The sequence below is a fragment of the Fistularia commersonii genome, chromosome 4, assembly GCF_037954325.1.
Source record: "Fistularia commersonii isolate RoL2024-O1a breed Wild chromosome 4, RoL_Fcom_v1.0, whole genome shotgun sequence".
In the NCBI taxonomy this organism is placed as follows: Eukaryota; Metazoa; Chordata; class Actinopteri; order Syngnathiformes; family Fistulariidae; genus Fistularia; species Fistularia commersonii.
Window position 1 is genome coordinate 10,777,831 of NC_141287.1, and position 117,896 is coordinate 10,895,726.

The 117,896-nt window shown below is 39.1% G+C and overlaps 3 protein-coding genes across 3 annotated transcripts; all 3 read left to right on the forward strand.

Moving 5' to 3' along the window:
* The first annotated feature begins 5,873 nt into the window (after nucleotides 1-5,873).
* Nucleotides 5,874-41,766, forward strand: lats2 (large tumor suppressor kinase 2). Its single transcript, XM_086145285.1, has 9 exons — nucleotides 5,874-6,079; nucleotides 25,943-26,620; nucleotides 31,975-32,107; nucleotides 32,481-34,057; nucleotides 34,553-34,780; nucleotides 34,886-35,240; nucleotides 35,979-36,152; nucleotides 36,330-36,436; nucleotides 37,223-41,766. The coding sequence occupies exons 2-9, from the start codon at nucleotides 26,258-26,260 to the stop codon at nucleotides 37,778-37,780; spliced, it is 3,495 nt and encodes a 1,164-aa protein (XP_086001411.1). The 5' UTR covers nucleotides 5,874-6,079; nucleotides 25,943-26,257; the 3' UTR covers nucleotides 37,781-41,766.
* Nucleotides 41,767-43,779: 2,013 nt separating this feature from the next.
* On the forward strand, nucleotides 43,780-102,505 carry xpo4 (exportin 4). Its single transcript, XM_086145286.1, has 24 exons — nucleotides 43,780-43,845; nucleotides 47,605-47,710; nucleotides 50,869-51,010; nucleotides 52,169-52,307; nucleotides 56,909-57,025; nucleotides 57,211-57,364; nucleotides 63,921-64,033; nucleotides 73,412-73,569; nucleotides 74,745-74,919; nucleotides 75,270-75,446; nucleotides 77,667-77,809; nucleotides 78,948-79,093; nucleotides 80,158-80,335; nucleotides 83,820-83,979; nucleotides 84,236-84,405; nucleotides 91,827-92,001; nucleotides 93,354-93,560; nucleotides 95,844-95,930; nucleotides 96,211-96,391; nucleotides 96,520-96,641; nucleotides 96,745-96,875; nucleotides 97,391-97,508; nucleotides 97,872-97,964; nucleotides 99,272-102,505. The coding sequence occupies exons 1-24, from the start codon at nucleotides 43,780-43,782 to the stop codon at nucleotides 99,467-99,469; spliced, it is 3,456 nt and encodes a 1,151-aa protein (XP_086001412.1). The 3' UTR covers nucleotides 99,470-102,505.
* Nucleotides 102,506-107,628: 5,123 nt separating this feature from the next.
* On the forward strand, nucleotides 107,629-113,794 carry eef1akmt1 (EEF1A lysine methyltransferase 1). The gene is made up of 5 exons (XM_086145287.1): nucleotides 107,629-108,225; nucleotides 110,651-110,847; nucleotides 111,304-111,386; nucleotides 111,622-111,911; nucleotides 113,362-113,794. Exons 2-5 carry the CDS (start codon nucleotides 110,698-110,700, stop codon nucleotides 113,493-113,495), a joined length of 657 nt encoding a protein of 218 aa, XP_086001413.1. The 5' UTR covers nucleotides 107,629-108,225; nucleotides 110,651-110,697; the 3' UTR covers nucleotides 113,496-113,794.
* The last annotated feature ends 4,102 nt before the right edge of the window (nucleotides 113,795-117,896 follow it).

Consider the following 117,896-nt stretch of genomic DNA (forward strand, 5'->3'; position numbering starts at 1 on the left):
ACAGGTGAAACGCCATTTGCAGAACATTAGTTGACGCAAAATGGCAGCAAAGTTACATGAGTGCTACATAGCATTTAAACCAGCAGACATCAACATTGTCAAGAAAAACAAAAGAACACCAAGCTATAGGATAAACAGACGCGTTACCTTGTTTGGTTTGCTACTGAGGTGCGAAATCTTTACATCCAACATCCATCCATCTTCTTCCACTTATCCTGCACTCAGGGTCATTTCAAAAATTGGCATGTTTTGTCTGACATTCACCCTTCTCACCAATAATCACCATTGCATAGTCCGCCTTTCCGAACAAGTCCATCTCTGTCAACATTGACTCTTCCAAGCCACCACACTTCTGGGAATATCAGCACTTCTCTCCAACACAATGTCATCCGTCTTGAGGTTTCTCTTTGCATGATGCCAACACTGTCTGCTAGCTATGTTGGAAAACTACTCCTTATGCCAGTGGCACCAAAACTGCTTTGCAAGGTATTGAATGTGATGCCAACTCTTTCAAGCAAATATGTCCTTTATTATGTGACGGTATGAGGGCAGCGATTTGAGGTCAGAGGCCCAAAGCTTTTTAGGTCATTTAGCTTATCAATAGTCACCAGGCGGCTATTTACAATCGCCATTACTTTGTAAAGGAAGGTTCTCAGAACTATCATTTAGACTGCCTGAAGAAAAGGAGGGAGTGGAGTTGAGAACATTTCTAACTGTTCTCTTCTGTCTTTCCTGTACGCAAGCGACATGACTTAAATGTGGACCATTCATGAGGAGATCACATCGCCTTTTGGCAAGAAAAATAGTCACTCAGTATGTGTCCATATCTTTTAGAGCTTCTCTGAAAGTATTCTTGGCTCCCATAAAATTGGTTCTTTGGTTTGACTTGATTTGCGTGACTGAAGCAGCAAAGAAACATCGTAGACCATTTATGAAGGACTGTAGCTAGATCATCCAACATTTTGATATGTATTGGAGAGGCAGGTAAAGAGGAAAGCATACCGTTTCTGCTCCTTTCTTTCTTGTTTGATGAAAAGTGAGCTAAAACAGCTCACTCCTGAGTATGTAAAGGGTAATGATGGCACCACAGGTCATGGCGGATGAGCCGCCATTCTTTGAATCTCTGTAGGTCCCCTCAGCTTCCTGCATGTCACAGTTTATCCCTGCAATCAAATTAATAATTTGATTGTATTAATGTATCAGAGTTAATCTTCTCCTACTAAATATGCGATGCTCAGCTTGGTAACAGTCTTGGGAATTATTGCAGGATTTTTCAATGTTTTGAGAAAGGACAATTCAGACAGTCTTCCTTACACCTTCAGCTCTCAAATATTATCTACAAAAGTGTCAAGTTTTTAACAGTGTGCTTTGGATTTGCAGTTTGTCTCCATTGCTTAGTGTGATCAAGTCATCTCTGTTAACATGCCTTTGTTAATCAATTATCATGAAGGGCTCAGCTTTATCTCTTTCCAATACTGCTGAGTGGCCACTTGATTTGTCAATGCTAATTATCTGCTGAATAAGTGCAACAGCTCGAACTGCGTTAGAGAGTTGGCAGGATTTCTCTGCTTTGTGGATCATTACATCTGGGTCCCCAGCTCATAGCTCTGAGATTTTCTCCGATGAGAATGCAATTTTTCTTTTCCAGAAGAAATTTGGTCCTGTCAACGAATTTCACAACAGCCCTTATAATGCGTGGTCTCCAAGATTTTCATCTGTCGAGATACATCTCCATTGTTTTGCAGTTTGCGAGGAGATGCTTGATGCCACAAATGTGTGGAGCCGTAGTGGTTGTCAATGCACTCCAAAACCACTGTGGAGTCAGTCCAGAAAAAAAATCCAACCTCATTGCATCCAAGCTCTTCCAGCATCCTGCTAACTGTAACTGAGACAACAGCTGCTTTTTAGTTACAATCTGGGAATGTCTATGACTTTGGTGGGTGAAAAATGTGACTTTGCCATGACTAAAGTGCAGTGAATATATTTCCATGCTCATCTATGAGTCTCATGTATAAGCATTGACTTTATCTATTTGTGCTGGTTGAGCCTGTGAGTGGAACCTTCACTCGATGCTGCTGACCTACAGCGTCCCGGACGGGTCCTCCTGGATGTGATCGGCCAACAGGTTAGACATTAGACAGTGAAGCAAAGACTGCAGTATGTGGAATTTGTGCCACAGGATGTAAAATCAATATTATGTCAGCCCATCCTTTGCAGCTATAACAGCTTCAACTTTTCAGGGAAGTCTGTCCACAAGGTTCAGGAGTGTTTATGGGAATTTTTGACCATTCTTCCAGAAGCATATTTGTGAGGTCACACACTGATGTTGGACGAGACAGCCAGGCTCTCAGTCTCTGGTGTAATTCATTCCAAAGGTGTTCTGTGGGGTTGAGGTCAGGACTCTGTCCAGGCCAGTCGAGTTCATCCACACTAGACTCTGTCAATCGATCTTTATGGACCTTGCTTTGTGGACTGGTGCACAGTTGTGTTGGGAAAGGAAGGGGTCAGCTCCAAAGTGTTCCCACAAAGTTGGGAGCATGGAACGGTCCAAAATGTCTTTGTACGCTGAAGCTACCAGAGCTCCTTTCTCTGGAACTCAGGGGCCAAGCCCAGCTCCTAAAAAACGACCCCACACCAGAATCCCCCCTCCAACACACTTCACACTTGGCACGATGTAGTCAGACAAGTAACGCTCTCCTGGCTACTGCCAAACCCAGACTTATCCATGAGATTGCCAGATGGAGAAGCATAATTCGTCACTCCAGAGAACACGTCTCCACTGCTCTAGGGTCCAGTGGCAGCGTGCTCGACACCATTGCATCCAATGATTTGCATTGCATTTGGTGATGTGTGGCTTGGATGCAGCGAATCGGCGAATGGAAACCCATTCTATGAAGCTCTCTGCACACTGTTCTTGAGCTAGTCTGAAGGCCGCAGTTTGGAAGTTTGGAGGTCTGAAGCGATTGACTCTGCAGAAAGTTGGCGACCTCTTTGCACCAGGCGGCTCAGCATCCACTGACTCTGCTCTGTCAGTTTACGTGGCCTACCACTTTGTGGCTGGGTTGCTAACGTTCCCAAACACTTCCATTTTCTTATAATACAGCTGACAGTTGATTGTGGAATATTTAGGAGCGAGGAAATTTCATGACTCGTTTTTTTCTTTAAGTGGCATCCTATCAGATCCATGCTGGAATTCACTGAGCTCCCGAGAGCAACCCATTCCTTCACAAGTGTTTGTAAAAACAGTATTCATGTCTAGATGTTTAATTTTATACACCTGTGGCCATGAAAGTGATTGGAACACCTGATTCCGAATATTTGGATGGGTGAGCGAATACTTTTGGCCATATGTAGTGTATAAGGGGGATTCAGGCAACAAAAAATAACCTGGGTCACAAACTTCCCATTGAGAAAGCGCGAGTCCCTGCATGCACGTTTGCTTATCAGGGACATGTATGTGCAATTTGGGGCGGAAAAAAGTCTCGAGGGTCTTGAGCATGAACTAATGACCAAAACCAAAGCTTTTCCTAATACATCATAAGCGTGTTTGCGAGGCTACCATCTCTCAGGACGAGAATATCATACCTGTGGCCTCAGACTGTGCATCTATAAGATTTGTTGTGATGAGATGTGTGTCATGCCAAGGTCTGAGGTAATCAACAACAACGTAATCTGGAGCTGGTTGGTTGGAATTCAGTGGACTGCACCTCAATTTTTATGACAAGACCTTATTTTATGTTGGTCTGACACGTTCATGTGCTAGGGTACAGCTCATCCTTGTCCCTCCTCCGAGCCATTAGCTTACCCTTCAGTGTCCTTTGTAATTTTGGCCCTCTTTTCCTCGACATGTCATTGTGGCAACTGCAGCCCCTACAGTTTCATATTTAGCCACAAAGATAGGACTATCTCCAATCTGTCTGACAATGACATGGATTTTCTGTTCCCACCTATCTGCTAGTTTGGTGATCACCAGAAATCAGATGCCATGACCTTCTTGTCAAGCCAAGCTTTGTTGTTTCTCACATCTTCTGGAGGGTTTTTAGCAGCTAGTAAATAATGCTCTCATAGGTAATGATGAGGGCCCTTGGTTTGATTTAGTGGGTCTTATGGATTCTCGTATCACGATGGATTTCCAAGACTAGATCAGCTGGAAGATAGGCTGAGAAAATGTTGTGATTATTTCCCTCTGTCTTTTGAAGACAGTGTCATTCATTGCAGAGGCACTGCTTGTAGCCTTTGACGTATTCTTTGACAGGATGCTTTCCTTTCAACCTTGGTATTAAAGAAGTCTTACCTTTTTCCACCTGAGAAGATTGAAAAAAGATCAGATCTGCATTGTCATCAAAGGATGCAGAAATCCTAATCAATGCATTTGTAACATCGTAATTGGATTATTACAATACCCCTTTACCCGAAGAGGCTTAAGAAGAGTGTCCAGGGCCAGCAAATTATTCAGAATGCCGCAGCCTATGCTCTGACATGAGCAAAAAAATTTGAATACATTACTCCAGTGCTGACCTTGCTCATATATATAGCCTCTTGTTTTGGTGAGAGCAAAGAGATTGTTGTTCCTGTTCCCTGGAACTGAAAGTCCTACAGGATATAAGATTGGTAGTTTTGGATCCCATTGAAGGTGTCCTCACATGGATCCTGGGGTCTCCATCCCATACTCTGCACAGATGTTTCTGTCAACAATGCTAGCCACCTGGTTATAGTGCTCCGTGTATGCCTTGCCTGCCAGCATCTTACACCCCACTAAGTGCTCAATTGCCTTATAGGTATCTTTGCACAGCCCTCACATGGGATCTTGTCCGGTGTTAAAAAAATCCTCCTTCGTCTTCAAGACTTTTGCAGGCATGATAAATACCTCTGAAATATTTTTTAGCCTTATCCAGCCACTGGTGTGGTTTTGCAATGTCAGCCACTTTGTTCATGCCATGCATGGGCTTTTGGCTCCTTCTAACAGGGCTTCTGCAGCTCGAGGGAGTCACTCAGCACATTGTCTGTCAATACTTATCCAGCCAGTGCAGAACGGCAGAAAGGACATTGCCTCTTCTAGGTATGTACCACATCTGATGCCCACATCTGCAACTGGCTTCCAAAATCAATTTCCTTGATGTATGCTCTTTGTGTCCTGTTGATCTTCTACAGCTATTTGCACTCCAGTATCCACTGTACGTTCATGAGTCACAGGCCTTCTTGATATTAATGCAGGCAGTGCACCGGCTGGTATTTTCTGGTCTTGCAGTCCTGTGTTATTGCCCTGCCAACCAATAACTGGTGTCTGGAGCCTCAGGTATTGATACCAATTTCATTCTGTGCCCCACTCCCATATTGATCCATGTGCCTACTCATCTTTGCAGCATGGGTAGTTCGCGTGTGTGTGTGTGTGTGTGTGTGTGTGTGTGTGTGTGTGTGTGTGTGTGTGTGTGTGTGTGTGTGTGTGTGTGTGAGTGAGTGTGTGTGTCTGTGTGGTTGAGAAATAACACAATTATTATCCATGTGCCATATTGATCCATGTGCTTACTCATCTTTGCAGCGATGATGTATGACAATAGTTCGTGCACAAGTGTGTGTGTGTGTGTGTGTGTGTGTGTGTGTGTGTGTGTGTGTGTGTGTGTGTATGTATGTGTGTGTGTGTGTGTGTGTGTGTGTGTGTGTGTGTGTGTGTGTGTGATGAAAATAAAAAATGTTATTTTTTTGTAATCTAGTATCTGGTTTTTGATTTAATCTTTATTTTAGGTTTCGTGCAACAAAACCTCCTCGAAAAAAAAAAGTGTCTCACGTTTTTAATAGACGATCTTCGGTCCGTGCTGACGTACGGTGGTCCGTCACGTGACCTTTGGAATGTTAACAATGCAGCGAGTGTCCAACTTCGTGCTGCATTTCTGATCCTGCCCCGAGTCTGGAAAGAAAATGGAGTCTCATTTCATCGTATTTTTTTAGATTTTCCGTTTTTTTGCATCGAACTCTTCAGCCGTAACGGCCCTCGAACGCCATAACTGGACTATAAAAAGTTTTCTTTACCCTCTGGAATTTACCCTGCAGTCCAAGGTATTCTGACTGCTTCTCTCACATGGTAAGTTGAGTGTGACTCCACGGGGCTTGAGGTGTGATGGATTTTTTTGTGTAAGTATTAATGTATATTTCTTCATGTTTAAATATATATATAAAATATATGGAGAGAGAGGGAAGGTGAGAGTGAGACAGAGAGAGAGACACGACGTCATTTCTATCTTCACTGGAATGTACTTGTGTTCCCCTGTCCCAGGTTAAGATATTTTGAGCAAGCCACGGAATTTCAAGAGGGGAGTTTCTACTTTTCAACTTTTTTTTAAATTTAGTCGGACTAAATGTTTCCCCCGGCACGTTTTTTCCTTTCTTCACTCTCTTTTAAGCCTTGCAACAAACGACGAAAGCTAAACAAATAACAATACTCGATAAAAAAAAAAAAATCCGGGGGGGCGGGGGGTAGCTATTATGATGACACTGCCATATTGTGTGTCAGGAAATCCTATCATTTTGGCCAAACAACTAGCCTATAGGGACACATAAAGCTACAAGTTAGAATTTAACTCTATTAGAAAAATAAATTAAAATCGTCATTATATATTTTGGATCTTGCCCCCCACCTCCTTTAGTTTTTTTTTGTTTGTTAAGTGTGTTTTTTCAGGTATACATGCATACCATGGTAAAAAGCATGTAGTTGTAACCTGATGTGAAAACAGCCTCCTCAGAATGGATCACTATCTACAGGAATAACAATGTAGCTACTAGGATAATAAATTGTATTAATCCAGTGTCTTAAAATTCCCTGTGATTTATGCTAATGACTTGTGGGGAATTTGGTATTTTTACCTATCAACTTAGGCCAACATAGTTTGGCCACCAATCTGCAATCCGCCATCATTACTTATTACTCCTCTCAGTGTGAGTTGGACGGCATTTAATTGGTTGACAATGTTTACTTCAGGCACTGGATTTACTTAAATGCTAACCTTGCGAGTTGAATTTATCTGCCTGCTTATTGTGATCTTGAATGCAAACTTGGATTTCACGAGATTGGATGTTTTATTTAAAATCTTTATGATCTTCCTGGACTGTTTTTCCCTAAGCTAGATCTCTTGTCAGTGAGACCAATTGTGTGCCTTGTTGTTGCAACAGTATGTCAATTGGAGGTACTGCGAAAGTAAATTCGGGCAAACGATTTGGAAGCATCAATTTTAGAGAGATGCCATAGGGAAATTAACAAACGAGATGATTTCCACATCTTCCAGGTTTATTCTATAGCTTTAGGTAATACGGATCCAACCTACGGTCCTATATGAATTACATCAAAATCAAGTTACACATTAATATATGCTTATATGCACACTGAAAACTATCAAAAGCAGTATAATTAATCAGGCCAATTAGGTTATTTTGATTTTCCCAAAACCAGTTTTGTCAGGAGGTTACAGATGTTCCTGCTTAAACCCAAAAGGTGTATAATTATCCGGGCATCAGATGGCACTTGGCAGATGTGTGGAAAGTTTTCAATTTATTATTAGAATGATGATTTCTAATTGAAACTGAGAAAAGTCTCAAGTTGTTTTGTTTTCTTATTGTAACTTAGAGTTAAAAGTATTGGAATGCTTCAGTTTCTCTCTTTTAAAACCAAGCTGGAAAAAAAAAATGCTGTCACTGTCTAAAACTATACAACATTTTTTTCAACAATTTTTACTTATGAATATACTAATCATTAAAGTGTCACTCTGACTGACATAATTTTGGAATTTCTTTTTTTTTTTTGTTATTTTTTGCAAGTGAGTTACATATGATTAAAATTTAGGCAGTGTTTTATTTATTGATAGTCAAGTATGTTAAAGACAGTTGAGTTATGAGGTCTATTTCCCTTATTTTGTGTTTGGTGTTTGCTTTCATCTAGTGGACATTAGAAGTAGTGCAGGCAAAAGAGTCCGTCCTTTTTTAGACTGAAAAAAAACGGTTGTTCTCTGCAAATAAACCTCCAAAAGATTGAATTGATTGATTTCTTTTATTCAACAAGGCTACGTGTTTTTGTTAAATTTTGATTTTAAAAGGATGTTAAGAATCTGGTTTTTAATAAATGACACATTAAGTGTATTTTTCCATACACTTTTTTGAAAGCATAAATCCAAAGTCAGAGGTTTGTGGATAAGTGGGAATAGATGAAGATCAGAGTAAGTATCCTGTGTGTCATGCTTCACAGCTGTGTTGTCACGCATTTAATTCTGGCTTTTGTTTTGATTGTACTTTACTTTTTTTTAAAGACAGTTCAAGACTTCAACAGTGAACCCACTTCAGTTATTAGCCGATGATATGACTAGACATTAGCCTGTTCTTCAAGTAAATGCTTATTTTTCAGCTATTGTATTTATATCAGAATAGGACTGGTGCCCGAAATTTTGCAACATTTATGTTATTTACGAATAGGGAGTTTCACCTGTATACATAGTGAGGGCTCTATCCTTAGAAATGGTCCTATTAGTCATTGACAGCAAGAGGGTTGTACTGTTGAGCCTCCTATGGTTTGACTGTCTTCATCCAGTTCTTGCAGCTGGAAGGTAGCTGTTTGTGACTGATTCTATGAGACCATTTTACTTACACCAACACAAAAAGAGAGACGGTGAGAGAACATTTGCTGGTTTCCCGTCTGCAAAGAAGTTGAAGACAAAACGTGAAGATTTGACAACTAGTTGGAGTTATTTTTCCAGAACCCTTGTGGTCCCACTGTGACCAGTCTGCTACACTTTCTCAGAGCTCCTATTGTCATTGGGAAGGCACACCAACCAAGACAGTACCAGGATTTCCAGTGACTTCAGCATCAATGGACAACTCTATTCCACACCTGGTGGCTACCTCAGTTACCTCTATGATGGATATGGATACTCTCAGCAAGTAGTCCAGTCCTGCCCCTTCACAAAGAGCATACAAATTTGGTTTAGGAGTTCCTTTAAGTCCTCTTTTCACCACTCAAAAATGTCCCGGTGCTGTTGACAGCTTGGACAACTTTCTGGGTCTTCTGACTGCTTCAGAATCTCCTCATGGCCAACAATCGCTCCCCCTCCTGCAGGGGGGGGGGGGGGGGTCGCTTCTGGCGGTCTGGTCCTTGTCTGCAGTTTCAGGAGACCCCTGAGCCTGTCATACCTGAAAGGTCTCCTTCTTTTGTTTGATGGCTTCCTTCATTGCCAGTGTCCACCAATAGTTTGTCAGGTTTCTGGCAAGACAAGCACCAATGACTTTTTGACAACAGCGCAGGGAATCTAGTTCGACAATGGAGGCCTTGAACATAAACCTCTTGATTTTCATTTCCCTGTCCCTCCCTGGGATTTGAGGGAAATTCTATTAGAGCCCAGAGCTGTAGACTTAAGAATAATAAGAATAAGAATAAGAATAAGAACAACTTTATTAATCCCGAAGGAAATTGCTGTGCCAGAGTTACAGAAAATATAACAGTAATAAATAATAAAAGAAAGGCAGAATTAGAAATAAAAATAAACTATAAAGTGTCTCAGTGATAGTGTCTCACAAAGTGTCTCACTTTGTGGATAGAATCCTCGGTTCAGTCAAACTAACTGTTTTGAGTGTACCAGGTTTTTACACAAAACCTGACCCAACTTACCACAAGCTGGTAGACCGCTCAGTAGGCCGCCCTGCTCCTCCTTTCAGCAAAATGTCCAAAACATACAGTTGCAGATCTGATGACCATGAGGTCTGTCATTGATCTTTAGCCAAAGATGTTCCTGGATTGCTATATGCTCAAAACATGGTGTTTGTTATGGACCACATGTCTTCATGGATTGGCATGACGCATGAAGTCTGATGACAAAATACCATTGAAGTTCAAGTCAGGCAGGCTGTTCCTACTCCCAAGTTTTTGCAAATGCATTCAAATTCCTTGCAAATTGTTCTTTCTATGCTTCAGTATTGTATTGGGCAATGATTGCATCATCATCACATCACTATTGGTAAGGTGATAGTTTGGTTTTATTGCTATTGGTACATTGAAAGTCCCAGACAGAAAAAAAGAGCCGTATCAGCTTATTGGTTGCTTGAAACATGTTTTTTTTTTTTGTTATTCTACTATGTAAGTGGCGTCTCACCTTGAGTGCACAGCATGACAATTCTATGTATGCATGAGTAACAGTGATAGCCTGAACATAGCAAAACCAAGTACATCAACTAATATTATCCCATATGTCCTCATAGACTGTTACACAGATTAGATTCCCCCCCCCCCCCCTTTCCACTTCCAAATGTAATGTTAAAAAACAATGCCCTAGACCTGACCTTTTTTATTTATCCTGGCTATCATCAAATAATTCAAGCATTGTCTATGATCAACTTAATCCAGGGCAAATTTTTCTTTCGATACTTCTTGTAGTAATTTTTACCTATCTCACAAAAGGTAACACAGAGGCGTGTTCGTTTTGGGATATTTTATTTGCTTAGCTGGTGTCTGTGTCTGTTACATTTATAGCACAAGTTACGTTTCAGTCTTTATGAAACTTTGTTTGTGTTAAGTACTACCTGCTTATTATCATGCAGTCGTTCCATTTACAGTCAGTATCTCCAAATCCTTTGTCACAGCACACAAAGCACAAAATCATATCATGTATGAACCATGAGCAGTGGCCAGCCAATGTCAGGTGTACAGGCTAGGAGGAGCTCCGGAATATCTTGGAATCAAACTGGAACCCTTTCGTTTCAAAGATGAACAATCTCACCACCTAAGCCATGCCCCATTAAGCATTCCCACACATCCTGGAAAACCAGGATGATTGACCAGTTTTCTACTCATGGAAAATGAGGGGTAGGGAGTCAAATGTCCAGGAAAAGCTTAAACTGTCCTGGAAAATTATTTCTTTGCCCCATGTCAGTTTTGTCAATAAATGGGTTAAAAATTACTCACATGTATGTCTGTTGTAATTCTCTCTGCAATGGGAAACATTTAGGCTCAGTACCCCTTCACTTCTAGCCAGTGTAGCACCCTGTGTGATGCTGCCAGCCAATCAAGTTTGCATGTCCCCTCAGAGCAGTGTCTCCAGAGCAGTGATGTTTTTGCTAGGTTTTGCCATTTCCAGATCGTTGTGTTGATTTATTTTTTCCAGAGATATGCTTAGAGACAAAACTAGCGGCTTTCAAATGAAGAGTGTTGTCTGTGAGTGTGAGGTTTTCCCCTCCCGCAGCCACAGGCTTCTCTCTGTCTCCTCTGTTGAGTGACAGACATTGCTGCCAGATGGGAAATTAGAAAAATATCCTACCCTTTCTTTACAATGATTGTACTTTTAGCCAAACTATCTGAAAAAAAAAAATTGAAAAAAAAAAATCACAATTTCAAAACAAAGATGTTCTATTTGTATGGAACAGCAGTAACCTAAGGAATTAACATAGCGGCTCTGCCATATGAATGAAACAACTGCTTTATTCATTGTTACTTAAACACACCCACCCAGTCAATTGCATTTCTTTGCACAACCACTGCTTCCAACCTTAACTATCAAAATAAAAGCATATGGAAATGCACACACAAACGTAGAACTACCTTAAGCGGAAAAAGTACACTCTAACTTTCAACAGCAATAGGCTGACGCCATCCCTTAAACCTAGGGTCTACTCACGGGCAAGGTGAAAAAGCTGGGGTCCCTTTCTTTTCTTACTGATGTCTGTGCCTGTGCTTCACTCTTTTCTTTTCATACTTTTTTGTTCCCGAGTCCAAGCTCATGTTCCTGTTTTATTTTTGATTTTTTTTTTTGAGTTTGTTATGGTGCCAGGGCAGCTGCACAAACAAACATGCACTGAGTGCTGCTGATGTGATTGGCAATTAAAAGGAGCCCATCTGCCATGTAATAGCTGATCTTGCATAAGCAGGCATCAGTTTCTCATGATGTCTGTGGGTGTTCACATAAATAAAATGTTTTTTTGTTTTTTTTTTGAGTACAGAAAATACCAAAAGTATGGTATATTTTGGCATTTTTAAAAATTATTTATGAATGGTGAATGGTTGTGTGTCTCGACATAAGTATTGAATGCAATAGTGAATGTTTTGTGTCTATGGGAGGATAAATGGTTGCACGTCAATATCTGATGTGTGAATGCAAGAGTGAATGGTTGTTTTTATATGATAAGTCGCGTGTGTCTGGCTACACTGCTGACAGACGAATAGCAGGGAGCTATAGTAGATGCGTTGTTCAATACTCGACTGCCTTGTTTCACTAAGTATTTCACACTTGTTGTATGGTCCGGCATACGTAAGTGATTAATAACAACCGTGTTCGGACTTAAGCTGTATTTTATATTTATTCACAATCAAAAAAAGCTACGTGTAAAAATCAAAACTTACATGTTCATTTGAATAACTTGCAGTCCTTATTGGTAATGTTAGCATAAATTGATAGGATTTAACATAGCTAAATTAGAATGCTAGTACAGTCAGTCAAATGCAATTCAAAGGGCTTGACATGTTGATTAAATAACAAAAACAACATAGGAAATAATGTAAAGATGTGTTTTGTCGCCACACTGATATGGCCTGATTAGATTGCGTTAGAGCGCGTTATTATTGGATAGCCGTAAGAGTACACATCTTTTAAATCTGACCTCTGGGGGCAGAAGAGGAATATACATAGAAGCCATCTGGGTTAATGTACAAAAGACGATTAGCAAACCTTGACAAATCAAATAATTATTTCAGCTATTACTTAACCTTTACGTACATTTCATGGCATTTTTTCTGTTATGTAATTTTTCTGTAATTCTCTGTAATCTTAAGCTTCTTGACTGGATCTTAAGGCAGTCTAGTGGGGAAATGGAAATGATAGTTTTGATTAAAAAATTTGAATACCCTATTCATATCCTTTGTAATTGTGGCTTCCTGACCTTTTCATTTCTAATACAGGGAGGAGGAGGTACCGAAGCGTTTCCCAAATTCGTCATAATTCTTTCTAAGTTTAAACAAAGCATTTTTTTCTCTTCTGTCATATATCCCATTTGAGGACAATTTTAAAAGTTCAAATTTGTTCAATTGATAAGCTACAAAGCCTGTTTGCCAGATTTGTATATTTCAGCTGAAATTCTATTTCCTTAGGTTTTTTTGGTGCTCTCTCTTTTCTTCAGAAATATGAAATTGCGTATAAACACACTACACCCTTCTCAGACTTTCATTGATCCTTTTGATGCAGTGTTTGTTTCGAAGCAGTGTTTATTTCGAAGCAGCTCTGAAGGCTCTGTCTCAGTATGTGATGAAATACTGGATCTTGAAATGAATAAACTTTTTTGAAATGTGGACACATATTGTATTCTCAAGATGGATTGATGAGTTATTGATTTAATTCAATTCCACTGACTATGGCCCTCACACATATAGATCACCTTTTTTCTTCTTTTTAATCATTTGATTTTACAAAAGTAAAATTCTTGTGAACCAAAAAACTGACATGCAGTTCTAAGTGTTGAATGACCCACAATAAATCTGCCAATCCCATCTCTTCAAGTTTGAATGCCAATAAATCAAGATGAATCATGGGCATAAAAGACACATTAGACTTGTAAACATTTCGTCTTTGCTTCGGCACTTTAAGGTGAAGTTGGCTTACTTCAAACATCTCTTAGATCTTGTATGAGAAAGTAGCTACAGGCATTACATTTTCGTTTTGAAACTTTATGAATGCAAGTACTTTGGAATTGCACATTCTCTGCCTTTGTGAGGTTGGGGCTGCTTGGTTTTGTATTTAGTTAGTTTTTATTTTATGTATTATCTGTCAATAGCCACAGCCCACTGCCATATTTTACTATAGTAAGTCGTTTTTATATCTCTTGTTTTATCTAACAATATTTTGCATCAGTCCCTGTATTTCACTGCAATTCATTTTTTCATTTCATTTATATTTTTTCCTCGTTTTACTTTAATTGCATTCTTTGTTTTTCTAACCTCCCTTTTTAAGCCAACTGTTGTTCCCAATAAGGTCCATGTAGTTACGCAATCTGTTAAGTAACGAACTGCAACACATGTGGTTCGAAATAAATTTGAAAGGCTGCAGTAACACTGAACGTTATTGTGAGCTCTACTGTGGGGGATCTACTTCCCTGGGCTGCATATCATTGAAATACGGGAATGCTTGGCCACATTTATTTTATCAAGTGATCGTTGCGTAAGTTTTGTACCTTTTTTTAATATTTACTCATCCCAATTACTGTGCTGCTGCTGCTTCTTCAGTTCTTATTTCTATAGCTTCACAGTGATCCTGAAATCTCACTTTTTAACTTTAGCATTTAAGTTTATCATCATTGGGCGTGTTTTGTGTTAACTCCAATCTCATGTAGCTCCTTCAAGACATTGAAATTTCTTTTTTTTGTCTCTATCAAATGAGAAAAGATGATGAGATAATGCTACCTTTCTACTTTATGTATTAAGCTATTAAAGCATATGATAATGGTTGGTGCACATCTTTAATGGTGCAAAGGATCCATGTAGGGGATTGTTTTCAGCTAGTTGCATCCCCTGTGTGCCCGAGTGTGTCCTAAATGCCCACTAAGTGGAGGCAAAGATTGCTGTCTATGCTAACAATGTCCCTCATAGCTCTGTGCAAGTACTAGTATTATTTACTTTTCTCTTTTATTTTTCTTTCACAAGCTCCATGATTTAGGGGTAAGCTTGGTCAAGTTTCATCCATGGTTTCCAGTTCCATTGTTATTTTTGTGAATTTATTTATTTTTTTGCTTTGTGCAGATTAAGTCATGAGTTAACACATTTGTGAATATCTTCTCACACTTTGAAAATGCTACCTTATTAACTGATGTCTTACTAGCCATGGTAGTCATTGCGATCTGATCCCCTATTTCTATGGTCTTGATTTTGAATTTGGGGTGGTCAGCGCATCTGCCTCACAGCAAGAAAGTCCCTGGTTCAATTCTGACAGGTGGCCATTCTGTGTGGAGTTTGCACATTCTCCCTGTGTCTGCATGGCTTTCCCCCGGATCTCAGGTTTCCTCAAACAGTCAAAAAACATACAACTGGTTCGATGGAAAACGTAAATTTGCCCAAAATGTGAACTGCTATATGTCTATATGGGGCCTTGTGATTAACTAGCGACCAGTTCAGAATGAACCCTGCCTGTGGCCCAATCCTGAGATAGGCTTCGGCCCTCAAAGGAGCCTGACTGCAGGATAAATGATTTGATAATGAATAAATATATGAAGGATTTTGAGTTCGAGGTTAATATCTCTGCTGTTATATCGTGTTTATTGAGGAGGGAAAGTTGTCTGGCTACTTTTGTTGTGCCAGCCCTCATGTAATGTACTTTTCCACCACTGAAATTGGGGATTCTTCTGAAGCCCCACTTTTAAATTGCGAACCTTCCCGTTTGACTGTTGCTGATAATGTCTTTAGAAATCTGTTCTTTGATGAGATTAATTGAAATGCACTCATGATTATTAAATCTAAATGACTCAAGAAGTATGCTGGATAACAGGTAAGATGTCAAAAACAATCTGACTTGACAAAAGGAAAGTTAAGATTTGTCGAAATGTCTTGGTGTGTTTCCCAAATGTTCTTTCTTTCTGGATCTGCTAAAACATGATCAAATGGAAGGATTTCCTTATTCATGAACTTACATACAAATGATATCTTTTCTGTCCAGATACCAGTCATGTAGATGTATTGGTGTGGTATATAATAACATGTTTCTCTGTTTTGTTTTGTTTTTTGATTCCACTGGGTGCTGTGTTGTCTTGAGGACATCTTGTCCCACTCATACAACCCTAAATGTATGCAGTTTCAGCCAAGATAGAATTTCCTCGTCTTAGACATTTCAATTTTGGTAGATTAGAGGGACACAGTTGAAACATCCCCAATTCTTGTGGAAACACAATCACATCAGCCATGATTAGTTCCACTGAAGATGCAGAATGTTACAGAATGAGCCAAGATGTCACCTTGATAAATTATAGCCATCTGTAGTGCTAATGTAATCAAAAATATACCTTGTTTTTGAAAGATAATCCATATTCTCAGTCAACTATTAAGAAATAAAATCACACAACCCTGTTAATGGCGTTTCCACACAAACTAATTGTAATTTTGTTGCTTGCAACTTCATTCTTAGCTATTAGTTAGTTATTCTATGTTGATCACAATTTTTTTTTTCACTTATAGTATTTGTTTTAAAAAAAGATATGAAGATGTTTTTGCAGCTGCAGTTTTTGTTGTGAAATGGTTGTGTCATGACTTTGAGAATATGGTTGTCTAAAAGTGAGAGGGTTACTTACTTGATCCAATTCTTCAACTGTGCTGTGTCTGTTCATCACAGTTTCGTTCTCTTCAACTGAAAGGAATGTGACAATAAAACAGGTGCTCTGATGTCAACTGGCCCAGAGCTGAATGGACATTGGGTGGGAGGTTTTCACAGCCGTAACAGTCAACACCCCATGGCTTCATGATAGATTGATCAACCAACTAAAGGATATATTATGATTGTTTTGCTGGAAATACATTATATCTGGCCAGTTTCCCCCATCATATCTCAGCCAGAAGGTCTTGGCAAAAATTTGGTGGTCAAAATTGAAGGTCCGCTGTTTGCAAGTCCCATGTCTTATGTGGCCCCTTAGGATCCATATAAAGACCAACAACTTTGTCAGAAAATGATTTGGCCATCCCCAGAAATTCCTTGAGACTGTATATGAACTGAGAGACTCTTCTGACCTGTTGGTGAGAAATATCAAAGACCAGGCTTACACACGGCATAAATAGAGTGTCATGCAGACAATGAACCAACCCATTAACCATCTAAAACACAAGGAGATTAAGAGTTTACAGTCAGGGAGGACAATTCAAAGCTGTGGAGCTACAATAAGCATTGTCCAAAGCATCAAAAAATTGACAAGAAAGGACTTTGTGATTTTATAAGTGGTGAAAATGGAGGATGAGTGCAACAATACAGTGTTAAGAGATTTGTGCCATCATCAGTGAGACAGATTGACAATCTAGGAGGTGATCTTGAACAGAATCGCCATGTCTGCTGGTGTATGGGTGATCCTCCAAGTAAGGCTTAGCTGTCTCATGTGGACCATGTACGACACAATCCCAAGTCTCCAGAACGTTCATGAGTGGTTTGGATGAGAGAGGCACTGCCAAGTCTGCTCCTTCTAGAACCCAGTCTTGCAGCACACTTTGAATGGACACTGACCCTAACCCTCTGATGCTGATGGTTCAAACATCAAGTCCTTACTCAAAACATGCCGGCTGTGGGCTAATTAGACCAGTTCAACAACACTACAGTGTTGGATCCAGTTCGTAAGACAAGTAAAACCACTGGAGCAGCAAAGGAATGATTAGGGGTCATTAAATGGATGTGGAAAATGACAGCAGACCTTGTATGCTTTTAGAAGATCACCGTTTCATCCACCAGAATTGACAACAGAAAAACTTTTATCTTTATTCAAATTTTGTATTTCTCTCAAAATTGAACATGGTATCAGAATATTATGTTCGGTCCTGAAACAACATATGCTTGTAAAGTAACTTTACAAGGCCACATCTGTTAAAAAATTCACATGGTGTGAGTAAGAGTTTACAGGCTGATCGGAATTTTCTCAGAGCACCACTTGATGGCCACTCAAAGTCATATAATTCAAACCACTGTTATAGAATAGAAATCCTTTATTCGTTACATTCAGTTATACATACTGCACAACATTAGCAAAACTTGACAACTGCATTTAACCCATTGTGAATTACCCATGAGAAGGGCCTCATCTGAAAGTCTTTAGTAATAACGGGGGAGTTTCTAGTATAACTGCAAAGGTTGGAGATGGAGATAGGTCTAGGTTGAATGTGATTTGGTATGTCAGTGATGGTATAACCCTAGTAGTTATGTAACAGAATCTCAACACAACCTGTAAGATTTAAGAAGCCTCTCGGATGATAGGTGATCGGTGAAAAAGTGCAGCTGCCGCAATAAGATTTGACAACAATAAACCACTGCAACAGAGTCTTGTGTGTTATACTTTGGCAGTGTTATTTTAGGGGGTGAGGCCTGGCTTAGATTATGAGAGCCTTCCTCCTTGGACCAAACATTACCTGGTTACATTTCCGAGTTCCTCCTAACCTACCGAAGTGTTGTTGAGCAAGACCATGAACACCCAATTTCTCCCTTGCATGCTGCTAATTGGCAGCTCACTCCCCAATTTTCGGCAAGGGATTAATAAAGTGTGGAAAAATACCCCACACAAACAGTGGATGCTGTACTTGATGTTCAGCCTGTAGCTTTCTGTGACACACAAAGCAAGAGGAGAAAGCCAGAGAAGGCTACAGGTGGCAAACCACAGCAGTAGCAGCCATGCTTACATGTATCACTGTTGAAGTGGGTTTTGTTGTTGTTTTTTTCTCCAAATGTCAGATTTGACTTGTTTCTCAAACGCCACATTCAGTGATAACATTCTCTTGGCCAGCAGTTTGTTGATGTCACGTTTTAATATCGACTTGTAATTGTTTGAAACCTCATCAAGTAGGTGTAATTGGATGTTTTCTCTGATATTGAAATGATCGCAGGACTGAACTGATTGGTTGTTTCAAATATGGACGCCTTTGTTGATTAAGGAGTGGTCCTTTTCCTTGAGTGATTAGTTGTATCAGCGTTGAGTGCCCCTTCTGTGTTGTGATCATCATTTATGCTTTTATCAAGGGGGCCCAGAAATATCACAACGTTTTCGAATGTTTTATGTACTCCCAAATCAACACTACTTATAATGGGTCTGAGTTTGCCTCTTTCCGCTTGTATCTTCAGAACGCCATAAATGGAAGAGTTGGCTTCTCCTGGGCAGAGGTGGCAGTAAATAAGTTTACAACTTGGGCCTCTTCCAGTTCTTGAAGGTAGCTCACAGTTTTTTTTTTCTTGGAACCACCAGGATTTGGGGCGGTTTCTAGGTGCCCATGTTACTAAGTGGACTGTCTTTGTTGTTCAAAAACCGTGTTCTACTACATTCATTTTATATGTGGTACAATTAAAAGGGGGGCATTGTCAGTGGAAAGGTACCCATTTCTGGTTATTTAGCCATTGTCCTTTCTCTGCAATGTTGTAACTTTATGATATCCTGCTTCCAGCAAGTTACTTTTGTTCCAGTAAGTATTATAGTAAAATGGACTATATATAATTAAAATGTCAATCGTGATAAATGTGACTACCTGTGGGTTTCATTTTTGATTGAAGTAACAGAAAATATAAGGTCAAATATCTTTTAGATTAAATATACAGCGTACGTCAGCTTTTTTGTGAATTTTCAAGCAGTTGCTTGGTCTAGCTGAAGTCAGTATTAAATATTGATGCTGCGGTTGGTGAAATTATTCCTGAGTCTGGCTCAATTCCAAAAAAATGTCTACTTGCATCTAAATTATTAATTTTCCTTCATTTTTAGTTTTTAGTTTAAGAGAAGCTAAAAATCAAACCAAAACAAGAACAAGGTTTTGTGCAAAAGAATTTGGGACTAAAACTTACATTAATTTGAGGAAATAGGAAAAGACCCATGGTCTTTTATTTGGTTTTTTTTAAGTTACAATAGCACTGCAGCTAGCTAAGACAAACAGTGCAGGAGGTGAAATGTACTCCCTCCTACTGCCTCATATGTATCATCAATCGGCAAACATGCTGCTGCGGTCTGAGTTTAATAGTCCCTATAGATTCTTGATTCAGGCCTTTTTGCAAATACAGTCATGTATAGCTATGGCAAAATATATATGATCCAAACTCAAGATCATTAAAAGACAGTTGTGAGTAGTTTGGCATGAAGTGTGAGACAACTGGAAGAGCCCTTGCATTAATATTTAAGGAATTAATGTGGTTGAATCTCTGAATATACTCAAACATATGATGTTTGCATTTCTTTCGGCTGTAAAAGATTCAAAAAATCAAGTTTACATTCCCAGTTAGCTACCACAACCTTACCCATTCGTACATGTCATGCCCTAACTCAGTTGCCTATTTTTTATCCTTGTTGGTATCACTCCACTCACATCATCTTTATTTTTGTAATTGTTAGTGTCACAGTTTCGGTTCTTATCTTTGTTGTTGAGGTTATTTTGGTTGTCTATTCTCACCCTTGCAGTCTTTTTTTATCCTATTGTCTGTTCTTATCTTTGCTGCTGTTCAGTATGCTTTCTATTTATTTGTGGATTTCTTTTGCTATATTCTTATTGTCTATTTATATTTATACCCATATTTATTGATACTGTCATTGCCGCGCTGCTGTGACAAAAAAAATCCCCTATGGAGATCAGTAACGCATGTCTTTTCTTATCTTAAATAACATGCACTGCAATTTTATATTGGTCGAAATATGTACTGGTTACAGCATCCACCTTTTGCATCTTCCAAATTGGTGCCAGAAATAGAACTCTTGTTTTCATACCAAGATTTTGAGAATGTTACAAGTCACCTAGTATTTAGAAACACTAAGCAGGAAGTTAGTATGGGATTTCAGATGCACTCTGAAGATAGTACAAACAATCTATGCAAAATGTGACCAGTTGGTCACTTGAAATCATATGGCAAATATGATTTCTTATTTGGCTTTGAACTAATTATAATTCTAATTATCTTTGAGATAAGCCTGGGCCTGAAGACATCTATATGTCAATATTTACACTTACAGTGCCACCATCTGGTAACAGTGATTTGTTTCTAAGAGATGCATAGCTGCAGAGCTATTCTGCTGCAATTTTTTTTCTTCCATTTTTATAATGTCCAATATTTTATAAATTATTCATATTTTCAATTTACATTTTGTGGAATTATTGTAAACCATTGTATTTTACCTGTTGCTTCGATTGCACAGTAATGAATTATCATTGAATATAAGTAGATGTGGCCGCATGAAAGCCTTGATTTGACATTGTGTGAGTGTGGCCAGTTTGCAAACTCTTGTTTAACCAGAAGGTATTTAACAGTTTGGTAGAATTTGTTTTTTATTTTCAAAGTTTGAAATGTTTGACAGTCTGAAAACATTTAAATCACAATTTAGGCAGTATCCTGGTAGCCTCACCTGCTGATATAACATATTTGACATTTAACAACATGTTTATTTTTCATTCTGTTTTTATACATATACAACACTATATAAGTTGCCCGGGATACAAAACCTGGTGCAAAATACCTGTGGGTCGTGGGAAACTACTCCACCATGTTTGTTATTTATAGGATTGAGTGTTGACGACATATGAGGTTGGAATGCAGATTTATGATTGCACTTTAATCCCCTAGCAAGCAATATTGCTATTAAGTGCCATCTGCCAGAGATTGAATATTCAGTGCTATAGTTCCAAAATATAAATTCAGCACATCAGAAGGAAAAGACATTTGAAATGTATTTTTCAAACATTTCCTGGATTTCTTTCCAAATAAATGGTGATGATTAGCCTCATTTGATCCACATATTCACCCACAATTGACTCTCCAAAGAACCCCTCAGAGTCTCCTCTGGGTAGGGATAATAAAGAAACAACCCAAGATGTTCCCGACAGCCTGGTAAGCGCCCTGCGTGGTGGCTCTGCCACCATTTGTGTGTCTGTATGTGTGTGCGCGTGTGTGCTTGTACGTGTGTGTGCGTCTGTGTGTGTGTGTGTGTGAACACAAGTGGAAACCATTTTTTCCACCCAATTTCTTGCAGTTATGTGAGGATGTAGTTTTCCAGTGTAATTTACAAATATTTTCCCATTCATCTACAGATAGTAACATTCCTCCTTCTCTATCCCATTTATTCTCCATATGTTGGGTATTCAAGTTCAGGGAGCTCTGACAATTTTTATACAATCTTGATCTTATTCTACATCCACTCCCAGGTGTTGTCACAAAAGCACTTATTGTATCACTGTCTACTTTCCTCGTCCTTCAGTCATAATTTCCATCATCCAATTTTTAGAAATCTGATCTTTTTTTAAAACTAACAATAATGGAAAACTTTGCAGTTTTCCATTATGCATTAAGCTACAGAATGTTGTTAGCGCTCTGCTTCTGCATGATTTAAATCTAATGTCTGTCCTCTTTGGGGGAGAAGTTCATTTAATGCACACCAACATAGTATTTTCTATGCTCCCCTAAGTTTGTGTTTTTAAACTACTAGCTGCCTGATTTTTAGCTTTACTTTTGATTTTTTTTTAATCTGTGAAATTGTTTATCATTTTTCTGTCTACTGTTGTGGCCTGTAGTGTTAGTGATGTATTTTCTTCTGCAGTGTCACAACAAGTGACTTAGCACCCAGTTAAACCTTAGTCAAAAAATGAAAACAAATTGCTGTAAGTTGTACTTTTATATGATCGCTTGTGATAGGCATGTGGTAGAAAAAATTCTTTAAAGAAGAGCTATGCAAAATATATGGACAAACACTTTCATGACAGCACAGTCCCTCTTCTATTTCTCTCTGCCATAAGTTTTGGATCACAAAGACACTCCAAAGGTCTTAATTGGGCTCCCTAATAATAGTTTTTCAAATTATGCAGCGCCACAACCCCTTCTTTTGGTAATTGTTATATGTTTTAACTTAACTCTTGTTTTTTTTTGTTTCAGGTAGAGTAGGTTCAGTTCAGTAGGTACAGTTCAGGTACATAAGGTACAGTAGACATAGCAAAATTATGATTCTTAAAATCAATTCTTAATATGAGACTGAGAGGTTGTTCTATCTAGACTTAAATATCTGACTTAATTTTATAGTTCAGGGAAACTTGTGATATCCTGATTATGATTTAGTCCTAGGTATTTTATCTAGGTCTGATCGCATCTCAAGCCATGTTTTGTCAAACGAATGTCTGTGGAGGTTCTCAGTCACCGAGGTTATGGTGAATTTTTGTCAAAATCTTCTTTTGTGGCTACTGCACTAGAATTTCTTGGCTTGAAGATTGTTCACCCTTTCACCTGAGAGGCTTCTTCCGTTCTTTTTATTTTTATTTTTTTCATTATTTAACTAATAGCTTGATAACTCACATGCATGCCTTTCATTTGGGTAGAGACAACCAAAAATAGTAACATGTCATCTACAAATATAGATATTTCATGATTATTTCCTGCAATGTTTCAGCCTTTGATTTCTTTCTTATGCCTAATGTATTGGTCAAGCGGTTCTACAAAGAAAGCAAACGGAAGTGGTGAACGTGGGCAATCCTGTCTACATGAATACTCTGATGTAAATGAGTTTGAGAGACTGCCATTAATCTTTATCTTCACTGTTGGATTTGTGTGTTCCATCAAATGCTTTAATAAGCATTTGATGGAACGATAAGCCAAATTTGTTATATAGCTTATCAAGGAAGATCGATCTGACTTAGTCAAATGCCTTTTCTGCTCTACCCGATGTTACTGGGTTCAGCTGCACAAAAGGCATTTGATATCATATTTAGTGTCCTTCTGACTTACGTACTGTCTTGGATTTTTCTTGGATGAATAAATCCTGTGAAATCTGTCTATCTAATTTGCTAATATTCATATAAATATTTATAATCCACATGTAATACGGATATAGGCTGATACGTTTACTGTCTAATTTAGAGCTGCCTCAAGCTTGATATTTGTGATCTTGGTTATAATGAAAGATGAGATGAGATGTACTTTAATGATCCCATGCTTGGGAAATAGTTTTGCAGCAACAGCAAGACACAGGGAGAAGACAAACTAAGAATATATGTAAAAAATAAATGAATGCTGAAGCTTAAAAGTATAAAGGAAAATTCTAAAAAATGTCTCCATATTTACCAATATACAGAAATAAATAATGAGCAAAGTGGTGTTGTGAAGTAGCACAGTAACTGGTTAGAGTGAGTTATTGTATAGGGTTATGGCATGAGGTCGGAAAGATTTCCTGTATCTGTCCATTCGACAGTGGAGCTGTAACAGTCTGCTGGAGAAGCTGCCCCATTGCCATCAGGGCTTCATTTTGATTCCATGTAGCGACTGGAAATCGAAAGGTTCTAAAAAAAAGAATTTCCTTATTTTTGCTCTTTTGTTTGGTCATCATATTCTTCAAAATTTTGCTTGATCTCTTCTAATTTATATTGCATCTGCCTCGATCAGGAACACCTGATTTTGTTAATGGCACTATCTGCCTGCTATTTCCTTAATTTACATGCCAGTACTCTTATTGATTCACTTCCTGCCACATAATTTCCCTGTTTTGAGAAAAAATAGTTTTGTTTTTCTTTAGGTTTTTTTTGCCTTCTATGCTTGGATCTCATCATTATTGCTTTTTTTTCAATATTTATTTTTACAGGTATTTAGTTGGATTTCTGTCCTGTTTTATTCGTATTGCCCTTTCGTAATTCTTTGATTTTTTTATTTCGCTTCTCCTGGTTATGTTTCTTCAGTAGTGCAAATAAAGAAAATATTTCCCCCTTTGTACTGCTTTATAAGCATGTCACACCATGAGAAGAGATACTGCTTCATTATCATTTTCTCTAAAGCAAGTTTGTATTCTTTTTTTTCAACTGGGTTTTTTGAGGATAATTGAATTCAGTTTCCATTTAATACATTTGGGGTTAAGTCTATTACAAATTGTTATTTTTATTGGAAAATGGTCAGTAATATCAAGTTATTCTATATTATAATAAACAGCGGAGATCCTTTGCTGTGCTGGATAAATACAACTGGTTTTGATATTTTCTGCTGCAGTTGTTTAATTATGACTAGTATCTCTTCCTCCGCAACTCCAGTATGGAGTCATTGTTAAGAATATCAGTGATGCTTTATAAAGGATCTTTCTCTGGCACCAGGCTTGTCGTAAGATAGCCTCCTGAGTAGACCTTGAACTTGACCACCGGTGTTCTTAGAGCGGAAGTGAGATTCTTTGGTTTGGCTTTTGAAGATTAAGGGGCTGTTTCGGTCTTTGTGTTCAGGTCTGGGTTGAAGGACTGATTCAGTTAGGTCCTTCATAAAAACCTTTACATCTCTTTCCTCATTCCTCTCTGGTATTTGGTCAATTCTAGGATTGTCCCGTCTTGCCCAGCTCTGCATTTCTTCACTCCTTGCCATCAGGTCCCCCTCTCTATGTAACAAATACTGTAACGCTCTCTCCGCCCGTCTTTTTCAGCTGCGCTAATTTGGTCCTCTGCCTTTACTGCTTAGCTATTTGTCTTTTCAATTCTAGCATTAAGGATACCAGTTTTTTAAGCAAGTGTTTTTTATGCGATCAATATTTTGCACGCGTGTGCTAACTTGCATCGTAACACTCATGACTTGTCTGATAGCTGTTTTACATTCTTGTTCCTGTTTGGGTTGGAGTGGATGTTGCCATGCCAGTTTGTGTAGTTGTGTCACTGCAAATCCCTGTAAATCAATATTTCATTAAAAGACCAACATAGTAAAAGATTGGTTCAATTTTTTGACAGACCTGTAGTATGGTATTCTAGACAGCTCCAGGTTTCATGTTGATAGAATTGAGTTGGGACAGCCCTAGGATGTGCCCAACATACCAGGTTATGCATATATGTTAACTTAATGTTCATTGAGTGCCAAGTTTTTCAGAGTGCAGTTTTTAGTTGTTAAAGTTCCACATTCTTCTGCGATGAGTGTGTCTTATATCAGAACATTCACCATAGCTAAGCAAACCTGTGGATACAAAGTCTGTAATGTGGTATGTAGTATCTATGTAAATTCTCTATAATTAGAGTTTTTAATTTATAATTTTTCAGTGATTGAACCCCCCCCCGCAGACTGACTGCATGTCTATTTAGTTATGAATGAGGTTGAGGTTAGTATATGGGTTTGAAACCCACCCTTCCATTTGCATTTAAATGTTTTTTGTGATTTTGGCTGTATTACTGGAAGCAGTTCAAGTCAATTGTTCATATTGGAAAAACGTTCCCAGCCTAATCAGGCATTGACTGTAAAACATTGACACTATGAAATGAAACAAGGTCAACACTCTAACTCCATTTCTCCCTCAACAGGAGCACATTGGCAGCATCGTAGTCTGGCTCTGTGGCACCCTTGTGACTGGCTGCATTTCCTGGAACAAGCTGGAACCCGAGCCTTGAAATCCACGACAGGGAATGCCTGTAGCACCCCACTTCATGTTCATCCACTCAACGGCCTCAAAGGAATCAGAGACACAAGGAGAAGAACAAAATTCGAGGCGGTCCTAAACCCCAGCCTTTTATCTGCCGCTGAATATTCTGATCTGTTTAAGTCTGGCAGTTTGTAAGGTTCTTTTGGAAGAGAGTAAGTGCCCTTTTGAGTAGGTGCTTACCGTTGTCACTAAGGTCATGAGGCCCAAGACTTTCCCAGCTACTCCATATGTGGGCAACACACGGCAGAGGCTGCAGGAGATCAAGGAGGGGCTGAAGCAGCCGGCCAAGTTGGTGAGCCAGGCGCTGCACGGAGGCAGCTCACGAACCGAGGGGAGCAGAGGAGCTGACTGCAAAGGCAGCAAAGACGCGGCGAGCAGACAGCAGCAGCTCCGGCCCCCACAGAAGTTCAATAACTACCAGAATGCCCTCAGGGAGATCCGCAAGTCTCTCATGCCCTTCGCCAATGAGTCGGGCACGTCGGGGTCAGAACATCCTGCAGGTGCCGGAGAGGTGAACCGGCAGATGCTTCAGGAGCTAGTGAATGCTGGCTGCGATCAGGTGGGACAAAAGAAAAGGAAAACGGAAAGCTTGAATGTATTAATCTGCGTTTTCCCTTTGAGGCGTCAAGTGCGTTGAGTGATAGAACAAAACCTTCCTATCAAGTTTTTGACATTTACAAAACTTAGTGATGAAGCAAAAGGCACCCTTTATCATTTAAACAGTTTCTGCATTTGCAAACACTTTAATATGATATTTCAGGGAATTGTATAGGTCGTATAGGTATAAATAAATGCGATAATCATGCTAATTCAATCACATACTATATGTGTGATCACATATGTGGATTCAGATTTTTTTACAAATAAACTCACTGATAAGCATTTGAAAGGTTGTTTATTAGTCTTGACAAAAAAAATCAATATATAGCAGAAACATTACCAACATGGTTAGTACTAAAGGAATTTTTCTTGACAAGAGAAAGGTCAGTATGTTGTTGATTTTAATAAATTTTATCAAGATTTTAATAACATATAAAAAAATTGGACTGAATAAAAACATTCAGAAGACTGCTTTTATATCAAAGAGGTAGAGTGACAGTGAGTATTATACTGAGTATATGGTTTTTACAAGAGGTAAACTGACAGAAAAGTGACACAGTTTTTGATAATGTGGGTTGAGATTTGCAGTTTACTCTTTTAGTTACAATTTTAATCTAATTCAATGTACAGTTATGTATCAATTCTTCTTAGAGCATTAACATCTTGAAAATATTATCACCCGTACCCATTTTGTCCTCTGGGTCAATGCATTTGTATTTCACTGTTTTTGTTATACCAAGTTGGTCATTGAGAACATAAACATTTTGCATTTATAATTAAGGTCACTTTCAAAATAGTCCAATTTTAGAATTCATTAAATTCACTTGGGGAATTTTTCAGCAATACTTACTCATCATTATATGAATACATGTTCCTAATTATACTGACATAAATTTGCTTTTATAGTTGTTTAGATTAAGGAAATGTAATTTCTTCCCCTAATACTTATTTGTCATGCACTTATGATTATCACATTTTTTTAATTGATATCCTAGCTGTACAAATGTATGAGGAGAGAAAAGTTTTGATTTGTCTATCAGGGTCCATAAGGTTTGAACTGACATTTCAGCTCAAACAACACAACACAAATCTTAACAAACAATATTTTTTCTTAAACTGGAGATTATTTGTCAGATTGAGAAAATTGATAAAATGACCAGTTCTTCAGCTAGTTACAGCTACAGTTACAGCTCATGACTAAACTCCCCAAACATTAAAACCAGCAAGATAAATTGTGCTGTGATACAACTGATAGCATTAAGCGTAAAGCAGATTTTTCAGTGGCAACCTCTCAGAAAAGAAAGTGTAGACTGTTGATACATCTTTTTGCTATATGACAATGGATATGTATCTATAGTTCACACATAGGCTTGTTGCCTTGCAGCTATTAGTCGTATCATGTGTCATATTGTGTAAAGCACAATATTGTGTTTTGTTTAGTAAACCAAAGTAAAAGCTTTTTCCGCCAACTTATACATATATATATATATATTTTCTTGACATACACATAACCAAATGGTAATGTGGCTTCTTCTTTCCTTTATGAGCTCAGAAGGATGTCACTTTATTTTCTCTCAAACCAAATTTTTTTTGCTGGTCATTTAACTGGAAAAAAACACTCGAAAACATTCTTGTCTTGAGAAAAAAGGGGCTGAAAAATCAAGCATGTGACTGCAAAGATTGGAAAAAAATAATCATCTTGATTCTCATGGGTCTGATTTTTACATTTATCTTAAATGTGATCTAGAACTGGAGCTGCGGTTTTGAGTCACTCAAAAGAATTCCAGATAACAGCTCCATTTTATGAATAGTTCAAAGATTCCTAAGTGGGACACTAGTGCCGAAAACTTCATAAGGGAAACACAAGATGAGACCCGTGTCTCTGAATTGTCTGATTTTGAAAAACAAACGAAACAAAAACAACTTGGTAAGGTGAGTAAGCTAAGTACTTTTTTATAAAAGTACCATTTAGAAAAAAAAAACATATGTTTACAATTGAAGCAGATTTACCTTCTGTTGTAAAATAAAACAGAGACAAAACTTTTCAGCGATAATTGAAGACACATTGAAAGGCTTGTTCGCCAGAGTTGAAGACATTTACTTTTCCTCAAGGTCAGATCGCTGCCATTGTGAATGAACTAAACCAGCGCTGGCTCTATCAGTTGAAAACAGGAAGTGAACATTCAGTAGCAGCTGGGTGGAACATTTCCTTCTGCTGCAATCCTGTTGCCTCGAAAAATGTCATCTTGCCTTTTCCCGAACTTCTGATTTGCCTGATAAATAGTATCTGTCGCTGAGCATCTCAATAGAGGTATATGTATCCCATCATTCCATTTGGTATTTATTTAGTCTGCATTGATGTTAAAATAAACAACAGATCTGTCCCATTCGTAGGTAGTTGGGATTCCTCTTTTGATTTTTTTTTCCAAAGAAAAAAACTCACATCTGCCTAACACTTCAGCAGAAGTAATTATCTTTATATTTTTATGAAGTATTCAGAAAAGCTCAAGTTTGTCCCACAAGTGGCATCTTCTGTCTTCAGTTTTTTTTTTAAATCCTATTAGAGCCTGTATTTTAAAAGGAAATTTGTTAACAATTTTATCTCATTATGTTATAAAATTACAGTAAAAACAAAATATCTTTTTAAAGCTCATATTGTATTTCATAGGTCAACCTGTTATCTGTCCTCTTTATATCTATAAGTCAGAGGCAGTAGGTCAGCCTCTTAATGCTTTTCTAAAGGACGAAATGTGTGTGTGTGTTACGGGCCGCATCATACCAAGATGATCTCAAATTAATAGATGCAAAGAAAATTTTAATATGTCCCTTCAAATGTTTGACGTGTTTATTTATTTAATTGTTTATTTGTTTGTAAGTTTATTTTGTCTGACAAACTGGGGTCAGGGGAGGAAACCATTGCAATACAAAAAAAAAAAAAAAGAGTGTGAAAATCAAAATCAAATGTGGGATTTATTTAACAACAGGGCCTGAACTGAAATCATGTACAAGTAATACTTTACAGTAAATTTTTGACCAAATCTTTGCTAGTAAATTACATTTTCTGGACTCAAAGAGCCTTTATACTAACCGTTGTTGAGTGCAAGCAGTGAGGATAAATCGCATGTGTGGGCGCCTCCCTCTCAGCATGTTTGTTAATCTACTCTAGAGTATCCTGAATATCAGTTTCCGTTTCAGAGTCTCATGTTGGTATGTGTTTGAAAAATCGTGTTGCAATCGACAACAGAAATAAGTATGTTATATCCCATAGCCCCTCACTTCTTCTGTTCTGTCTGAATATGTGAAGGCTGTTTGCAAAGCATGCCGTGTCTTTGAGGCGAACAGTATAACTAGGATACAAATGTCCCCTGGATATTTTCGAGGGAGGGAGCGCAAGAGAGATCTTCACAAATAGCTCAAATTCCTTCTTCATGGGCCTTGGAATGTGTGGAAACATCTGTCACTATGACAGCAAGATCATAAGACCTGCCTCCAGTCAATATGCACAGGACTGAGGAGAAGAAGAAGCACCCGACAAAGAGTGTTACTTTGTTTTGATGGCTTTCTTTTCAAAGTAACTAATATCTTAAATGTGTCGTGGGGAATTATGTGAAAACATTGGGAGAGGAAGTTGTGAAAGGGTTTTTAAATGAAAAATATAATGGTCCCCCTCCCCCTTCTCTCCTGAGCCACATGTCCAGAACTCCAAGCGTGCCCTGCATTGCTGCAAATGTCTGATCTTGTGCTGCGTCTCATTTAGAAGATGACTCATGAATATAGTTTTCGGTTTTATCAAATTCGTTAATGGTTCACTCACAAATAAGAAAAGTAATATATTGTGAATCTTCGTCTTCTTCTTCTTCTTCTCCGTTCAACTTTTCCCTTCAGGGGTCTCATCGGCGAATAAACTTTCACCATCTGACCCTATTCTCTGTAGCCTCCTCTCACACCAACTACCTTCATATCTTCTCTCACTACATCCACAAATCTTCTCTTTGGTCTTCCTCAAGACCTCCTGCCTGGCAGCTCCAATTCCAGCATCCGTCTACCAAAATATTCACTATCCCTCCTTTGCAAATGACTGAGCCATCTCAGTCTGGCTTCTCTGACCTTCTCTCCAAAACATCTAACACAATAGACTCATTCCTAATCCTATCAGTCCTGGTCACTCCCAAAGAGAACCTCAACATCTTCATTGTTCCTCCTTCAAGATAACTCCTACTCCATTCTTCTTCTTGTCAGTACCATGACAGTACAACTCAAAGCGTGCTCCTAAGCTTCATGCTTAGAGCCTTAAGCATGGAATATTTTACACATCATTTTCTTCAGCAGTTTCCCCAGCTTGTTTTAAAACCGCAGCTGTTAAACCCTTATTAACCTCGTAAAACCAGGCATCCACATGCACAGGCATCTCATTTTTGGTTGACTCTATTAGTGGAAATTGGTCCTTGTGTTTTTTTTTTTCTTTTCTCAAAGACGACTTTGTGTGAAAAGATAATAGTTAGCTATTTATGCTTATCTGGTCCCAATAAGCCCAAGTTGCATAGAGACGTTAAACTTGCAATTCATGTAAGAGCTTGGGTCCGAGGGGGATCAAGAAGCCTTGGTTAGACGCTGGGTTGCTGACAAATTGTCTCAAGCATACCCTTTTCGTGAAAAGGTTATTGAGAAAGTAGTCTCAAATCAGCTTCTGTTGGTTTAATCAGTAAACAAACTATGTGAACCACCGCAGTCTGCTTTTGAGATAGTTTCCTCTGAATTCTTCTTTCCGGGTAAAGATTGGCATAGAGTCACAGCTTCTTGAGGAACTATGCCTTCTCAAGACAATTTTTTGAAGGCATCAACTTGCGGAGGGCTAGTTTTATTTCTTTAAAAAACTATTCCTGTTACTTTCAATGCTTTGACAACAAGTACACAAAATATTTAGCTATGTGATAATTTAATAACAGGCTGCAAACCAGAAAGAAGTGCCATTCAATTGATTGGGATAGCATTTTTTTTTCAACTTCAACATATTATATTAATGGTGAATTTGTAACATTAGAGACCAAGGATTATTAGTGGGCATCCAAACTGGAATTAAATGTCTTGTCAAATTTGTAATTTTATATATTCTTTCCCTCTTCTTCTTCTTATTTTTATTTTCTTTTGTTTCTACGTGGCTGAAGGAGGACTCTAGGAACCATATAGAGGCACCTGTGTTTTAATAATAGATTGAATGTTAACCGGTTATATAAAAAAGAAGTAATTTGTCATTGAGAAAATAATTTAAATGACTATGTTTCACTCTCTTCGCTGTGTGTTGTGACTCCACAGGAGATGGCTGTTCGGGCGCTCAAGCAGACAGGAAGCAGGAACATTGAAGCTGCATTAGAGTACATCAGTAAAATGGGTTACCTTGACCCTCGGAATGAGCTTATTGTCCGTGTCATCAAACAGACTTCACCAGGTACTCAGCTTTGACCTGTTTTCACATTCTTTCGGACCACTGAGTTAATAAGTGGGTATAATGCTGTTTGAATTCATGGGCTTTTCATTTCACTCAGCCTCTTTATAAAACATTAGCATTTTATGTGCTTATATAGAATAACTCATATACTCATCAAAAATTGGATGGCAATTGATGACATTTCTGAAATACAGAAGCAAACATTTGTGGACGAACCCCCCTCCACCAACCCCAAGATTTAGTTCAGTAAAGATAGTATGCACAAGTTAACAATCTGCAAAGTAATCTGTAATATGATTTCAGCAGTGTCTTTATAATGCATGTAATGACTATGCCTTCAGTAATTCTATGATTCATATTTTTTTCCATGCAGATAAAACCTGCATGCCGAACTCAATGGACCACCGCCCTGCACTTGAGGCCTCAGGTGAAGCAGCAGGTGCAATAGCTCCCTACCACCAAATGGGGGCAACCATCTATGAGGGTGCAAGTGGATATTGTTCGGAGAGTGAAATATCCAGACAATTCATAAATTCTCCCCCTGTTATGAACTACATGATAACCCAGTCTGGCTCACCGCAAGGTCCTGCTATGGGAAACCCAGTGGGTCGTCCTCCGAGTGTGGGTACATACCCACCAGTGATACCCAACCAGAATAATCCACATAGTAACACTATGTATCCTCTAGGTGCCCAGCAGAAGGGTTATCCTGGTGGTATTGAACAGCATGGGCCCATGATGAGCTACAATGTCTCAGGCCAACCTCTACAACATCAGCCTCAACCACCAGGGGGCCCTATGCCGGGCCATCATTATGACTATAGCCATGCCAGATCTCATATTATGGAGCCTGCTGGCTACGGTGTCAAGAGAACAGCCTCCTTCCAGAAAAAGATTCCAACACCAGACAACTATGTTAATATGCAGGGTAACGGGACCATGGTCCCTAGTGGACCAGGAGGAGGTGGGGGAGGGTACCCTACAAGCCTGTACATTCCCACTCACTCCCAAACTCGTCAGTCAAGCCCGACTTCCCACCAGGTCCATTTGTTGTCCCACTCCCCAGGTGGGGTTGCAACAATTGGCACAGACTTCTCTGATATTTCCCATGGTTTATTGACATCATCCAGGGCTAGCCTTAATCTTGACCCATATGAACACCCCTGGCCAGGACCTCCAGTTCCTGAAGGAGCTCCTTCAGCAAGGCAGCCCCAACCACAGGGATCATTTAGGGGTGAGGTGCGTGTTCCCAGCCGAGCCAACTCCTTCAACAGCCGTTCCGCTGGATGTAATGGTGTCCGCACCACAATGACCACATCCCCCGCAGCTGGGAAGCCAGAGTCCTCTTTGGTTCCTCCAAACACTATCACCACTGTGACATCCCCGCCCATCCAACAGCCGGTCAAAAGTATCCGGGTAATGAGGCCAGAACCCAAGACAGCTGTGGGACCATGTCATCCCAGCTGGATGACAGCCCAGGGCCAGGATACAGTAGTATGTAGGCCAGAGGAGACATACTCTCCGACTCAGGAGCCCCGTTGCCCCCCACCACCTTATCCAAAAAGTGCTTTTATGTCTGTGGCAGCCGTTGAGACAGGGGCCTTGGAGGGACCTGAAGACATTCATGGAACCCAAGACCTGGGCACCCCAGGTGCCAGAATTACAAACAGTAGCAGTATTGTAAGCGGAAATAAAGATGAGAGCCAGCCGTTTAAGGAGAAGACCAAAGTCGGGAAGGGGGAGAAAACAGTGAAGGGCAAAAAACAGATCCAGACATCACCTGTTCCGGTGAGAAAGAACAAGCCAGATGAAAGGAAAGGAGAATCACGCATCAAGACCTACTCGCCATTCGCCTTCAAGTTCTACATGGAGCAGCACATAGAAAATGTGATGAAGACATACCAGCAGAAACTGAGTCGCAGGCTTCAACTAGAACAAGAGATGTCCAAAGTAAGACTATTTGTTGTTGTTGATATTGTAAGTAGGTTGTGCTTCAAGAGAAACCAGCAAGGCGCTTATTAAGAGGTCACAAAACCTCTGTATGAACAGTAATTTGGCATCAAAAGTAAATATTAAGTAGTTTGAGTAGCATTACAAACATTAATGCTTTCAACAAACACAATAAACAGCTAAACAAGGAACACTTTTCCATGGTGATGCTGTACATGATGCAAAACACATATTGTCTTGAAATGAGGGGTAACTGAATTTATGTTTGTCGACTTGTTGCCCTTTAAACCTTTTTCAACCAAATTTGAAAGGTATTTTGAAAAGGGTCGAAGGATTCTCCTGCTAGAGAGAGGTGGTCTTCTCAAATTCAACTGATCAGAAATCAACTTTTGGAGATCAGCCTTTTTCACTGTACTATAATTCACAGTCTGAGATGTTTTTATTTCCGTACATTGACTTTCACATCACCCACAATTCTCTTTCATTCCTCTGCAGGCTGGCCTTTCAGAAGCAGAGCAGGAGCAAATGAGGAAGATGCTGAACCAGAAAGAGTCCAATTACAACAGGTTACGCCGGGCAAAAATGGAAAAATCCATGTTTGTCAAAATCAAGAGGTTGGGTATAGGGGCCTTTGGAGAAGTCTGCTTAGCACGTAAGGTAGACACTGGTGCACTTTATGCCATGAAAACACTGCGCAAGAAAGATGTCCTCAATCGAAACCAGGTGAAATCACTTATTGTAATGTGAATTTAATGGTCCATGTTGTCATTTGTTTGTTTAAAATCCAAAATGAGGTTACAAGCTCAAACAAGGCTGTCTTTGGTGCAGGTGGCCCATGTGAAAGCCGAGCGTGACATCCTCGCCGAGGCAGACAACGAGTGGGTGGTGCGTCTCTACTACTCCTTCCAAGATCGTGACAGCCTCTACTTTGTCATGGACTATATACCTGGCGGGGACATGATGAGCCTGCTCATCCGAATGGGCGTCTTCCCTGAGCACTTGGCCTGCTTCTACGTGGCAGAGCTGACACTGGCTGTTGAGAGTGTCCACAAGATGGGCTTCATACACCGTGACATCAAGCCCGACAATATCCTCATAGACCTTGACGGACACATCAAGTTGACTGACTTTGGCCTCTGCACCGGGTTCAGATGGACACACAACTCCAAGTACTACCAAAAAGGTCAGGGCTTCTTGTGTTGATTCATTACAAGTGAAATAAATATTTGATATCACATTCATAATATTCAATATTATCAACAGTACCTTCAAGTTAATTGAAAAGGGATTTTAAAATCTTGATAAATCATTCATTGATCAGGTTTCCTTATGACCAATTCAAATGTTTTTTTCTGCTTCCACTTTCTTACTAGGGTTATTCCAAAGCAATTATTGGCATTAAAAAATAGTAACGAGCTGTCCAAGTATAAGTAGGTGGTAAAAGCTTAATCAGTTGACAAAATATTGTAATCAATCAGACATTGCTATTTTTTTCGTTGACAGGAATTGTTATCTTCTCTTATGGGCTTTGATATCATAAATAGCTTTCGGAGTACAGATGACTATAGTCATAGCATTCACAATTGTAAAAATGAAAAATGATTATTTCAATCGTTCAAAGTGTAACATCTTAGTATTGAAATGTATAATCATATCAGATTAATCAAAGCCAATAATTTATTTTATACAACCTAATTGTTCACTGATTTATTCTTGTTAATAGACAAGCAGTCTCCATCTGCTTACCCTTTTAGTTTAAAAAGGTATATGTGTGCTCCTGGCTATTGTCATTAAGACACATTTGAAAAGTAACATACCGATTTTTTTGGTAGAATGATTTTTTTTTTCATTTGTTTTACCCAAATGCTGTGTTTTCAATGTTGGACTTCATTGTTCTCCATTTTTTTGTGTCCCAAATCAGGGAGTCATGTGAGACAGGATAGCATGGAGCCCAGTGACTTCTGGGATGATGTGTCCAACTGTCGCTGTGGCGACAGACTGGAGCAACGAGCCAATCGACAGCACCAGCGCTGTTTAGCACACTCCTTGGTGGGGACGCCCAACTACATCGCACCAGAGGTGTTGCTTCGCAAAGGTGACTGACTGAGAGTTTGAGAATGATACACTTAAATCTGTTTGAACACCAAAAAAAACACAAGTATGATCGGTATAGACAATGTGCATCAATATTGTTTTTTTTTTCTATAAACAAAAATCTATACTTCTTCTGTCCTGTGTATGATAATAATTACATATTGATTCTCCTATACAGGTTACACTCAGCTGTGTGACTGGTGGAGCGTTGGTGTGATCCTGTTTGAGATGCTTGTTGGACAGCCGCCTTTCCTCGCCTCCACTCCCACAGAGACTCAGATTAAGGTCAGCGGGGAAAAAAACAACATATTTCCCAGTTTCTCTTTGTGTTGAATGATTATTAAATAAATTAAAACATGATAATCTAGTTCAGTGGGCCTTCGCTTTGACACAATTTATTTTAATTGTTTTTGGACTCAAAGCATTTATCTATTTATCGTCAAATATCAGAGATAAGCCATTATCCATATTTAATGGAACCTAATGTGTGACACCCTGACATTAAATGGTGGGTTGGCAGAACCTGTTCTGAAAAGTACAATTACTCTCACGAAAACGTCGCCACAGCGAATCAACCTTCTCCATCTAACCCTATTCTCTGTATCCTCTTCTCTCACACCAAATACCTTTATATCCTCTCTCCCTGCATCCATAAATCTTCTCTTTGGTCTTCCTCTAGACCTCCTGCCTGGCACAAAGTTAAAAATTACTATTAATTCATTTACAGTCCATTCTAAACTTGTTCATTTCAGTAAAATTAGAAGCACCCATGCAAAAAAAAATCTGAAAGAAATTAAAATAATACATTTATGCAAAAAGAAGGATACAAATCCGCAAATTATGCTGATTAAAATTGTAATCTCTTTATTTATTATTGGGTATAGCCTCATACTGAATGGATGAATTATAAAACTGGTCAAGAAATTATATTTAAATTATTTTTTTCAAATGAATTGTTCTATCAGTGTGCCCTCTGAATCAGGAATAGTAAAAGTGTGCATGTTCTCTGGGGCATCTTTAAAGGTAAACTGTCAAAGGTAAACTGTAAACTGATATGTCTTACCTCCCTAGGTTATAAACTGGGAGAGCACGCTTCAGGTGCCAGCACAGGTCAAACTCAGTCCAGAGGCAGTTGATATCATTGGGTCCCTCTGCTGTTCGGCGGAGCACCGTCTGGGTGCCAATGGTGCGGGTGAAATCAAGGCACATCCTTTCTTCAGGCAGATGGACTTCTCAAGTAACCCGCGGCAGCAGCCGGCCCCTTACCGACCCAAGATTACCCACCCGATGGATACATCTAATTTTGACCCCGTGGAAGAGGAGTTAGGCCCCGGGGCATGGAGTGACAGCGGGGACAGCACCCGCGCTTTGGATGCACTCTACCCCACCCACGGGAAGCACCCGGAGCATGCCTTCTACGAATTCACCTTCCGGAGGTTCTTTGATGACAATGGCTGCCCCTTCCGTTACCCCAAACCTCTTGAGGCCAGCGAGGTTTTGCCAAGTATGACTGAAACAATCTCCACAAGTGTGGGTCCGGAGGAAGTGAAAAAGGAAGTAAAGGAAGGGAAGGAAGCTGATGAAGAAGAGGGAAAGCAGGGGGAAGGATGTGAACCAGTCTACGTCTAGGGCCTGGCCATCCTGCTCACAGTTGCTTGTGTCTCTGTTGCCAATCTATGCTTTTCACCAAGCTCACAACTCTTCTTCCATGCTCCAGATGTCTCTTTGAGTCACGTAAGGCATCAGCGCTTCCGTCTGCGTTTAAAAACATGTCCGGTGTTTGAGGTATTGTGGAATCTACTGTGTCCAGAACTATTTTAAAGAATTCAGTCGGCCCCACCTAGAATAGAGAATCAATTGGTTTACCTGCATTAAGCGACGAGGAAACACCCCTCGAGTTGTGAGCCCCTGAAAAGTTATACAGGCTGAGAGCATATGTTACTATCTTTATGAACGCAAGGACATCCGAAACACTGACAAGTTATTTTCTATTTCACTTCTGCTTCTAGTTCATTCCACAGCTGCGTAACATTCCTCCTGTCATCGGTCAAACAGAAACTCTTGAGAGTTGACATTGTGACATGAGAACAACATTTCTGTCCTGCCCATGCTGCTTTTCACACACATACTGAATCATTTGAAAGGTGTTCTAAAAAAAAAAAGTAAACCAGAAGGTGGCAGCAAGTAAGAATCGCATCTCTTTCACTTATTTTAACTGCAAAATAAACTACAAGGCTCTACATGATGCTCATGCACTCACCCATTTGGTCACAAAAAGTGAAAAAGATAGTCAGCAAAGACATGATGCCAACACACAGTAAAGCAGTTATTTTGCCATTTTGCTGTATGAGAATCTATAGTACCCTTTACGAAACGTGACTTTTTTAAAAGGTATTTTTACTTAATGCAAGTGTTGTCGCAGTTGTTTGGATTTTGAACAAAAAACATTTTTCATAGGTCAAAAATGTTTATAGACTGCAGTTTGGTGGGCCTATCGAAATCAAAAGCCTCTGTGTGGCTATAAGGGCGGGTGCATGTATAATTGGAGTGTGTGTGATTGCATGTCTGATGAATACAGTTAGATCATGGGCTTTTTCGTGTTTTTTTTTTTTTTTTTTCTCAAGCCGAGAGCTTGAATCAGCCTTTTAATTTTTATATTTTATCGTGAACACCTGCTTAAAACACAGTCACGTTCTAAATTTTGATTTTGCAGACGTTCAACTTTGATCCGCCATCATAAATCTTTAAACTTGCCAAAAGGAATCCACTTTTCCACATATCTAGACATTGGTCAATGCTCCTTGAATAAAAACTTTGTTGAGTTGAAGGCCAATCAAAGCTGCATTTTTTTCCCCAATAATTGCAATGAGCACATTTGTTTTTAATTAAATCGTGTTTAAATTTTACCAAAGTAGGGTTTCTGTGTTAGAGGAGGAGTACGTAAAACCTACCTTGATTCAAAAATCACTTAATATAAATTCACTCTTTGCCATTTTACATTTCACTATGGTGCTTGGCTTTACATCTGTGCCACAAGTGTCATTCCCACAGTTGCTCTGTATGACCAGTCTCTATCCTCTTGCTGCAGTTCTAAAAACATAAAGTACATTTTTCTTACATCCATACACATAAAAGTATGACTATGTGCAATACAGAAAATACATAAGTTTGGTAAATACATTTATACACTTATAGCCTTTAAAGCATCTAGTACTTAACATGCTATGTACAAATATATTTATTTTTTGTGTTGTTTTTTTTCTTTTTTCATTTACAACATGCTGCTTATTATTGTGATAAATATTATTAACATAATTCTTGGAATGGCGACTACATGTGTACCCATGTTGGCATGGCTTAAAAAAATGCTCATTTCTCAATGCTCAATGCAGACTGTGTATGTTTTGATATTAATAAGCAGTTCAAGCTTTTAGGTTGAATTTTGGATGTGCCCCCCCATGATGTGTTGATAAAGATGCAATAAGGTTTACAGGTTGTCAGTTGCAGACTTTGCTACCTGTTGTCAGGCAGGTCCTGACCGTAGCAGAAAAGACTGCGGGTGTGTCTATTCAAAATGAAAAGGCACCAAGTAGATATGAGTTAGGTGTTAGAGGGGCCTAGTATGTTGATTTCTGGAATAAATAGTTTGAAAAAAAAATAGAAGGATAAAATATTGTTTAACTTAGCCCCCAGTCCCCCAAGCCTTTGAGAGCTATTGTTTGGTTTCTGTGATTAATCCAGTGATAAATCACACAGTGACAATGTGTTTTTCCCCCTCAGAATTAAAAACAAAAAACATTGCCATGTTGTGCGTTTAAGCTTTATTCTACATCAGACAATGCTTGCATTCTTGCTCATTAATATTCAGCAATTCCGACATGCTTTCACTGTGCCTTTTTGGACATATGTATAGAAAAGGGTTTTATTGCTATTCTGATTTTTTTACTTAATCAATGGGAATTCTCAACTTTGGTATTTTTTGGATATATAACTCACAAGTTGACAAATAATGCTCTTTTTTCACTTGAATAGAAACTGGAGTACAGTGTTAAGCAATGCCATCTCACACCAAGACAGTTCCTGGTTTGATTCTGAGTCTGGCCTTTCTGTGTGGAGTTGTGGACATGCACACCTAGTTGTTTGTTGTTTTTTTTTCCACATGCCAAAAACATGCAGTCGATTAATTGAAGTTCTTAAATTAGCCATTGGTGTGAATGGTTGTCTTTCTCAATGTGATCAACTGCTGACCTGTTTTGAATTTACCCCGCCTCTTGTCCAATATCAGCTGAGATTGCTTCAGCAACCATGTCTGATGGATAAGCAGTATAGACAATGAATGAATGAATATTTTGAAAGGTAAATTTTGTCGTGCTCGTGCCGAAATCTTTCAAAACTGAGCAGCAGATTCTTTACTATGATCTTGTTATACTTATTGCTTTTCATGCTCATGGACGTTTCATTTTTTCGACCCATTGTGGACAACAGTGTCTATCTGAATGATGGAGATACTGCTTTACATTTTACACTTAATTTGTTTACATGGATCATAAATCATGATATTCAAGACTGTGTGAAGTGAAAGAAGATGAGGTAGAAAGAGAGGGTAAGCGGGCACAACAAATGAGTATTGCATTTACCGACTGAATCTTAACTGAACTGAACTGGTGAAACTCTTATTTCTGTATACAATATGGTATTTCAGTGAAGGGAAACACATTTTCCCACTGCTATTTTATCATAAACAGTACAGGAATTGATGGTTCAGGCATTTTCTTGCTGAACGTGTTCAGAAAAGATATTATACAAAAGGTTTTTATCAGTCATCTGAATTTGACTTAAGGAATGGGGATTATAGAAAAGTCCAAACTTTGGTATTCTATGATATATGACTGACAGGATGGCTAATAATATTGCCTTTTTATTTTCCTTGACAAAGTATTGTTTTTTTTTATGTAACTTTGCCTTATCCTAGTAAATTGAGACATTTTTTCTCTGCTCTTCCATCCTGAAATATTTCGGTTGGTTGATTGTGCATGCGAACAGATGTTTCTCTTTCTGTCCTCCTCTTATTATTATTTTTCAAGAGATCTTGATGCTTCATCAGATCTGTAAAGCTGTCATTTACTTTGTTGACAATCTGCATCACTGATTGCTCTTTGGAGAGGAAAAAAAAGAAAAATAATTTTCATAAATCTTTACATTGCAAGTTACGCAACGTGTGTGAGGTTGATTCCCAGGTGTGTTTTCGTTTTTCTGTTAGCAAGGTCAGACAGTGAAAACGGAAAATCCCAGATTTACTGGCTCGGTTGGTTGTGTTTTCCTTGCATCATTACTCAAAATAGCTTCTGGTTTTCTTCAGAGCTCTATAATATATAATTCTACTAGTATTGAATGTATATTTATACAGATATGGATCATTTTTTGTATTTTTCTCATATACTCTTATTTTCTCTTGTGCTAACATTCAAAGATCCACTGTCTATGCAGTATATTAGATAATGCATTATGAACAGCTTTCTCTTTTTATTCATGCACAAACTGAGAATTTGTACAAGTGTTGTCACAGTATTTTTATGTATAAAGCACGTATAAATTAAAATTTATAAATTAACCAACTTTGGCTTGTGGTTCATTTGAATATGTTTTTATATTTTAATGAAGTTGATATTGTCCAAAACCTTTTTGAGTGTGTCATTGCTCCAGATGGAGGTCACATATTGCTTTGAGACTTTTACAAATAAAATATGAAAAATGGGCATACGTCGGCTGTGCAATTAAGCAAATTCACTTCAAACTTCCAAATGAATGCACCTAAATTCTGTGTTAACAGTTTGCCCATACAAGAAAAGTAAGTCTACTTCTGTCACTGATTTTTAATTGGATCGATTGCAATTCCAGCCCCCTGGGGAAAAGTTAGTAAAAGTGAAATCATAATAATCACAGTTATTCATTTTGGCTATAAAAAACAAAGAAGTTGTAACCCTTGATAATAGTTAGACAAAGGAAATAGCAAAATTATGTCTCCATTAAGATCGTAAGTTAAAATTAATCTAAAGTGTTGTGCCATCATTGATTTTCAAATTATTTGAATGTTTTTTTTACTATGTAGCACATATGCAGTTTACATCAAGGCATTATCTGTATAATATCCCTTCATCCATCAGTCAATCTTCTGCCATTTCTAGGGTGGGGTCACTGGAGCAGCACCCTAAGCATGGAGGATCAGGCTTCCTTCTCCTCGCCCACTTCATCCAGCTCCCAAGGTGTTCCCAGGCAAGCTGAGACATAGACTGCACCATTTCCCGGGTCTTCTCCAGAGCCTTATCCCGGTGGAATGCAACCGGAACACCTCACCTGGGAGTCATCCAGGAAGCCTCCTGACCAGATGCCACCTCATTGGCTTCTGTCAATGTGGAGGAGCAGCAGCTCTACTCTGACAGTGGAAAAGACTTTTCAACCTTCCTAAGGAGAGCCCATACACCATCTGGAGGAATCACATTTCAGCTGCTTGTATCTATGATTCCATTCTTTTAGTCACTACCCACAGTTCATGACCATATGTGAAGGTAGGAAGATAGACTGACCAGTCAGTTGATAGCTTTGCGTCTTCATATCTGTAAAAGTTGTCCATCTTTTTCAGGCTGACAATCATGGCCTTAGATTTGGAGGTGCTGATTCCAGTGATAGCTGGATATGGCTGAAGCCATTATAACAGCATCATCTGCAAAAAGCAGAAACCCAATCAGTGAAGAAGGAAGCTCCAACTCCCTTTGGACATGTGGACCAAGCTCTGACACTGGCCATACAGGGGCTGAGCGGTCCATAACAGGACTCCCCGAAGGGCAAAGTAAAACTCAGTGCGCAGAGCGCATGTAGACTAATTGATCAACTTCTTGTGCACCCTCCAAGACCCTGCAAAGGGTGTAGAGCTGGTTTACTGTTCTGCGACAACGACAAATACACCACTGCTTCTCCTGAATCTGAGGTTCAACTGTCTGACAGACTTACCAGGCAGGGAGGCTAAAGGGTTGATTCCCCTGTAGTTGGACCACACTCCCTCCACCTTCTAAAAGAAAGGGACACCCACCCAAGTCTACCAATCCAGTCCCAAACATCCACATAACGCTTCAGATGCATTTCAACCAAGACAGACCCACAACATCCAGAGCATTAGGTCCCAAGGTCCTACCATGGAAAAACTTTTTAATCGGAGATGGGATTAAAAGTGGAATTTGATTTTTTTTCTTTAACCAGCAACCTGGGGGACTTTATTTGGACTTGGGCAATATGCGGTATTTTGTGTTCTATAAACAACCATGGCGAGTTGATCCCGTGATGCTATACTGAGTATCTTTACATGTTCTCATTGAATGTATTTCTATCAAATCCAAATGTTTGAATAAAGTGAATTTCTAAACTCAACTCTTTTTTTTTCCTTTGTCCTTTTTCTTCCTCTTCTTCGTATGCTTACTTATCTACAAATGTTGATTTGTCATGTAACCTTCAGACATATTTAACATACTGTAATTAAAAATAATAATAATGATAATAATAATAATAACAACAACTCCACCGCCTCCTCCCATAATGCACCGCGCGCATGCCCACTGCGTCATTAAAGAGGGACGATGATGGCGGCGGTAGGTGCCCCAGAAGTGATCGCACAGCTGGAAAGCGCTGCCAAAGTTTTAATGGTAAGAATTTCGGCATCATTTCGGTCCTGGCGGGGAGCGACAATGTTTCCGAAGTCGGTCCCGGGTATTTATTGCGGTGTCCCGCCCCGGGTTTCGTTTATTTAGCCGTATGTTTTCGGAGCCGAATTCTACCATAGAAACGTTATGCGAACACTGCGTGGTTCTGCACCCCCGTCGTCTCCATCCCGCAAAACCACCGTAACCCTCATCACGCTTCACCTCGGCTTCTCTGCTCTTTGACGGAGTGTCGTGAACTGTTTCCACCCTTAGCAGTCGACTAGAGCATCCCATTATTCCAATTGCAGCATCCGAAACTTCACAAAACACCCCCGTTTCTGTGTGTTATTCCCATTTTCCTGGTTAGAATCGCCCCGCGTCTACCTTCTATGTAAGCATATGGCCTAAGGGGATAGCAGCGAGAGAAAGTGCATGCTAACTATTTGGACTGAATCCCAGTGTAAATCACACAAAACATTACTTTTCGTCTAAATGTACTTTATCCAGTTGGTGTAGCACTATGTAGCTATCTTTAGACATTTTGTAGAAATTCATGGTTTTGGGAAAGTTCAGCTTGAATCCTAAGGTCAGTCCCCTTAATTCATTTAAGGAAATCACTATATAAGGTCTCATTAACTCCCTCAGTAAATACAAAAGGGGAAAACTAAATTAAAAAAATAAAATAAAATTGGAAGTTATGTGATCTTTCCAACATCATCTAACATGTCAAGTTTGTTGAAAACCTTTACTATTGTTGTTGTTTAGATGACACGTAATCAGCATGTAATGGAATAGTCTTCAGCAGAATGATGTTCATCTGTTCAGTGACGTGGTAAATGTGTTTTAAATGTATTTTAAATGTATTTTAAGGGCTAGTAGTGGCCCATCACCCAGTGACAATCACGCACACAAAGAGGGTCACTCACGCATTGAATCCACAGAGCAACTGCTACAAAAGCACAAGAGGAGCAGCCAGTTGCCCTTTGAGCAATCTTTTTTTAAACTGTTGGTCTCTAGTTTGCATAATATGAACAAATGCCAGGGACAAGTTTGTCCCTCCTCACTTAAAGAAATACAAGGAACCCCTCAATAGAAATCTTACATGGGAAATGCCATGATCGATCAAACACTATTTTAATTTTGATCCGACGTGCTATTCTCACGATGCATTTCTTCAAACTTGTAAATATTTAAATGTTCAGCAGGTGGTCATATTGATTTGTGGATTTGTTTTAACTCTATAAATTTGGCTTTACTTGTAATGGATGTGAAATAATGGTTTTATTTTCTTGTGACTAAACAGGTGTTACAGGATGTAAAATAATTATAAAATTTTATGTAATGACATCGCTATCAAAGCTAGCTGTGAAGCAGTAGTGCTCAGTGAAAGGGATAAAAGTTAGTTGGTAAGGGATTCATGCTTATATTTTCATATCGGCAATAAATAGTCAAATTGGAATTTTACTTTGATTCATTTTGCAATTAAGGGATACATCTATTTAAAGAAAAGAAAAATATTGACAGTTGCAGAAGCACTGCCAAATGTACTGTTCTACAATCATAGCCCAACTGATCGAAACACATCCAGTCCATTGGACTTCAGTTGATCAGTCAGAAAAACCTGCTTTATTATGCAAAGTCAGTGGATAAATTCATTTTAAATAGACTGCATAAAGCATTAATGCATATTTGTCAGTGCATAATGCTGTATAAAAGCAGTAGTCATCCATGACAACATATAAATGGGGTAATGATGTGAGACGCTGTTACTCTTGATGTATGGTATTATGTAGTGCAGGACAAAAATCTTTCCAATACCATAAATACTTGGAACTATTGGCATTTGTGTTTACTCTGTGGCCAAGTAAACTTCTATTTTCCCATAATCAGAGAGAATTTCTGTACTTCTAAAATAACTAAAGTCTTTGCATTGCAGTTATATAACTGAACCATTTTAACAAAACCATTTTAACAATTAGTTAATTTAACATAACTAGTTTTATGTTATTATCTTTAAGTCAAGGCTATAACATTCCCCAAGTTGTAATTGTAACAATTTCCTTTGCATGTTTAACTGGAGATCATATGTTCATGATGATGGTATGATTGCACTTCGGTGAAAATATTTTCGGTCTCCTTTTTATTGTATACCTGGCACTTGCTGGTGATCCATTGCTATATTTGTCCGATCAGGTCAAAGGAAAAAGAGCGACTTGACATTTTAAAAGGTCCGACGTAGTTGCCATGTGCCATCTGGTGGTACCAATTAAAAATTGTCAGAAAATAACATTATTTTTTACAGTTATGTAAAATGCCTGTCAGGCAGGGTTTAACTGTGCCCTGGGGTAAATGTGGCCCACAGGCTGTAGCTTGCCATCAGCTATGCCAAATGAATATCATTTTAATTTTTGGTCTTTCTAGCATCATATAAATCAGGGAAGAGATGCCTTATATTAAATGCTAATAATGGAATGCATACTAGATACAGAAGATGATGCAGTTTACTGAGACAGAATCCACAGCGCAAAGAATTGAAAATGGACACCTGTGTCTTGAAAGAGATTGATGAGAGATATTTGACATATTGAGATCATTATACAAATATAAATAATCTTTCGTCATTTATAATCTTTATCTGTGATATCACTTGTATCCTCGAGGTATAGTGTTTCATAATTCTGTCTGAATCATTTATTGATATTTGTTTTTCCTCTGAAGTCTTATGGATTCCAGAATAGTTTGTGTACCAGAATTTGATCCTTTTAGGTCCTTTTTAATACAAATTAACAGCCTCATTTGGTGAGAACACTTGAAACACACAAGTAAAATACGCTATGGCTATGGTAGTCATCTCATGAGGCAGTAACTGCTTGTCAAATAATTGAAACACATGATAAGAATGAATATTCAATTTCACAATCCAGGGCAAATATTATGAATGGAAAGTAAAAACAACAAAAACAGAAATGACAAAACTCATAGAAATGAAATAAGTTAACTGTCTCTTATTCTGAAGACTTTGTTTGACTACTGTTTGCATGTGTGATTGAATGACACAAGTCAGCGAGCTTTTTTAAACTTCTCAGGAGAATTTGTGTACTGGAGGGATTCATTTTGGAGCAAATTATAAGCTAGCAGATGTTTGTCTTTTAAAGCTTCCTTTTTTCAAACTATTTTGCCAGCTTAACATTTGGCTGACATTAGTATTCCTTGGACCGTGCTGTCTGAGTTGCTTTCTGTGACTTTGTTCCAGGGCTGCAGGCACATGTAATTCTGCTTGTATGAACAAACTTTTATTTTTGTCAAACTAACAGATCCAGTCCAAATTTTTAAATGTGCAAAGGAAATTAAAAAAGGCATCCTTTAAAACTGTTTGAAATTTGACATTTGAATTGTCAGCACAACAATGAAATCTACACCGGTGACCAGTATGACAAGGAAATACACTTATAATTTATTTAAACATCAAGACTAGATTGTCATTGCTTCATATTCATTTGAAGGTAGTTATTTTTAGTCACCCATTGTAAATGTAAAACGTCTTGAGACAACTCTGTTGTGATTTGGCACAACATAAATGAAATGTGACTTAAAAAGGCACGAACACAAGTTGTAGCTAATGGATGTCGATGCTAAGAATCTGCCTTTTTAGTTATGCATCAGATATTTTACTATTTGAGGAGCAGAGACTTGTTTATTTGAATGGTCTAAAACCTATGGGGCAATTCAAGTGTTTTTTTGTTTGCTGTGTTTGTTTTTCAGGCACCACCGTCCATGGTCAACACAGAGCAGCGACAGCATGCTGAGCACATGTTCCTTTCCTTCCGGAAGTCCAAGTCCCCTTTTGCTATTTGCAAGCACATCTTGGGTAAATATTTAGAAAGGAATTTAGCGTCTTGAAAGTATTATAGTCATTGTTTTATATGCACACAAAACACAATTTCTTACAACATTGGCTTTTGTTAAGAACACACTTGTTTTAGCTTTGGGTGTGAAATTGAGTGGAATTGATTGTGTATTGCTTGCAGTGTTTCTTGTCTGAGATTAATAAAAATCCCTCCTAATCCTGCCTTCTCACATTAAGCAGCTTTGGATTATTGAGACTGTGAACTTTGAGATTTCTTGACGTTAACAAAGATTACCTGTAATAATTGGTAACCATGGGAGGCTTTTTAACAATGTAAGCCAGGGTTAGAAGTACCTTCTGTTTTAGTTCTTTCAATTAGTTGGTGAAGGATAATACACAGGGGATACTGTCACATTTTTCGCCCACTATATGAAATTGGTGGCCTTCACGAGATTTCAACCCCTGATTTGAAGGACCATCTGGTTGTGGCCTAAAAATAAGGGAACAGTTTCTCATTCTACTGTGACAGGGATCTCTCAAATGCATCCTTAAAGGTGGTATATGTCTGCAGTCAAGTGCATCGTCTGTAGCATTTTGCAATGAAATTGATGGGCATAGTATGATTGCTACTTTAGGCTTCCTCTGGTGACCTTCTGATTTACAATTTATTTACCAACAAATATGTCTCCCCGCTGTTGACATTGTCCATCATGTCTTCATCAATGCTTTAATTCTTTGTCCGTCAAATAATAACTTATATTTGCAGCATTTTGTCAATTGCAAAAAGTTAAGTTTACGTCGTATTTGTCACGTATGGAATCTGAAGCCACTTATTTTCTGTCACTTTTTTATGCTCCTTTGAAACATTCTTAGGGCCAGCATGGAATAACTTTGGAATTGCATTTTGCATTGAATCCACAGATCTTTTTTGTCTTGACATATGTAAGCCCTCTTATTAAGCCCTCTTTTATTTAATCATTGTTAAATGCTTTCCATCTATTTTGACCAGTGTTTTATTTGTTTACTTTTCTCCTTTTTTACTTTGTTTCAAAAACAATTGTAATTGATAGATCTAACATTTAAAACACATTGACTGTACAATTACATTGTTTAAAACAGCAATTTAGCTACTATTTTAGTCCTCCTATTTTTCCTCCCAATACTATTTTAATCTCATTTGAATTCAAAATTGTGGACATTTTTACTTCAGCTACTGTGATCAAGTTTGTGCTTGAGTGGTCAGCATGTCTTGAACGCTTGGATAATGACATTGTCCAGAGCTGTCATATGATCGCCACCTAGTGGTGAGCTGGCAGGGATGGTTGGGGAGGATGCTGGGCAGTCCAAATGTATGGTCTAGAAGGAATTTCTGGAAGAGCCCCCAGAATTTCAACTACATTTTGTAGGAAGTAGGGACATTGAGTCTGAATGGTCCATGTTCTATGTCTGCATTGACGAGGCGGCATGTCAGAGCTGTGATTGTAAGGTGGTTGGTGCCTGTCAGGGCGCTAACCCCCAAACCTGGTTTTGGTGGACTCCTTCTTCAAACTTTAGAAGGAGCCCTATTTGGCCTGTGGAACTCCAGAGGCATGTCACAGGTACTGTTAAGCCAAGCACAGTGTGGGTTTGACAGACACCTTAGGCAGAAACTCTGGGAGGAGTTTAGTGAGGCCATTGAGAACGATTCAGGACCATCACCTGGCGGCTTAGGCGAAGCAAGCCATGCACTGTCAACACTAAATGGTGGTGATGGGGTCGGTGAAAAGAATATTTCAAGACCTCCTCAATTCCACCAACAGGCTTTTCAATGAAGAAGCAAAGTGTTGTGGGTGGGCTCTCCTCTCTCTGGGACTGAGATTGCCTAGGTGGTTAAAAAGCTCCTTGGTGGCCAAACACTTGGGATGAAATGAGATCCATCCTTGGTTCTTCTCTCTCCGGAGACACTCTGCATGCTTTGGAGCTGTCTTGACTGACAAGCAACATCGCGTGTACTTCGGAAACTGTCCCTCCAGAATGGCAAACAGGGGAGGATGCCCATCTCTTTAAATGGGGGGCTGGAGAATATGTCCCCAACTGAAGGGAGATCACACTCTTCAACCTCCTTGGTAAGGGTCCTGGAGACTAAGATCTATCTGATTGTTGAACCTTGGATTTGGGAGGAGTATTGTGGTTTTTCCGTCCTGATCAAGGAACGTTGGACCAGCCCTACACTCCTCACCCGCCACAGGGTCCTGGAGGGGGCACTGGTGTTTACCCAACCAGTCTACATGTGTTTTGTAGACTTGGAGAAGTCTGATTGTGCTACTTACCTTTAGGAACAGAGTTTCTTGGCGCAGCCCAGGGTGTTGGGGAGCCTCGGGATTGCGTCTCTGCTTTTTGCAGATGATGTTGTAATGATGGCTTTGGCCGACCGTGATCTCCAGCTGTCACTGCAGTGGTTTACAGCCAGATGTGAAGTGGCTAGGCTGAGAATCAACCCCTCCAAACCTGAGGCCATGTGCCTGAAAAAGATGGAGTGTCCTCACAAAGTCGGGAATGAGATCCCTCCCCAATTTTAGGAGTCAAAATATCTTTGGTCTTGTTCATAAATGAGGGGAAAAAATGGAGAGGGAGATCGACAGGCGGATCAGTGCTGTGTCAGGTTAGTGATATGCAGGCTCTTTTTTGACCTTTTGTGGTAAAAATGGAGCTGTGCTGAAAGGCAAAGCTCTCGATTTACTAGTCAATTTATGTTCCTATACCTACCTATGGTCATGAGCTGTGGGTAGTGACTAAAAGAACGAGGTTATGGATACACTTGTCCAAAATGTGCAATCATTTTGGAGGGGCTTGGCATAGAGCTGCTGCTGCTGACTAGTGACAGAAGCCTCTCTGCTGGCCTGGGAGGGCTCCAGGATTCCTCCAGAAGATCTTGACGAGGAGGGAAATCTGGGCCTCTCTGTTTAGACTGCTGTCCCTGCAACCCTGTAAGCAGCAAAAAAAGTTGATGGATAATGGGTGAATGGATAACTTTCATGGCAGGAAAAAGAGTGTGTGTGTGTGTTGCGCTTAGCAGCTGTGTCGGTTAAACTTTGAAGATGCCTAAAGTGACGGATAATGTCATTTTTATGTTTTCTTGTAGTTGGGGAATTGTGAGATTTTTGTCATCATTAAATCTAACAGCTTTTTCCTCTTTATAGAGACCAGTAAGGTGGATTATGTGCTGTTCCAGGCAGCCACAGCCATTATGGAGGCTGTGGTGCGGGAGTGGATTTTGCTGGAGAAGACCAGTATCGAGTCTCTAAGGGCATTTCTTCTCACATATGTGTTACAGAGACCAAAGTAAGGAAAAACACATAATGACAATAGTAATAATAATAGCATCATGTAGATTTTCAAACATACATACAATGTGTTTTTTTCCCCTTTGTATAGCATAATTTTTCGCTAGCTACTGTCAAACAAATGTATATGACAATAATGACAATTTAGTTGTTGTGTTGGCCTTTTTTAGTCTGATTGTACTTTCCACCAGGCCTGGAATCAGAGAAAATATATGATTTTTTTTGTTAACTTAGCAGACTTTGATTTGTAATGTCAATTAAGTGCTAAGTTTTTTTTTTTTTTCAATGAACAGCAAACTTGACAATATATGCATTTGAAAATCACTGGGGAAAGAAAAAAAGGGATCAGAGTGGTTACATAGTTGGTTTTTGTACTGTCCTTGTAAGGAAAATTGCCACTTGTCATTACAAACCTGCAGGTTCATATAATTAGTTTTGAGGCACACTCGCATTATCATTAAAATCATAGTTTAATTTATAATTTATGCTTAATAAAATATCCAGTTTTTAACTCCAGCTTCAAGAGGTCAGGAGTTTTAACATATGTAACTGTTTTGACTTTGGGAAAACTTTAAGAATCTCATTTTCAATCACAGACGTAGCTGTAAAGCAATGACAATTGCAGCAGATGTTTAAATGACAGATAATTCTTCGTCATCAAATGTCACATTGGTTAATGGTTTTCAACCCTCAGTATCAAATGTGCCACCTGAAACGTAAAAAAAATTATTAAAGGTTACTACTCTAAAATAGAAGTCAAATTCCTAATCCTTTCTCAAACCAATTAACTAAACTAACCTCACTAGACACTGCGTAACCCCCTCCTCCACACACTCACACACACACACACGCACACGCACGAACACTGAAGCGACAAGGATACAAAGCTAAACAAACTCAAGTCAGTACAAGTAAAAACTCTTTTTCTACACCTGATATCAATAAATTTGAATTTGGTTGAATATACCCTCTAAAATATAACACCAGTATCATTCTTCATTGTTCTTTTTATAAATTCTTGGTGGTTTACTATGAGAACAGTCCTTGAAATATATTTGCCATGTTTTTCTTTTCTGACATTGCTTCACAGACGATTGGCTAATGTTAAATTCATGTTTATATTATGAATTGCTTCATAGCCTTTCTGTTCCCCCAGTCTGCAGAAGTATGTCCGTGAGCAGATTCTGCTGGCTGTGGCAGTCATTGTCAAGCGGGGTTCTCTTGAGAAATCAATGAACTGCAAAAGCATCTTCCAAGAGGTTGGACAGCTCATCAGCAGTGGAAACCCCACAGCGGTGAGTAATCTTGCATGGTTAAAAATTTGACTTTAAGCTACATGCATAGTTTAGTTGCCCTTCTTCAATTCCGTGTTCAGCTAGTAGTTGGTGGAATAATTTACATTTAACATATTGTGTAACCCTAAGAAAGAAGAAATTGCCTTTAATATGGTCACATTCAGCTATGCTAGAACTGTTCAGAAGCATAAATGTAGTGTTCTGTCTAGTGTGAACTCCAAGAGCGTACAAAGATAAACAGACGGATAACTCTTTTTCAGTTTTGCTGTTTTTTAATCAAGTCAGCAAACATGGCGAAAGGCTTGAAACACTTGACAACACACTTGACAACACAACATATCTTAATGATCCCTTAATAGCTTGTTGTACTCTGACATCTTCTGTCAAAAGGTTCAACATTTCTCAAGAAAATGATCCATGTTGTGAAACAGGCAGTATTTGGAGGGATCATTCCATCTCTGATTTCTGTTTCCATTACAAATTTGGTGTTGCAAAAACATTAGTCTTGTGGACAGATGTAGCATTCATCATACCACATTGCGGGTCTTTAACTGTAACTGAGTGCCAGTGGTCTTCAGGTTGAAGCAAGGGTCATTTCTGGCTTTTGCCTGGCCATAGACAAAATCCACAAACAAAAAAAATTTGGAAAGATTCAATGTTCATCCTTGTGCCTAAAATCCACTGATAGACATTTGTATTGTCTTGCAAATTTGGTGGTAGCTTTTCTACTACTGGAGTAATGCCTCATGATGTGACAAGGTAACTGCAGATCTATCAATCTAAGTATTGCTTGACCGATCATCAGTGCAGAAGTCAAACTCATTCGTCATGTCAAACAATCTTGTATTTTTCTGTAACACCAATAGAGCAGTCAATCTCTTTCCTTAGATCCAGTTCTGTAACTGCCTCTATCATTCTGTTATGAATAACACCCGCAGGATACTGTCCTGGAGTAACAAACAGACTCCATTGAATGTTCCGAGCAGTGACGTTCTCTGATACTCAGAGTCAAGTCAATAATTTCTGGTCATCAGTAAAGAGTTTTAAGCGAATTTCCAGAATGCAGGTTAGCGGTTGACTGGATTTCAGGATCAGCCAGAGGTAATTTGGGCGAAAGTTAGTCACATACATTTACCGTAATTGTCGCTAAAGATAAAGATTGCACGCAACATCAGATGAATAGTTTTTTGAACATTTATTTGTCCGTACTCCATCTTCGACTGAAATGTTTGACCAAAGCTGAGGACACACAAGATGCTAGTCCATGGAGAGTCCTTCCCGACCTCATTTGTCAGCCCACCCATCACCATCGCTATATGTATCTTGGACGACTCTTATCAAACATCTCTGCTATTCTACACTTCCTCATACTATACCACATTTGCTCCCTTTGGATTCAGATGTAAGTCTTCTCTGCATCCGCAACAACAACATACATCTTTTACTGACCTTCTCTGTACTTCTTCATCAGCACTCTCAAAGCAAACCAAGCATCTGTAGTGCTGGGCATGGAACCATACTGCTGTTCACCACTAGTCTTTCCAAAAATCTTTCCTTGGTTCATCATTGCTGCAGCTTTGAACATCACCCTTACTTTTGAACGATGGCACGAGTACACCGTTCCTCAGACGTCCTCTCGTTCTCCAGGATACTGTTAACCAGTGAGAAACAATTGCCACATATCCAATCAACGCCTCCACCAGTATGTTATCAGGGCCTACTGCCCCTGCATTCTTATTCTCTTCAAAGCTACTCTGACTTGAAGCTTGCTGGTCCGGGGGTTCACTGGTCTAAACTCTTCCAAACTTTCATCCATCCATTGTCTCCTGTTTGTCTAACTCAAGGTCGCGGGGGATGCTGGAGCCTATTCCAGTTGCCATTGGGCGTGAGGTGGGGTACACTGTAGACTGGTCACCAGTCAATTGCAGGGCTATAGATACAGACAGACAACCATTCACTCTCAGTCGCACATCGGGGCAATTTTCCCAATTAACTTGCTGCATGTTTTGGGATTGTGGGGGGAAACAGGAGGAAACCCACGCAAACTCCACACAGAAAGGTCTCCTGTCAAAATCAAGCCGAGGTCCTTCTTGCTGTGAGGCTGAAGTGCTACTCGCTGTGCTACCACTCGCCCCTCCTCCAAACCTCTCCCTGTTAATTTTCTTCCTTCAGCAGATCTTTCAAGTACTTTTTCCATATTGCGCTTGTATTCTCCGCATTTGTATGTTTACATGTCATTTAATCACCCAGACCTGCTTATATCCTTCCTCTCTTAATCCTTGCTATGCCAGTCAATACAGGTCTCTCTCCTTCCTTAGTCTCCAGTTTCGCACTGGCCTCTCGTCTCACCTTTGCCACTTCACTTTTCATGTTACAAGGTTTTTCTTTGCACTCCAGTCAACTTACTTAATCTCTCTCGTGGTCTCACTGCTTCTTTGCTAACCGTCTCCCGACGGCTCTGCTGAACCTGCTCATTCTGCTGACAAGTCACATTTGCCTTGGTTACCAGTATCTGGTAGCCCTGCACTACCGCCTGTTTCAACTCCTCCCTCAAGATCTCAATACAGAATGCAATTTCAAATTGATTTGATTTATTTTTGCTTTTACATAAACTATAATGCTATCATAAATTCAAAATTTGAAATATTTTTTTCATCTGTCCCCCTGCACTACTTGATTTGTAACACCAGATGGTGCTTTGCATCAATTTGGATCTTGTATAATGCCAAGTCTCTCTTCTGCTTTTAACCTGAGCTTCACATAACCAGTGAATGAAAGTGAACAAAAATAGTGGTAGATCGGCTAGAATTTTAAAAAAAAAGGACACTAATGAAAATTTGAGGGCTGTCCTGTGAATTTCCACAGCAAAAATAACACTAGATTTTGTTTACAAAAAAAACAAGATGACTGGCTAATGTTATTTTTCTGTTGATAAACAAATTAATTTAATTGATATTTTATGCTTTTTATGCTTATTTTTCACCTACGCTGCTAATGGTATCAGTTTTCAAATCCAAATGTGTCCCCTCCAGCCAAAATGATTGCCCAACCCCGCACTGATACATAGTGACTGTAGGTCATCCATGGTTGTTAGTGACAAAGATGAAGATTGCCCGTCATGTCTGTACCCTCATTCCTCATCCGCAGCAAGTTTTTCCCTTTTTTCCGTCAGCTTTGCTTTTATATTCAGTATATTTGATCATGAACAACATTAGCATTTCACAATGCTCATTTTTTTTTTTTTTTTTTTGTTGGGACAAAAGACATTCCACTCTTCAATTCGAAAATACTTCAACACCCTCCGTAAACTTGCTAGCTGCCTTGGTGATTTTACCCCTCCACTATAAAACTAGCTTCCATAGCAGCTTCACTTTTTGTGATTTTGTTAATATATTTTGATTTGACATCAGGCTCTTTTAACTCTCATCTTTCTTTATCTTACATTGTTGTGGTGTTTTCCATAGTGCTGTCTTATGTTATTTACCTTAATTTCACCTACAAGTTTATCTGTAATGACCATAAACAGATATGTTGCCTCCCATATGTTATGAAACCCTAGGGCTTCAAAATTCATTTTTTGTATTGTGATTTTTTTTTCCTCCTTTTTTTGTGGCAGCTAAATGTCACTGTATAGGCCCATAACATAAATTATGTTTTATATTTGAAACCCCTGCATTGGCTCATGTATTCACGACTGACCAAAGATAAGTGTGCCATGATAGCAACAGGGAAGAGGGGGCGGGTCTCACAGCTCTTGGCTACACAGCAAATATGGTTGTGTAGGGAAGAGTGGTTTGTGGGATTTATGGTTTGAGTTGTGTGAATGCAGTTTGCAAGCAAACCATTAGTCAGAGTTATTCAATTTCATTTTGGACAAGATATATAAAATTTTTATGATGGGCCAGATGTGTCTCACAGTGTTGGAATTGGTGCCATAGTTACGCATTGGATTAACATATGTAAACTTAGGACAGCTCAAATCCCTCACCTCATTGTTGTTCCAGATTTTTTTTTTGCTGTTTTCCTTATGGCTGCTCCCTTCAGTAGGTGCACCAGTGAATCAACCCCATCCATCTAACAGCAACTAACTCCATGTCCTCTTTCACTTCATCCATAAGTCTTTAGTATTCCTCTAGACCCCCTTTGTGTCGGTTTCATCTTTAGTATCCTTCCAGAAATATATTCACTATCCCTCCTGTGTACACGACCAAACTATCTCATCCTGGCGTCTCTGACCTTATCTCTAAAACATTTAACGTGCTGTCCCACCCAGAGCCTCTCGCAACTCCCCCTTGAAAACCATACAACACTCTACCTTTTTCAGCTTCCACCAGTTAGTCCTCTGATCTGCCTTTGTCCCCTTCGTCTTCCTTGTCACCAGATTCATCCTTTAAGCCACCGTCATATGCTGTCTGGTTAGCTCCCCTCCAGAACTTTGCAGTCACTGATCCCCTTTAGATTATATCGTCTATACAAGATGTAGTCTACCTGTGGGCTCCTGTCTCCACTTTCATAAGTAACCCTATGTTCCTGAACCTTCTGGGGAAAAAGAGTAAAAATCTTTGTGTAGGATTCTAGTGTAATAACATCCTTCTCTGCAGCAAACACTGGCCTGCGCCATCCTGACAGCATTGCTCAGTGAGTTCTCCAGCTCTACTAAGACGAGCAGCATTGGCCTCAGCATGGAATTTCATGGAAGCTGCAAGCGTCAGTTTCAGGTTCGTTTTCCTTTTTTTCCAAGCTATTTTTTCGGCACAACATGCTTGTCCAACAAGTACATTGGTTAAATAAGTGTTTTTCTCCATTCTCTTTCACTTGATCTAATTACAGACTCTTGCCTTGTTTTTCACATCATAATCTGCATTTATCCCATTTTCTGTTTTTACTACATTGAAAATTTTAGGAGGAGGGCCTGCGACAGATTTTCATGGTCACTATAGAGGTACTTCAAGAGTTCAGCCGCAGAGAAAACCTCAATGCCCAGATGTCATCAGTTTTCCAGCGATATCTGTCTCTGGCCAACCAGGTCCTCAGCTGGAATTTTCTGCCACCAAATTATATCCTTTTTTCAAGGGGCAGAGGCCTTTAAGAGCAATTCAGAAAGCCGTCTTCATTATTTTCAGATCTTGATATGCAAATTTATAAAAAACAAAACCGAGGAGGTTTAGAGTAGAGTAGGTACTGGTTACAGTAGGAACTTGAAATGTTGGCTCCAGTCTTTGTTCAACCCTCCGTTGGGCAAAATCCTCTGTGTTGTGAAAAAGGTCTATAAAACCCTAACATTTGTATATTTGATATCATCATATGAACAAATTAAGTTTTAATGTATGCATGAAATGTTCCTGATAATTGTAATTTTTACTCATGAATCATGAACTACTCCAAAGTTACTGGCTTATAATAACATTTTCACTTAATACAGAAAAGCAAAAATTAAATTAATCAAATGCATTATAGGACAGCTCATTATTCAAGAACAAAACAAAAGTTTAATCATTCTTTTTTTCATAATCTTATATATTACAGATTTAGAATTCCTTTACTAATGGTTGATAATGAGGGAGTTACCATTTTATTTTAAATGGTGCAGCTCTTATATGCCTATTTTGTTTGGATTGAGCTTACTTTTCCTCTCATTCAAATGATCGGGGATTTTTTTTTTTTACTGTGCCAGCATCAGGACATATTTTAGAGAGATTGTGAAATGGCAGTATGTATGTGAATTAATAATGCACACATTTGTTTCCACGTTCCCTCGTGCTCTCTGCTTTGCTCTTGTTTTTCATCTCTTGATCTTGTGTGCCCATATCTGTTATATTTGCAGTTGTCACATGTCAAGTGAACTTTAGGCGCTTTATGCATTTGCATGCCTATGGCCAGGCTCATTATTACATAAATCCCAACCAGCCCGGTATCCTACTTGCCTGTCTGATGGGATCTGCAGTGGCGTTTGCTGCCTGCCACGGTTGTGTATCACTTTCAAAGAGGTGTTGGTCTCAATCCCTATGTCATTCAAGCAGCCTGAAACCCATGCTTTAGCTTGTTAAGGTTACTCTGGTTGTGTGAGGCATACATTTTTGACCTTTCACAGCTCTCTGTAATAAAGTGGAAATCAAATGACAAAAGTGTAATCTTGTTCAAGAAGTTCATGTTTCCTTGGCAGGATATAGAGCGTCACTAAAACAAATAAATAACAACAAAAAACATATTTAGGTTAATTGAAGACCAATTTGGCCCAAAGCTATGAATTTGACATTTACTGTCTGCATCCCTTTTCTGTGTTGCTCTGTGACTGCCTCTAGTGAAAGGTATACACATCTCCTTGAACTTCTTCTGAACGACTTAGTGGAAGTCGGTTGATTGACAGTTACCTTGTAGTTTTAGATTTTAACTTTTTACGAGTTAGCTAGACATTTTTCGCTAAACCTACAAACAGAGGAAAGGAACATGTAGCATTACTACCAGTTAGAAACAGAATTGGCAATTAAAATGGCAAATAAGTCGAACAGAAAACGTGACTTACCAGCTGCAAGGAGATTTTGCCAAGTCATTGGAAATCTGTTATCTTCTAGCCTACGTCCTTTATAAGCACCGTGTGCTTGCTATTTGAAAAAAACTATAATTGTTTCATACTCAAAGTCAATAGGGGCAAGCATATTACTAGAGGGCTTGCATATCCATATGTTTAGGATGAAGTAATGACGAGTTGGGTGAACTTCTACTTTTAACAGTCAATTTACTTGTATTCACGTAGCCATGCCTTTTAAACTTTGGTTACTGACAGGAATATTGAGACTGTTGAGGCAATAATTTTAGTTACTTCATTAATCACTTGCGGGAAAGTATTGGCTGCATTTTACCTTCCATGGATGAACTATGAGCAGTGGGCAGAGAAGAATGCTGTTACTACTGGAGCCCTGCTAGCTCCAAATAGAGGTGAATGGCCCTGGTGTTTGCTCTCTCAAACTTAAGTGACTTAATTTGCAAGTGTGGGTAGTTCAACTCTTTAGAGAAAACCTTTGCCTTTTTAAGGAGCTTTGTTTTTCCTAGTTTTATCATTTTCTCCAAATAGGCAGTACCACAGTACCATGTCCTACAACACTCCCACATGACATTAGACCTTGTCAAATCCAGTAAAATCAAGGGGCATCTGTCTCCATTACGATTTTGGTTGCATAAAGGTTCTCTCTCTCACACACATACACATACACACACATGCTTCAGACATAAATAAATATGTACACGGTGAATAGAATGCACAGAAAATAAGGCACTGTGGAAAAATTCCCCCAGATTTACCACACTTTTTAGAGTATTGAATTTATAGGTAGCAAAGTAATTGCTTATTTAAAGGTGGAATATTGCAAGCAAGAGAGAGGCAGAAATTATGGCAAGTTTAGAGGCTGTAGAATTTTACAAATATTGTGGTAATGCAGTTATTGCAGGTTTGATGGTAGCAGTCTTATCGAGTTGATGTGTGTTCAGTCTTGTCTTGGACCAGAGAAAGACAGAGATCACATCCACAGCATTGTGTGGTCTATGGAAGTGAATATTGCCTTGAAATCTCAAATGAGCAACAATTCACAAGGGAAAAAAGAAACCCTCTGTTTGTTATATTTCAGCAAACCTCGGTCTGAAATAGGCCACTTTTTTCCTTTTTAGCACTGCTAGAAGTGTATATCAGTGTGGATATTACAGTTCTTATTGAAAAATATCAGTAATGTAGTAAGTATATGTGTGCACATTTACTTTGAAACTTGGACATTATTTCATTGTGTGGAGTGATATGAATAATACAACTTTTTTTGTTTGCGGCTTTAAATCCTCTCAGGTCTTTCTTTTTTTTTCTCTCAATTTACATATAAGAAATAAATCAATTTTTTTCTATGGCTTTAGAGTTTCGAGTTTTAGAAAATATCAAATCACTCCCCCCATACTACCCATCTAGGCATTTAGATTGAAGGATATTTATTGCCTGTGGCAGTATACTGTGTAACAGCCTTGGATAAAAGACGGGTATGTGACACGTGATCATGTTGCGATATTGGCATTGTCTTCAGTAGCTCAAAGTAGGTGATAAAAGGGTTGAGGAGTAGAAGAGAAGAGGAAGGAAAAGGTGGCTGTGGGGCTGTGAGGAGGTATTCTTTGACTGTTATTTCATACGGCGCGTGTGCATTAAATGACTTAAGACAGGATATATCACTTAAACCCCACCACTTGCCCAAGCATAGTGCTACACTCCTCAGATGGCTGTTGCCAGATGCTCAGCCGTGTTTTTGTGGAGGCAACCCAGGATTAAATATCATGAATACAGGAGAGATCGCTTATTGTCAGGCATCTTAAATAAGTTTAAAGAGGGAAGAAAATACAAACATATTGATCTCCAGTTTAGCTATATTCAAGTGAAACTAGAAATAAGAGAGTGCCCCCCCCCCCCCTTCCCCTAATTTTTTGTTATACTGCTCCTATTTCCTTTTACATCAGTATTAATAATTCATATATGGTAGCAAATGATACATGCATGAACAAGCTTGATCAATCTTTTGGTCCAAAATGTGTCTTTTGGCTTTTCGGGCCACAAATATCAGCTTCTCGTGCACTCAGAACATTCACTGCCAGTGTTGTCCTGCAACCATGAGGTTAACTTATACGTAACAGCACATGATGAATTACACCCCATCAAGGAAAGAATAATGACTGAATATTTTATCTATGCTGCCTCTTGTTTGATAGAAAGAGCTGTATTTAGATGGGGATGTTTCATTTTGTTGTGTATGCCCTTGTTACTTGGGTTAACTATTTTTTTGACAGCCGAAGTTGTGCATGTATATTTTTTCACATTGATTTAAAGTAATGTTTCATAATTAACATTTGCATGTGAGTTTAAGTCTTCCACCCCTTCAGTAGAAAATTGACGTGCCACATTACATACTCTAAGCCTGTTGCAGGGGATAAAATGGTAGCAGGTGATATCTTTTAAAAACTCACCTACCACATGTCCTGATCACTCCACGGACATGAGTCATCCTGGTAACTTGCTTTTGTGATGACATCCTGAATGATAGTTTGATGCCAAATAAAAAAGTTTTACTGCGTCTATGAGTTTAGCGGCTAACCCTGCAGAAGCAGCGGCTCATTCCTCACATGACAGGTTGCTCGCATGGTCAGCCTGCTTCATATTGCAGTAAAATCAATTAGGTTCAAAATTGATTTGAACCCGACACTGTTGATTTTTTTTTTTTTTTTTGTCCGTTCCTCTTTTTTTTGTTTTTAAGTGCCCTGCATGTGAGATCAAGAAGCGACTAGATATTACAAAAGGCTTATGGTAGTTCCAGTGGGCTATCTGGTGGCATTGATTAAATACTGCAAGTGAGATTAATTAATCCCTCCAGGCTGCAGAAAAGAACCGTGCTGGTCAGATCTTTTCATGAAATCATTGTGGGCCAAATTCAAAGCCAATTTCTTGTTACCGTAATTTCCAGACTATTTAGTGCACCTGAATATAAGCCATACTGGCCAAAAATTAATAGATATATGTGTACATATATAGGCCGCACTTGTCTATAAGCCGGTGGTGTCCACGTTGTAACATGTGTTTTTGTAAATCTCTCTTTTTTTTACTATTAATGAAATACATACCAGTAACCTCAACAAAAACATACTGGATGTTTTTTTCTGAACAGTACCTGTAACACGGCTGATGAATAAGATTAATAATAAATAACACAAGGAACAGTTGCACTTATATGGCTTTCTCGTAAGGGAATGAGGAATAAGGAAAAACACTTCTCATGTCTCCATCTTGATGAGCGTTTTTTTATGCAGTCAAATTGTGAGAGAAAACAGTTAAGAATAAAATTAAGTAATTTTAATAAATGTACTTGACTTCTATCTTTTTTGATTAAACTTGGTCTGGGTCTTTGGCGAACATTTAATCTTTTCTGTGCTTGGCAGGTACCTTTTGGATATTGATCATTCCTCGGACCTCTTTTCTTCTTGCGGAATCTCTAGGATGGTTCGGACAACCTGTGTTGTAGTTGCAGAGACTTGTCTTTAAAAAAAAAACATTTGATTTAGAATACCGCAACAGCAACTGGCTGTATTTAATGCAAATGACACAGGAATTCTTTTAAGCAAGCAAAAAAAAATTGCAGTGCACTCCATAGATCTGCAGTACATCCATTTCTGTCTCATTCCTTCCATCAGAAAAGTTGCGCCAGAGGTCGTTTCCCCTCACCAGCAACTATTTTTAACAGTCTGACAGGCAACTGTTGGGCAGACACGCAGACACACACGCGCAGCCTCATAGATCCTTTGACAGGTGCCAACTTTTGTGCGGAAAAGTGTACTGTGGTGTGGCATGTGTGCATGGGGAGTGACTATAGGCTGAGGTTGGAGGAATGCATTACCTCACCGGCCTCTGGCTTTGATCAAACATTCCTCTGGATATTTCATCTTGCTACAGTGTTGTGATACAGTTTTATGGTGGCCACAGAATAACGATGAATGCACTTGAAATAATAATAAAATAGAAGGACACAGTAGTTGCATACTTACCTACCCCATCAAAGAGTCAGATGTCACAAGACAATTTTCATGTAATAAATCTGGGAGTAAGATAGGCATTTAGAGCTTAAAATGAGTGGGGGGAAAAAAAATCAGTTTCGTTCCTAACACACAGACAAATAAATATTCTGGTGTCATCTTAAATGAAATAATTAAATTAATAGTGTTTTTAAAAGTCACCTGGTCACAACAACTCCAGTATCAGCCTTTTCTTTTCTTGGCTTTGTAAACTCATTTTGGAGTTATTAACTCTTGCTGTTTGAATAAATACATCTCTCAAAGATTTTGTTTAATAATTCTGTACTAATAATAATAATCATTTGAATATGAACTATAGTTAAGTCATTGAGGGAGCTGACATGGAAATATCCTTGTAATTTTGTTTCATTATTGCAGAGAGCACGAAGATTGGACATTTTGATGAGTGAGTAGAACGTCAATTGAAAAAGAATTTGAGAGAATTTAAGGTTAAACAAAGAGTCCGTTCACGCTTGACGGAGGGAAAAAATGTGAATTTGATCCTCGTCTAAGAAGAATAAATGGAGAAGCAATAGAAAGATGACTGGCCAATGAGAAGAGGGTGTTTTTCAGGGAAGAGAAGGGATTTAATAATATGTGGAGCAGCATACTGAACTGTCCTGCAATGCTTCAATTGACTAAGGCAACTTATGAAAAGGGTCAAAGAAAGAGGGAACTAGAGGCATTTGGTCAAGGGCAAAAAGAATACTAGGAAAGAAAACAGAAGAATCTTGTAGATGAATTTCAAGGCTCATGATAGAGGCTGAGAAGTAATAGAACACAAAAGAATGGAGAAACCAAGCAGGAACCAAGCACTAAAAAAAGACCCTCTTCTGTTCCATTAAGTGACGGCTTTGATAAGTGTTAGAGGTAGTTATTTCGAGTTTTTCTGTGATCCGTGATATGTCACTGAAGGAGATCAAATTTCCTGTGCCGCCATGTTGAGAAGAGCCGGCGGGTTCTGTGTGGTACTCCGCCTCACTGTCATCCTCCTCATGCTTTTGTTAGCCTTAACTAACAGCGGGTCACCGGGGCGCCACTACATTGCTATGTTTGAGGCTATGCAGAATGTCACACTCAAGCCTACAGAGTCCTGGAGGGAAGCCCTGCTGGATACCCGTGTCATGGACCTCTTCTTTACCGTGAGTAACTTGTTAAGTCTTTTTCATTCATTGGGGATCTGTTGGTCCGAAACATTTGTCTTCACAGTTTAAAAGTTGTTAGTTTAATTTTGTTGACTTCGCAGTCTACTTTATTGACTTCATTTAACTTCATAATTCGTTTCATCCCATTGCCTTCCATCACTTTTTATTTCATTTTGTCATGAAACTCACAGACCCCTTTTTACATTTGGTTTTAGTATTATTTTGTTTTTCTTCTGTAAATCAGGCAGCTTTGAGCCTGTTTAATCTAGATCAACCAGAAATTGGTTTGGACCTATATTTCTCCCTTTTTTTCAGTTTTCTCAGTATCCTAGATTTTATTTTTTATTATATATTCAGTATTAATATAATCTTATATTATATTTATTTATAAAACTCATCGCCTATTCCAATTAGGTTAAGAAATTGCCTTTTGGTATTGCACTTGTGGACCTTCAATTTTTTCTTTTTTCTTTTTGTAAAATCAATGGTATGTCCAGTTTCCTGGATCTACCATTAAAGAATCAGAAATACATAACTTGTTCCCAAGGAAATTCAGTCAGAAAATTAAGTTAAAGTTAAAATTTCATTATTGTTTATGACAGTAGTATCGCGAAATTGAAATACTTACAGTCGAATTTTTAGAGTTTTCCAGTTCAGAGAACAGCCTGGTGAGAAATATTTGTATTTTTATGTGGTGACATGACTTATACATGAAAAGTAAAGTGTGTGCAAAAGATATGTGGGCTGAAGGTCTCAGCATCTTTTCAACATTTCTCCATACTCACTCCCGCTCTCAAGCTATCATACCACCACTAACACAATATACTTCCTCAACTGTCATTAATCCATCCAAGGTCATTCTTGCTGCTTTAGGAAATGCCTCTATTATCTAATTAAGATTTTTTAATTATGTCCTTGGATATTTGATTACCACTGGACTTTTGATGAAAGACATTAGAATTGAGTTGTATTAAATGAAATGGCAATGTAAAAAATTAGGATTTATATTGTAGCAAAATAAAAGTCTGCATTTCAGTAAAGGGCATTGTTCTCTTTCTTCTTTCTTTTGTGTTGCTCCCAATAGCAAAACAACTAAGCCTTTTTAAATTTATGTATTTACAAATTATATATTTTTTAGCTTGAACCAATTATCTAATGAAAATCTCCTTAATAGTAATTATTTTGATAATAATTGATAATGATAATAAAGAAATTAAAGTAGTAATAATAATAGTCTGATTGTTCATACTATCAGAAATATCAAATAATACTGATTGAATCATTTGTAGACTTTTTCCTTTTCTATACAACTGTGTCCAAATCACTGGCAATGTATTAACTGAATATTAAGTAGCAAGGTAAAATTAATGAAAACGTTTGTCGTCCAAGTGCCGCTCAAGTCAATGTTTTAGTATGCAACACTCAAATTGAAATATTGCATTTTCTTTCTTATATTCAGTCCCAATTGTTTTATAATATCTTCGAAACAAAAGTGAAGTTACATAAGCAAACACTGGCTACCGTGTGTGTGATTCTGATTTATCCTTCCGGATCAATATGACTGAATTCATGCGAAGCGCATCACTTGTTATCATCAATTGAACATCATCCCTTTTCAGTGTACAAACCAATCTTTAGAACTTGATAGGCCAAATTAAAAGAAATTCACTTTTCTTTCTTTTTTTTTTTTTCTCCACTGTTCCTGCTGGAATCTGCAAGATGTTTCGTGTTAGTTTCAGTTTTCACTTCTCAAGTGTCATATATCTCTCTCTCTGGTATTTCTAGTAGCTCAATTGTTTGTTATTGTAGGGCTGTTGTGGTACCCTCAGCTGTCTGTCTGTCTGTGCGCGTGCATGCGTACTTGCGTGCGTTTGTGTGTGTTTAACGGATTCCTCTGCTGTCTCAGCTGCTGCGTCTACTCAGCTTTGATGGGTAACACGACGGCCTGTGTGCGTGTGTCAAGACACTTGCCATCCACAACAGACCAGTGATAGGATTAGAGGGGGGGCTGTTAACAACCACATTAAGCTCAGCGCACACACACACACGCTCACACACACGTTCACAACTATCCTTGTTTGGATATCAAACTGGCTTCCTTTTATTGTGGACAACCTTACTTGAAACCCTTATTTATGCCTAAACCTATACTAAATAAGTGAGAGAGGCTTCTTCAGAGCTGAAAAACTGAAGAAGTGAGGGGTGAAACATCTTCAAGTGAAGAAATTCAAGTCCAGTTGCCAAGATAAAAAGATTTTGACAAGAATTCGCCATGAACTGGATGACTGAGAACGTCCACAGACATGTTGAATTTATCGTTAGTGATCTATGTATCACAACCTGAACAAATAAAGAAAAAAACGTAATTTTCAAAATTTCCTATCTATGATCAGCTATAGAACCAAACACCCAAAGTATCAGTGCAATACCCATTGCAAGCACAGGAACTTAACTGTGTTTTTTTTTTTATAAAAACTTCACAGGTTGTTTGTTTCATCTCATTTACGCTGGACTCGCACCATACAGTATTCGCAGTCAGAGACTTAAAACTGAAAGTCGAAAGGAAATCATAAGAGTCTTATTGGAGTCTCATTGTGTTGCTGTCATTTCGGTTGTTAAGTGCAAGATGGTAATCTTAGAGTCTTAGTGCAGTCATAGCTCAGTCTTTTCCTAGTCTTGGGCCTACGACAATATAAAACATGTTTGATGTTATCGCAAGTCCTTCAGTCTTTACGGTGATGTAACACAATCAGCTACCAATAGAGGAACTCCAACAAAGCTGTGAAAGGAAACCTGTCAGACAAACAATCGCCAGAGTGTATTGGCGGTGGAGACGGTATTTGTTGGCTGTATGGATAAACCATAATCGGGAGGACGTCCCAATCAATATGGGGCATCCACAAAGACGAGCAGATGGTGGAGCTGTAGGCAGAGCAGCCCAGCTTGTATGATGTCCAACACATAAGGACCGAGTGGAAAAGGAAAAACGCTGGACTGAAATAGGGTCTTTTCCAAGTCTTTTCAAAGTCTTTAGATGCAAGATCATAAATGTAAGATTCACGAGTCATTGTAGGCTAAGTTGAGACTAAAAACCCTAAAAACTAGTCTTTAGATGTGAGCTGTTGTGAGATGATAGTTTTCCATGAGTCTTTTCCAAATCAGTAAAAAGTCTTTAGATTTAGTGTAATTTGGGATTACAGTTGTGAAACATTTGTGAACTGAAGAAGCCTCTCAGATGAGGGGTGAAACATCTTCAAGTGATGAAATTTCTATAGTTTCTTGAGTACAGAGAGTTTGTCCTCTCATCCAAGAGGCTTCTACAGTTCTTACAGACTGCTAGGAGTTTCTGGCACGTGCTGGGGTTGGACACTGGCTTAGGTTGAAAGCTGTTCATTATGAGGACAGATGGTTTGAGAGAGTAGGCAAAGAAGCCATCATTATTAAACTGGAGAGAACATCACTTAACAGAGGAGGGGGGTCTCTTGACACAACCTTTCATCCACGTACAACTTGGCGCTACGACCCATCCCAAGACAGATCAACAAGTACCCACATACAGAACCAGCTGCTCCCTACAACTCGCTTTGAGAGGTCAACAACCCACACCATGTCCGAGCCTCAACTCGATTTATTGGCCGATGAGTTAATGAACTTCTTTTGTTTTCCAGCAGTCTACACGTTGGCTGTATGACCCTCTGTTTGAACACCAACTCAGGAGTGCTGAGAGTGATTCTCTCTCTTTACTTACTATCCAACCAAGCATGCAATTCATGTGATGCCATTTGTTTGTCCATTGTCACTTCTGGCGTCACTTTTGAGCTGTATCATAAAGAGGGATTCCACGATTGTTTATCCAGTAGTGTCATTTCCACTTTCTACCAGTTACAATTGCAGCGTACAAGGCATCCACCAATGCAATTTGTAAATGTTTTACTGCTGGGCCAAGCACTGGGATTACTTTCCTTTTCTGAAAACACCAAGATCAGTAGCATAGTGGGCAACCTATTAGGGTTGTAAGAATAACGAGCATCAACCACCTTTGGTAAAATGAACACAATCAACAAATCTGTTTTGGTTTTTTTTTGTTTTTTTTTTAATGGAGATTTAGCACCCATTGCTTTGCCCCTTGGACTACAGTTTAACTTCCTTGTGAGGCATATTGAGATATTGAATTATGCATTATACACAAAAACAATGTTTACTCAGTGTCACAATATCTATGACTGTTCACAAAAGAAAAAAAAAGCATTACACAACATGGTTACCATCATGCGGGTGTAACCTTGTAAAATATCAGTGACGACTTAAAAAAATTACAATAACATGGTTTTCAGTAGATTGAAACCTATAATATTCCAATGACTTGCCCTGAATGGAGTCAGCCATGGTTGCACAAATGGCACAGTAATAGCTGCTTGTGTAAAATGGGCTACCAAACAATTTTAGGGATTTTGAAAAGTAGTCATTAGATCACATATTTCTTAATGTTATTATAGCTCAAGTTATTTTCTATCATGTGAGTGCCCTTTATGCATAGTCTATCAGTAAATTGTAAATTACTGGTGCCCCCTAAATATCTCACCCATAGATGCCATGTTGATTATGCACACACAGCAGTCTCACATGACCTCTGAGCAGCATGTCGCCAAAGAGAGGGTAGCTTTGGAGAGAAACTTTCAGGAGGGATTCCAACAGGCTTTCCTTCCAATTGTCTGTATTTTGATGTTTTTGGTTTTTTTTTTGCGATACTGTATGTGTCACTTGAGCAGCAACTTTGTCATGGCTCAGGTCGTCATTGCTGGTTGTGGATGCTTTCTCCTTGTCAGAGCACTGACAGGTGGATATTTGGTGCTCCATGCGGGTATTAGGAACCAGACCCAAAAAAATGTAACTGGGGTCTATTTTATTAATTTTATTGGTATTTTTTCCTCTTTAGAATTGGGTTATTTTTCAGTGTTCGGCCTTAGATAATAACTGAAGAGTAGAAATTTGGGATTGCAGTCTGTGTGTATCTTGATTTTTGGTTTATTAATATCTTGTTTTTCAATCTTTTTCCTTCTATCTGTAATTCATTTTTATAATGTCTGAATTTACTGAAAAATATGTGGGTTCAAAATTTTTTGGAGAGCGATTTCTTGTATTTTACAAAATGTTAAAAGTAAATGGTACTTGCTTTGAGAATGCTAATTGAATGTACAAAGAAGGTCAGAGGGAGTTGCATTGTGCTTTTGTAGGCCTAGAAAAAGCATACGCCAGGGTGCCGAGATAGGAACTCTGGTATTGAATGAGGAACTCTGGAGTGGCAGAGAAGTATGTTAGACTGGTGCATGACATGTATGTTAGCTGTGAGAAAGTAGAGATGCGTGCTATAGGTGTAACAGAGAAGTTCAAGGTGGAGGTGGGACTTCATCAGGGATTAGCTCTGAGCCCCTTCTTGTTTGTAGTGGTGAATGACAGGCTGACAGATGAGGTTAGACAGGAATCTCCATGGATCGTGATGTTTGCAGATGACATTGTGATCTGTAGTTAGAGCAGGAAACAGGTTGAGGAACATCTTTAGAGGTGGAGGTATGCGCTGGAAAGGAGAGGAACGAAGGTTAGTTGCAGTAAGACAGAATATATGTGTGTGAATGAGAGGAACCCGGGTGGAATGGTGAGGCTACTGGGAGTGAAGATCAAGAAGTTTGAGGATTTCAAGATCTTGGGGTCAGCAGTCCAGAGCAATGGAGAGTGTAGAAAAGAGGTAAAGAAACGGGCTCAAGCAGGTTGGAATGAGTGGAGAAAAGTATCAGAGGTATTAGGTGATAGAAGACTATCAGCAGGAATGAAAGGAGGGGTGCACAGGACAGTGGTGAGACCAGCGATGCTGTATGGTCTAGAAACAGTGACGATGACGAAAAGACAGGAGGCAGAGCTGGAGGTCGCAGTGATGAAGATGTTGAGGTTCTCTTTTTGGGAGTAATGAGTATGAATAGGATCAGAGGCACACCACATGTTAGACGTTTTGGAGAGAAGGTCAGAGAAGCCAGACTGAGGTGGTGGGATCATGCACAGTGGAGGGCTAGTGAATATAATGGTAGACGGTTGGTGGAATTGGAGCTACCAGGCAGGAGGTCTTGAGGAAGACCGAAGTGAAGATTTATTGGACGCAGTGAGAGAGGACACAGAGAATAGGGTTCAATGGAGAAGGTTGATTTGCTGTGGCGACCCCTGAAGGGATGGGACGAAATGAGAAGAAGAAGAAGCAGATGAAGTAAAAGTAAATGGAACTGAACAGGGAACTTGAAAAAAATAAAGCATTTGTTAAAATCTGTGACCATGTGTGTACAGCTTGAGGTCTGCTATTGCAAATCTCATTGCCAAACCTATTCGATATTGAACTTGAATCTAATAAATTTAAATCATTCTAACCTGTCAGGTCGTGGGTCAAAGATCTTTGACCTCAGTCCTCAGATGTAGACATTGTACACAATCAACCCAGGATCAGCAGCATTGATTTCTGTTACAAAGTGAATGTTGCATTGGAATAGCTCTGCTTGATGAGTAGATGCCATTCAGTATGAATCATTTTCGGGGCCATGAAATCCACCAAAGCATCATCTCCTAATGCAAAGCAGATGAATATAGCAAAATAGTCTTGAAATCATTCGTAGAGAATTTGATTTAAGAATTATTTGAATGTCCATTGGATTTGTTGTGCATATTGTTGAGTTTCTCACTCCAGTTTCCCTGCTTTGGAAAGATTTTTTTAAACTTGCCCGAATCATAAAACTGTGACCAGACCCAAGTTCTATTTTATTCTCTGACTGCAAAAATTGAGCAGGTAATGTTTAATTTTGTTCACTCAATGTTTTGATCTGATCTACATGAAGTGCCAAATCCTACAGACAGTATTGGTTCAAATAGTCTTTATAAATTTTGTCCCTATTCGGCCTATTTATTTATATGTGAAACAATAGGTCACTGTGGTTCACCTTAGCATCCTTTTAGAAATGTATGGAGAAGCCACCTTTGTCAAGGGGCAATTATTTGGTATTCAGTTTGTTCATATATCGTCATTATTAATTTATTATACAGTGACAAATTATTAAGCTGGGCAAAACATCCTGCTCCTTGCATTCGGCTGTGAATTCATTTTTTCAATTCGTCTCATTTTGATTCCAAATTTCGAAAGTGGTGATAGGATTTATGAACAGAGTTTTTTAATGTCCCACAATTATCCTTTCCCCAAATTCTTATAGTTGAGATTGCAATTACTTCTTTATTTTCTATTATTTCTGTTAACATAATCCCAATTAAAACACTAAATTGCAGGGGGTTTGCTGCTCAGGATCCTTGTTTTGGGCACAATCTTCCTGGGCTCTCTGAAAATTAAAGAAATAGATGGCTTTGCATGCCGGGAGTTTTACATTGGTTATTCCTTGCTAGCACTGAATTACAATTCAGTTTCAGTTTGAAGTTTTTCTCAGAATTACAAATGTATTCATTATTTTAATTGAAATATGGATTTTTAATTGTCTGTTTTTGCCATGTTATTTTTTCTTTGTGTTAAGTGTTGAGAACTTTACAAAACAATTTCTTTTTGACATTTTAAATTGGATATTTGTGAGCAGTAAAGCTATTGGTGGGATTTACCAGTCCTGACAGTCAACAGCAGAAATTTTTTTGTATATTGCTTAAGAAGAAAAGAAAATCTCTTCTTACACGCAGTGATTATGCCGTTCTATTAAAAACATTTATTTCAAACAATTTATTTATGTAATTTTAGTAATGATTTTATTAGGAATTTAATTACACTCAACAGATCCATCTGCCTACTTAACTATTTGAAATTTGCATCGCTACATCTTTTACGATATAAAAGCAATAAATAAATGTTCTCACGTCGCATATCATACAGTCACCTGCATTAAGATAAGTACGGTAAAAATAAATTCATTCAACTGTATTCCTTAAAAGACATGAGTATTTCACTTCCGGCAGAACGATATTTAAAAGATACTGTTTCACTCGGTTGTATTGCACTCTGGGTACAGGGTATAAATACATAAATATCATCTTGCATTACACTTTTGATTGGCTATTGCATCACTTGTTCCTTTCCCATGACCGTCCATGTAGCCAGTTGTCCACCTCAAACTGCTGGGTGTTGCCATTATGAGTGCCTTTTTTGAAAGCTAAATGGAATACAAATCTCTCTTTCTCAGCCAATATTTATTATTTCTCTCATATAGTTGTCTCGAAGTCTCCCCATTCATCTAACCACAGAATACATTTGTTGTCGATAACACGCATTCATCTTGTATCTCTTAACTTTATCCAGCCTTGAAGTAACTGACATTACTGGCATGGCCTAGATCTTTTGATAGTGCAGCTGCTTTTGAGGAGCCTGCACTGTCCTTGGAGTTGACCTGCACCCCCCACCTCCCACCCCACTTTTTTTTTTGTCTTGCTCACTCACTTCACTCAGCACACCACTGCCTTCCACTTACTCCTCTTTAAGATGGTCTCAAGAGCGACAGACTTTATGACTACAGTTCGTGTGCAGCGTTAGCAGCTGAGATATTTTTTCAGGGCTGCAGTGCGGCCCATTATTCAGCTGCAGAACAGAGAGAAAATGTTTTTAACTGGACGTTTTGTATAAGCTGTTAATAAAAGGAGATGATTTGAGAAGTGATAAAAAAGACTACCAAAGAGAAGGATGTTGAAAGCTTAATTGCTTCTTTTATGGAGTATTAGGAATTTCAGAAGAAAGAAATCTTGTAGTACAGTATCAGTTGGAGAAAGGGAAGGGTGGGGGGCTGCACTGGCTTAGAAGAGAGCCAAAACATATTCTCAAAGCTGCACATGAATTGCTCATCTTTCAATCACTGTGATGAATATTAATGCCTGTGCTACCTATTCCTTTTTATTAGATTGTGAAAGCTCAGACCCAAAGCTCAGACCATTGAATTCAAAATGTTACATATGCATTCCCATCTTTCTTGAAACAGCCTTCCATCTGCATCAACTTTTCTCTTCCGGTATATATAGGGATCATTTGTATTTCTCAATTCCACTTGGTGAAAATTGCGTCGATGTGAATACACTGTAGTCTGATGGTGGGAAGCAGTCACATCACGGGTAACATGATTGGCATGAATTATGGGAAAAGTAGTTTATGGTTTGACTAATTTATTTTAAGACAGTCAGACCTTTCAAGATGCTCTACTTCATCCTAGTGGACTTTACATGGACATACACATTTTTGAGAATGTCAGTATGACACAGCCACTTCTTTTACTCCTGTCTTCGATCAAATTAACAGTTATAAAGCGATTACTTCCATAACACAGAAACAAGAAGACAAGAATGTAAATAACTTATTTCTTCCAGGTACACAGAAAAATTCGGGAGGATTCTGACATGGCCCAGGATTCCCTGCAGTGCCTGGCCCAGCTAGCCTCCATGCATGGACCAATCTTTCCAGATGAAAGCGCCCAGGTCTCTTACTTGGCTCACCTAGTGGAGGGACTGCTCAGCATGATCAATGGGTGAGGTGTTAGTATGACGAACAAGTGAAGACATAGTTTGTCACTTGGTCTTGATGAATTTGGCAGCAGCTGCTTACAGACTAAAACTAGTATTATTGCCTTAAGGACTTGTATTGTAGTTTCTAATGACGCTGGAAGCCAGAACTGGGCATACCGTGAAAGAAGAGTGCAGTTTGAAAGTCCCATTCATACAGAACACACTCAATGTGTCTGACTGAGGCCGATGCCTGGAATTGCTCCTGTCAAGCATCACAGGAAGAAAAGCAAGCCTGCATTGTCAGATATCAGAAATCCTGTTTTCACTGGAGACTGTTGAATTTTTGGCTCTATTGACCAAAATCCAACATGGCTTGGTTGTACTAGCATTTGCTCACTTACATGTGCACATGTTCAGAATACATTTTGGGTATTAAAACATATCTGACTACAGCATGATAATTGGTAATTAATCGGTCGCTAACAAAACAGCGCTTTCCAGCAACAGATTGGTCAATTACATAATGTTGACTTCTGTTGAATGACTTCCCGTGTCCTCAGTGAACAGTTCTGGGAGTGTTAAAACTGCTCTGTAGATGTTGCTTCTATATTTTTGGTTTCAGACATTTTCATTTACATTGTGTTGGGAGATTCTCCAAGTTGTTTCATTAATAGTTAAAGGTTTATAATTTTCATACTTTGAGAGATTGGACCTTTTTGACAAATTAAGATGGGTATTTGTTTTTTTTTTGTACTTTTGTACAATTTTTGAATAATTTTCTCAACTTTAATTACTGCTTCTGGATAATGCAAAAATATGAATAGAATTAAAGGTCCATGTTGAATTTGTTCAAATGTCATTTTAAATCTGTTATGTTTAGCGGTTAGTTGAACTGAACTACATTTACAGTGGAGTTCAAGTTAAACCAGTCTATAGGATCTATCAGCGTAGAATAATTCTCAGAAAAAGGTTTGGATCGATCTCCAAATATAGGGAATAAATTCTATTTCAATTTTAAAAATCTGAAAAACACATTGACTTGGATCAGAAGTGAACAAGAGTTTTACATAAGTTTTAAGCAGTAAAATTGTCATAGAAATGTGCATACATTTTTTTTTTTTTTTTTTTTAATACTTTTTTAGGATGCATATTCATTACTTAAGTAATCATTTTCTCTATTTGTTGAAATTGTGCCCAGGATTGAGATTGAGGACTCCGAGGCAGTCGGCATCGCCAACATCATCTCAAATTTGATCACGATGTTCCCCCGGAGCATTTTAACAGCCCTGCCCAGTGACCTCTTCTCATCTTTCATTAATTGCCTCACGCTGCTCACCTGCTCCTTTGGACGCAGTGCTACCTTAGAGGAGGTGGTAAGTTGCAATGCTCCAGATGCCTCATAATTCCAATCTATCACAAACATTACTGTCAAATTCAGGTGAATTGGAACAAACAGACCCATACACATATCTCTCTCCCTTTTTTTTTTTAACAAAAAATAAAATAAAATTGAAAACAAGTTCATAAATGCATTATTTATACTGCTGTTGAGTAAAGTTTAAGTGATAGCATAGTTTGAGCATATTTATAAGGAATATAAATAATTCTACAGAAAGGTGGTTTTGGCTGTAAATCAGGTACAAGGACCAAGAGTACTGTGTTTGTTGTACCGCTAATCATTGAGTTTAATTCTTTAAATCTCTTTTCCTTCCTACATGCTCAGCTGGATAAGGACGACATGGTGTATATGGAGGCGTACGACAAGCTGTTGGAGTCATGGCTGACCCTAGTCCAAGATGAGGAGCATTTTCCTCGTGGCTGTTTTCTGCAATCAGCAGTCCAGGTGTTCAACTCATACATTCAGTGCCACTTGGCTGCTCCTGACGGCACTCGTAATCTGGTGAGGTTCTGTCATCTTCTAACAGTAATCTGGCCACAGTAATCTCCAGTGTCTTTCTCAGTTTTTTACATATACACAAGTGTGTTGAACACACTATATAGCAAATGTATTTGCTCACCTGCCTTGACTTGCATATGAACTTAAGTGACATTCCTTTCCCAATGGGATGTGGGCTCAATATGATGTTGATCCACCCTTTGCAGCTACAATAGCTTAAACTCTTCTGGGAAGGCTGTCCAGGTTCAGGAGTGTTTATGGGAATTTTTGACCATTCTTTCAGAAGCGCATTTGAGAGGTCACATATTGATATTGGATGAGAAGGCCTGGCTCTCAGTCTCCGCACCTATTCATCCCAAAAGTGTTCTATCGGGTTTAAGTCAGGACTCTGTGCAGGCCAGTCAAGTTCATCCACACCAGACTCTGTCATTCATGTCTTTATGGACCAGTCATGTTGGAAAAAGAAGGGGTCAGCTCCAAACTGTTCCCACAAAGTTAGGAGTGTGGAATTGTCCCAAAATGTCTTTGTTTGCTGAAGCTTTCAGAGTTCCTTTCACTAGAATTAAGGGGCTAAGCCCAGCTCCTGAATAACAATCTCACACCATAACCCCCCCTCCACCAAACTTCACACTTGGCACAATGTAGTCAGACAAGTCCCGCACTCCTGGCTACTGCCAAACCCAGACTCATCCATCGGATTTCCAGATGGAAAAGCGCGATTCGTCACTCCAGGGAACGCGTCTCCACTGCTCTGGAGTGGAACGGCAGCGTGCTCTACACCACTGCATCTAACACTTTGCGTTTGATTTGGTGATGTGTGGCTTGGATGCAGCTACTCGGCCATGGAAACCCATTCTATGAAGCTCTCTGAACACTGTTCTTGAGCTAATCTGAAGGCCGAAGTTTGGAGGTCTGCAGCGATTGACTGCAGAAAGTTGGCGACCTTTTTGCACTAGGCGGCTCAGCATCCACTGATCCTGCTCAGTCAGTTTACGTGGCCTACAACCTCTTGGCCGTGTGTGTGTGTGTGTGTGTGTGTGTGCGCGCGCGCGCACGTGCGTGGGCACGTGTGCAAATACATACAGTGGGAAGAACAAGTATTTGATTGATACACTGCTGATTTTTCAGCTTTTCACACTTGGAAAGCATGTAGAGGTCTATTTTTTTATCATAGGTACTCTTCACCTGTGAGTGGTGGATTCTCAAACAAAAATCCAGAAAGACACATTGTATGATTTTTAAGGATTTAATTGCATGACATAAGTATTTGATCACCTTCCAACCAGTAAGAATTGCAGCTCTCACAGACCTATTAGTTCTTCTTTAAGGAGCCCTCCTGTTCTCCACTTCTTCCCTTTAGTTACTGCACCAGCTTGAACTCCTCACCTGTAAAAAAAGACACCTGTAACTGACACTCAATCAGACAAACTCCAACCTCGCCACAATAGCCGAGACCAGGGAGCAGTGTGAGAACATCAGGGATACAATTGTAGACCTGCACAAGGCTAGGATGGGCTACAGGACGATTGGCAAGCAGCTTGGTGCGAAGGCATCAACTGTTGGCACAACTATTGGAAAATAGAAGAAGTTCAATATGACGGTCAATCTCCCTTAGTCAGGGGCTCCATGCAAGATCTCACCTCACAGGGCATCAGTGATCAGTGAGAAAGAAGGTGAGGGATCAGCCGAGAACTCAATGACCTGAAGAGAGCTTGGACCACAGTCTCAAAGAAAACCATTAGTTACACACTACGCCGTCATGGATTAACTGCAAGGATATGGCGAAGTCCTTGCTGCAGCAAAATCCCTGCAGCAGTGTGTGCAAACCTGGTCAAGAGCTACAGGAAACATCTCATCTCTTTAATTGCCAACAAAGGTTTCTGTACCAAATATTAAGTTCTGTTTTTGTAATGTGTCAAATACTTATGTCATATAATAAAAAGCAAATATTTACTTAAAAATCATACAATATTTTTTTCTGGATTTTTGTTTTTGATTCTGTCACTCACAGTTGAAGAGTACCTATGATAAACATTACAGACCTCTAAATGCTTTGCAATTGGGAAGAGCTGAAAAATTAGCAGTGTATCAAATACTTTGTTTTCCCCGCTGTATATATAATGTTTAAGTTGAAGTCAAATCGGAAATATGTAATTCCACATAGATACAAATTGCTCTGCAACTCCGTTTCACTATACTGCCTATCTCCTCACTCCCTCCCAGTCAGTGAATGGTGTAGCATCCCTCGACGAGGAAGACATCAACGAGCTGCAAGAAGATGACAGAGAGCTGTTCTCCGATCAGCTGTCCAGCATTGGCATGCTCGGGCGCGTGGCTGCTGACCATTGCATACCCCTGCTCACAAGGTAATCCAACAATGTTTGACAGATTTTACTATAATTTAGTGGTTCATTTGTATGGTGCACTCATTATATCCATCTATGACCTAAAGTTCTAAGCCAGTATTGTTAGTAGCCTTTGGAATTTGACCGACTTGTAAGTGAGTGACGCAAAAGACATAATTGAACCTCCAGAGTAAAACTGTAAACTCACATTAATCTAGATATTTGTATTCAGATGATCTGTCGTTCCCCTATAATTGTATTGGAATAACAGCCTGACAGATCACAGATCCCCCTCCAAGTCTGCTGAGCGGGTCAGTTTAAATAATAGCAGTGATATAATCAAATGCCTATTCATCTGGGAGCGGTCATGCGCCCATTTGAAACATGACCAAGGTTGCCTCAATCTCTATTCCTACTCCTATTCCTTTACGGGCTCTTGACATAAAAACAAAAGAATCAAACAAAGATAACAAATGGTATTAGAAAAAGTGACTGGGGAATAATGGATTTTTGGTAACAGAGCCAAGGACTTAGACATGTTTTGTTTTCAGCAAAATCCCCAAAACAACATAAGGAAGGCCAGAGAAGGGGTGCATATAGGCCCAAGCACGACCATTAAAAGCTAAAAACCCTGATTTAAAACTCGCATTGACATATAGCAAGTGGTTGCAGCATCTCAAACAGCAAATCAAAAATCAGAATAAATTAACCGTGTCGTTTCGTATGGTTTTTTTTTTTTAATATTTTTTTCTGAAAGAAAATGAGTGAAGCAATAATGTACATAAGCTATTTACCTGCTCAGTCGGAACATATTTTACTTTTGCTCAAATTAACCTGTTTTTAATTGAAATGGAAAGGTTGAGAATTCATCTTTTCCTTGCTTTACTTTGTGTTAAGTTTTCACTGTCTTGCAACCCCATGAGGCATTTCAGAGTGAAGCTTTTATTTTTGACAGAAAGGATTGATACATCTTGCTTCTTTCATAATAATCATAGATATTTTATCAGTTCATGTCATTAAAAGAATAGAGTTCATTACAATTGTTTTTTTTTTTTTTTTGATCTACTGTTTGTTTGTTTTGTTGTCTCTCCAACTGTGCTACATAAGTTTGTTGGAATTTCCTTGTCTAATGTATTTGTTGTGACTTTCTACCCCCCAGCCTGCTGGAGGACAGGGTGACTCGGCTTCATGGTCAGCTCCAAAGGACCCAACAACACTTAATGGCCTCATCTGATCCAAAATCAGTGGATCGGAAAGTGCTAGACAGCCTCTATGAAGATATTCATTGGATTATCCTGGTCTCAGGTCAGCATCAGGGTTAAGCTTTTCTCTGTAATCTTGTGTGATGACCTTGATTCCTGTATTAACTTTATTTAAAAAAAAAAAAAAATTAAAAGAGTAAAAGAGAATTTTTGTTTCATTCGCATCTACAACTCTGAACGGTCCACATTTCACACACTTTAAAAATACATAGTTGACTTGAAAATTGACATTTTAATGAGTTTTCAACATAAGAAGTACTCTTTTCTTCTCCACCAGTTATTTGACTGTTTAGGGTATTGACTCGTTCATTTTTCTGTCTGTAGCTTTATAATACCAAGAAACACATGTAAGCCAAATCTTAGTTACTCAGATATCCATAAAGTCTAACATTTTAAATACTTGATCGATACTATTGCTACTGCTGCTAATAATAATAAAAACAAGTTTTCATATGAATTCTACTGGTTCTTTTTTGTCTAAACTTTTCTTAATATGACCTACTTGTTAATTACAGTTTAACAGATATCTTTGACCTATATTTTAATTCTGCTCAGATATAGAAATTTATATGAATGCATTTGAAAAATGGCTGCGCTTTCTTTTAGAGAAGCTTAAATTGCCCAAGGAAACAAGTGGTTGTAAGGATTTAAAATCTGAATTGGCTTTCATGGCCAAGGATGCTTGCACGTACTTCGTTTTTTTAGGACGACATCAAATGAGCAAAAGAATGATAATGTATGATTATGCAATTTTACAGACACAAAATGCAATACACTGTATTTATAAACCAAAACTTTGACATGTTTATTATCGCTCACCGCCGTGGAACATGTTTCCATTTTCTATGCATCAAGGGACATGCTGGGGTCATCAGCCCTATAATACAATTCATATCGTGACTGCTTAAGATCTTAAGAGGAAATATTTATAGAAGAAACAGGAAATAAAAATCAATAGTTTGACTATAATAATTTTAAATCTCCAGCTTGCATGCATGATATTCCTGAATAATAAAAATATTGAAGATGCAAACGTAATTTGTGCATTTGTCAAAAAAGAAAAAAAAAAAAAGACTGAGGCTGTAACAATGTTTTTCTGTTCTCCAGGCTATTTACTTGCAGATGACCCTCAGGGTGAAACCCCATTGATCCCATCTGAGGTGATGGAGTTCTCCATAAAACATTCGACAGATGTAGACATAAACACAACGCTTCAGATCCTTGGATCACCAGGGGAAAAGGCCTCCTCCATTCCAGGCTGCAACCGCACCGATTCAGTCATCAGGTAATCTCCAGAAAACTACCAATGAATCAAGCGTACATTTTAGATGAGGCTAAAATTGAAAAGGAAAAGGGCAACTATTAACTACTATTTCAGAAATTGTTTTTTAGCCTCACAGAGAGCAGTGATTTCCACAAGTTGTAATATAATCCATGTTATGGTGCAAAGCACCTTTTCCTTGACGTGCTACTGGCAGCGTTGACAGTGTAACGACAAGAGACACATCCTTAGAAACCAGTTTGCAAAACCACTGTCAAGCAAGCCTCAATTTTCACCTCTCTCTGCAATGCGCAATACATGGCATCCTACCCTGACGTCTCTTCCTTTGGGACGTGAGGCCAAAGGGTTATGGTTCCAAATAGGTTTTTGGGGCTGTGCTGCGGGACAACCCATGGCTGCTAGGCACTTGCTGATAGGCTTTCCTCTTTGGACTAGTTTCTGAATATTGTCCTAGTCTCCTTTGTCCAGATGAGTTGCTTTGTCACTATTTGTTGGTTATTATCAGTGTTCTTCTGAATAGTTCTTAGTCTTGACTCTCACCTTGGAAGATTTAATGCCACATTCTGCATATATCTTAGGATCACTTGGCTCATTACACTTATTTTAATCAGTTAAAGAAGGTCTACGCCACACCTCCAAACTCATTTTTTCAACAAGACTCCACTCTGAAGTTTTCATGGCATGACATTTTTTTTTTTAGTTTTTGTGTTATTGTTTTAGGCACATTATATTTGTCAGTACCCTTGACATAAGTGAAGATCTGATCACAGTCTGTGATCAATTCATGTGGAAAACCTTGAAAATACAAGACTCCCTTGCTTTTTTTTTGCCACTGGAACTTTACCACGGCTCATCACTTAGTCAAACAACAGCAATATATCAGACGTACATTGACATCATATCCTTGTTGAGGAGATAGTCTGATGTATATAGTGGAACTATTTTGTCCTGAGTTTAACAGAAAAATACCAACTTAACAAAGGCAGTATATGAAAAACTTCTCACTTGCACGGCACTTTGATGGAAAAGGCTCTATATTGCATTTTTTATCATTATTATTGTTACAAAGGGCAGTGTGGCTCAGGGGGTTAGAGCGTTGTGTTGGAACCATAGAGGATCTGTTCGATTCATGCGCTCCTAGCCAGTTGGAAGCGTCCTGTCACTTGACACTGAACCCCTAACTGCACCCCTGGCGCTGCTAAGCGACTGCCTGCTGCTCTTTGTTCTTCCATGATGTCCCTAATGCAGTGTTCAAATTTAGCCGATGTTGAGCTGAATGTGACAAAATAAAGGTCTTTAATGCTCTGACAACATTCTGCTAAAATTCTACAGCAGCAACATTGGCTTTTTCTTTCTCAAATTTTGTCAGTTTTGAGAACCCAGGCAGCATTTTATTCAGTGCTTGCCAAAATTACTTAAAAGGAAATGACAAACTTGATATAAGGGTAAGGTTAGCACCTCCGCCACACAGCAATAAGGTTTTTGGGTTGATTCTGGCTGGGGTTTTTGTCTCCATTTCTGCTTTTTTTTTTTTTTTCCTCTGGGTTTTCCAATTCACTTCCACAATCCCCAAAAACATGCATGAGGTAAATTGATGACTTTTAATTGCCCAGGCATGTGAATGATACTGTCCATATTGGAATGTGGCCCTATGTTAGATTGGCAGCTGGTCCAGTGTGTACCCTGCCTCTCGCCCAATGCTAGCTGGAATAGGCTTCAGCCCCTGTGCTTGATAAGCAGAGCAGACAATGATTGACATATTTATAGATGCTATTTACATTTTTTTTTTTCCACAGTAACAACTGCTTACAAGCTCAAGCCATTACAAGGTTTGATGCGGTGAAGTTGGAAGGAGAGGCTCTTTGCAGCACAGTGCAAAACATAACTTCAGATTACCCAATCAAATCCCACTTTCTAACAGGCATAGTAAGAGCCACCTGCCTATGTTCAAAGATTGCTATTTAAGGCTTAAACTTCCTTGTTGCATTCTGGTTCGCCTCTACAAATGAGGGATGGCAATTGTTCTTTTTATATTTAGCCGTGTCGTGTCTGATGATGGCCGCTGATAATATTTGCAAAGAACATCTTGTCGTTTTTATTAGTTTGTCCTGACAACAATAGATAGGCATATTGTCTGTTGAAGGTCATTGAGCTTCTGTGTTTTCAAGATTGTTTGTTATGCTATGTGCGGAGACAGCAATGCCAGTGGATTGCAGAGATTAATGGCGGACAGCATCGGGTTTCGTATATATCAAGCAGGTGACCCCAGCTCAGTAAATGTCAACGTGGTTTTGTTTTCTGCAAACTGTGTGAAACTGTCCACTGTTCTGAGCTGAGTGGAGGTGTATTCATAAGCTGCTTTAAGCCTTCTGTCTCTTTGGCCTTTCTCTCTCTCCCTCTCACTTTGTGTCTTCTGTGTCTACTTGCTAAAAAACGCACACACACACTCGAATCCACGTCTGGTACCCATACATAAGTGTATGTAAATGTTACTATTCACCTCAAACAATTAATTAATGCTGACTAATTAAAAATATGAGCTACCCTTTTTTCTTTTTTTCCCTTAGCTTATCATTTTAATGCCAGCCATAAGAATCAAACGTATTTAATGCAAGAACCTGTAAAACAATTTATTTTGTACAGCCCATTCAATTCACCTGTCCGAGGGAGGCTAAGGTCATTAAAATCTGATGATGTTGTTAGATTGTTCTCACATTTTAAGGAAAAGCCACACAAGCACAAGGAGAACCTTTTTGCCATTATCCATGCACACTGCTACACTACTGCACTGCACCTTTCAAAATTCATTCATTCTTTCAATCATCATCTATACCACTTAATTTGCAGTCAGGGTCGTGGGGGGCCTAGGAGACCTTTAATAGGGTGTAATGTAGAAGTGACATATGATCACTTGAGCCGCTGTCAATGCAAAATTACTTAGTCAATGCAAAATCTCATCGTCTGGTCAGGTTTTTTTCTCAAGCAGTCAGGTTTTGTTGCTTTGACATAATTATATTTATAAGGATGTTAATATGGATTTTTATTCTTTCTTCCTGTATTGATTTTTTTTTTCTTTTTTTTTTCTTTTTTTTTGCCTCTGGGGTTCAGATGAAGCCTTTATGACATAAATTACCTGCCATGCAATCTCAAGTTCATCAGCCCGTGAGCATTCAGAAGTATTCGGAATGCCCGCCATGGATTAAAATACCCTCATGAGTGTTGTTGCTGTATTTTATTTCTTTGTCTTCTCACCCACCTCACTTATTGGTTTGGCTTTGTCTCCTCAGTGTTATTCTAAATGTCTTTGTCATTATTCGTGACCTTCTTCCCCACCTGTTGTCGGTTCTCCTGGCTGTTTTCTATCATGTTCCCCAGTGTTTCATTTTGCGAATGGTTTTCCTTCTGTTATCATCCTCCCCTTGATTGACCTAAAAGCCAGCTTGTACCTAAATCTTTCTGCCCGGGCTCCTATGTTTTCTCATGCCAGGTTGCTATCAGCGGTGTTGCGGACATCAGAAGTGGAGTCCAGGGCAACCAGAGCAAGCTTGACAGAACTGTTGAGTCCTCAGATGGGAAAGGACATTGTATGGTTTCTAAGACGCTGGGCAAAAACATACCTGCTGATGGATGAGAAGCTGTATGAACAGGTATGACCATTATGGCCTTATATCCCCTCACATATCCCTTTTTTCAGACTATAAAAACAAGGTATGTATAAAGACTTACACAAACAGCATTGGCACTGTAATATTTTGATTATTGCTACTGAAACAACTTATTTACCAACTACTACTGTTGTGGTCAAACAACTTAAATAGTTTATATATTGTCTTTTTTACTAGTCATTAAAAAGAATACATATCATCCCCCCCCAAAAAAAAATCTCCATCTGTCATTTCTCAGATCAGCATCCCTCTGAGCACTGCGTTTGGTCCCGACACTGAGGGCGCTCAGTGGATTCTGGGATATCTCTTGGAAAAAGTGATCAACAACCTGTCCGTATGGAGCTCCGAGGATGAGCTAGCCAATGACACGGTGGAGTTGCTCGTGACACTTGTGGAGAAAAGAGAGAGGTGAGGCCAGTGGTGTTTGGATATATTAAGATAGAAATGAATAGAAGGGACTATTAATTTTATTCTATGCTTTACTCTTTACATGCCTTTGTTTATCACTAGCAGTCAGGTGTGTTCAACACAGACTCAAAGTTTAAAATATTCATGTGAGTCAAATTGTCCGCTATATGACACTGAGGTTTTGTTTGACAAAACATTACTATGTGACACTATGCACTAACCCCGTGAATTATGCTGGCTTTGCAAGTGGAAAACATTTCATTGATGGTATCAGCCAGTGTTGGAGACGTGTATGTTTGCTTGGTCAGGCGGCTTTCCTGACCCATTTGCCAACTTATTATGTCTGTGGAAATCTAACCACCTTTTCTGATCCCCAGCAATATGTTTGTGTCGACACCAATATATATGAGACGCACAGATGTAACAATGCATGAATCAATCCCAATCATTGCGAGTGAAATGTGCCTTGTGCCTGCAGTGAGCAGCCCAAGGCCACTTGCACGGTTACTGTCAACGAATAGCAACTTGGCAGTTAAGACTACAGCTGCAGCAGAACAATAGCATTTGGTACAAATATGGCAAGTGATTTCCAGATAAGCAGTCTTGGGTAATCACAATTTGTCTCTGGCACAGAGCACTCTATTAAAGCTAATTATCTTTTCTTTTTTTTTTTCATATTAACTAAAAAAAAAAGATCATTTACACACAAAACTGCTTCAGAAATTACTACTAAAACGAGTAACCAACAAGAAGGTTCTGTTTGTAGGTCATAACACATTTAGATTATTTTCTTCCCTTTTTATGGCCGTATATTTACAGCAATGGCTATCTTCAACCTGGTGCAGTGGTCATTTTTTCAACTGCAAGCCCAACTGTTTTTCTGTTTCCCAATCTAAACGGCTTGCACGTCAGACCAAGTGTGCTGGTCTGAAGCACGAAGTACACAGTGTATCTACAAGGGGTGTGAGGTGGGAACATAAAGAAACACACTCCTAAATCACAAAAAAGGGTCACTCATATTAAGTATTCCAACATTGACTATGTAGTATTTCATTTAATTCTACTGATGGAAAAAGAGAATTCAAAACAAACGTTTTGTATCTATTATGTATGTATGCAATTATTTATTTATTTATTTGTTTGTTTATTAAAGTCTCTAAAATAAAGATAATTAGAATGCCCTTCTCACACCATTGATCTCACCAGTCAATGTGTAAAAAATAATTTTTATATCATATTGTTAAATCAAGCAGATATCTCTGTTCCTAAATGTTGGAAGGTATGTCTGTTGAATCCTTCAAAACAATATCCATACAAAAAGGGTGACCCCGTCAACTATATGCGATGCGTTGAGCATTTATTTCACAAGCACAGCCGTGTGTGATGGGGCGCGCCACCAGAGATGGAATCCGGTTCTGAGCCAGCGGATATACACAATGACCTACCCGAAGCACAATTTGAATCTTCTCAGCCTGCAACAGAATGGTAATTTGTTCGTCCAAACTATGAATCTTAGCAATATGTGTTCTATTAACTGGCCTTACTTCTGGTTAGCCATATCATATTTGGCTACCTAAAAGTAATACAGTAAACAGTGTTGTCACTTAAGCTGGTAATTGTATTTTTACTGTAAGGTCATTGACTAGAGTAGCAGCCATTATTATGGTAATATTCATTATCATAATTATTATTATAAATGCAGGAGTCCACTATTTTTTAGACCTGGGTAAAGTTTAAAACATTGTGTTTCAATAGTTTTATTCAAGTATATGTACCTGCAGATGCTTTGTCCTCCTAATGAGGAGATTGTTGTATGTAAACCAAACTCAGTTCCTGAGAAGCACATTATTCTCTTTAAATGTTATTTAAATTTTTACTAATGAAGTTATTGTGAATATTTCAATAGTTGATTTTATCTTTGGTCACACAGAATTAAACTGTACTGTGTTGGTGTACCAGTGCTAGACAATGTCCGCAGGAGATGAGGAATCCCTGCTGCAAAAAGATCAACCATGTACAGTGGGGCGAACAAGTATTTGATACACTGCTGATTTTTCAGCTTTTACCACTTTCAAAGTATGTAGAGTTCGTTAATTTTTATCATAGGTACTCTTCAACCGTGAGAGAAAGATTCTAAAACAAAAATCCAGAAAAACATATTGTATGATTTTTAAGGATTTAGTTGCATTTTATTGCATGACATAAGTATTTTATCACCTACTAACCAGTGAGAATTGCTGCTCTCACAGACCCATTAGTTCTTCTTTTAGAAGCCTTCCTGTTCTCGACTCATTACCTGCATGAAGTGCACCAGTTTAAACTCTGTGCCTGTATAAAGGATGACACTCAATCAAACAAACTCCAACATCTCCACAATGGCCAAGACCAGAGAGCTGTGTAAGGACATCAGAGATAAAATTGTAAAACTGCACAAGGCTGGGATGGGCAATAGCAGCTTGGTGAGAAGGCATCAACTGTTGGCACAATTATCAGAAAATGGAAGAAGTTCAATATGACGGTCAATCTCCCTTGGTCTGGGGCTCCACGCAAGATCTCACCTCACAGGGCATCAGTGATCAGGAAGAAGGTGAGGGATCAGCCCTGAACTCAATGACCTGAAGAGAGCTTGGACCATAGTCTCAAAGGAAACCATTAGTTACACACTACGCCATTATGGATTAACCGCAAGGATATGGCGAAGTCTTTTCTGCAGCAAAATCCCTTCTGCAGTGTGTGCAAACCTGGTCAAGAACTACAGGAAATATCTGATCACTGTAATTGCCAACAAAGGTTTCTGTACCAAATATTAAGTTCTGCATTTCTGATGTATCAAATACTTATGTCATGCGATAAAAAGCAAATTAATTACTTAAAAACCATACAGTATGTTTCTCTGGATTTTTGTTTGATTCCGTCTCTCACAGTTGAAGAGTACCCATGATGAAAATTACAGACCTCTACATGTTTTGCAAGTGGGAAAAGGTGAAAAATCAGCAGTGTATCAAATTCTTGTTCTACCCACTGTATGTAGACAAATTAAATGTTATGAATATAAATGAACAATAATTGTGTGATAACCCACTAAACACTAAAACATCTTGTAAATGCGACATTTTCAGCACTGATGTGGAGAACTCTCCGAAGATCCAGGCTACATGACTTCCTCTAGACTTTGAGCTTGTCTTCTTGAACCCTTACTGCAGATTCCCCTGCCTGAAACATTACTCGCCATGGCAGTTGATGGAAAGAGCAATGTAAGTTATATATTCATGTTTTTTTTAGTTGATTTAGAATATGTAGACGTGACATTTTCATTATTCACAAGCCTGTTTATCCCAAAAAGGTTTGGTCTCAAGACACAAATTGCAACAGCTACGCTAACATATCAATATCAGTTTCTGTATTAGTGTAGCAGTTCAGCTAGTAAATGGAAGGGCCCTACATTACAGTGTATTAAGGAGCAGTGTGCACTCTTTTTACAGAGAGGCCAGCATAATATAATATTTCGCATATTTTGTGTCTGTGTGTGTATTGCATTTCCAAGGCCATCATCAATGTAGCTTATTTTTGTTGTCACTAATAGCATGTAAGCATCCAGATGCCTCCTCATGATCTGTTTATCAATGAACTATATTCAGGAAATTCAGTATTACATACATTTCTGTCAGTAAGTTAAGTTATTGTAACTCAGCCAATAGTCAAAATATATATTGCAATAACCGAGACATGCATGTTCTGATCTCTATCACCTGCTGTTTGGATGGTTGATTCACACACAAACACAGACAGAATACAGACAAAACTAATTAGTCCTAACTGGTCTGTTTCAAGACCGAAAACAAATCTTGAGAAAAAAAAAAAACTTTTTTTTTTTTGTTCTGTTTTTCAGGCATGCTCTCTACCTGGCCTACATATCCGGTGCTTCCTGGGTCTGTGGATACCGATGAAAGCACCACCAGGTTTCTATACTCTGTTCTGTTGTGTTCTGCATTTATCAGGAGTTCCCTGATGAAGATGGGGAATACAGCAGTATAAAAATAATTTGATTACTGTACTTGTTGTATATTGTTGTATATGTTTCATTTATAACAGTATATGCCTTTTGTATTTATTAATTGTCATTAAAGTACTGACCTATTAGTATGTGTGCTGTAAGATGATTTGAGATGACTATGGATTAGGGATGAGCTCAGGCTCCAGGTAAAGAAAATTAAATGGGCTAAAAAAAAAAATGAAAGCAGATAGCTGGATCACACTGGTAACAGGTTTTGATAAACCTCTGGTTTCACATTTGGATAACCATTTACAAAGAATAAAATAACAATCAGGGATCTAAAGAATTCATGTTTCCACGACCACTGTTTACAGCTGTTTACTCTTCACTTTTTCCCCAAAAGAAATTCATGACTCAGTGGAGTGTTGGTTTTGTGTGAATTTAGTAAACAAGGGAATAATCATGTGTACAACTCTAATAAAGTTAGATCTTGGCAAGCATAATAAAAGGCACAAAAAGAAATAATGCAATCCTGAATGATCAGAAAACATTTTTTAAGTACTCAGCACCATCACTTTTAGCTATACAGTTTTGTTTCATCAGTGCCATATTCTGCTGCAGCATTTTATCTTGCCAGTTCTGAAAATACTGCAACCTGGCTTCACACTTGGAGTGCAGCAAAGTTGCATGCTATCTGGCACTTTCTTGCAACAAAACTGAAATGAATGTTCTTCCGTAACCACTTGACGATCTTGCAAGCATATATATTGGTGCAAAAAAAAGTAAAACTAGTAAACTAGTAAACTGGCCAGTTTCCTTGATTTTGTATTGTCTGTCACAGGTAAGTACACAAGTACAGCCCATGTTAGATGTTTTGGAGAGAAGGTCAGAGAAGCCACACTGAGATGGTGGGGTCATGCACAGAGGAGGGATAGTGAATATATTGTAGACAGATGCTGGAATTGGAGTTGGCAGGCAGGAGGTCTAGGGGAAGACCAAAGAGAAGATTTATGGATGTAGTGAAAGAGGATACTGAAGTTAGGTGGCATGAGAGAGGAGGATACAGAGAATTGGGTGAGCTGGAGAAGGTTGTTTTGCTGTGGCGTCCCCTGGAGGAAAAAGACGAAAGTGACAGAAGATTATTTGCGCAATAATCTGCATTACCAATTTTATCTTCAATGTTCTCGAAGATATGATGACATAATGAACCAATCACAGACTATTTGTTCCATGTAATGTTTTACTTAAAAACATGAACAACATATCGGATGTTTTGATTGCCTGTCCCTTTTGATATTTTCTCAAACTGATGCTTTAGTACATAGAACATTGACTGGAGCGGCTACCTTTGGCTACAACAGGCCTCTACCCGGCATCATAGATACCCACTACTTGTGAGAATATGTTTGGCGAGTCTGTTTTATATTATACTTTTTTATATACTTTTTATTACTTTTTATTGTTCGGTATAATTTGACCAGAGTCAGACATAGCATATTGACAGGGAATGTTAGACTCACCATAAAGTAATGGGGACATTTTTAAATTTAAACACAATTCAAAGCACCCAACCCCCTATGATAATTCACTTTAGAATAGCATCTTGTCAAGACGGATATAAGGCCAGAAGTCAATCAATTATCTGAACAATGTGGAGTCAGAATTGCATGTTTGAAATAAAAAAAAAATAGTGACATGACAGACAAAGTTTTTTTTTTCTTTAAATTATCTTTTACTGAGCACAGTAAAAGATAATTTAAATTGATAATGGTAAAGTGCATATAACTAGTTATGTCAGGGCTGCATTTAACGATCTGAAGAAAAATTACTATATTGTTTGCCTTTTTTGTTTCCTTCATTTGTGTCGGGTGGCCTGATATGACCTGATCCGAGGGCTGCAGCGACCTCCTGCAATTGTAGACTGGTCAGTTATTTGGTAGCCCTGTTCATAGTATGTGTTTGTGTGAGTTTGTTCCAAATTTGTCAAGAAACTGAATATCTGCTCTCGTGGCTGTAAGACACAAAGTGACCAGGGGGTTAAAAAGCCATAACAAATGCGGCCAGAGAAGCCAATTCAAAAGACAATTTAAGTTTGTACCATGCTGATCCACAAAGTCTCCCAATGAATTCCTCTCCTACCTTTTTTCGGGATAGGTTAAAAATAATTAAGATCTATATTGCTTATTTTCAATTATATATATTTCAAATGTTTACCATATGATGTAAAGTACAATTTATTTGCGGTTGCAATATGAACATTTTGGTTTCTTTTTAACATGTAAAATGATTTTGAATATATCAATGAAGGTATGCATGAAGTTTTTAATTCTGTCTGTTATTCAGTGTGTGTTTCATGAACATTGCAGTTGCCTTCACAATTTAGGAATGGCAGCTATTTTTACACACTAGGCCCCAATTTTAGAGGCTCATAATTTAACCACACATTTTGATTTAGGAGTTTGTTTGTTTGTTCGTTTATTTACTTATCTATTTACTTATCTATTTATTTATTCATTTTGCATGCAAGTCAAGTTGCCAGTTTCATATGCTATCAATGGGATGTTTTAATGTATACCACAATGTCAATAAGAGCAATCCCGAAAATAAGGTGAAGTATTTTACTGGCTAGCTTATTGCAAAAACATACCTTGATACCTTATTGTATTAGATCATTTTTGTGCTCATTGAAGAGGGCATTTGGTGAGTTGGAGTAAAGCTCAAATGTCATTTCCAGACAGGTGAAATGATTTGAAGATGTAGGTGTAACCATTGATGCCTGCATTGTGTAGAGTGAAGTGAATGTGTGGGACATTTGCCAATATCTCTGCATGTTTTTTTACTTATACATTATGTGAAATAGTGATGAAATCATAGGTAAATTTCATGCAAATGATATTTTACCTTATTTCTTATTACCTTATTGCCATAACTATTCAATACCCTTTCAACTCTTCAAGTATTCAATGCATCCAACAGTCTCTTGAATCTTCACAGATAATTTCACATACCACGTTTTTACCACAGTAGCACAATATAGAAATCAGCAATTCAAACTTGCTTTCTTGGAAATTAACCAGATTCAAAATACATGTTTGAAAGTGCAATTAAAAGTAATTAAAAGTGTTGTCATTTTACATTACTTCCCTTTTGTTATTTTACCATGTCACCAAAATGTCGGAGCTAAGAAGCAAGGGATTAATAACTATATTTGTATCAAATATATAAACGAAGCAACCAATCTTGAAGGAATGTCTGATTGTGAATGTCTGGCAGAGAAAATCAACTATCTCAATCAACTGACACATGCCAGAAACGATACAATAATGATAATTTTAACAGAGTCCAGGTATTTTGATATAAATTTATGACTGCAGGTATGGGTCACATGTAATGTAATTTCCTAACCAAACTCTCCTTCTCTGTCCAGGGCCAACATTGTGGTGCAGTGTGAAGGCTGGTGGAACCTGGCAAAGCAGTTTGCTGGCCGCACCCCCCCCCTCCATTTGTTGTCCAGCTCTGTACAGAGGTCTCTGATGAAGGCTCTTGTCCTGGGCGGCTTTGCACACATGGACTCTGACACCAAACATCAATACTGGACAGAGGTAATATGCGCCTGATTCCTACATCAAATGAGGCGGACATGATGGCTCACCTGCCCTTGTGATTTCCTTTTTTAATATGGATGTAAATTTATGGTTTGTGGTCTGTGAATTTCTGATGATTGACACATTATTTAATGAAGCCATCATTTGTGATTCTGTAGATTTTCTAAATGCCAAGGATATACCATAGATCTTTCCAGTTGCTTTTCATGACAAGTAACACATCTCACCATTAGATGAAAAAAGGCTTTGTTTGGTTCTGTTACAAAAATATTTTTTTAGAGGATTTCAGATTTGAGTGTGCTCAAAACATATTTTTTTTAATTTGTTTTTTTTTATATTTATTTATTCATTCAAAAGTTTCCGAGTAAAATGGATGATCAAGTCGCTTGAAAAAGGGTAGGTTTAAAGTTCCATCCATCCATCCATGTTCCCCCGCTTATCCGGAGAAGGGAGACAGGAATCGGGTTGCGGGGGCAGCAGCCGCAACAGTGAGGCCCAGTCCTCCCTCTCCCCCGACACATGGACCAGCTCTTCTGGGGTTACCCCAAGGCATTCCCAGGCCAGCCTAGAGACATAGTCTCTCCAGCGTGTTCTGGCTCTTCCCCTTGGTCTCCTCCCAGATGGACATGTCCGGAATACCTCCTCGGGAGGCATCCAGGAGGCATCCTGACCTGATGCCCGAGCCACCTTATCTGACTCCTCTTTTTGCGGAGGAACTCTCCTCTGAGCTCCTCTCGGATTACCGAACTTCCCACCCTACCTCTAAGGCAGGAGTGTCAAACTCAAATACACAGTGGGCCAAAATTCAAAACTGGGACACAGTCGTGGGCCAACATTGATATTTATTGAAAAAAATCTTCCTCCAGATATAACAATGAATCTTTTCATATGGACCTAAACAAGTTTTCCTTAAAAACTAAATATGGAACAAGCATAGCTAAATACTATACAATTTATAACTTAATATTGCACACATACAAAATCCTGTTTTCTGCCTAAGTAGCAGGGTGCCAGTATTAGCATTAGGTCGCTATGACTACTGTCAATAGAGGAGAGGGAAGTTAATGGGTCCTGTTGTGATTTTCATTCCAAAACACCAGCAGAAAATTCTGGGATTTGTAGAATTAGCGGTACATGCCCTGCAGACCCCCACAGAAAATATGGTCATTTGCATTTGCAAGATAGTTAACAATAGCACTCAAATTCCATGTAAAATGTTGCATTTTGTTTATTTTCCTTCAGTAGATGTTTTTTTATTCTATTTTTTTCTTCTTCAGAAGATAATAATGAGAAGTTCAAGTGTGTTCACTCTTACCATTGATGCACCTGTGTATCTCCTTTTCATTCAGGTGCTGCACCCTCTCCAGCAGCGTTTCCTCGGTCTCATCAACCAGGAGAACTTTACTCAAATTAGCCAAGAGGAATCCGTGAAACAGGAAATTGTTGCTACGCTAGAGGCACTGTGTGGCATCGCAGAGGCAACGCAGATAGACAATGTTACCTCGCTCTTCTCCTTTCTCATGGACTTTCTGTCCAGCTGCATTGGCCTTATGGAGGTAAGATCTAATTTTGAAGAGGAAACAGGTGTTGACAGCAGAGGATTGTTGTGTGCTTCTACTTTTGATGTGTTTGAACCTGTCTTTCTGTGCTAGAAGAGTAAAATCAACATACCTGAATGGGCCTGAATTTTCAGGTTATACCAAGGTGGCTCCGGTGAAGAGTCAACCCATCCTGACCCGTGATCATTTTAGGCACATTAGCCAGCACTTAGCTTTTAATTTCACTGGTGTCAATAACATTTTTTTTCTAGAGAAAAAATTGGATCCTGAAGTACAAGTTTTTCTTTTTTTGTTATTTTATTTGTCTACAATTTATTTTTTGCCATCAACCGCTCACAGCTAATGAGCTGAAAGCTTCACCAGATCTGGCTGATTGGCACAAATCCCTTTATTTACTATGTCATTCCCAACACACATTCTTGGTGGTTCTCTTTAATCCCTGTTTATGGGGTTCTTTCTCCATATGCAGATTCTTTATTTTTGGTTTTGGTCAGGGGTTCAACACAGTTCATGATATAAACATTTGATGGCATTAAAACATTTGATGTTTAATGTAATGTTAAAATGCAGGTAAAACATAGTATTCATGAAAAAAGTGTCTGTTCTCATATTAGAAGAGACTGGCTGCTAAACAGGATTGGGGTCAAATAATGGCTAACCTTTGAGTTAAAGTTTCATGATTAGTACATCTTTTGGGAAAAGAAAGTCCCTAAGTTAAAGCTGAATTTCAATTTTTTTTTCATACATTATAACTTTGACTTTGAGCAAAAGGACAAAGTTATACAGGATAGGAACGCAGAGGGACAGATGGTGGTAGACTTTGCAAAAAGGATGGAAATGGCTGAAGTGAACACTTTTTTCCAGAAAAGACCGTGACATAGGGTAACTTATAAGAGCGGAGGTAGGAGCACGCAGGTAGACTAAATATTGTATGAAGGAGGTAACTTGAAAAGCATCAGTGACTGCAAAGTAGTTGTAGGTGAGAGCATAGTTAGACAGCTTATGATGGTGGTGTGTAGGTTGACTCTGGTGACAAGGAAGATCAAGGGGGAAAAGGCAGAGCAGAGGAGAAAGTGGTGGAGGCTGAAAAGGGAAGAGTGTTGTATGGTTTTCAGGGAGTAGTTGAGAAAGGCTCTGGGTGGTCGGGGAGAGCTTCCAGGTGATTGTACAGCTACAGCTAGTGCTATCAAGAGGACAGGTAGGAGAGTACTTGGTGTGTCATCTGGAAGGGAAGTAGATAAGGAGACTTGGTGGTGGAATGCAGAAGTCCAGGAGTATATAGCAAAGAAATGCGACACTGAGAAGACTGAAGAGAACAGAGAGGAGTACAGGGAGATACAGCATAAGGTAAAGATAGAGGTAGCAAAGGCAAAACAAAGGGCGTACGATGACCTGTATGCTCACTTGGACAGTAAGGAGGGAGAGAATGATCTATACAGGTTGGCGAAACAGAGATAAAGATGGAAAGGATGTGCAACAGGTCTGGGTGATTAAGGATAGAGAGGGAAATGTATTGAAAAGAGGTGAAGAGACGGGTTCAAGCAGGTTGGTATGGATGGAGTGTCAGGGGTACAATGTGATAGAAGACTATCAGCCAGAATTAATAAAAATGTGTACAAGACAGTGGTGAGACCAGCAATGCTGTGTGGCCTAGAAACAGTCTCAATGACAAAAACACAGGAGGCAGAGCTAGATGTTGCAGACATGAAGATGCCAAGGTTCTGTTTTGGAGTGACAAGGGTGGATAAGATCAGGAAGGAGTCTATCAGAGGAACAACACATGTTAGATGTTTTGGAGAGATGTTCAGAGAAGCCAGACTGAGTTGGTTGGGTCATGTACAAAGGAGGGATAGTGAATATACTGGTAGACGGATGCTGGAATTGCAGCAGCCAGGCAGGAGGTCTCGAGGAAGACAGAAGAGAAGATTTATGGATGTAGTGAGAGAGGTTATGAAGGTTGTTCGTGTGAGAAAGGAGGATACAGAAAATAGAGTTAGATGGAGGAGATTGATTCGCTGGGGCGAACATACCGGTCTACAAACAAATATACATTTCAGAACATATAACCTTTACGACCAGATTGTGATATTTCATCACAGTTCTCAAACCATCAGTTCTTCTATTCTTGACGTTTTTTGTAAGAACAAGAAAGATGTTAAAATTCAGAGAGACCGTCTACAGCAGTCAATGATATTGAGCTTTCTGAAACCTAGTGAGAGGAAAGTGTGTTAGTGGAAAAAAATAAATCTTTTCATTATGAATTTTATGTTTGCCATTTAGGTCTACAGCAACACACCTGAGACGATCAATCTCATCATCGAGGTGTTCGTAGAAGTGGCTCACAAGCAGATCTGCTACCTGGGAGAGGTCGGTGACCGATCATGATTTGGGATTGTTGAGGATATGTTATGGATGTTATGCCTTATTTTATTACAAATGCGCACATATTTACAAAATCTAACTTTGAATATCACAAGATGATGGTTTATTTTTTTATTTATTTTGAAATTTATAAATTTTGTACGTCTGTTTTGAGACAGGTATGATAAATTGCTTTAATGAATTTTTATTTTTAAAAATTTACAAACAATATGGTTACCTTTGCGGACTTCAGATGACTTAGTTTCACTACTGTCCATCCATCCAGACCAAGTCCATGAAATTATACGAGGCCTGTCTGACACTGCTTCAAGTCTACTCCAAAAATAACCAGAGCAGGAAGCGGGTCGACGCTACTGCCGAAGAGGACCAGTACCAGGACCTACTGCTCATCATGGAGCTGCTGACAAACCTGCTTTCCAAAGAGTTCATTGACTTCAGCGACACCGGTGTGCTAGCTCTCTGTCTGTCACAAATCCCAAATTTATGTGTCGAAATCTGCAGAGTCGAACCCTCTCACCCTCTCTGTGTTTTTACATTTGCTGGAGAATTAATTATTTGATATGACCGTTCATAGACGAGGTGTTTCGAAGCCAGGACCAAGAAACACCACCAACGAATCGAACGGTATCAGCAGCAGATGTGGTTCTTTACGGCGTCAACATTGTTCTTCCATTGATGACCCAGGACCTTCTCAAGGTTCATTTCCAGAATCTTTAAAATCTGTATTTCATCTTCCTGAGTGATACATATATCTGACCCCGCTTCATCACATCCTCATCTTGTCACTGTTATGTTTCAGTTCCCCTCTCTGTGCAATCAGTACTACAAGCTCATCACCTTTATATGTGAGATCTTCCCAGAAAAGATCCCACAGCTACCCGAAGACCTCTTCAAGAGCCTCATGTTCTCCCTTGAGTTGGGAATCACCTCGTATCCTCCCGTCATCTATCTGAACATTTGAAGTACTTGTTGACAAATGTTGCTCATGTAAAACACATTTAGATGTTTTTTTTAATTTTTTTTTTCTTGAGGAATCAAAAATGTGATCAAAAACAACAACGCAGTGACTGATTGCATTTTGGAATTTTTGCTAGGATTGTTCTTCCTCTCAGTGCTTGTAACTTATTCAAGCCAAGTAAGTCAATAGCTGTATAAAGTTCCTCCTACCTACTTGAGCAGTTTTGAATAGCAAACTGTTTAATACCATTTATTGCGCCGATTCAGCCTTTGTTTGTTTATTGTTTGTTCATTTTGTTTGTTCAGGTATTGCACTGTAATAGTCGAAGAAAATCTTGGTAAGCACATCATATGAAGGACTGGGTAATACTTAGCCTTGTTATTAACATTCATTGGCTATCACTTTTAAGAATATTGATAAAACAATGAAATATCGATAGGAGACCAACCTACCTTTTTTAGTCTTTCTCCTTGACTCCTGCCCCCAGGATGAGCTCAGAAATCAGCCAGTTGTGTTTAGAGGCCCTGTCTCCTCTGGCTGAACAGTGCGCTAAAAAACAGGACGAGAACACCCCCCTCTTCATCGCCACCCGTCACTTTCTCAAGGTAAACAACACTCTTGGGCTGGTAAATTTTACAGTCTGAAAATGTTCAGGCATCAAGGCGGTGAACTTTCTGTCACAAACCTGTCGCTCTAACCCCTAGGCCTACATGTCAAGTTTATTTTGATATATAAAGATTCATTTACTATTTGCCCTGGACCTCGCTGCAGGCTTAATTTAATTTAAGTGTCATTGTAACTCACAAACTGGTAATTTATGATTACAATCTCACACCTTTGTAATCCTATCAGAAACACAAATGCTGACATATAGAATTCCTTGATGTTATGAATGTGGCTTGTATGCACTATGATATATTTAAAGAACCAACCCGTTTGTACTACATTTGCTCCTCCTCTGGTTTTAGTTGGTGTTTGACATGCTGGTCCTCCAAAAGCATAACACAGAGATGACTGTGGCAGCAGGCGAAGCCCTTTATACCCTCGTGTGTTTGCACCAGGTGAGAAAGCAAAAAAATACTGAGAGCAGAACCTAAACTCTGTCTGTGGCAAATGCTCATATGTTTCTGTTTGCAGATTTATTCTATTATTATGTAAACCATGACTTTCTACAGCATGTGTAATGTTTTTAATGTAAGTGCACGACAGAATTATCCTCGCTGATCAGATAATGAACAGGGGTGCGCTTGATGCTGTCGACCTTCTAAAATCGATAAAACAGAAAAAATATGATGAGGACTTTAACACCAAAGTAACAGCGTATGTGGAAAAGGGTACGTGGGAAAGGATGCATGGACTTTTCCTACAAATATAAGTAAGACCATAAATAGTTTTGTAAAAACAATGTGATGAGACTAAGTAAAAAAAAAAAAAAAAAAGGTTCAACTAAAGTGAAACTTTTTTCTTCCTATCCTCTTAACGAGCATCCTGCAAAATCAGTGCATCAGAATTATAGTTCAAGGTTTGAGAGTTCAATTGAAGGTCAAAATTGCGTTGCACACCGCTCTGTACTATTACTTGTTCACATTTCACATAAAATGTTTCAAACTCATTCAGATTGCACAGCACATTTGCTAAATCTATTGTCTGTTACCTCCATAAAAGAAGTATTATTTCCGGGTTTTGCATGGTTTTTTATTTGTTTTATATTTACTTGTTCATATATGAAATATTACCAGTAGTCTATATACTGTACATGCTTCTAAATGAATAGTGAATATCATACTCTTTTGAGTTCTTTTAATTGTAAATCTGACATGTAGGAGTCACTGCCTCATCAGCCATTAACCCAAACACACCACAGTGCTTCGAATGCCATACTCACTGCAGGATAAGTGAACTAAATCAATTAGATGTGTGTTGTTATTTATAGATAATACTAATAATGGATAATAATGGATTTTATTAGATTTTATTAGTGCCTTCTTGACACTAATGGACACCATACAGACATGCACATACAAGGGATACATATTTTGTATTATCATTATCATTATTATTGTTGTTATTTTTAGCTGAGTCTGAATAAAGCAAACACCATGCAAGGTTGATGAACAAGTTTATGGACTAAATAACTGGTCATTTCAAGAATACCTCTGAAATTTCCTGTTGACCACAACGCTTTAATGTATTTATTTTACCTGTTTTTTTGTTTCTTAGTTCATATTTAGCCATATCTAGCGCTCTCTAATGGATGGACATTGTCACTGTTTTAGACTGAATTTTTCTAATTGATGTGAACGTAAAAAGTCAGTTCTTCATTTTATCTGTGTTTCAAATTGATAGCTTGACGTTCTCCTTTTGTCAGGTGGAGTACTCTGAGCTGGTAGAGACTTTGCTCTCCTCACAGAGAGACGGCGTCATCTACCAACGGCTGGTGGAGGCCTTCAACAAGCTAACGGCCAGCAGCACGCCGCCAACCATGGACCGCAAGCAGAAGGTCGCCTTCCTCAAAAGTTTGGAGGAGTTCGTAGCCAATGTGGGCGGGCTGCTCTGTGTAAAATAGTGACTAAAAGACTCAACTACGCCCTCATCTGACTCCTGACTGTGCCTGAGGAACTATTAGTACAAAGAAGCAGCAATGCCTTGGTTGGCACCTGTCAAGGGATATTGAGGGATATTGACTCATTGCCTGTTTTTCTCCTTTTTTATTTTCTTTTTCCTAATTTTTTTTTTAAACTTCTCATCCTCTGCCTTAGTGAAGTATTCACTGGCAATGGTGTGGCGAGCACAGAAACAGAACTCAATTGAAGGCTCCGAGAGCATCCTCTGAAATATATGTGCGTGATGAAGGATCAGACAGGTCATTGTTGTTTAAAAGTGGAAAAAAAAAAAATTTAAAAAGAGAGGGTTTTTTTTTCTTTTGGATTCTGTTCAAGGTTTTGACATAGCCATTGTTTTTTTTTTTTTCTTTGCAAGAAGACTTCATAAACATGTATGCAAAGAAAAACACCCGACTCAAAGCAACACACATAACTATAATTCTTCCTGGAGTGCCTTTGCTTTGTTGATGTTTTTGACAGCTCGAGAAAAAGGAAAGAAAAGAAATGAGAAAAAACACGTCACGCTTCAGTTGACGATGACTGTGCCTACAATTTGTCAACCTGGATTACACGGATGAACGTTTCACACGTGCACGTCAGACGCGGCAATGACTGTAAAAGGCATGGTTGGCTCAGCTTTCTTCAGAATCACAGAACCACAAAGTTTTGGCAACACATTGCAAAAAGTTGTGTGTGTGTGTGTGTGTGTGTGTGTGTGTGTGTGTGTGTGTGTGTGTGTGTGTGTGTGTGTGTGTGTGTGTGTGTGTGTGTGTACATATATATATATATATATATTTATATATATATATATATGTATATATATGTAAAATCTGTTTTTAAAAACCATGAGAAAAAGGCGCGTTCAGAGATGTTACATATGACTTGAACTTTTTTTTATATCACAATAGATCGCAAGATCAGCTGAATTCTGTAGAATGTTTGAAGTCAGTTAAAAATGAAAATCTTTGTGGTTGACCCTTTTTGAGTTTTGATGGTTTTGTTGTTTTTTCTGCTCTATTGTGATTTTTTTTTCCTTTGTGTTTCAGTCTCGTTATATAGCCACCCTTCTGTCTCATCAGACAAAGGAAGGCCTGAAACAACTTCGGCTCCTCGCGCCAAAAAAAAAAAAAAAAAGTACATTTAATGGGTCGATTTTGAATGGTGATTTTTTTTTCTTTTTTTTTTTTTTGAGTAAGCGAGTAACATTTTGCTCTTTGACACACTGGATCTGGGTCAGATAAGAGTAAAGAAATACCAAATAAAAAGGCGAGCTACAATTTGAAGCATTATGTTTCACACGGAAAAAATAAATGTTCTGATTAAGAACATTAACATAGTTATTGTACAGTGGCATTTTTCTGTTATTTTTTTTTTCCCCAAATTTTTTCATTTTTTTTTTTTGTACATGAAATTTTTTGGTCTCTGATTTCTTCAACATTTTTCAGGTCCTCGGTGGTATCTTGTATGATTCTATTTAGCAGTAAATTTACACATTTTGTCTTGATTTTGAACATTTCAAGGAAACTGCTATTTCAGAGATTCATGCTATCATCATCCCATCATAAGTATTTTGCAAAGTCAATCTTGATTTAGTTTTTTTCCTGTCAATTATTATTTGTTTGAGTTGCCAGATTTTTAAGCTATGCATAGTGGAGACCTCACTCAAGTGCAACAGATCTGAATGAATGGTGTGAATTGTCTCTCTTTTTTTAAAGTTAAACTTTGGCACTCAATTGTTAACACTGGTTAGCTTGACAGTTTTCATCAATAAAGGTTAAGGGGCCACATTTGAGAACTTCCTTGTACAAACATTTGCTCCCAGTGAATTAATTCTAATACAATTGTATATTGAAACATTAGTTTCAATTTATGCACAATGATTGTCATACTTTTAAGGCATTTGTCTCAGTTTACATGTTTTTTTACATGTTCTGTTATTATTTCTGAAGCCAAAACATCTCAGAAAGGTGGACATGATCGTTTCTTTCATTTTTTTCTTTTTTGTTTCGGCCCGGGCTCAGCTCAGAGTTGGTTTACACGCCTGGTCAGTTTCGGACATAAAAAACTGGCCGTGTTGTACTCTAGCACAGAAGTAATAGAAAACTACTGTGGCACCGTAGTTAGCATACTGCCTTACAGCAGTTGCAACTGGGGGGCTTTCTGAGTGCAGTTTGCATGTCCTGTCTATGTCTGCATGGATGTCCTCTGACCTCTCCAGTTATGTCCCACAGTTCAAAAGCATGCAGGAGGTTCATTGGATACCTAAATTGCTCAGACATGTCAGTGGTTGGTTGTTGCTGTGGCCCTGTGATGGCTGGTGTCCGGCGGCCATGGTGAAACCCACCTCTCACCCAGTGACAGCTGGAATAGGCTCTAGCCTCCTCGCAACCCTGAGTGCAGCATAGGTGGTACAGAAAATTACTGAATGATGTTAGAGTGTTATTTTTTTGAGTTTAATTTTTTTTTGAACAGGTTATCCCCCGATAGCATCTGTCTGTGCTTCTTAACATATCAATACGCGTGTTCGAGTCAAATAATTCAGTACCCCAAATATTAAGACTATAAGATACCTGTAAAAATATATAAATGTGAAATTTGTAAAAACAAGTGTCCTGAGAAAATCTTGCATGAAAAGACCCAAGGGAGGACTGTCTCCTCCATTGGGCCTTTTCACTTTGGGAGTCCAAAGAAGAGCCTACTGCGTCCAAGAAATTGAGCAGCATTTTCTAAACATTATTTGAAATCCTCTGCTTCAAATTTGGATTTATAGCAACAGATGATTCCTTTGGCCCAATTCCAATGAGTTGTATATTTTTTTTTTCATTTTATGTATGTTTTTAAACCTGTTGTTTCAGTTTGTTTCATCCTCACACCTTTAATGCAAGTCCATGAAAATATTGACAGATTGGTCAGTGGTGCAAATAAAGGTTGGGGGACACACGCTGATTTCATGCATGTTAGTGAAATTAATAAAGAGTAATACGTCAAGAAAGAATGAATGAAGGTCATGAAACCGAATCTTTGGATCACTGCATTTTGGTCCCATATATGCTCAACGTTAAATAATTACATGAACAGAGCCTACTTTCCCCCTCTACATTTATTTCATGAGCAATTCTGTATGATTCCCTGGGCCGCTTACAGACTCGTCGCCAAACAGCTGCATGGCATCTGTTCGTCTTTGAGGATAGAGAACATACTATTCTGTGAGAGCATAGAGTGGATCAACTCGCACCACTGCTGGTAGCAGGGACAAGGAGAGTGTGTTGCAACACATAAAATCGAGTGACCTCCATAAACAAAGCAGTATATGGCTGCAATTTAAAGACACCGAGAATAGCAAATGAAAATGCCATCCCCACGGCGCAGTTGGAGAGGAGCACTGAATGATGTTTAATGACGGTGGGTCGAGTCCCAAATGAACAACATCAGCTGCTGCAGCCTCCACTGCGGCTCCTGCAAATGCAAGTATAAGACCCCAACCTACTACGATTCAGCAAAATGAGTCTGTCCATGCCAAAACATGATCACAGCTAAACAGAATATTGATGAGTTGGATCAAATTAATTTGTTGACGGTGAGCAGTAGGTAGCTGTAGGTAACAGATCAAGATGTTGAGGTTTTCTTTGGAGTGACAAGGATGGATAAGATCAGGACTGAGGGATTTCCTGCCCTTCTCCATTGTGGAGGACAAAGGTTTGAAAAGTTTTGTCAGAGCCTTGAATCCCATGTCCGCTTCTACCCAGAAGAAAACCATCATCCCAAACAATGATCTCAAAACCCAATGATACAGAACATGAAGTATGGCAGGAAGGGCTCCATCAATTTACCCGACCACTGACAGCTGGACCACCATCACTTGTAACTTCTTTGAAAATTAAAAGGTGACACCTTGCCTGCTGGACTGCTTTGTCCTCTTCTTGCCGCCCTTTGTAGCTCCAAATGTTCCGTCGTGTGTCTCGTTGAACTCAAAGCGGTGCGCCGTGTGAGCGATAATGCTGCTACCTGACTTTTAGACAGTGAGGTCCAGGGAGGTTCATTGCTGGTGAGGCACTGACTTCATCACAATCACATTTCCAAACATATGAACCCTAAAGAGTAGCTTATTCACTGAATAAGCCAAGGAGTCTCAAGAAGTTTCCCTGGAATCACAAGCGCACACTACCATGAGTCAAGAGAACTGCTTGCCTTGCTTGGTGGCTCTTTGCAACCATTTTATGGTTGCCTAGCACAAGAAACTAGCAACACACATCCTGTTGCCTCCCCTAACTGCACATCACTGCTTTTTAAGACCCCCTGGAGGTGGAGAAAACAATGTGAGTACCACAAATTAAATGTACATTGAGGAAAGAAAATAGTTGCAGCTTTTGATTCAGCCATGGACCCAAATAAAGGAATTTGTATGGAGTTCAACACCATCCTCTCAGAAACCACATTACTGGATCCTAGGTCCTCAGGCCCTCATCAAACAAGCAGAAGAGCAACCGAGCAAAGCCAGGAAAAAATCTATAACTCCCAGAAATTCAGACTACATACTATTAACTTTTTGCTTGTCGCTTTCAGGCTAGGACTTTCGGAACTTATTGCAATAAGGCTTTTTGGAAGGCAGATATATCCATGATAATGTAAATGACATCAGTGCATGCAGAAATCTAATTGAAGATACCGGCTTTATTTTCCTCTAGGACTTCCATTGAGCTCTCGATTCAGTGGATCGTTCATTTATCCTTAAAGTACTTTGGTTTGTTGCTAATTTCAGAAACATTATATTTGGACTCTATTGAAAAGTTAAATGTGGTGGATACAGAAATGATTGTTGATCATTGTGTAACAGGTGCATCCTAACTGCTGCAGAGGGGAAAATGGGGGTATCCCCCACCTACCAACCCCCTCCTTATCAAATGTGCCAAGAAGAAATCCACACCAACATTGAGGGCTCTGAATCTGAAGAAGAAAATACTGATGAAAAACCTTTTTTTTTTTTTTTTGGAATCCTTTTTCCCCTTTCCTGACATATGCTTCATCTGTTAAGAGACGGTCCTCTGAAGAAACGGTGTCATTACCAACAGTGAATTAATTAAAAGAATGCTAAATACCAAAAGGGATTGTGTTTACAGAAAAACTGCACACTGTGCCTGTACTGTTATAGTTGACCAAAGAAGGATCAAAAGGTGGGAGTGGAAATATTTTATGTAACTCTGTCACTTTACTGTTCTGTGGGAATATTATGCTTATTATCTGAGCGGATGTCTCCATTCGGAGGAGGGAGACCGACAAGTCAAAACAGTAGCATGTGCTCAGCCTCAAAGGTGTCCTCACTCGATCAACTGTCTGTCCTCCAGACAAGGTGTCCTTCCCCAAACAAATGCTTCTCTGTCTTATATGAAAAACCAAGTAGACACATCTCCTGACAGATGGGATGTGTGCTTCAAGATGGCACCTCCTCTCTCACCGTGGGACCAGATACGTCTTCTGACTGCGTCCTTCGAGATAGCGCCACCTCTCTATGTATAAAAACCCAGCCCCGCTATATGTTCTTTGTCTTCTCCTGCAGACTACTCTGTGGTCTGCATGACTCGTACCTTTTCAGGCCTCAAAATAAACATACAATGACCATTCTGACCATCCTTTCAACTTTCTTAAAGAAGCCTCCAAAAATTTCCACAACAGACACTTTGTCAATTTATTTGGGAGTATTTAATGATTCAAGTATTTATTGGTTTAATGGTCAATTAGATCTATATGTCATTTGAACAGACATATATATTATGAAAAAGGTCACATCAAAGATCTGAGTAAGGGAGGCCTGGAAATTATGTATTTAGAAAAACAAAAATCTCATACATTCTGGATTCATTACAAATAAATTGAAATATTGCAAGCCTTTTATTATTTTAATATTCCTGATTATGGCTTACGTCTTAAGAAAACTCAAAAATCCTATCACAAAATATTAGAATATAATGAAAAGGTAATTTTTGTTTTTTTAATTGCATTACAGAAGATAAAGAACTTTACTACAATATTCTAATTTTCTGAGACAGTCTTGTATATCATCTCTATTTTCATCTCTTTACTTTTTAAACGTTTGATAGTAGGTCCCTTTTATGTCAAACCCGATCGGATATATTCGGTTATTGATCATGTGTTTGTGTATATGTGTTTTAGAAAATAAAAATAAAGATTAAGAAAAATAAAAATTAAACGCTTTGAAAACGGACATGCGCACCAAGGTTGCAGTCAATTGCCATGCGCGGGTGGTTAGTACGTAACAACAATGGCGGACACCGGAGCACTGCTCTTGATGCTCCAATTGTGGATGAACTACATCGTTTCTTGGATAAGATGAAACATGTTGCCCCAAAAGTTTGTAGTTTTCGGTCAGTTGAAGCTGTAATACACCTTTATATGTCCATAAGATACTCAATTGTACGTCGTTACTTGTGTTTATACTCGCCGGAGTTCACACTTGATTTCATAGTGGCGAGACAGGAAGTTCCTGTACGTCTGAGTGTTTTTAGCTCGTCCCCAAATCCCCCCGCTGCCTACCGGCCCGGCATGTGTACTACACTGGGATGGGGAGTCCGGCTTTTTTAAGAGAGTGGCTCTTTTAGCTCGGCTCAAGAAGAAGAAACAAATCTTTCTGTTCTTCATTTAGTGTCATTCAGAGCTCGATGTTGCAATTATGAATGGTTTGCGTGTTGATGAGCAATTATTTATGTATTCTTTGCAACATATACACAGTTGCTAACATTTCACATTTTGCTCAAAATTTTAGATGAACTGACCACAGGACCATAGCGATCACAGCAAACATGTTATGATATATAAAGGTGAAGTGTTTCAATACAAGCATTACATGTAGGTTGGTATTCAGAAACACCTCAGCTTCAATGAGCTAATGCGATTTCTCTTGAGATGTGGCAATGCCACTCTGACGGCCAAGGAATATAACTGGAAAGATCAGTTCATGACTGCACACACCTTGTACAATAACTTGTTTTCCCTCTTGCAGGCCCAGGGTCATGAGAGCACGGACAGAGTCTGAGAAACAGCTTCTTCCTGGAGGCAGTGAAAGCTCTCAAGGGCCTGAATTGGACCCCACACACACACAAACCCTACTTTGCTCTGCTACTTATGACAATATTTGTATTTTATTTATTTACTTACATTTTGCTTTTATAGACACACTGTCTTCAAACAGAATTACACTCTACAAATATGTGCACTGAAAAGAATCTTCTATGCAGTGTTCCTATCATTAACCCAGCACAAAAGCCACTTTACGCTCCCCTTCTTAACTTATCATGGTATTTCTTTTAATTAGTCAGTATTCATTATTTGCTTGAATTATGTGAGAGGAACTCTGGTATTGTATGAGGAAGTCCGGAGTGGCAGAGAAGAATGTGACATGTATGCGAGCTGTGTGGCAGTGGTGCAGAGAAGTTTAAGGTGTACGTGAGACTCGATCAGGGATCAGCTCAGAGCCCCTTCTTGTTTGCAGTGGTGATGGACAGGCTGATCATGGACCATGATGTTTGCCAATGACATTGTGATCTGTAGCGAGCAAGAGCAGGAAACAGGTTGAGGAAAATCTCGTGAGGTGGAGGTATGCTCTGGGAATTAGAGGAACGAAGATTAGTCACAGCAGGACAGAATATATTTGTGTGAATGAGAGGAACCCAGGTGTAAGGGTGGGACTACAGGGAGTGAAGATCGCGAAGTCTCCCATGCTCCATTCATCCATTGCCTACCGCTTTTCCTGCACTTAGGGTTGCAGGGATGCTGAAGGCAATTTTCTAATTTGCCCTTTGCATGTTTTTGGACTGTGGAGGGAATCCAGAGGATCCGGAGGAAATCCACAGAGACACGAGGACAACATGCAAAAATTGAAAGCCTCTGTCTAAATTGAACCATGGTCCTTGATGCTGTGAGGCAGAAGTGCCGGCCACATATTTTAAGCTAGTAATAAAGATTGATTAATACTGAACACTATCATGAATCAAGGAGAGGAGACTAAAGTAGCTTTGTGCAGGGATAATTGTAAGACGATGGCATATGAGAAGATTTTTTTATTGTCATTGCAAATTCCTGTATAAACTGGCATCCTCTGTGTTGTGAGGCAGAAGCGCTGACCACTCTTGTGTGTTGTCATGTTGTCTCGTGATATTGTTGTGAAGGGAGTGCACAAAGTAAGAATTTAATTGCATTGTCTGAATAATTGCATTGCATTGTCTGAATAACTATATTCTTACAACCTATATGACGTTTAGAACAAATCTTGCATCTTTTGAATGTCTTTACTCTAAAAACACAAATTCTTGGTACATGCTAGTACCACTATCTTAGGAGGTCCTGACCTCCTCCTTCTTTCACATAATGGTGCGATCCAAGTCTATCCTCGCAGCTGATTGGCCGCATACTCCCCGCCCCCCGCCTCCTATAGGTCAGTAGAAACGAACACAGTTGGGGGAGGCTGGCCGAACAGCCCCCCTCCTTTCGCTCTCTATAAAGAGTCGGCTCTGGTGGCCGGTTCGTTCAGGAATGGCACATTTCTGACCAGCTACTCAGCGTGTCGCCTACTTTCAACTGGCCCGTGTGCGGGGAGGTCGTTTTCAAAACGTTATATTTCAAACTAATTTGATACTCTACCACTTTGCTGGGCGTTTTTTTGTGGAAAAACGATGCCTGGCTTCAACTAAACGTCATATGTGACCAAGTAAGTTCATTTTTTTTGACCGCTAACGCCATGCCGTTATTGCCATAATTATCGATGTTACCTGTAGTCCCATATATTATGTATGGTCAGATAACATTTACAATGGCATCGTTGTCTTTTGTTGAGGCAAAAATCGGTATCTGTTTTTGAATGTTCGCGAAGATGTTCCTCCGGCAGCCGAGGATCTTTCCCTATTCGAATGTCGGACTTAAATTTAGTATTTTGCTCTATGTTGGCGAACTTGAACGCCCAGAAATGCGGCAGGTTTAGTTAGCCGTAGTGAGGATAGCCGATCCAGAAGCTTCCGGCTCCTTCTGGAGTTTTCAATCCTGTCACAACCTAAAACCCACCAAAAATCTCTTTAAATTTAGCCGTAATCTTAACTTTGCAGGAAACTGGGTCGCTTCCGTTACAGGAAACACAAGCGTAGAAACCTTTCAAATGCATCCATATGCTGAGTACAGTTGGACAACCAAATCTAGAAAAAAAATGAAGCCTAATCATAAACAATAGGATAATGTATTATTGAAAATGCCACAACAAATGACAAAGAAACCTTACTGAATATGTAAGTTCCTGCAAGCGCGTAAGTATTCGTAATGTTGATAAAATATGCAAACTTAGGCATCAAAAGAATTGGTGGTGCATTTGATAGCACAAGTTTTCATTTATTTCAGTGAATCATCTTGTCAAACTTGCAACATGCATGCTAACTTTTCAGTGTATTAATTTGTAAATGGAGAGAACATGAAATTAGTTTGGGTGACAGAGAATATACAGAGAATTGCTTTCGATGGTGGCGGTAGATTCACTCTGGTCCCCCTGAAGGGCGAAGCTGTAAGGAAAGTAATGTGCAACTCACAAATTGCAGGTGTAAGTTGTATGCATATGGTTTTAAAATAGGCAGTTAAGATAGAACATCGGTTTTGAACTCCTGTCAGGAGTCTGATGGCAGTTTTGTAGAATGAATTATTTAGTTGTGTTGTCCTACATTTCTCACTCCTGTAGCTCTTAGTGTCGAGGTAAAAGTCTGTAGTGAGAGGGAGCAAGACAACAATGCCTTCTGAGTTTACAGGAATTTATTACAGAAATAATGCATCAAAACTACAATGAACAATCAGCAACAGTCAAAAACCCCAACATGGAGGCACTGAGCCCAGGGGAAACAAGTGTGGCTACATCTGCTCAGTACCTTCCACCAGATGCAACCAGTGGCAAAAAATATTTGCTCTCCTGTTGTTCTGTCCGGCAATTTCTTGCAAAACAGAAAATTTTCTCTGGTGCTGTCTCTGTCTGCAAAGCACGCATTTGCCAGAAGATGTGCATGTCCACTATTGTCCGTAGATTCGTCGAGCTGCATTGCATATCTCCCACTGGTGTGCAACTTTTCCAGAACACTCTTAAGTGTCTGGAGAGATGTCATCAATATGTCTGGAAATTGTAATATTTGAGAGTGGGACTTGGGCTGTTTCTTTAACTCTGCCAGGGCAGAGCAATTTTTCTATGATGATTTTGCAGGCAGGTAGTATTAATGTCTCTGCCATGGTGTGTGGCTGTTTGGATTTAGCGATGCGTTGAGCAACTTTGTAGCTAGCTTTTAGTGTTTTCATACTTATCTTGGTGGATTTTTTTCAACGTTGCCTGTTTCTCAGTCTGAAAAAAAATAGTCAGTGTTCTGATCTTGAAGTGAAGGGTGTTTAGTTTGGAAATGGCGTTTTGAGTTGGCTTTGACCCATGGCACTGTTTGATAGCTTTTTGCGCACACCAGGCATAACTGTCGGCTCAGTTGGTTCCCCAGTAAATGTGAATCCAAATATAAATTTCATTGTATTGTCTTGAGCCCTTTTTTTACTTTCTTCTGAACACTACCTGTACTTTGGCCTTCATCTGGGTCTAAAGGGTCCTGATTGAGTACTTTTTCTATTAAAATATTTATCCATCACATATCACTGCTGCTGTCTCACTCGAAGCATGACTAACTACTCTGCTGTTTGAGCAGCAGCAGGTAGATACACGGGTTAGTTCACTACCTGTTGCTATCTAGTGGAAGAGCGTTTAATTGTTCTGCCTGTCACTGCATGCTGCCCACATAGATATTCGAAGACATGTTCTTTGCATTGAAAAATAATTTTTGGAGCAATCGGGTGAAAGTGAGGATTTTCCTCAGCACACCTGATCTCTCACGGCACACTAATGTGCCAGGCACAGTGGTTGGGAAACAGAGATCCAGACTGATTTAACTACCGCTAATGTTAATAGGTTGTTAAACTGTACTCTTTATCGCTACCTAAATGAGAATAAACATAATTGCATGTGAGGTCAACACAACAAATAGCTCTCACAGCAACACGTCATTGTCATTCTTATTCAAGTTATGAGATTTATATATATTTTGTATGTGTTTTCTTTTTTTCAATTTCTCTAGATACCCGCCCCTTGCTCCTGATCTCCTCTTTGTTAAATCTGTCAGTGATGAGCGACAGCGACGATGATGTTCCTACCCTGTCGCCTGAAGCTCTGGCTGCTCTACAGGAGTTTTACACCCAGCAGACCACAGTTGATAAATCTCAAGACACAACGTTATCTGACCCTTTTGTTGTTGGAGCGGTGGAGGAGGACTGGGTGAGCTCACTTATGAATGAAGCTGGAATGATGAAAATATACTGCTTTTGTTTTTTCAGCCATCAGGGATTTATTTGCCTATCAGACGACTATTTATATTTGGAACTGATTTCCGCATGACTCTATCAATATTCATTAATATACAGGACAAGGCGTTACTGTCCTTTGTGCCAAAACGATAGTAGGGAATCTATCTAAAACAAACAACCAGCCAGCTATTAGCAGGATACCACCCCACCAGCCAGACACAACTTACCTACACTAGCCAACAGCCTGAAGTACATCATCGGGGTTTTCAAGTGGGCACCTTCCATCATCAGTGTTTTTTTGAGTTGCGGCTTGACAGTGAAATCCAGCGTCCTGGAAACATACATCTTAATATGCCATTCACACTATATTTAAATATTTCTGAATATGTATTTCAAGTGAAAGTTAACAAGAATGTATTTCCTGTAGCGGATGAGCCAGTTCTGGTACAGCGATGAAACGGCCTCACAGTTAGCTGAGGAGGTCACACGTGAGGCTGGAAAAGGAGGCAGGTAAAACGACACATGTCCAGGAATACAGGGGTACACGGTAAACGCGTGGTACACGGTAAACGCGTGCATGCATGTGAAAAACAATTTTTTTTATCTTGGGTGATGTTATAATATTACAACATCTCCATCTGTCCTTGTTCTCACATTACCAAAATTAAAAATAACCCCCCAAAAATCCCCTTTTCCTGCCTTTTAAAACCAGCATCTAACTTGATATTGTCATTTGCACCTGCAGGATTGCTTGCCTGAGCGCACCTAGTGTATACCAGAAGCTGAAGCAGAAAGTGGTGAATGGCTCAGATTCGGTGTCTGCTATTTTGCTGGAGTACGACCGCCGTTTCACGATCTATGGGGACGATTTCATCTTCTACGACTACAATGAGCCGCTAAATTTTTCAACCAATGTGGCTCCTCAGAGCTTCGACATTGTCCTCGCTGACCCACCATACTTGTCAAAAGATTGTCTGGCTAAAGTAGCCTCAACAATTAAGTACCTGAGTAAAAGCAAAATACTGTTGTGCACAGGTGAGAGTAAGATGTTCAATAAACCATTTAAATACATTAAAAAAATTCTGTGGGGATTTTATGTGTACAAGACTTTTTCACCCGGCTAGCAGTGGACTGTATAATTTGAATATTTCATGCGTATGTCCTTCACCCCTTAATGAAATTTTAATCTTTTCGTTGCCATAAAGGTCACCAGTCAAGGACTGGACATGACAAAAATTCTAAATGCCTCTTGATATGTGACAAATCCTGTTTTGTCCAACTTGTCATTCATGGCATGACATTTATCATGTTTTTTTTTTTTTTTTTTTGTTCCTCAACTGGCAGGTATTAAGTCCCACTCTGTCCCCAGTTCCATTTCATGATCGATATTAGCTACCACTGATCTGTAAGCATCTAGGGCTGCAAAAAACAATTTGGGCAGTCACTATTTTTTTATCATGACTATATGAGTTGTATTTTCAGGATATTAATCTTTTTGTGTAGTTGATTCGTAAAAGACTCAATTCAAGGAGTCTGTCTGTTAATGTCTGTCAAGTTCTATGTCTTTCTTGCTCTGTCGAACACAAGCCTCTCAACACTGGGAGACTTGGTCATGAATACTGACGTTGTATATAAAGTTTTATCCAATCTTTTAAATAACCAGTCTGTAGGTTGCATGCATTGTAGAGTAGATTGCTATTGAAGACCAAAATTGTCTTTTACCAGTCATCTCTATGGTCTTTGTAGAGTAGCTAACCACATGCAATTTCCAATGCAGTTATCGCAACAGTCTCTTAATTTATGTGACTCAAAGAAAATAAAACATTCATTTGTGACAAAAACCTAATGTCACACAGCGGTCATTGATTCTTGCAAACTCCGCAAGAGCAGTATTCTGGTCGTATTCTGCCTTTTGTGATCTTGCACAAAGGTCACTGTCTCCATTCCTTGCAGAAATTAAAAGTGCAATCTATCCACCCAAGTTAAGTATATTCCTATTCGATCCACATCAGATGATGTGTGATGATCAGTCTTGAAAAGTTTTGTGACTGAACTTTCCCTTGCTTTTTTTTTTTCTCCTCTACATACCAGCCCTATATGATCAGCCAATTGACAATAGAGGCCCTTTATTAGTTTAACTTTTGCTTGTGTGTACAATGTTTGCTGTTTGTCACCTAACTGGCATAACTGGCCTTTGTTATTTTTGTTCTGGTCCCTATTAGGCCTGCACTATTGGACCAATTGTGTAGGAGGGGAGTGGGGGGGCAAGCTATAGCTAAAACCTATTTACCTCTGGGCAAGAGATTGACCATTGGACAATTACACATGGCCAAATATGAAATTAAATATTGCAGAGAGTTGACTTCATGTAGTGACACCTGGGACAAAACTTGTTCATCTTTCTGTTAATAGAAAATGCATCACTGCAAGTTCAAAAGGGGAGATAAAAAAATCAATTTTCATAATTGTGGTGTGTCTTCTGCAGGAGCCATCATGGAAGATCATGCCAAAGAACTTCTTGATGTGAACATTTGCAGCTTCCTGCCACAACACAAGAGAAACCTTTCCAATGAGTTCCACTGCTTTGTCAACTACCCATCCCGCCTTCTATCCTGCTGAGGAGCTGCAGTCAATTGTGACTGTACAGAACTGAAAGACCTTGGAAGAGAGAACATGTTTTTCTAATTTGTGATATGGTACTCGGTTGATACAAGAGATATTTGGTCCTTTTATATACAACTCAAAGGTTGCCTAAGTTCTATTTCAGTCTTGAGTTGGCTTTAAATAATTAGTAAACACACCTGAAACAAACTCAGAAGACTTACCAAAAATAGCAAATTTAATGAACCTGTTGTTTTTGTAAAAGCAATAGTGTTTTTTTTTTTTTTTTAATGAATTAATAAATGTCAGGTAATGAATCTTTGTCAGGTAAAATTTTTTGAGTATATTTTCTTGTCCCTTCAGCTGTTCCTTTCAGGAGTCAGCTCAACAAATGATCTTCCGCCATTCTACCCCATTCCCTGCATCCTCTTCTCCCACACCAACTAACTTCCTGTCCCCTTTCACTATGTCTAGAATTCTCCTCTTTGGTCTTCATCTAGGCCTCTTACATAGTGGTTCCAACTTCAGCATCCTTCTAACAATATATTCATTGTCCCTCCTCCTGTCCAATCCATCTCAGTGTGGCCTCTGTCTTCATCTCCAGAACATCCAACATTTTCTATCCCTTTGAACTCATTCCTGGTCCTATCTGTACCTCAACATCTTCATTCTCCTTTTATCACACATTACCCCTGACACTTCTCTCCACCCATCCCAAACTGCTTCAATGTGTTTCTTCACCTCTTTTCCACCCTCTCAATCGCTCTGGACTGTTAAACTCCTTTACCTTCTTGATCTCCACTCTGTTGCCTCACGGTTCCACTTTAGTCCCTCTCATTCACACACGTACTCGGTCTTGCTACAACTAATCTTCGTTCCTCTCCTTTCTGAAGCATACCTTGTTCCCATATGGGAGTCATAGTTGATCCCTGATGAAGTCCCAAAAGTTTCAAAGAAGGTTTGACACGGTACAATTTAATTGAGTTGCTTACAATGTTGCACAAACTGCGAGAAGTCCTGTTCATGAGGAGTCCAGACAGAGTTTTTGACTTGCTGGTAGGCCCAAGCGAAGCCCAACAACCACAGAAAAGGTCCTTCACATTGTGCCAAACATCTATACAGGCACCTGACTGGACAAGCACCACTAAACCCTTCGCCCTCCTGCCCACCTTTGCTCACTGATTTCATCTGATCCACCATAAAAACCTGCTTTTGGGTACATAGGTAGAAACAACAATCAGAACCTGCCCCCCAACAGTGAGCAGAGGGAGGCTGTCATCTACTGGGGGTAAACCCCGACGTGGAGCCACTGAGCCCAGGGGAAACAAGTGTGGCTACATCTGCTCAGTACCTTCCACCAGAGGCAACTCTAGAACGGAAAAAATTCCAACCCCTCTCAAGGAGTTCTGGACACCTCACTGTGTGTTGGGGCAAGCCTGATACCGAGCTGGAACTTCTCTACATTGCAAGCTAGCTCAGGCCCTGCGTCCCGAGAGCCAGCTTCTGCAGCCAAGGATCAGACCGTCAAGGTCCACTTCTTCAGTTACCACCCAGCTCGCACTGCATCCGACCATCTTGGCTCCTCCTAAGTGTGGAGAACCCACAGGTGGGACCTTCAACACGAGTGGCTATTAACATACCTTTCTTAGTCATTCACACATCGTGGAAAAATACATGCAACCCTTCACTCTCATTCACACATCTGGGCAATTTAAGGGTCTCCGATGAACCTACAGGATGTTTTTGGACTGTTGGGAGGAAACCAGAAAACCCAAGGAAACCCACTCTGCACAGAGAGAACATGCAAACTCCACACAGAAAGGCCCCCGGATTGAACCCGGAATTATCTTGCTGAGGGGCAGAAGCGCTTCGCCCCTGCACCATCCTCCCTGAAAAATTATCCCTACGTAAACCAACCTTCCACCTGATCTTTTCCTGACGGGTGGCATCGAGCAGGAGGTAGAGCAATCGTCTTTGGAACTGAAATTTCCTGGTCAGATTTCCAGCTTCTCCGAGCCTGTTGAAGTGTTGTCGAGTAAAACACTGAACCCCAAACTGCTCCCCAGCCGCTGGTGGACGGCAGCCTCCTGCTCATGGTTCATCCACGATGGGTTCATTGCAGAGAACAAATTTCCCCTGTTGGGATTAATAAAGGATAAATTATACTGTCTTTCGAAAGCAGGCAGGCGTTCGTTTATTTGTCTTGCAACTGACCTGTGATTTTTCCATTCCGAAGGGAATATTTAGACGTGTGCTGCTATCGGTATATTTTTTTTCCCCACATCACTCAACACTAGCATTTTGAAGGAATATTTACTTGTAAATAATATTATGTTTGACTTTACTTTCAGCTTTACACGCAACCACCAAGGCAGCAGCTAGTGCAACGTCCACTAGATGATGCTGCAGGCAAACAAACGGATCCATGACACCTCTCACGTCACAGCTAACTTTCATCCCATTTCACCAGAGAACAGAAACAAGGTTTGTCTAATATAATATCACTTTTTATCTCTTGCAACAGAATAACACAGAGGTTGCCAGTGTCCATGTGTGTATTTATCTCTATGTTGAACATTTCAAGACTATACCCAACCCATTCAGTATATATGCAGCAAAATGTTTAAATATATATATATGTATTGTTCTTATCTTTATAGAAATGAATCTCTTACTTATGGCCAATTTAAAGATGTTCAAATAAATCTGCAATCATTTTGTTCGATGCATGAGCAGTACGGTGGTACAGTAGTTGGCTTTGTGTCTGCATGGGTTTCTCTGGGTTCTCCGGTTTCCTCCCACAATCCAAAAACACACAGTAGTTCAATCAGAAAATCAAAATTTATCTGACGTGTGAATGAATGAGTGAATGTTTATCTCCATATGTGGCCCCGCAATTGACTGGCAAAAGGGTGACCCCGACCTTCGCACAATGACACCTTGGATAGGTTCTAGCACCCCTTAGTGTAGAATAAGAGGTGCAGAGAATGAATGAGTGAATGAATTAACACTTTCCTCCCTGGAAACAACCAAACCACACATATAATTGGTGGTAAAAAAATCATTGCCCTAGAGTTTGGATTCATATGAAACTTTAATTCATTTATAGATTCATTCAGCCTGCTCTTAGCTCTTAGCAAGGGTGCCGTAGCCTACCCCGGCTGTGGCCCTAGTTGATCACAGGGCCACAGATAGAAGGATACGGCCATTCACACATTTGGGCGTCAAAGGTGTCCAATGAACTCGCAGCATGTTTTTGCACTTTGAGAGGAAACCGGAGAAACCGGAGGAAACCTGTGCAGATACGGGGAGAACATGGAGACTTCACACTCCCTGTTGGAATCGAACCAGGGACTTTCTTGCTGCCTGACGGAAACACTAACTACTGCACCACTGTGCCGCCCTACAATTATAAATCATTAGATAATTAGTGTAAAATGTTTATTTTTTTTTTTATTATTTTTTTTAATATTATAATACAGCATGTGATGTTCCAATCCCCACATGCAATTTTAACAGCAGCCACGAGTTGGTTCACCGACCCCAGCGACCCCAGTGCAGGCTGTCTCTGTGTAATAAACACCGGCAGTCCTGGGGACATTTTACCCATCATAAACTGATGAAATATGTATTTCGGGGGTTAGGGTTAAGTGTGAATTGATTATGGTGTGTGTGTGTGTGTGTGTGTGTGTGTGTCCATCCACATACTATGCCGACAAGAGCAGGACAAAGCAGGTTGGACTGCACACAATCTTCTATAATGAAGTTATTGTCCTCCCGCCAAAACAGATGATTCACTGTGAACAGTCAGCGGTCTGCCTGGCTGTGTGTGTGTGTGTGTGTGTGTGTGTGTGTGTGTGTGTGTGTGTGTGTGTGTGTGTGTGTGTGTGTGTGTGTGTGTGTGTGTGTGTGTGTGTGCATGCGTGCGGGTGTGTTATGAGTGTGTAAGTGTGTTGTTAGAACGAGCAATAATCGTAGCTGTTTTCAGTTCCTGTGAAATATCCAACAGTAATATTTACCTTTGGATTTCTGTAGTAGCTAAATATTTAAGTAAGTAACATCACTTTCTTGCCTCCCTGCTGTTTTCCCGAATGGTCGTATATGGCAAAACCATCTGCATTCATTGAATTCATACCCTCAAGCCATAATCTTAAATACTACTGACACTAATTGTGTAATCTTTTCTACTAATGGTAACGGTTTACACAGACCAATCCATAAATGAATGGTAAATCCAACCTAACAAAGTTAAGTTAGTTATTTTGCTTTAAATGGACAATATAAAAATGTTAATGTTGCGTACTCATTTACCATGTGTTAAATGGTTGTCAGTTTGTGTAATATTCATTAATGAGCGTTGAAGTCAGAATAAGAAAACACAGACAAATGTATCCTTCTGAGCAAAAGCTGTCCTTGCAT

Excerpts from the sequence above, each read along its gene's own strand:
- lats2 (XM_086145285.1), top strand. The coding sequence starts at position 26,258 with ATGAGGCCCAAGACTTTCCCAGCTACTCCATATGTGGGCAACACACGG. Across the intron at positions 35,241-35,978 it reads CTCCAAGTACTACCAAAAAG|GGAGTCATGTGAGACAGGAT; the intron begins GTCAGGGCTTCT and ends GTCCCAAATCAG. Across the intron at positions 36,437-37,222 it reads CCACAGAGACTCAGATTAAG|GTTATAAACTGGGAGAGCAC; the intron begins GTCAGCGGGGAA and ends TTACCTCCCTAG.
- xpo4 (XM_086145286.1), top strand. The coding sequence starts at position 43,780 with ATGATGGCGGCGGTAGGTGCCCCAGAAGTGATCGCACAGCTGGAAAGC. Across the intron at positions 74,920-75,269 it reads GTGCTACCTTAGAGGAGGTG|CTGGATAAGGACGACATGGT; the intron begins GTAAGTTGCAAT and ends CTACATGCTCAG. Across the intron at positions 96,642-96,744 it reads TGACCCAGGACCTTCTCAAG|TTCCCCTCTCTGTGCAATCA; the intron begins GTTCATTTCCAG and ends GTTATGTTTCAG.
- eef1akmt1 (XM_086145287.1), top strand. The coding sequence starts at position 110,698 with ATGAGCGACAGCGACGATGATGTTCCTACCCTGTCGCCTGAAGCTCTG. Across the intron at positions 111,387-111,621 it reads GAGGCTGGAAAAGGAGGCAG|GATTGCTTGCCTGAGCGCAC; the intron begins GTAAAACGACAC and ends TTGCACCTGCAG. Across the intron at positions 111,912-113,361 it reads CAAAATACTGTTGTGCACAG|GAGCCATCATGGAAGATCAT; the intron begins GTGAGAGTAAGA and ends TGTCTTCTGCAG.